The sequence below is a fragment of the Oryx dammah genome, unplaced genomic scaffold (genome assembly GCF_014754425.2).
Source record: "Oryx dammah isolate SB20612 unplaced genomic scaffold, SCBI_Odam_1.1 HiC_scaffold_5, whole genome shotgun sequence".
NCBI classification, from domain to species: Eukaryota; Metazoa; Chordata; class Mammalia; order Artiodactyla; family Bovidae; genus Oryx; species Oryx dammah.
Genome location: NW_024070189.1, coordinates 95,016,726 through 95,146,245, shown reverse-complemented (window position 1 = coordinate 95,146,245; position 129,520 = coordinate 95,016,726). Strand labels below are relative to the sequence as shown.

The 129,520-nt window shown below is 40.3% G+C and overlaps 3 protein-coding genes and 1 long non-coding RNA gene across 6 annotated transcripts in view; 2 read left to right on the top strand and 2 right to left on the bottom strand.

The window, feature by feature from the left end:
• The first annotated feature begins 12,927 nt into the window (after positions 1 to 12,927).
• On the top strand, positions 12,928 to 18,240 carry LOC120864027. 2 transcript variants are annotated; one of them, XR_005721119.1, is made up of 3 exons: positions 13,479 to 15,510; positions 17,056 to 17,138; positions 17,620 to 18,240. It is a non-coding gene; the product is annotated as an uncharacterized LOC120864027 (long non-coding RNA). The 2 variants fall into 2 exon arrangements; XR_005721118.1 differs by lacking the exon at positions 17,056 to 17,138 and having other exon boundaries at positions 12,928 to 15,510.
• A 19,151-nt stretch (positions 18,241 to 37,391) lies between these two features.
• Positions 37,392 to 38,081, bottom strand: LOC120864578 (olfactory receptor-like protein OLF4). The gene has a single exon (XM_040241630.1). The coding sequence runs from the start codon at positions 38,079 to 38,081 to the stop codon at positions 37,392 to 37,394; it is 690 nt and encodes a 229-aa protein (XP_040097564.1).
• A 1,265-nt stretch (positions 38,082 to 39,346) lies between these two features.
• Positions 39,347 to 97,078, top strand: ZNF560 (zinc finger protein 560). Its single transcript, XM_040241629.1, is given in 14 exon segments — positions 39,347 to 39,404; positions 61,241 to 61,330; positions 61,848 to 61,974; positions 62,588 to 62,668; positions 63,491 to 63,573; positions 64,053 to 65,936; positions 87,374 to 87,479; positions 87,930 to 88,018; positions 88,532 to 88,658; positions 89,284 to 89,364; positions 90,096 to 90,178; positions 94,543 to 95,963; positions 95,965 to 96,470; positions 96,888 to 97,078. Coding segments are annotated over 12 exon segments (4,221 nt in total). The 5' UTR covers positions 39,347 to 39,404; positions 61,241 to 61,297; the 3' UTR covers positions 96,071 to 96,470; positions 96,888 to 97,078.
• Positions 97,079 to 124,456: 27,378 nt separating this feature from the next.
• Positions 124,457 to 129,520, bottom strand: part of LOC120864012 (zinc finger protein 891-like) — a 5,470-nt gene continuing 406 nt past the window's right edge. The window contains exons 2-5 of one of the 2 annotated variants that reach the window (XM_040240783.1): positions 128,925 to 129,128; positions 127,401 to 127,484; positions 126,166 to 126,248; positions 124,457 to 125,472 (exon numbers count right to left, since the gene is read on the bottom strand). In XM_040240783.1, coding sequence (XP_040096717.1) covers positions 125,218 to 125,472; positions 126,166 to 126,248; positions 127,401 to 127,484; positions 128,925 to 129,060 — 558 coding nt within the window. In that variant the 5' untranslated portion in view covers positions 129,061 to 129,128 and the 3' untranslated portion in view covers positions 124,457 to 125,217. Of the gene's footprint in view, positions 125,473 to 126,165; positions 126,249 to 127,400; positions 127,485 to 128,924; positions 129,378 to 129,520 lie in introns of those variants that run through there. The other variant, XM_040240784.1, reaches the window with a different exon arrangement.

Sequence of the window (129,520 nt, the reverse complement as noted above, 5' to 3'; positions counted from 1 at the left end):
TCACTCAGTTGTGTCCAAGTCTTTTTTGAGTAATCTCAAAATTCTCCAAGTCAGGCTTCAACAGTACGTGAACTGAGAACTTCCAGGTGATCAAGCTGGATTTAGAAAAGGCAGAGGAACCAGAGATCAAATTGCTGACATCCATTGCACCATCAAAGCAAGAGAGTTCCAGAAAAAACATCTGCTTTATTTACTATGCCAGTGCCTTTGACTGTATGGATCACAACAGACTGTGGAAAATTCTTAAAGACATAGGAATACCAGAACACCTTACCTGCCTCCTGAGAAATCTGTGTGCAGGTCAAGAAGCAACGGTTAGAACTAGACATGAAACAACAGACTGGTTCCAAATCAGGAAAGGAGTATGTCAAGGCTGTATATTGTCACCCTGCTTATTTAACTTATACGCAGACTCAGTTCAGTTCAGTTCAGTTGCTCAGTCGTGTCCGACTCTGCGACCCCATGAATCGCAGCACGCCACGCTGCCCTGTCAATCACCAAATCCCGCAGTTCACTCAACTCACGTCCCTCGAGTCAGTGATGCCATCCAGCTATCTCATCCTCTGTTGTCCCCTTCTCCTCCTGCCCCCAACCCCTCCCAGCATCAGAGTCTTTTCCAATGAGTCAACTCTTCTCATGAGGTGGCCAAAGTATTGGAGTTACAGCTTCAGCATTATTCCCTCCAAAGAAATCCCAGGGCTGATCTCCTTCAGAATGGACTGGTTGGATCTCCTTGCAGTCCAAGGGACTCTCAAAGAGTCTTCTCCAACACCACAGTTCAAAAGTATCAATTCTTGGGCACTCAGCCTTCTTCACAGTCCAACTCTCACATCCATACATGACCACAGGAAAAACCATAGCCTTGACTAGACGGACCTTAGTTGGCAAAGTAATGTCTCTGCTTTTGAATATGCTATCTAGGTTGGTCATAAGTTTCCTTCCCAGGAGTAAGCGTCTTTTAATTTCATGGCTGCAATCACCATCTGCAGTGATTTTGGAGCCCCAAAAAATAAAGTCTGACAGTTTCCACTGTTTCCCCATCTGTTTCCCATGAAGTGATGGGACCGGATGCCAGGATCTTTGTTTTCTGAATGTTGAGCTTTAAGCCAACTTTTTCACCCTCCTCTTTCACTTTCATCAAGAGGCTTTTTAGTTTTGCACTTTCTGCCATAAGGGTGGTGTCATCTGCATATCTGAGGTTATTGATATTTCTCCTGACAATCTTGATTCCAGCTTGTGTTTCTTCCAGCCCAGTGTTTCTCATGATGTACTCTGCATAGAAGTTAAATAAGCAGGGTGATAATATACAGCCTTGACATAACTCCTTTTCCTATTTGGTACCACCCTGTTGTTCCATGTCCAGTTCTACCTGTTGCTTCCTGACCTGCATACAGATTTCTCAAGAGGCTGGTCAGGTGGTCTGGTGTTCCCATCTTTCAGAATTTTCCACAGTTGATTGTGATCCACCCAGTCAAAGGCTTTGGCATAGTCAAGAAAGCAGAAATAGATGTTTTTCTGGAAGTCTCTTGCTTTTTCCATGATCCAGCGGATGTTGGCAATTTGATCTCTGGTTCCTCTGCCTTTTCTAAAACCAGCTTGAACATCTGGGAGTTCATGGTTCACATACTGCTGAAGCCTGGTTTGGCGAATTTTGAGCATGACTTTACTAGCATGTGAGATGAGTGCAATTGTGCGGTACTTTCAGCATTCTTTGGCATTGCCTTTCTTTGGAATTGGAATAAGAACTGACCTCTTCCAGTCCTGTGGCCACTGCTGAGTTTTCCACATCTGCTGGCATATTGAGTGCAGCACTTTCACAGCATCATCTTTCAGGATTTGAAATAGCTCAACTGGAATGCCATCACCTCCACTAGCTTTGTTCGTAGTGATGCTTTCTAAGGCCCACTTGACTTCACATTCCAGGATGTCTGGCTCTAGGTGAGTGATCACACCATCGTGATTATCTGGGTCATGAAAATCTTGTTTGTACAGTTCTTCTGTGTATTTTTGCCACCTCTTCTTAATATCTTCTGCTTCTGTTAGGTCCATACCATTTCTGTCCTTTATCAAGCCCATCTTTGCATGAAATGTTCCCTTGGTATCTCTTAATTTTCTCAAAAAGATCTCTAGTCTTTCCCATTCTGTTGTTTTCCTCTATTTCTTTGCATTGATTGCTGAGGAAGGCTTTCTTATCTCTTCTTGCTATTCTTTGGAACTCTGCATTCAGATGCTTGTATCTTTCCTTTTCTCCTTTGCTTTTCGCTTCTCTTCTTTTCACAGCTATTTGTAAGGCCTCCCTCCCCAGACAGCCATTTTGCTTTTTTGCATTTTTTTTCCATGGGGATCCCTGTCTCCTGTACAGTGTCACGAACCTCCATCCATAGTTCATCAGGCACTCTATCTATCAGATCTAGGCCCTTAAATCTATTTCTCACTTCCACTGTATAATCATAAGGGATTTGATTTAGGTCATACCTGAATGGTCTAGTGGTTTTCCCTACTTTCTTCAGTTTAAGTCTGAATTTATAAGGAGTTCATGATCTGAGCCACACTCAGCTCCTAGTCTTGTTTCTGTTGACTGTATAGAGCTTCTCCATCTTTGGCTGCAAAGAATATAATCAATCTGATTTTGGTGTTGACCATCTGGTGATGTCCATGTGTAGAGTCTTGTGTTGTTGGAAGAGGGTGTTTGCTATGACCAGTGCATTTTCTTGGCAAAACTTTATTAGTCTTTGCCCTGCTTCATTCTGCATTCCAAGGCCAAATTTGCCTGTTACTCCAGGTGTTTCTTGACTTCCTACTTTTGTATTCCAGTCCCCTATAATGAAAAGGACATCTTTTGCAGGTGTTAGTTCTAAAAGGTCTTGTAGGTCTTCATAGAACCGTTCAACTTCAGCTTCTTCAGTGTTACTGGTTGGGGCATAGACTTGGATTACCGTGATATTGAATGGTTTGTTTTGGAGACGAACAGAGATCATTCTGTCGTTTTTGAGATCGCATCCAAGTACTGCATTTCAGACTCTTTTGTTGACCATGATGGCTACTCCATTTCTTCTGAGGGATTCCTGCCCGCAGTAGTAGATATAATGGTCATCTGAGTTAAATTCACCCATTCCAGTCCATTTTAGTTCACTGATTCCTAGAATGTCGACGTTCACTCTTGCCATCTCCTGTTTGACCACTTCCAATTTGCCTTGATTCATGGACCTGACATTCAGGTTCCCATGCAATATTGCTCTTTACAGCATCGGACTTTGCATCTATCACCAGTCACATCCACAGCTGGGTATTGTTTTTGCTTTGGCTCCATCCCTTCATTCTTTCTGGAGTTATTTCTCCACTGATCTCCAGTCGCATATTGGGCACCTACTGACCTGGGGAGTTCCTCTTTCAGTATCCTATCATTTTGCCTTTTCATACTGTTGATGGGGTTCTCAAGGCAAGAATACTGAAGTGGTTTGCCATTCCCTTCTCCAGTGGACCACATTGTGTTAGACCTCCACCATGCCCGCCCATATTGGGTGGCCCCACAGGGCATGGCTTAGTTTCACTGAGTTAGACAAGGCTGTGGTCCTAGTGTGATTAGATTGACTAGTTTTCTGTGATTATGGTTTCAGTGTGTCTGCCCTTTTGCAACACCTACCATCTTACTTGGGTTTCTCTTATCTTGGATGTGGGGTATCTCTTCACGGCTGCTCCAGCAAAGCGCAGCCGCTGCTCCTTACCTTGGATGAGGGCTATCTTCTCACTACCGTCCCTCCCTACCTTGAACGTGGAATAGCTCCTCTAGGCCCTCCAGCACCCTCGCAGCCACCCAGAAGGTCAGTTAGGCATGCTTATTAGGACAGTCATGAGGGTGGAGTTTCCTACAACCTCGAGTCATGGGGCAGGTTCTGGTCTCTGCCAGGCTGCAACAATAGATTATACTCATTTAAATTTATAACAAAATACTGACTATATTCTCTGTGCTGTACAGTATATCCTTGTAGCTTCTCTGTTTTATACATAGTAGTTTGTACCTTTTAATCTCTCACCCCAATCCTACTGGCCCCTCTTCTCCCTCCCCACTGGTAGATACTCATTTGTTCTCTATATCTCTGAGTTTGTCATTTGTTTCCTTCATTTTTTAGATTTCACATATAAGTGATAATGTACAGTATTTGTCTTTCTCAATCTGACTTGTTTCAGTGAGCATAATACCCTCCAGGTCTATCCCTGCTCTTGCTAATGGCAGAATTTCATTCTTTTTTATGGCTGAATAATGCTTCATTTTGTGAATCTTCTTTATGCACTTATGTGTTATGGACACTTAGGTTGCTTCTGTATCTTGCCTGCTGTAAATAACGTTATTGTGAACATTGGGATGTGTATACCTTTTCAAATTACTGTTTTCATTTTCTTTGGATATATACCCAAAGGAGTGGAATTCATGGATCATGATGTTTCTTGAGGAATTGCACTGTTTTCCATAGTGACTGCACCAGTTTACATTCCCACCAGCAGAATATGAGGGTTCCCCTTTCTTCACATCCTCGCCAAATCTGTTATTTGTGGTCTTCTTCATGATGCCATTTTGACAGATGTGAGGTGATATCTCATTGTGGTTTTGATCTGCATTTCTCTGATGATAAGCAATGTTCAGTAACTTTTCATGCACCTCTTGACCACCTGTGTACGTTCTTTGGGAAAATGTCTTTTCAGGTCTTCTCTGTTTATTTTCTAATAAGATTGTTTGGGTTTTTTTATCTTAAGTTGTATGAGCTGTTTACATATTTTTTTCTTTTACCCATCATTTGAGAGGCAAGAATTTTATTCACTTATTATTAACTTCATTGTTCCCAAACAGAAAGACTTGAGTCATATCATACAAATACATTCAATCCCTCAATAGACATTAATTAGTAGTGACAAAGGAGCACTCTCTAATTTCTAGACTCTGAAAATTTTTAAGTTCAAAGATAATTTTTGTGAAAATAAACATAAGCAATGTTATTTTCATTCTTTTAGGGACACAAAAAGAAGAGAAGTCACACCCATAAAAATGGTCAATTTATTTTTAAATCCTTTAAAATGATGAGAGAATGGAAAATACATAATTTTAAATAGGAGTACTGAATTTAAAAAGAGAAATGTAGCTAACATTTCATAGCTGGTTTATGCTTAGAAATAGATGGGGGGCGGGGGGAGCAGTTTCTTCCAAAAATACATAATGAAGTTTGCCAGAATATACCAACATGGTAAATAAAATTAAGGGGTAACATAATAGGTTCCATACTTGCCAGCCCCACAAGTGAAATCACTAAAGCTACAGACCCCCTCTTCCTTTTTCTTATAAGTAACTTCCACAATGAGAATCACCAAGTTTTCACTCTCTGTCCCTCAGATGCTCCGAGAACTGTCAGTGTGTTTTTCCCAGTCCTTCAGCAGAGTTCTGTTCATCCTGTGACATTGCCCTTTGGTCCTGATATTAATCCATCTTGGCTGGGCACAACTGTGCTAAAGACCCTTCCTCTCCACTAGGCATGATGCTGAGGTAAAGACAAAGGCCCTTCCCCAACTAGGGCTGAAAGTCTCTTGACCAAAAAACATGGAGTAGCTGACGGCTTCCACTGTCCCATAGAGGCTCCAGCATTAAAACACTTTTATTTATTTATTATTTGCTTTCTGGCAGCAAACCTTCTCTCTAGGGTATTTATACAGTTTTTTGCAAGATTTATATCAGAGGACCATTCATTCTTGCATTATTTAGAAACTCCTATGTGCCAAACCTTTCTCATGTTATTGAACAAGGCAAATACAGCTTTTCCTGTAAAGTTTTTTTTTCTTTATAAGAAAAATTTTTATTAATCAATTCAGTTCAGTCGCTTAGTCATGTCCAACTCTTTGCAACCCCATGGACTGCAGCACTCCAGCCTTCCCTATCCATCACCAACTCCCAGACCCTATTCAAACTCACATCCATTGCATCGGTGATGCCATCCAACCGTCTCATCCTCTGTCGTCCCCTTCTTCTCCCACCTTCAGTCTTTCCCAGTATCAGGATCTTTTCCAGTGAGTCACTTCTTCACATCAGGTGGCCAAAGTATTGGAGTTTCAGCTTCAGCATCAGTCCTTCCAATGAATATTCAGGACTGATTTCCTTTAGAATTGACTGGTTGGATCTCCTTATACACCAAGGGACTCTCAAAGAGTCTTCTCCAACACCACAGTTCAAAAGCATCAGTTCTTCAGTGCTCAGCTTTCTATATAGTCCAACTCTCACATCCATAAACATGATACTGGAAAAACCATAGCTTTGACTAGACAGAACTTTGTTGGCAAAGTAATGTCTCTGGTTGGTCATAGCCTTACTTCTAAGGAGCAAGCATCTTTTAATTTCATGGCTGCAGTCACCATCTTCAGTGATTTTGGAGCCCAGAAAAATAGTCTGTCACTGTCTCCATTGTTTCCCCATCTGTTTGCCATGAAGTGATGGGACTGGATGCCATGATCTTAGCTTTCCAAATGATGGGTTTTAAGCCAACTTTTCACTCTCCTCTTTCACTTTCATCAGGAGGTTCTTTAGTGCTTCACTTTCTGCCATAAAGGTGGTGTCATCTATGTATCTGAAGTTATTGATGTTTCTCCCGGCAATCTTGATCCAGCTTGTGCTCATCCAGCCCAGCATTTCTTAAGCAGGGTGACAGTATACAGCCTTGACATACTCCTTTCCCAATTTGGAACCAGTCTGTGGTTCCATGTCCAGTTCTAACTGTTGCTTCTTGACCTGCATACAGGTTTCTCAGGAGGCAGGTAAGGTGGTCTGGTATTCCCATCTTTGAAGAATTTTCACTACAATTTGTAGTGATCCACACAGTCAAAGACACTGGCATAGTCAATAAAGCAGAAGTAAATGCTTTTCTGGAACTCTCTTGCTTTTTCAATCCAACAGATCTTGGCAGTTTGATCTCTGGTTCCCGTGCCTTTTCTAAATCCAGCTTGAACATCTGGAAGTTCATGATTCATGTACTGTTGAAGCCTGGCTTGGAGAATTTTGAGCATTACTTTGCTAGAATCTGAAATGAGTGCAGTTGTGTGGTAGTTTGAACATTATTTTCATTTTTATTAATAAAGTGAAGTATAGTTGATTTACAAGATTTTGTTAGTTTCTAGTGTACAGCAAAGTGATTGTGTTACATATATATTCTTTTTCATATTATTTTCCTTTGTGGTTTGTTAAAGGATATTGAACATAGTTCACTGCACTGTACATTAGGATCTTGTTTATCCATTCTCTATATACTAGTTCGCATCTGTTAATCTCAAACTCCTAATTCATCCCACCTCCACCCCCTTTCCTCTTTGGTGACCCTAAATTTCTGTATCTGTGTGTCTGTTTCTGTTTTTTAAATAAGTTCATTTGTATCATATTTTAGACTTCACAGATAAGTAATATCATATGATATTGCCTTTGATTTATTTCACTTAGTATGATAGTGTCTAGGTCCATCTTTGTTGCTGCACATGGCATCATTTCATTCTTTTTTATGGCTGAGTGGTATTCCGTTGTGTGTGTATGTGTGTGTGTGTGTGTGTGTGTACCCCGTCTTCTTTATTCATGCATTTTTTATGGACATTTAAGTTGTATAAAGTTTATTTTCTGATAAAGAGAGGCAGGTAGAAAACAAATACATTAAACAAACCCCAGTAGTGATATGTGCAATGCAGGAAATGAGTCTAAGTACAGATGGAGAACAGTGAGAGGGTTGTTCTGTAGCATCTTTCAATAGGTGAATGGGGAGGCCATCTCTGAGCCCATTAGTGCTGTGTCCTGTGGAAGGGTGGGTGGCAACACGTTTGCTCTGTTTGAAAAACTGAAAGTAGTTTCATGTGGCTGGAGAATAATATGGTGTGAAGAGGTGCAAAATGAGATCAGAGTAGTGGGTCCCAGCTAGGTCATGTTTAGCCTAGGAGGTCATGGCAGAGAGTTTGGCTCTCTGTCTCACTATTGTAAACAAAAGATATCCACTAAAATCTATATATTTATGTCACTAATTCATTTGAAAAGAGAATTTGCTAATAAATTTATGTATCAATGTATAAATGGAGCCACTGCATTTTGAAATAAAGCAAGTCACTAAGCAAGTTTTGTCCCATTAACTACTACTTTTGTCTATATATAAACTATTCTTCAAAAATTTGGGGATAATTGGGAGAGAAGACCTAAATTTTGAATTAGTATTTCCTCTGTGACTTCATTGCCTTTTGGACAGTGAATAAGTAATAATAAATATTCTGAGGCACCCTACTCTAAGCTTTCCTACAATATTAAACCAATGGGTATTTTAGTTCTGTTCACTCAGTTGTGTCCAACTCTTTGCGACTCCATGCACTGCAGCATGCCAGGCTTTCATGTCCATCACCAACTCCTAGAGCTTGCTCAAACTCAAGTCCATTGAGTTGGTGATGCCATCCAACCATCTCATCCTCTGTTGTCCCCTTCTCCTGCCTTCAGTCTCCCAGCATCAGGGTCTTTTCCAGGGAGTCAGTTCTTCACATCAGGTGGCTGAAGTATTGAAGTTTGAGCTTCAGCATCAGTCCTTTTCAGTCCAGATGGGTATTTGAGAGGAGAAATTTAATCCACATGCCTTGATTAACAAGATCTATAATTGTTAACATAAACAAAACTTAAAGACACATCTACTTAATTACAAAAACAAAAAACAAATCAACAAAGGCAAAAAGCCATTCAACAGTATGCTGAACATGTTTTTCCCTATTGAACTCTCTAACATCATGCCCAGCACTCCAAAAAGAAACAATACACCCATTCAAGAACAGAGCCTGGAGCCAGGTAGAGCTTCCTGTCCAATCATGTCTCATTCATTCATTTATGACTTGATGTATGGCACATGGAATAGAAACCTAACAGTTAAATAGTGGAAAGCTGTAACTGCCCCCACCCCTCAAACAACTCCAGAACCTTACTTACCTTACTGTGATCTTAGACCAGCAATAAGACTAAAACATTTCTTATGGAGTTAATTTAAATTTCCTAAACAAAAAATGTAATAAAAATAAGAGTTCATCTTTCCTTTGAACTATAGGGAAGAAAGTAGCAAGTATTATACTTCACTAAGTATAAGGTTTCACCATGGATGGTCCTGAAGAGTTCATCTTTCCTTTGAACTATAGGAAAGAAACTAGCAAGTATTAAGTAGCAAGTATTATACTTCACTAAGTATAAGGTTTCACCATGGATGGTCCTAACCAACCCTAAAATGTAATAATCTTCTTTTGATCAGTTTACAAATTGTGGAACATCTTAAAGCTTGGTCCATACGTGAACCCTGACAAACAAATACAGGGAAAATAGATGGGGAAACAGCTGAAACATTGTCAGACTTTATTTTGGGGGGCTCCAAAATCACTGCAGATGGTGATTGCAGCCATGAAATTAAAAGACGCTTACTCCTTGGAAGAAAAGTTATGATCAACCTAGACAGCATATTCAAAAGCAGAGACATTACTTTGCCGACTAAGGTCCGTCTAGTCAAGGCTATGGTTTTTCCAGTAGTCATGTATGGATGTGAGAGTTGGACTGTGAAGAAGGCTGAATGCCGAAGAATTGATGCTTTTGAACTGTGGTGTTGGAGAAGACTCTTGAGAGTCCCTTGGACTGCAAGGAGATCAGCCCTGGGATTTCTTTGGAAGGAATGATGCTAAAGCTGAAGCTCCAGTACTTTGGCCACCTCATGCAAAGAGTTAACTCATTGGAAAAGACTGTGATGCTGGGAGGGATTGGGGGCAGGAGGAGAAGGGGACGACAGAGGATGAGATGGCTAGATGGCATCACTGACTCGATGGACGTGAGTCTGAGTGAACTCTGGGAGTTGGTGATGGACAGGGAGGCCTGGCATGCTGCGATTCATGGGGTCGCAAAGAGTTGGACACAACTGAGCGACTGAACTGAACTGAACTGAAAGCGTACAAGCCAATTGAATCTTTTCAAACATAAAGCATATGACTGTTAAATCTTTTATGACAACATTTAGAATCCAATAATTGTATATATTTTGAATAAGAAATGAATGTGGAATTTAATACTGTATTTTTAAAATAATGCATATATAGAGATGTTTTTAAGACCAAAATTGTTATTATACAAGCCAAAACAATTTGCAATCCACTAGAAAACTAGAAATACTATCTTCAAAAACTATTATAGGGCAAAATCTTAATCTCTGTAGAAAACTTAGAAGATATGTCTAGATTTTTTACATGCATGGTGTTGGAGAAGGCTCTTGAGAGTCCCTTAGACTGCAAGGAGATCCAACCAGTCCATCCTAAAGATCAGTTCTGGGTGTTCATTGGAAGGACTGATGTTGAAGCTGAAACTCCAATACTTCGGCCACCTGATGCGAAGAGCTTACTCATTTTAAAAGACCCTGATGGTGGGAAAGATTGAGGGCAGGAGGAGAAGGGGGCAACAGAGGATAAGATGGTTGGATAGCATCACCAACTCAATGGGCATGAGTTTGGGTAAACTCTGGGAGTTGGTAATGAACAGGGAGGCCTGGCATGCTGCAATTCATGGGGTCACAGAGTCAGACATGACTGAGTGACTGAACTGAACTGAACTAAACCTATTTTTGGTCATATCATTTGCAGATATTTCCCTCATTCAGTAGATTGTCTTTAGATTTTGTCGATAGTTTGTTTTGCTATTTGTTGTTCAGTTTCTTAGTTGTATCTGACTCTTTGTGACCCCCTGGACCGTAGAATGCTAGGTTTCCCTGTCCTTCACTATCTCCCAGAGTTTGCTCAAACTCATGTCCATTGACTCAAAGGTGCCATCCAACAATCTCATCCTCTATCACCCCATTCTCCTCTTGCACTCAATCTTTTCCAGCATCAGGGTCTTTTCTAGTGAGTTGGCTCTTTGCATCAGCTGGCCAAAGTATCTGAGCTTCAACTTCAGCATAAGTCCTTCCAGTGCATATTCAGGGTTGATTTCCTTTAGGCTTGACTGGCTCAGTCTCCTTGCTGTCCAAGGGACTCTCAAAAGTCTTCTCCAACGCCACAGGTCAAAGGCATCAATTCTTCCATGCTCAGCCTTCTTTCGGAGAAGGCAATGGTACCCCACTCCAGTACTCTTGACTGGAAAATCCCATGGACCGAGGAGCCTGGTGGGCTGCAGTCCATGGGGTCGCTAAAAGTCAGACACGACTGAGTGACGTCACTTTCACTTTTCACTTTCATGCACTGGAGAAGGAAATGGCAACCCACTCGGTGTTCTTGCCTGGAGAATCCCAGGGATGGGGGAGCCTGGCGAGCTGCCATCTATGGGGTCTCACAGAGTCAGACACGACTGAAGTGACTTAGCAGCAGCAGCAGCCTTCTTTATGCTCCAAGTCTTATATCCGCACATGGCTACTGGAAAAAACACATTTTTGACTATATGAACCTTTGTTGGCAAAGTGATGTCCCTGATTTTTAATACGCTGTCTAGGTTTGGAAGCTTTTCTTCTGATGAGCAAATGTCTTGTTTTGTGGCTTCCAGTCACCGTCTGCAGTGATTTTGGAGCCCCAAAAAATAAAATCTGCCACTGTTTCCACTTTTTCATACCTGAATGGCCTAGTGGTTTTTCCTACTTTTCTCAATTTAACCCTGAAATTTTTAAAAAAGGAGCTCATAATCTGAGCCACAGTCAGCTCCATATTTTCATCAAATACATTTTTTGATCCCTTTCTCTCTTCTCCTTCTGGTAACCCTATAATGAGAATGTTAGATGCTTCTTATTATCCCAGAGGTTCCTTAAACTGTTGCTGTTATTGTTTTTTCCGACAAATAGCATGACCTGCTGGATCTTTGTTCCTCAACAAGAAAGCCAACCCAGGACCACAGCAGTGAAAGCAATGATTCTTAAACTGTCATTTTTTTATTTGTTTTTTCTTTCTCTCTTTCTGATTGAGTAATTTCTTTTATTCTATCTTCCAGATCAGTTGTGCTTTCTCCTATGTCACCTGCTGCTGCTGCTGCTGCTAAGTTGCTTCAGTCATGTCTGACTCTGGCAACCCCATAGATGGCAGCCCACCATGCTCCTCTGTCCCTGGGATTCTCCAGACAAGAATACTGGAGTGGGTTGCCATTTCCTTCTCTACCTATGTCACCTAGTGTGCTGTTAATAATTTCTAGTCTTTTTTTTTTTCACTTCAGTTACTATATTCTTCACTTTTGACTGATTCCTTTTTATGTTTATGTTGCTTGTTACATTCTTACTATGTTCTTTCATTCTTTTCCCAAGTTCAGTTAGCAGCATTTGTTGTTTAGTCACTAAGTCATATCCAAGTCTTTTTCAAGCCCATGGACTGCCTCCTGCCAGGCTTCTCTTTCTGTGGGGTTTCCCAGGCAAGAGTACTGGAGTGGGTTGCCATTTATTTATTTATTTTAGTTTTGTTGCTTTACAATTTTGTGTTGGTTTCTGCCATACAACACTGCAAACAGTCCTAGTTGTGTGTGTGTGTGTGTATCCCTATCTCTTCCCTCCTGATTCTCCCTGCCCTCCCCCCATCCTGCCCCTCTAGGTCATCACAGAGAACTAGGCAGGTCTCCCTGTATTATTTAGCAACTTCCCACTAACTGTTTTGGGCTTCCCTTGTGGCTCAGCTGGTAAAGAATCACCTACAATGTGGGAGACCTGGGTTGATCCCTGGGTTAGGAAGATCCCCTAGAGAAGGGAAATGCTACTCACTCCAGTATTCTGGCCTAGAGAATTCCATGGACTGTATAGTCCATGGGGTCACAAAGGGTCAGACATGACTGAACGACTTTCACTAACTATTTTATGCATGATACTGTATATATGTCAGTGCTACTTTCTCAATTTGTCCTACCCTCATGTTCCCCTACTGTGTCCACAAGTTCATTCTCTACTAAGTTCACCATTCTTATAGATTCCATATATGATACTTGCTTTCCCTTTCTGACTTACTCCACTGTGTATAAGATGCTCTAGGTTCATTTACCTCACTACACAACTGACTCAGATTCGTTCCTGTTAATGGCTAAGTAATATTTCATTGTATAAATGTCTTAATACCACAGTTTCTTTATCCATTCATCTGTCAGTGGACATTTAGATTATTTCCATATCCTGGCTGATAGGGCCTACATAGGGGCTCATTGTTAAAATGGCTTATTGTGTTTACCTCACAAACAAAGAATAAAATTACAGTGACCCTTGAGACCCTTGAGGCTCTTTTGTCCATGAGATTTCCCAAGCACAAATAATGTAGTGTGTTGCCATTTCCTTCTCCAGGGGATATTCTTGATCCAGGGATTGAACCCATGTCTCCTGCATTGGTAGGTGGATTTTTTACCACTGAGCAATCTTGAAAGCACTAGAATTCTTTTGCTTTACAATTTTGTGTTGGTTTCTGTCATATAATTGCATGAAAGACTGATGACTTTATACCTCCGTGTGTGTGTGTGTGTGTGTGTGTATCACTTCCCTCCTGAATCTCCCTCCTCTCCCCCTGCCCCACCCTGTAGGTCATCAGAGAGCACCAGGCTGGCCTCCCTGTGTTTTTTAGCAACTCCCACTATTTTATACCTGCTAGTGTATAATGTCATTGCTGCTTTCTGAGTACATCCCACCCTCACCTTCCCCTGCTATGTCCACAAGTTTCTCCTATGCCACGTTCATTTGTACCATTTTTCTAGATTCTATATATATGTGTTAACATGTGATACTTGTTTTTCTGACTTACTTCACTATATAAGACCATCTAGATTCATCTACTACAATTGACTCAAATTCATCCCTATTTGTGGCCAGATAAAATTCACTGTATAAACATACTATGATTGCTTTATCCATTCACCTGTCGGTGAATATCTAGATTTTTTTTTCCATATCCTGGCTATTTTAAATATTGCTGCAATGAACATGGGGGTACATGTGTAATTTAATAGTGATTGCTGGGTCATATAGTGTTTATTCCTAATTTTTTAAGAAATCTCCATACTGTTATCCATAACTCTAAAACAAAAACTATAATGAAATCAGTATCCATTATGTCTTTTCTCAGGGTGGGACTAGAGCCAGAACCCTGTGTGAGCTGCTTTTTCTCCTGTGCACCGTGGCTATCACTGCCCTGTCAGTGGCAGCAGGAGCCAGATCTGGTTCCAAGATGCTGGAAGAAAAAGCCCTGAGTGTTGAGTCTGAGTTGGATCTGTTCCCTCCATGTGTGTTCTCACTCTCCTCCCAACAATGGTATCTTTGACTTAGAGGGAGCAACACTGGAACAGGAGGGTTTCTGTGGGCCAGACACACACTGAGACTGTCCAGGAAACCAGTCAGGTTACAGACAACTCCTGATCCACCACCTCCACAAGTGCCAGCACTGGCCTAACTCACCTTATTCAGATGCAGTGCTGGGTTGACATCTGGTGCATACCCTCAACTGTGCACTCTTGCTTGGCAGCAACACAAAAACCAGAATAGTTCCCCTCCTTTTGTACCTTATTCTGTGGATCTTTTTATAGCCTTGGTTTTGGACATCACTCTGACCATCTCCAGTTTATTTTCAGTGAGAGGGGGGTCCATATAGATGTATTTTTTATATGTTTCTGAGTGGGAGGTGAACTCAGGGTCCTACTTCACCAACTTTCCTCTCAGTGTGAGATTTCCTGAGTATGCAGGGATGTTTGAATGACTCTCGGGCAGTGATTGTGGGAATTATGATCATCTCTGGATCCTCATGCCTTCTTTCTTTTCTCCTAGATCTTCTTTCTAAGAACCCTTTATGCCATCCTGAGGAAAAGAGAGAGGCATACTGGATAGTGTCTGAGTGTTTGAGTGATTGTTCTCAGGTTAGAAGATAGGGTATCCTTATACAAAGTGACCTACTGCAAGCACCATATGGAAAAATTTCCTTCTGGGCAGACCTGTGTCCAAAGCTTCTTAAAGGAATAAAGCCAGTCTGAGTCCCGCTTAAATCTCCACCCAATACGGAAGCTCTCCTATTGTTGAGGAATTAATCTAAATGATCTTAGTATTTCAGTAATTTACCTTCTGATATTGTCTCTTGATTGCTACTACATGGTTTTTTATTTTGACTGTTTTGACATGGTAAGGAGTGAGAGTGAATATTTCTCAGTGAACTTATCTATCAGCTTGCACAAGTGTGTGTAATTTGCTTAGGATTGTGTTACTGGTTCCATATCAATCACGAGTGAGTGTGGCTAGAAAGAAGAGGACCTAAGACTATTGTGTCCTCTGACAGATGATAACAGACCTTGAATCCCTCCGTTGAAACTGACACTGCCTTCCTCATTCTCCACTGTACATTGTTGGAGATCTTACTTTACTGAAACTACTTTGTGTGTGATGGTTTAGGACTCAGTGACCTTCGCTGATGTGGCTGTGTACTTCACCCAGGAAGAGTGGACTTTACTGAACCCCTTTCAGAGAAAGCTATATAGAAATGTGATGCTGGAAAACTACAAGAACCTAACCACAACAGGTAAGGCTGCCATCATTCCAGTACACTCTCAGAGAACGGACATATATGTGCTGTACCTTCTATGTTCCAAGATGGGTGATGCCAATCTGAACACAATGGAAACTAGTAGACACTCGTATCTAAGGAATGAGTTTCACTCCAGTATACTTTCTGTAACAATGTGCTTTGAGAACTAACAGCATTATCATGACTCTTGTTTGAAATATGCATTCTCAAGAGTTCACCTTTGGCATAGTGAATGAAACTTTTTGAAATTTGGGTCTAGTTACTTCTGTTTTGACAAGCAATGGACATTATTCTCTTGGACACCGTCATTTGGCAGCCACTAGTTTAGCGGCTTCTCCATGAGACCAAACATCTCTTTTACATTTACTTCACTTCCTATTTTAATAACATTCTCAGTACTTTGTAAATGTTTGTATACGTCTGAACATGTTTTCGTGGGCCAGAGATACTATCTCTTTTTAGACACAGAAAGAGGGGCTATTTGCCTTTTTATCCATTTAAAAAATAGTACCACATTCATTCTAGAGACTATATTAGATATAGGACCTGATTCATGGGAAGGTTTGTCATGTTTGGCAGGGACTTTTTCATTAATGTATCTTTCCTTATGAACAAGATATCAGGCATTCAAACCCAATCTGATATCTTGGTTGAAAAAGAGAAAAGTTGAAGACTGGAGAGACGAATCCTCCAAGGTGAGAGATTATAAAGAACTTCCCACGTCAATTAAATTTCAGTGTGTTTTGAGTTTATAAGAAGGAAACTTAGTGAGATATGTTTTCCTTCAGAAGGCTGAGGACATTGGTTTCTAATGCTCTGTAACTTCCTCAACATCTCATACATACTTACTTTTCATTTTATCAGAGTTTCCTATGATCTCAAAAAATAGCCTTTTGTTTCTTTATTTGTTATATCTTTTTTTTTTCCCTTTGGGCTATGTTGGTCTTCATTGTTGTATATAGGCTTTTTGTTGCTGTGTGCAGGCTTTCTGTAGTTGCAGCGATCAGGGGTTCCTCTACTTTTGGTGTGCAGGCTTCTCATTGGGTAGTTTCTCTTGTTGCAGAGAATAAGCTCCAGGGCCTCAGACTCACTAGTTGCATCACTCGGGCCCGACAGTGCAGGCTCATTAGTTGTGGCACACAGGCTTGGCTGTTCCAGAGCATATGCATTTTTAGTTTCAGGACCAGGGATCTCACATGTGACCTCTGCACTGTAGACGAGTTTTTAACTACTGGACCACCAGGGAAGTCCCTTAGTTTTATCATGTTGATGTATACTTTTTGTCCAGAACTTTCCCTAATAGTATTCTCTTTTCCTCATTTTCACTTTTTCATAAGACTCATGTTTTAAATCAAGTACTGAATTTTGACTACATATATATTCTTAATTTTTGTCATAATCAAGCTCCTCTTTTCTGTCTTGCCTTTTTAAAAGGTATGTTTAGTTTGGAAACTTATTCACATGAGCCTTATTGTTTTTAACTGCTTTAACATCCACTTCCTTTTGCAGTCTTAAATTTATTATTCTCTTTTACTTTAGAATGAGAAATGCAAATTAAATCCAATGACTTGGAAATTCAGCAGGATATTTTGCAGGAAAAAACATCAAATAGGGTACAAATGGTAAGATCAGTAAGTTCATAAGAAATATTTCTTATATTCCTTTCAGTTAACGTTGGGATTTCATTACAAGATGAACACTAGTGGTAGATATTTGAGTGGCATTTATTCCAAAGATAGCAGTGTCTGTCAACGAATTTTGATTATGTTCAATTTGGGGATATCCTAACCTGAGGTTCAAAATAGATGCATCAGAATTCCTCAAGAAATCATTCTCGTGTATATAATTAGACTTTGAATTTTGAGAACAGTTCAATGAAATTGCAGTGAACTGTTTTACCATTAGAGTATATGGCATTTCATTGTGTCAGAAGGATTTCATCATTTAACTTGAAAGAAATCAACAGAATAGGAACTGTATGAATGTAATGAAGATGTTAAAAATCATCATCATCATTGTAATGATGTTTCTGTTTGGAGATGGCTAGGATCAGTTAATGAGTCTGAGAAAGCTTTGAATCATCATCCATTCGTTTTTCCACAGACACGAAGCCACAATGGACAGGAACTGTATGACTGTGAGTGAAGCAAGAAAGACATCAGTGACCACTTTTACCTTAGGACGCACAGGAGCACTGAAAATAGAAGGAATTTTTATGAAGATAATCAGTATGGAAAGAGCTTCCATACTCTACACAACAAACCCTTTACTGCGGAAAAAATCCTCCATGTTTAATCAGTGTGGAAAAGCTATCAGGCTGACTCCAGATATTACACATATGAAAACACACTGGAGAGAAACCTTTTAAGTGTGACACATGTGAAAAAGCCTTTAGGTTGTTCTCATTGATTCATGTCCACTGTTGATTTCATGCTGGAATAAAACCTTACAAATGTAAGGAATGTGGGAAGGACTTTGCTGTATTCTCAAACCTCACCGGACATATGAAAACTCATACTAGAAAGCAACCCTATAAATGTAAAGAATGTGGGAAAGACTTCCATCGATCCTCAGACCTCACTGGACATCTGAAAACTCACACGAGAGAAACCCTATGAATATAAGGAATGTGGGGAAGCTTTGGGGTCATTGTCATACCTTCATGTTCACAGTAGAATTCATGCTGGAATAAAACCTTAGAAATGTCAAGAATGTGAGAAAACCTTTACTTTCCCCTCTTGCCTTATTGAACATATGAAAACGCACACTGGAAAGAAGCCTTTTAAGTGTGACGCATGTGGGAAAGTCTTTGCATCTTCTCGTAATCTTCTTAGACATTTACGATCTCATACAGGGCAGAAGACTGCTAAATGTGCCAGATGTGGGAAAGCATTTGCTTGATCCTCACAAGTTACTCAACATATGAGAACACACACTGGAAAGAAGCCTTATAAGTGTAACGCATGTGGGAAAGCCTTTCAGTTTTCCAGTAATCTTCTTAGTCATTTACGATCTCATACTGGGCAGAAGACTGCTAAATGTGACAGATGTGGGAAAGTCTTCACTCAAGTCTCAGTTCTTACTAGATATATGAAAACACACATGGGAGAGAAGCCTTTTAAGTGTGACAAATGTGGGAAAGCCTTTGCTGTTTCCTCATGCCTTACTGAGCATTTTAGAACTCACACTGGAGAGAAGCCTTTTGAATAATATACGTGGGAAAATATTTACCACTTCTTTGCCTGTTGGGCTTCCCTGGTGGCTCAGATGGTAAAGCATCTGCCTGCAATGCAGGAGACCTGGGTTCAATTCCTGGGTCAGGAAGATCCCCTGGAGAAGGAAATGGCAATCCACTCCAGCACTCGTGCCTAGAAAATCCCATGGACGGATGAGCCTGATAGGCTACAGTCCATGGGGTCGCAAAGAGTCGGACACGACTGACCGACTTCACTTTCACTTTTCACCTGTTACTGCACACAAGTGAAGTCACACTGGAGAGAAACCATATTTGTGTAAGGAACGTGGGTAAACCTTTTTTGCTCCTCAATGCTTACTTGCTATACACAATGACATTGGAAAAGAAGTCATTGAAATGTGACAAATGTGGTAAAGCCCATGTTGATTCCTCCTATCATACTTAGCATTTTATTTTTAATATTTGACTGCATCTGCAGCAAATGAGACCTTAGTTCTCTGACAAAGGATCAAACCCATGCCCCCTGCATTGGAATGCAGAGTCTTGACCTCTGGACAACCAGGGAAGTCCCATACTAAACATTTTTGAACTCAACATAGAAGAGAATCCTTTTGAATGTAATAAATTTTGGATAAGACTCACCAATTCTTCACCCTTTATCATTCACAAGTGTACCTACACTGGATAGAAACCCCATAAGCTTCAGGAATTTGGAAATCAATTTTATCATTCTTATCTCAAAGATAATGGAAAAAGTAAGGGGAATAGTTAAGGATTGCCTTCTGCCTGTATCTATCATGTCTTATCTCTAGAGCAAAGCTCAGAGTTGTTGATCACGGAACATATTTAGACATACACACAGTCCAGTCCATGGTGACACCTGGGGCACTAGGTCCCTTGCAGTGTGGGGAATGTAGGTCTGTTCCTTGGGCAAGAAACAAGCATCTCACATGCTGTGGGGCAAATAAGCTATCACCTTAGTTCTCATCACCTCTGCGGAGCCCAGGGTAGCTTTCACAGTGACAGGTAAGCCAATCTCTTTTTCTCATCAACATGGGGGCCACTTACTCTACTATGCCTGCCTACTCTGGAAAAACCAAAGGCCCTCAGGTCTCTTATAGGGGTTGACAGTTTAGTATCTATGCCATGAATAACTGAGCCTCTACCTTACACACTTCAAGATACCCCATTTTCCCATTCTTTTCTCATACTCCCAAAATGCCCCACTCCTATTCTTGAGAGAGACCTTCTGTCAAAATTCAAAGCCTCTTTTACTATCCCAAGCCCACCCTCTGATCTAAACTGGCTACTGCTCCTCAGCCCCACCTCCTCTTCCTCTTCCCAGTTGCCCTCTTTGTCCATAAACCCCATAGTTTGGGATACAACTTCTCACCATCCTCCCAATTCATATCCATCTCAAAGACCCCTCTAAATTTCCCCAATCAACCACAATACCCCATCTCCCAAAAATATCAACAAGGGTTTAAGCCTATTGTCACTAAACTCCTATGTCAGGGCCTCTTGTGCCCAACCCACTCTCCCTATAACACGCCTATCTTACCCGTCAAAAAGCCAAATGACTCCTATTGCCTGGTCCAGGGCCCGAGACTTATCAATGTGGCTTTTGTCCCCATATACCCAGTAGTTCCAAATCCCTATGCTCTTCTCTTTCATTCCCTCCTCCAATACCCACTTCACTGTTCTAGATATCAAGAATGCCTTCTTTACCATCCGTTTACACAGAGACTCTCAAGACCTCTTTGCCTTTATCTGGACCAATCCAGACAGTCATTGCTCCCAACAGCTGACATGGACAGTCCTCCCACAAGGCTTTCATGATAGTCCTTATTTCTTTGGCCAAGCTCCAGCATCAACCGAAACCTCTCTTGATCTTACTCTCTGAGTACTATCCTCCAATATGTGGATGATCTCCTTTGTAATCCTTCACTTACACACTCTCAACAACTACTATACAACTCCTCAATTTTTAGCCAGTTAGGGCTACTGAGTATCTCCCACCCAGGTTCAGTTCTCTCTTCCTAGAATCACCTATCTCAGAGTCCTTTTATCATCAACCAAAAGATATATTAACTACTGATAGAAAGGCCCTTATATCCACCCTACCATTCCCTTTATCAGAAACAGATTTTGTCCTACTTGGGGTTAGCTGGATATCTATGCCTCTGGATTTCTAATTTTGCCCTCATATATCAAGCCACCTGAGGGGGTCTTAGAGAAACCTTAGAGCTAAAATCAAATATTTGTTCAGCCTTTAACACCCTTAAGCAAGTCATTCTCAGCCCCAGCACTAACACTTCCTGACCTTTCTCACTCCTTTACACTACTGAGAGAGACAAAATTGCACTAGGAGTTTTGGGATAATCAGGGCCCCTCCATCACCCCTGTCACTTATCTATCAAAGCAATTAGATACCACAATTCAAGGATGGCCAGCCTGCCTATGTGCTCCGGCAGCAGCAGCACTCCTTGCTCAGGAAAGTAAGAAAATTTCTTTTGAACCACCAGTAACCACATGACTTTAAGGACTTACTCTCTCACAAATCCATGACCCTTCTGTCTGCTTCACATGTCCAATTAATCCATGTTATCCTTCTCAAATCTCCCCACTTCTCCTTTGAACACTGTCCTACTCTCAACCTTGCCACCCATCCATACTTGCAAAGAGGCAAAAAAAAGTAATTCCCAATTGTCCCACATTTCTTCAACCCCTTTAAATAACCCTGACTTTACTTGGTATATTGATGGCAGCTTATCTACAAAATCAAAAGGAAAAAGGTACCTGGATATGCAATTATCTCTAACACTGAAATTATTGAATCCCAAGCTTTCCCCTCAGGAACCTCTTCCCAAAGGCAGAACTTACTGCACTAACTAGAGCACTTACCCTAGCAGCTAACAAGAAAACAAACATAAACTGACTCTAAATATACTTTCCACATCATACACTCATGCTGCTATCTGGAAAGAATGAGGGCTCCTATATACTAAAGGCTCTTCCATAACTAACACCCTGCTTATACTCCAGCTTTTAAAGGCAGCTGAGCACCAAAGAATGAACTGTGGTGCTGGAGAAGACTCTTGAGAGTCTCTTGGACTGCAAGGAGATCCAACCAGTCCATTCTGAAGGAGATCAACCCTGGGATTTCTTTGGAAAAAATGATGCTGAAGCTTAAACTCCAGTACTTTGGCCACCTCATGCGAAGAGTTGACTCATTGGAAAAGACTCTGATGCTGGGAGGGATTGGGGGCCGGAGGAGAAGGGAACGACAGAGGATGAGATGGCTGGATGGCATCACCGACTCGATGGACATTAGTTTGAATGATCTCCGGGAGTTGGTGTTGGACAGGGAGGCTGAGAGACTGAACTGAACTGAACTGAACATGCAAACTGAAGAAGTGAAGTGAAGTCACTCAGTCGTGTCCTACTCTTTGCGACCCTGTGGACTGTAGCCCACCAGGCTTCTCCGTCCATGGGATTCTCCAGGCAAGAGTACTGGAGTGGGTTGCCATTTCCTTCTCCAGGGGATCTTCCTGACCCAGGGATAGAACCCAGGTCTCCTGCATTGCAGGCAGACGCTTTAATCTCTGAGCCACCAGGGAACTGAACTGAACATGCCAACTGAAGTAGGCATCATACATTGCCGAGGTGACCAGGCAGCCTCAAACCACATTTCACAGGACAACAATGCTGCAGACAGGGAAGCAAAACAAGCCTCACTCCTATCACTGGCTCAACAATTCATAGTAATCCCCAACATAAAGCCACTTTACCTCCCTGAAGGGAAAAAAAAATGTGATTATTATAAGAGGGAGCCCAACCACAAGGATACTGGTTACAAAAACAGGGCCACTATGTCCTTCCCTGATCTCAATCCACACAGATTCTTACAAACATTCATCAGTCCCTACACATAGGCACTAAACCTCTTTATCATCTCTTAAGACTTCTTATCACCTAACCTTCTCACTCTTACAACAAATCACTCACTCTTGCATTATCTGCTCTTCAGTCTCACCTCAGGGAGCCCTAAAGCCTGTTCCCTCATTCTCAACACATCATGCACGAGGGCATATCCCAGGAGAGGGCTGGAAAATTGACTTCACTCACAACCTCTTTAAATTACTACCAAATCCTTTCTGAAGACCTCACTGAGAACCTAGAAGAAATAACTACTAGCCTTATCACTGTCCCAAACCAGCCAGATTCCCTGGCAGCCGTGGTCCTCCAAAACAGAAGAAGGTTAGACCTCACGGCAGAAAAAGGAGGCCTATGTCTATTTTTGGAGGAAGCTTGCTGTTACTATGCCAACAAATCAGGTGTTGTAAAGGAAGCAGGAAGAAATCTGATGAACAGGGCCCCAGGAATATGTCAACACCTCAGTAATTCATGGGAAAACTGGCTAAGCAATTGGAATTGAATACCTTGGGTCCTAACTTCTAGGCCCTCTCCTTCTTAGCCTTATTCTAACTTTTGGACCATGTTTAATAAATCTTTTTCAAAATTTCTTCAGGACCACTTACAAGCCTTCACCAACCAAACTATCCATGAGTTACTTCTAACTCACTCAAATTATCAAAAATTTCAACCCCACACAAATCCCCTTGATTCACATTCCAGCCTTTTCTTCTCTTACCCCCATGACAGCCCTGTCCCACAGGAAGCAGTTACGGAAGATTGACCTTTGGCCCTTATCCCAAATCAGGCTGGAATGAAAGGGCCTCCATGGGGGCTAATGGTTGAAATGGCTCATTATGTTGACCTCACAAACAAAGAATAAAACCACAGTGACCCTTAAGACTGAACAAATTACCCAAATGACATTCTGTTTGCCCACTGGCCCCTACCTTCTTAAAGCTATAAGACCACCAGATTCCAGACCTCTGGCTATGTGACCACAGGTCTCGGCTACAGGCTAAAACTTAATCATCCCTTTAGTGAATTTTTCATTGGCAAGATATAAGAAAGACTCCATCAGAAAGGAAGGACACTGGTTCTCCTTAAGAGCCAGTCTCCCTCTCGTTTCCCTCTAATAAGTTTTGTTTTCTTGCCTGATTGCCAGGCTCACTCTCTTTTTCTCTGTACTCGCCTTATACCATCTTAATGATAGCTTTATTATTTTTTCTTTTTATGAAAATAATTTTGATACATAACTCTCCTGAAGTACAGTATAGAGTTGTGGTTTAGACAATGGGACCTTGAGCCAGGCTTTCTAGAAGAATTTCGGTCTATCTGTATGACCTTGACAAAGCTATTTAATCTCTTTAGTTGCAGACATCTCAACAATGGGAGTAATAAACTGTAAAGTGTAAAATTGATGAGAGAATTAAATATATCTGACATGAGAAGGTTAAAGCTACAATTTAGTGAATTTATGGGGTCACATCTAATTTCAAGTGAATGATGGTATTTAGTGCAAGCATTTGAATTCAACAGGAATTTCTGGGTGCGTAATTCACAGAATGCATTATACACTCTAAACCAATGACAGTCATAATATGCTGTATCTCCTGTTTATAGGACATGGATCCAGGAATCAAGGGTTGGCAGAAGTGAACCCTTGTAAGGTCACTCCCAGGAGCCATATGAGGAATTTGTGCTTCAGATCTCCACATATCTGGCCTCTGTAGGTTTGAAAGCCTTGACATCTAAAATGACAATACTTCCAGAGACATGAAAAATGTCCCACTGAACTTCCGTCTGTGCTACTGCATGACATTTCAGGTTCTTCATGCTAAGAACAGGAATCATCCTCCAGACAAGGGTAACTGACCCTGGTGATCAGTGTCATTGTATGACCATGGCAATGAGCACTGGTTCCCTGATGTGCTCAGTCAGTGGCTGGGAGCAGGAGCAACCTCGGGGCAAGCACAGTGGTGGATTCAAATGGTGGTCAGTTATGCTCCCATGGCAAGAGATCCAAGTGATGTGATCTTGTGTGAGGCAACTTCCTTAGCTGAGCACAGTACTTAAAGAGAAGGCTCAGGGCTGCTGTTTGACTACACCTGGAAAAATAAGCCTTCAATTCTGAAGGGAGAAGTGGGAGACAGCCCAGGATTGGCTACAGTCCATCCCATAGGCTATTTGGATTGCAGTTTGCAACAACATAGACTGTGTCCCCTGGGAGCTTACCTGTGAAGCATGGGTGTCAGAAGTTGGGAAGGACTTTCTTATGGATGTGAGAGCCAAACCAAGAACTGAAGCATCATGTGTAAGACTCAGCCGGGCGTAATCTGCTTACTACTACTGCTACCGTGAAACAGAACACCAGACCAACCCATGCCACTCTGAAATCGAAGTTCTCAGTGGGGTATTTCACAGACACAGAAAACCAAACCTTAATAAGGTTAAACTGACATTTTTTTTCTTCCTTTCAACTCCAAACATTTTGTCAGAGTAACACCACTGAGAAAGTAAGCAGATCCACACATGGAATTGTTCTAGATGGTTATGTAATAATAACCTTATGTTAAAATAATTTTCCTAACTAGACTTATACTCTTCTTGGCTGCCGGGGGCCAGCGTGAGGAACTCCACCCATGGCAAAGGTCGCAAAGAGTCGGACACGACTGAGCAACTGAACTGAACTGAGTATCATGGACATTAAAGTGAAACAACAATAATCAATACAGAACTATTAAGTGCCAACTGTACTCAGTTCAGTTCAGTTCAGTTCAGTTCAGTCACTCAGTCATGTCCGACTCTTTGGGACCCCATGGACTGTAGCCTGCCAGGCCTCCCTGTCCATCACTAACTCCTGGAGTTTACTCAAACTCGTGTCCATTGAGTCAGTGATGCCTTCCAACCATCTAATCCTGTCGTCCCCTTCTCCTCCCACCTTCAGTCTTTCCCAGCATCAGGGTTTTTTCAAATGACTCAGCTCTTCGCATCAGGTGGCCAAAGTATTGGATTTTCAGCTTCAACATCAGTCCTTCCAATGAATATTCAGGACTTATTTCCTTTAGGATGGACTGGTTAGATCTCCGTGCAGTCCAAGGAACTCTCAAGAGTTTTCTCCAACACCACAGTTCAAAAGCATCAATTCTTTCTTTCACTCAGCTTTCTTTATAGTCCAACTCTCACGTCCATACATGACTACTGGAAAAACCATAGCCTTAACTAGATGGACCTTTGCTGGCAAAGTAATGTCTCTGCTTTTTAATATGCTGTCTAGGTTGGTCATAACTTTTCTCCCAAGGAGTAAGTGTCTTTTAATTTCATGGCTGCAGTCACAATCTGCAGTGATTTTGGAACTCCAGAAAATAAAGTCTGCCACTGTTTCCACTATTTCTCCATCTATTTGCCATGAAGTGATGGGACTAGATGCCATGGTCTTTATTTTCTGAATGTTGAGCTTTAATGTTGGAAGGACTGATGCTAAAGCTGAAACTCCAATACTTTGGCCACCTCATGCAAAGAGTTGACTCATTGGAAAAGACTCTGATGATGGAAGGAATTGGGGGCAGGAGGAAAAGGGGACGACAGAGGATGAGATGGCCGGATGGCATCACTGACTCGATGGACATGAGTTTGGGTGAACTCCGGGAGTTGGTGATGGACAGGGAGGCCTGGTCGCAAAGAGTCGGACACGGCTGAGCAAATGAACTGAACTGAGGGAAGAGGTGGAGACTCTCTGAAAAAAATGCTCTTCACTGCAAGAGGCTCAAGATCCCAAGAAGAGTAGAAAGAAACAACCAGAACTAGAAAAGACTGATTTCATTTGAAACTAAGGCACCTTCAAAAAAACAGGGACTTCAATGTTACACGTCAAGTAAATATGACTCTCCCAGTCTCACTATTTTACAAGTCAAGCCAATGAGGATGGACTGTTTCCTGCCACATCAGTAAACAAGGATGTCACAGTCATCAGCAATTACAGCCCTCCTTCATGAACCTGTGAGCCCTGAGGGAACACAAGAAGAAAAAGATTACCTGCCATATAGCAGCTATCTGAGCACAGCCCCTATGGTGAGCACTGAGGAAACTCAGGATGTGAAAGCTTAGGATACGGGCCCTACATAGCTGATATGCATATCAAAGGAATGATCTCAGTAAGCCCAGACTCTTGAATCTTTGGAGAAAAAATGTCTTTTCTGGAGAAAAATAAACTGGTTAATAGTTTTGGCTTTCTTGAAATAACTATCAAAATGAAGACTGAAATATATCCCCTGGTAATGGCTGATGTCAGGAGACCTTTGTTGCTATTAGAGAGGGCTCCATGTATTATCTCTAAAGAGAGGGACAGAAATAACCCAGGTAAAGTGGGTTGAAAAATATTAAGGACATATATGTGGCAAATATAAAATAACTATAAAGAGAAGGAAATAGGAACGTATAGTCTGAAAGGAGTATAAAATATAGGAAAGATTAAAATTTTTAATAGAAGACATAGGAAGAGGTTTAATTTCATAAAGAATGATCATGTTTAGTGTAGGCATTTGAACACACAGGGTATTCTAACTAATTTGCAAAATGCAGTATACACTCTAAGTCAATTACAAGCATTATGTGCTGTATCTCCAACAGAGTACATGGGTCTCTAAATGAAGAATTTGATGTGGGGAAACAGGCTTATGGAACATAACTCCTGTTGGAAAAAACTGCACATGACAGTTACGAGTTAAGTTGTTTTGTTGTTGCTTTTTGTTGTTATTGATGTTGTTTTTTTGGCCGCATCTCATGGTATGTGGGATCTTAGTTGCCCAACCAGGGCTCAAATCTGCATCCCTTGCATTGGAAAGCAAAGTCTTAACCACTGGATCACCAAGAAGGTCCCAGCAAGTTAAGTTTTAGTGGGGGCCAAATGAGAAGTGTATCCTGGGAAACAGCATTTCAGATATTCTGAGAAACTGTTCCAAGGAGGTCAGAGGTGAGCTAGGACATAGAGGAGCTTTTACAACAAAGACAAGGTAACCTGAAAGTCAAAAGATTATTGTTAATTAAAGAAGTTAGATATGTCAAGGTAAGGAATTTAGCGATTTTCCATGTACAGGGAGATGCAAAATTCTGGGCTTAATGAAATAATTTCTTTGATATTCTCTTTCATAGTTTCCATGGGTTGTTTTTAGGGGTGAGGGTGAATAAGATAAACTACTACTTAAAAGAGGGTCAATGGGTCAATCTATAGCCTCTGCTACTGTAGGCGGCCTCAGGGCCACAGTTGATTCTCATTGTCTCCCTCCTGTGCTACCCATTCTCAACTCTCACCCCTGGATAATACTCTGCTAGACCAGATGGCTTAGTTGGTAAGGGGACCCTGAACCTCATCCCTGAATGTTGTCAGCCCTGGTCATCATTTCTTTCTCATGTTGTATTTTACCATTTACTGTCAAAACTGGGAAAGGCAATTCCAAGAAATGCCCGTTTTCCAATTTTTAAATCTTTTCCCTAGAGACATTTTTGGCTTCTCTGGTAGCTCAGCTGGTAAAGAATCCACCTGCACTGCAGGAGAACCTGGTTCAATTCTTGGGTCAGGAAGATCTGCTGGAGAAGGGATAGGTTACCTACTCTAGCATTCTTGGGCTTCCTGGTGGCTTAGCTGGTAAAGAATCAGCCTGCAATGCAGAAGACTGCCGGAGTCCAACTCCAGCAGCCAGGGATTCAACCTGAAGAGGTGAACGGTGTCGGCAAATGAGACAGCCTCTCATTTTTCTTTTGGACTGTCTGTTTATTTCAAGTTTAAGATTCTCTTTTATACCTTTACAAAAGCATTAGGCCAGAGGTTTGACATTTTCAGATCCCCCTCTCCCAGATTTATTATCTCCATAAATCATTGTTGCTCTTCAGAGTTCCTGCTTCAGTGATTCTCTCGGAATCAGCTGTATCATCTATTATCTACCTCTTCTAATGCATCCTATAGTTAACTTGTGATTACATTGTAACTCATGCTACATCCCTCAGTTTACTACTTATCTTCCTAAGTCCTGTTTGCCCCCAACATCCTGAGCTCACTATCTCTTAAAAAGGCTTCTAGCTATAGTGTCTCTAAAAATTCCTAACTTCTATAAGCTATAGTAAAATATGCTAATTTTACAACATTCCTTAAATCTTTAACTTCAAACTATTTTAATTATTTCTAAGCCCTAGATTCAGTAAACTCCTTTGCCATAAACATTCTCCTCACAAATAGACTTCAGATATCAATCCCTCCCATGGCCTCAATCTACAGCCTACGTGCTCATCCTGGAACACTCTTTTGTAAAAGACCTTGAACAAATGTCAATGATTAACTTTATGAATTATTTTTTGAGCAATGCTGCAGAAGGCTTTGTGCCTTCTCATGCTTCTCTCAAGAACAATAAGCACCTTAATATTCCTTTTCAGTCAATTCAGCCAAGGAGAGGAAAAGACAAGTCAGAATTATAAGGCCTAACTCCTTCATCCTGGGATCTGTGCCTGCGGAATGAGGAGAGGGGGCCTGGGGCCATGCCTCCATTTTATCAGTAATGCCTAACTCGGCTCCTGACAGAAGACCTGGGTTATTTTTATCACCCCAATAGGAAACTCTGTACCCATTCAGCAATTATTATTTTGCTCTCTCTACCAGGCCCTGGAGACCACCAATCTGCTTTCTTTCTCTACGGATTTACTTATTCTGGATATTTCAGATGAAAGGAGTCATACAATATGAGAACTTTGTATCTGGCATCTTTCACTGAGCACGTTCATGAAATTAGTATTTCATTCCTCAGGAAAATTTTCTGGCTGTGTTGTTAGTTCAGTTCAGTCACTCAGTGTGTCCAAATCTTTGTGACCCCATGAACCGCAGCATGCCAGGCCTCCCTGTCCATCACCAACTCCCAGAGTCCACCCAATCCCATGTCCATTGAGTCAGTGATGCCATCCAATCATCTCATCCTCTGTCGTCCCCTTCTCCTCCTGCCCTCTGGCTGTGTAATTGATATTTAATTGCTCCATTCTTTTTTATGACTGAATAATGTTCCACTGTATATGTGTACCACAGTTTGTGTATCCTTTCATCCAGTGATGAGCATTTGGGTTATTTCCATGATTTTTAACTGGGAGTAGTGCTGTACATATTGGATTGCATGCACATATTGGTTTGGCTGAAAAGTAACATATTATGGAAAAACTTAGACTTTTTTGCCAACCCAATACATTTGTTTGAGTGTTATCAATGATTTAGGAGTAGAATTGCTGAGTCATATAGTAATTCTGTTTATCCCCAAAACACACCCCAAAAAGCTTCCTAAAAGTCTGTCCTTGTCTCAGAATCAGCTTTTCAGGGAGCGTGACCTACGGTAATATGAACAGTGTCTGATGAGAACTTATTTGTGCTGCATAGGGTTCCATTGTTGGGAAAGGCTTCTCTTAAGAAGTGACAGCTAAACTGAGAACAAATTCAATGTTTTATCCTTCTTTCCTTCATTCTCCCTTCCTTTCTTCAGAGGGATGGCATAGATTTTTTACACAGTATGTACTTTCAAAACTTTTGCATTTGAACCCCAAACTTATTGATAAGACAAAAAATATAAGCAGGGTATTAAGGCTCAAATTACTAATATCACAAAAGCATTATAGTGAGAACTTGGATTGGAAACAATTTATTAGTAAAAAGTATGGGAATTTTTTAAAATAACAATTTTGATAGGAAACTTGACAAATGAGAGTGCGTAGAGAGAATATTGGTTATTTGGAAAATTGGAAGCACTTCCCTAGTGGTTCAGTGGTAAAGAATCTGCCTGCAGTGCTCGAAAGGTAGATTCAACCCCTGGGTCAGGAGGATCCCTGGAGATGTCAATAGCAACCCACTCCAGTTTTCCTGCCTGGGAAATCCCATGGACAGATGAGCCTGGTGGGCCAGAGTCCATGAGGTCACAGAAGAGTTGAACAAGACTTAGCAACTAAACAACAACATCATAATATTGATGTGTTACACAAATTCTTCCATTTACTTGAGAAAAAGGAGTGTTAAGTCAGCTTGGGTTGCTGTAAAAAAATATATATATATATCATAAGTGGGAGTGGGGTGGGGGTTGAAAACAATGAAAATGTATTTCTCACAGTTCTACAGGCTGGAACTCTGAGATCTGAAAGGTTGTTGTTGAATCACGACACCGGGATTCTTGGCCCCCGGAGGAGAAGAATTCAATCCGGGGCCAGAGATGAGGCTTGATTGCTCAGAGCTTTTGTGTAATGAAGTTTTATTAAAGTATAAAGGAGATAGAGAAAGCTTCTGACATAGGCATCAGAAGGGGGCAGAAAGAGTGCCCACTTGCTAGTGTTAGCAATGGAGTTATATACTCTCCAGTGAATCCGAAGAATGTCTGGAGGTTGTAAAGACCTCACCAGACCTACTCCCATAATTTACATTTTAAGGTAACAGAATTAGCCAGAAGGTTTAATCCAGAGACTATCCTTAGGCAGAATACATTGTTGTTATATAATCCTAAGGAGTGTAGAGAAGAAGAAAGTTTGTCCTTTCTTCCTCCTTGAGAATTCCAGACCCCTCTCTCCTTGGGGACCCCTAGACTTCTTATCAACCTGCTTAGGAAATGACTCTCTCAGATCTAGGTACCAGGGAAACTGTGAACCTCAGACTGGGACTTGAACCCATTACAATCACTCACCTGGTGTCTGAACTTACCGAGGCTCAGATTCTTTGTGTCTCTGCACAAATGGAATTCAGCAAGAGGGAACGTAGTAGGCATGAAGTTGATCTGTTAATATAGGACACTTGTGAGAGATGCAAGCAGGCCATGTGGAGGGGACTCCACCCCAGGGATTGGTGGTGGTGGTGGTGGTTTAGTTGCTAAGTCGTATCTGACTCTTGCCACCCCATGGACTGTAAACTGCCAGGCTCCTCTGTCCATGGGATTCTCCAGGCAAGAATACTGGAGTGGGTTGCCATTTCCTTCTCCAGAGGATCTTCCTGACCCAGGAATTGAACCCGTGTCTCCTGTGGCTCTTTCATTGCAGGCGAATTCTTTACCTCTGAGCCACTAGGAAAGCCCTCCCAAGGATTAAATAGGCTATACTTTTATAATCAAACGAGAGTGAAGGAGAAAGAAAATACCTCTTTCTTCCTTGTTGTTCAAGTAGATGTTAGGCTTTTGTTACCAGCTCCCCCTTTGTATGGGGCAGAAGAGTGTCTGACCCTATGAGGTCAAACTAGGCCTGTCATAGCGCTTATTCACATCAACAGAAGCTTGATAACATTTTTTTCTTTCACTTCATGACCTGGGGCATGTCTCATACTTTATACTTAAGCGAGCCTACTTCATTTCATGAGGTTCTGATAGCCTTCTTAAGCGATCATTAACTAACAAAGTTCGCTAGGTTTCTTTCCCTCTGTATCTGTAATCCCCTACCAGGATTTCAACAACTATCTGTATGACTATCCTGTTTCATCTCTTTCACCAGGATCATCAAGTTATCTTCCGGTTTGCAGATTGTTTCCTTCTCATTGAGTCCTCACAGGGCAGAGGGCAGAGAGAAAAAGCAAGCTCTCTCGTGATTAACAAGGGTAAGAATCACGTCGTAAAGGCTTCATCTTTGATAGAAATGAGAGCTTCTATCAAGGATGTGAAGCACTGCTACAAAGATCAATAGACCATGTGTTTACAGAGAGAACTACTGGACTGGCTGAAAAGATCATTTGTGTTTTTCTGTAAGAGATTATGGAAACAATACAATATATAATAAGTTGCTCACAGAATAGACTCATCTGTCTTCCCCAAAACAGTCTCTGACATCAGTGATCCATTCCTGGAAATTTAGTCTTCCTCAAGGAAATCTGTACTCTCATTAAAAAAAAAAGAAGAAGAAGAAGAAGAACAACTAATGAAGCTACATGAAAGACACAAAGGACTTTTCCGGCTCTAAGATTTGTTGATTAAAGCTGTTAGTCCAAACTTAGTTCCAAAAGGTACCTCAAATATGGTTTCAGTCACTTAACAATATTTGAGAGGCTCACTATGGTATAGACTTGCTATGCAAGACAAAGTTGGCCAAACATATATCTTGACTTCCAGGGAGCATATAGTCAAGACTTTAGAAAAGAGTAGGGAAGGGAGTGAGTCAGGGAGAAGCAGGACTAGAAGAAACCTAAACAGGAGGCTTCAGATATCAATATAACCACAGTTTTTAGGCAAATTAGGTTAATTTTATTTCATCCCTGCAGACCATATACACTTCCTTCGATTCTGAGAGTGTTAGCTTAAGCAGTCCAGACCCCTTTAAGGAGGAGGTGAACATTGTCAGTCTTGCTTTCCTTAAGTCTTGTGCAACAATGTGTTTTGCCTGAGATCTGGCCTTTCTTTAGGAGCTAATGATTACCCAGCATAATGCCTTACTCATGGAAATGTTTTTCTTAGGCTCTATGTTAATCATTATAATTGTAACAAGTCTTGCCTAGGAACCTATGTCTCAAGACTTGTAGCCCTGATAACACAGCAACAATATATCTTGCCCAGAGAGGTTGCCCAGAATCCGTTGTCTCTGGCTAATCTTGTGCCAAAGTTATCTCAGGATGTATGCCTTGGGAAAGGGTCTGATGGAACTCTTTCAACCTTGTGGTATTATTTTTATTTATTCCCAACATCCAGTTGAACAGTATATAATGCCCCACTTAAACTAGCGATGTGGGCACTTTTGTGCCCCTTCCAGTGGTTTTGTTGGAAGCTTTCTCTATCACTGTTACTTTAATAAACTTTACTGCACAAAGCTGTGAGTGACTAGGACTGTGTCTTTTGGTCCTGGACTGAAATCATCTCTTCTGGGGCCACGAACCTGTTTGACACTGGTCTCAATGCTAAGCTATTAATTCTAAATTTCCTGTAGTCAATAAAACTTAAATTTTGAATGACATATATTAATTTTGAAGAAGTTTTCAGTGAACACAATGTCACTGCTTTATATAATTGGCATTATCTCATTTTTATTTTCTTAAATTAAAAAATGTATTTGTTTATTTATTTGACTCCATCAGGTCATAGCTGTGACTAACAGGATCTTGCATTGTGGCCTATGGGCTTCTCCCTAGTTGTGGCTTAGCTGTTCCATGGCATGTGGGATCTAGCTCCCTGACGAGGGATTGAACCCATGTCCTCTGCATTGGAAGGTAGATTCTTAACCACTGGACCACCAGGGAAGTCCTATCTCTTTTTTATTTTAATTGAAGCCTAATATAATAACATAATAACATGCAAAAATCTTAAAACATGAAGAGCTTTTACTAATATATATCTTCATAGCTACTCACCTCGATGAAGATATAAAACACTTCCATCACCCACAATGTGTCTTTGTGACCTTTCTCAGTCAACATTTCCCACATCCAAAGTACCCACTACACTGACTCCTATGTCCATCAATGAGTTTCCCTGCTCCTAGATTTCATTAAAATGGCATCATATAATGTATATACTCTCATGAAAATCTAACTTATGTCTGAGGTTTGTCAATGTTGTTGTGCATAGGAGTATTTGTTCTTTTCATATTAATGTGGAATTTTCTGTATTTTGGTGTGCCATATTTTGTTTATCCATTCTAGCACTGATGGGCATTTGAATTATTTCCAATGTGGTGCTATCTTTCAAATTGCTGCTGTAAACATTTTCAGACATGTTTTGTGAATATAAGCACTCATTTCAGTCAGGTATATACCTAAGAGCAGGAGGGCTATGATGTAGAGTAGGATATAATTAGATTTAGTGCATGTGCCAGTTTCCAAAGTAACTGAATCCATTTATGCTCCAGTATAAATATCCTAGTACACTAGTAGTATATGAAAGTCCCCATTGTTCCATGTCTTTGCCAGCCCTTGGTATTTTTAATCTTTTGAACTTTAGACATTCTGGTGGGTGAATTGATTATTTTTTTCCGGGAGGGAGAGGGGCACATAGTGTGCCAGGCGGGATCTTATTTCCTTGACCAGGAATCGAGTCCAGGGCCCCTGCAGTGGAAGTAGAGAGTCTTAACCACTGGACAACTAGGGAAGTCCCAGTGATTATCTTGATATGCCTAATGGTATATGAAAGAGACCAAGAATGAACATCTTTGCATGAAATGTTCCCTTGGTATCTCTACTTTTCTTGAAGAGATCTCTAGTCTTTCCCATTCTATTGTTTTCCTCTATTTCTTTGCACTGATCACTGAAGAAGGCTTTTCTATCTGTCCTTGCTATTCTTTGGAACTCTGCATTCAAATGGGTATATCTTTCCTTTTCAGAAAGTGCCTCCTCAGACAGCCATTTTACTTTTTTGCATTTCTTTTTCTTGGGGATGGTCTTGCTCCCTGTCTCCTGTACAGTGTCAAGAACCTCCATCCATAGTTCATCAGGCACTCTGTCTATCAGATCTAATCCCTTAAATCTATTTCTCACTTCCACTGTATAATCCTAAGGGATTTGATTTAGGTCATACCTGAATGGTCTAGTGGTTTTCCCTAACTTCTTCAATTTAAGTCTGAAACTATACAAAAAAAGTCTGAAGCTATACAAAAACTTTACAAAAAAATCTTCATCACCCAGTTAATCACAATGGTATAATCACTCACCTAGAGCCATACATCCTGGAATGTGAAGTCAATGGGCCTTAGGAAGCATCACGATGAACAAAATTAGTGGAGGTGATGGAATTCCAGTTGAGCTATTTCAAATCCTAAAAGATGATGCTGTGAAAGTGCTGCACTCAATATGCCAGCAAATTTGGAAAACTCAGCAGTAGCCACAGGACTAGAAAAGTTCAGTTTTCATTCCAATTCCAAAGAAAGGCAATGCCAAAGAATGTTCAAACTACCACACAATGGCACTCATCTCACACACACTAGCAAAGTAATGCTCAAAATTCCCCAAGCCAGGCTTCAACAGTAGAGAAGCATGAACTTCCAGATGTTCGAGCTGGTTTTAGAAAAGGCAGAGGAACCAGAGATCAATTTGCCAACATCTGTTGAATCATAGAAAAGCAAGAGACTTCCAGAAAAACATCTATTTCTGCTTTATTGACTATACCAAAGTCTTTGACTGTGTGGATCACCACAAACTATGGAAAATTCTTAAAGAGACAGGAATACCAGACCACCTGGCCTGCCTCCTGAGAAGTCTGTATGCAGGTCAGGAAGCAACAGTTAGAACTGGACATGGAATAACAGACTGGTTCCAAATAGGAAAAGGAGTACGTCAAGGCTGTATATTGTCACCCTGCTTATTTAACTTGTATGCAGAGTACATTATGAGAAGCGCTGGGCTAGATGAAGCACAAGCTGGAATCAAGATTGCTGGGAGAAATATCAATAACCTCAGATATGCAGATGACACCACCCTTATGGCAGAAAGTGAAGAAGAACTAAAGAGCCTCTTGATGAAAGTGAAAGAGGAGAGTGAACAAGTTGGCTTAAAGCTCAACATTCAGAAAAGGAAGATCATGGTATTCGGTCCCATCACTTCATGGGAAATAGATGGGGAAACAGCGGAAACAATTTATTTATCAGACTTTATTTTCCTGGGCTCCAAAATCACTGAAGATGGTGACTGCAGCCATGAAATTAAAAGATGCTTACTCCTTGGAAGAAAAGTTATGACCACTAGACAGCATATTAAAAAGCAGAGACATTACTTTGCCAACAAAGGTCCATCTTGTCAAGGCTATGGTTTTTCCAGTGGTCATGTATGAATGTGAGAGTTGGACTATAAAGAAAGCTGAGCACTGATGAATTGATGCTTTTGAACTGTGGTGTTGGAGAAGACTCTTGAGAGTCCCTTGGACTGCAAGGAGATCCAACCAGTCCATCCTAAAGGAAATCAGTCCTGAATATTCATTGGAAGGACTGATGCTGAAGCTGAAACTCCAATACTTTGGCCACCTGATATGAAGAACTGACTCATCTGAGAAAACCCTGATGCTGGGAAAGACTGACGGAGGGAAAAGGGGTCAACAGAGGATGAGATGGTTGAATGGCATCACCGACTCAATGGACATGAGTTTGAGTAAACTCCAGGAGTTGGTGATGAACAGGGAGGCCTGGCATGCTGCAGTCCATGGGGTCGCAAAGAGTTGAACACAAATGAGCGACTGAACTGAACTGAACTGAACTGTAGGATGAACATTTCTGCACAGGAAAGAGATCATAAATTTCACTAAAGGAAGTTCTTGAGAATCAGTTGCTTTTGTTTTATTTTTTATTACTTATTTTTTTATCTTATTTTTAATTATACTGGGTATTCATTGTTACAGGCTGGCTTTCTCTAGTTGTAGCTGGCAGGGGCTGCTTTCCAACTGTCATTGGATGGCTTCCCATTTCAATGGCTTCTTTTGTTATGGAGCACAGACTCGAGGTGCACTGACATCATTGGTTGCAGCACACGGCCTCAGTTGCTGTGGCTCATGAGCTCTAGATCATGGCCTCAGTAGTTGTGGTGCTCAAGCTTAGTTGCTCCTCAGTATGTGGAATCTTCTTGGACCAGGGATCAAACACATGTCCCCTGCACTGGCAGGCGGATTCTTATCCACTAAGCCATCAGAGAAGTCCAAGAATCAGTTGCTTTAGGAAGTGAAAACTTAGAAGAAGCTCAAGCTATGGTATTTCAGAAAAACAGGGACAAAGCATACACTCAATGAAGTTGAAGATTAGGTATTTCTGATTGCCAGTATATTTATATAGGTTATTACAGTGATTCTCCCGTCCCAACATCCATGTCTCCTCACAAGGACAAGAAAGACCTGCTGGCAAGTTTCCTCAGGGCCCTACTCATATCCCTGTTCCTCAAGCTGTAGATGAAGAGGTTCAGCATGGGGATGACCATGGTGTACCTCACTGAGGCAATTGTCTGCTCTGAGGAGGAAGGGGAGAACTGAGATACACTCCTAATCCTGTCCCATAGAATAAGGAAATGACTGGGTGAGACCCACAGTACACAGAAAGCTTTGTACTTCCCCTCCACCGAAGAGATGTTCAATATGGAGGAAATAATCTTAGTGTAAGAGAAAAGGATCCCAGCAAGTGGAGGAATTCCCAGCAATCCAGTCACAGAATACAGCATGATGCAATTGCTGAGAGCATCCAAACAGGCAGACTTGAGCACTGCAGCAAATTCACAGAAGAAGTTCAGAGTTTCCATGTGCGGGGAGAACAAGAGATGCAATACCATCAGACTGTGCAAGTGGCTGACTAGGACACTGAGAGACCTAGAGACTAGAGTCAGCAGGGCACACAGGTGGGGACTCATGGTGACTGTGTAGTGCAAGGGGTGGCATATGGCCACATAGTGGTCATTGGCCATCACAGTCAGGAGGAAGTTGTCCAAATACCCAAAAACCAAGAAAAAATACATCTGGATGATACAGGCTTCATAGGTGATAACTTTGCTCTGTGTCTGGATATTTGCTAGCATTTTTGGAACTATAGTGGAATTGAAAGAGTGGAATCAGAAAGAGACAGGTGGGAGATGAAAAAGTACATTGGGGGTAGAGGTGGGGGTCAGAGTTGACAGTGAGGATGATGAGGTTCCCGAGCACCAGGACCAGGTACATAGACAGGAAAAGCCTGAAGAGGAGGGGCTGCTGGTCTGGATCTTCTGAGTCCCAAGAAGAGGAATTTTGAGACAACTTTTTGGTTTTCTGCATCCATGTAGCTGATCACTGTGCCAGGTATCCGACAAAGCAAAGCTAATTCAAACAAACAGGAGTCCCCAGATATAAAGAAACTTTATCCTATTAATGAACACCCCCAGAAAAATGGACATGAGTTTGAGCAAACTCTAGAAGATAGTGAAGGCTAGGGAAGCCTGGCGTGCTGACGTCCGTGAGGTTGCAAGGAGACACGACTGAGTGACTGATCAGAAAAATGAGGAAAAACCCCACACATTTTGACTAACAATCTAATACTCCTTCCCTGAGAGCATGATAAACACCATTATCTTGTACAGATATTATTTTAGGGAAAATTTCTTCCTTTCTTCTTTTTCACAAATGAGTGACTGCCTTCAAGACCATAAACCTTTGTGGTGTCCAGCTCAGCTTCAGCCTATTTCAGGTGTAGCGTGTCAATGGCTTGAACGTTCTTCCTTCTTTGAGGTGGAGTTTTGCCCCTTGGATAATTCTGCTTTTTCCAAAATTTCTGTAGTAGTCGAGCAGCTCCGTGTGTGTTGGTAATGCACTTACCCCACTTTGCTCTGTGGCCCTACCCCCTGACAACAACGAATTTGATCAGAAAGTGGTGTCTGGCCGAATCTGGCCATCTCAAGGATGGCCAGGTTTGCCAGGTTTGCCAATATGGGAGAATCTAATTTTAAGCGCTCCAGGAGTCTGAGAACAGGCAGGCAGAAAAGTTTTTGAGTAGCGTCGTTTGAGTGGGTAACCATCGCCAGCCTCTCCCTTCTGCCCTCCAAATCCAGAACTATTACTCGCCCCAAAACTCGCCTCCAAAACTATATCCTGCTATAGGCTCCGCCTTCTGCTCGCAGTTCTGGCCTCAGCCGCTTAAGCTGGGCCTGCTTCTGCCTGCAGTCCGCGTTCAGAGCTGACCTAGGGGTCCTGCCCCAACGCACGAAAACTACCGTGTCGCTGCTAACAGGGGAACTTGCCAATCAATAGAACTTGAATGGCAGCCAGCGTCCGGGAACCCCGCCCCTCTACAGCCGCGGCACTAGGCGGAAGTGGCGTCACTGGCTCGCGACAGCATTTTGGTCGGGCTGGTCTATGCCTGGTGGAAAGAGGTAGGCTAGTCGTCCTGTGTTTCACATTGTTATGGGTGAGTCTTGCGTGGAGGCAGGGTTCTGGGATGCACCGAGGTCGTTATACAGCATGTTGGGTCTGGCTTCCGAGGGGACTCCTGAGAGAGGCCTGGCCCCTTTCGCGTCCGCGGGATCTGAGTCACCGTCGGGTGGTAAGTGCTGTGAGGGAGCGTCTGCGGGGTGTCGACATTCACTGTGCTTCCCTATTCGAAAGCCTCCAATGAGTTCTTTGTGACTTTCGTCCACGAGGAAAAGAATTTCCGCTGTTCCAGTGTGCGTTGCTCCGTCCCCCACGTCCTCTGGGTGTTAAGAACCTGGCTACCCTGCCCTATTGCTCAGAGTATTGGGGAGAGTTGGTTTAAACGCCGGCTTCTTTTGTATGAAAAATAATGTTTCACCAAACAATTTGGCTTTCTCTTTGCACGTTGTTTTTGAATATTACATAGAGGTACAGATTCTTCGGATATCAAGGCTGCGCGTATTACTCTGTTTAAATGTATGTAGATTACAGAATTTGTTCTCAAAACAAACACACACACACACGCACGCACGCACGCCCGAGAGCAGTTAACTCATCTGAAATACCTAGGGTCGTAAGATCCCACAAACACGGGTCTCCAGGAGATACGGTGGAGGCTTTTTGATACAAGTTCAAGAATGAGAAACCATAAATAACTTGTTTGGATTAAATGTATATTTCCCCCAGATTATGTGATTGTGTAACGCCTAGAACCTCAATAAAATGTGACCTTCCAGTACAGTGAATGTTCGTTGTCGTAGATTCATTTAGTTTTAGTATTTTCCATGCTTATTGTCTCCTCGATTTACAAATACACCGTGGTGAGCTGTTTGAGAATAAGTTGAAAATAAATCGCATACATGATGACTTGCCTTTTAAATACCTTCTTCTAAAGGTATGGGCATTATCCTACTAAATATCAGAATTCCATTATTTCACATGAGAAAGGTAAAAATAACAATATTTTGAAGTTATAATAAGTTAGCCTCTCCACGTGGTTCCAAAATGTGTTTTTGGTACTTTGGGGATCTAGAACCCAATCAGGGCTTATATGTGACAACTGTTAATGCCTTTTAGTCTTTTTTTTTAACCGAAATCACTTGCCATTGTTTGTCTATTAAGTTCATTATATTGACACTTTGAGGAGTCACATATTGTTTAAAAAGTCACAGTTTTATATTTGTGGTTTTATATTCACAGTATGTTTGAGTTTTCCTTCATGTCTGTAGTTTCTGTTAGTTGGTAATTGGTTGAGAGCCATGGCTGGCCAACTTATTGTCTGAAAAGGCCCAGATAGTTAGTGCTTGATGTGTCACGAGCAATAAGGTATGGAATTACTCAACTCTGCCTTAGTAGCAGAATAATACTGTCGATTTAGGGAAACAAATGGGCATATCTGTGATCCAAAGAACTTTATTTACAAAAATACACCTATGACCAAAATATGCCAACTCCTGGTATATTCTACTGGTTATTTCTTACGCATATTTTGAAGGTGATGTTGTGTACATCAAGTTGGATTCCATCAGGAAATGTAAATTTAGGACATCCCTTGGTTGTGTTGCTAAGTAGGACTACTTGCTTAAACTAGGAATCATCAGAGTTTTCTATTTTAAAGGTAGACTTTCCTATAGAGTAAAGTCCTATGTGCGGTGATATTCTGATCCTCAGAATAACTTGTTTCCCAGCACCTTCCTATAATTTCTTTTAGCATCTGTTATTGTGTGAATAAACTTCTCTGTATATTGTTTCATCTTTCAGGGTCAGCTTCTAGATTGTTTTTCTAGGTCATCAGACAAATATATATATTTACTTCAGTGGATATTAAATTTTCTTGCTTAGATCTTGTGCCACTTTGTAGTTTCTGATCAACTTTTAAAAGGCATATCTAAAACTGATTATGGAGAAATGCAAGGAACAGATTTTAGTTTTGACATCAGGACACTTGTCTTCAAGAAGAATGTCCCAAAAGAATTTTTTCATGTATTTTTTCATAATTTTTTCAATGAAAAATACACACTTTTTCAGAACTATAGCATTTTGATTTATATGTTTTTGTTCCAAGACATTTCACATGAGTCTTACTTTATTTTTATGTTGCAGTTCTGTTTTTTATATTCCCTCAATTGTGTGTACTGTATTAGAACATTTTGTGGAAAGTGGCAAATTGTCTGGCAGTCCACAAGTGATTATGGAATGCCTTTAATGAGTTAGGCTCTGTGCCAGGGACAGAGAAACAATGGTGATATGTATACCTGTGGCTGATTCATGTTGATGCATGGTAGAAACTAACACAATATTGTAAAGCAATTATCCGCCAATAAAAAATAATAAGTCTGTTGTTGTTCAGTTGCTCAGTCATGTCCAACTCTTTGCAACCCCATGGACTACAGCATGCCAGGCTTCCCTGTCCTTCACCATCTCCCGGAGCTTGTTCAAACTCATGTCCATTGAGTTGGTAATGCCATCCAGTCATCTCATCCTCTGTTATCTGCTTCTCCTTCTGCCTTCTATCCTTCCCAGCATCACGACCTTTTTCAGTGAGTCAGCTGTTCACATCAGGTGGCGAAAGTATTGCAGCTTCAGCTTCAGCATCAGTCCTTCCAGTGAATATTCAGGACTGATTTCCTTTAGGATTGACTGGTTTGATCTTCTTGCAATCCAGGGGACTCTCAAGAGTCCTTCTCCAGCACCACAGTTGTAAAACAAATTCTTTGGTGCTCAGTCTTCTCTATGGTCCAACTCTCACATCCATACATGGCTACTGGAAAAACCATAGCTTTGACTATACAAACTTTTGTCAGCAAAGTGGTGTCTAAGTTTCTCATAGCTTTTCTTCCAATGACCAAAACTTATCTTCTGGGTGCAGTCACCATGTACAGTGATTTTGGAGCCCAAGAAAATTAATCTGCCACTGTTTCCATTGTTTCCGCATCTATTTGCCATGAACTGATGGGACCAGATACCATGATCTTCAGTTTTTGAATGTTGAGTTTAAGCCAGCTTTTTCACTCTCCTCTTTCACCTTCATCAAGAGGCTCTTTAGTTCTTTGCTTTCAGCCCTAAGGGTGGTATCATCTGCATATCTGAGGTTATTGATATTTCTCCCAACAGTCTTGATTCCAGCTTGTGGTTCATCCAGCCCAGCATTTTGCATCATGTACTCTGCATATAAGTGAAATAAGCAGGTGACAATATATGGCCTTGATGTACTCCTTTTCCAATTTTGAACCAATCTGATTTTCCATGTCCAGTTCTCACTGTTGCTTTTTGGCCTGCATATAAATTTCTCAGGAGGCAGGTAAGGTGTCTGGCTTTTTTAATCTCTTTAAGAATTTTCCAGTTTGTTGTGATCTACAAAGTCAAAGGCTTTAGTGTAGTCAGTAAAACAGAAGTAGGTGTTTTTCTGGAATTCCCTTGCTTTTTCTTGATCCAATGGATGTTGACAATTTGATTTCTGGTTCCTCTGCCTTTTCTAAATCCAACTTGTACATATGGAAGTTCTCAGTTCACATACTGTTGAAGTCTAGCTTGAAAGATTTTGAACATTATCATGCTGGCATGTGAAATGAGTGCATTTGTGTGGCAATTTGAATATTCTTTGGGGTTGAAATGAAAACTGACCTTTGCAGTCCTGTGGCAAATTAAAAATAAAAAATAAGAAATTTAAGACAAAACAACAACAAAAAAAGTCATATAGCAATTGTCTTACCTGGGAATTCATTTTTTAAATGAAAACCAGGCATTTTGAGACATGGACAGAGAGTGTCTTACTATGAGATCGTAATATATATTGGAAGGGGTTGATACTTAACTTATGAAGCAAAACATGGGTTGTTGTTATTTAGTCCCTCAGTCGTGGCTAACTTTTTGAGATCTCATTGACTGCAGCATGCCAGGCTTCCCTGTCCTTCACCATCTCCTGGAGCTTGCTCAAACTCATGTCCTTTGAGTTGGTAATGCCATTCAACCATCTTCTCCTCTTTCGTCCCCTTATCCTCCTGCCTTCAGTCTTTCCCAGCCTCGGGGTCTTTTCTAGTGAATCAGCTCTTCACACAGGTGACCAAAGTATTGGAGCTTCAGCATTAGCATCATTGGAGCTTCCAGTGAATATTCAGTGTTGATTTCCTTTAGGATGGACTGGTTTGACCTCCTTGCAGTCCAAGGGACTCTCAAAGAGTCTTCTCCAACACCACAGTTCAAAAGCATCAATTCTTTGGTGCTCAGCCTTCTTTATGGTCTAACTCTCACATCCATACATGGCTACTGGAAAAACCTTACCTTCGACTATACAGACCTTTGTTGGCAAAGTAATGTCTCTGCTTTTTAATATACTGTCTAGGTTTGTTATAGCTTTTCTTCCAAGCAGCAAGCTCTTTTCATGGCTGCAGTCACCATCTGCAGTGATTTTGGAACCCAAGAAAATAAAATCTGTCACTGCTTCAACTGTTCCCTCATCAGTTTGGAATAAAGTGATAGGACCAGATGCCATGATTTTTGTTTTTTGAGTGTTGAGTTTTAAGCCAGCTTTTTCACTCTCCTCTTTCACTTTCAACAAGAGGCTCTTTAGTTTTTCCTCACTTTCTGCTATAAGGGTGGAATCATCTGCATATCTGAGGTTATTGATATTTCTCCCGGCAGTCTTGATTCCAGCTTGTGCTTCATCCATTCTGACGTTTGATATGATGTACTCTGCGCATAAGTTAAATAAACAGGGTTACAATATACAGCCTTGACGTACTCCTTTCCCAATTTTGAAATGGTCCTTTATTCTATGTCCAGTTCTAACTGTTGCTTTTGACCTACATACAGGTTTCTGCTTCCCTGGTGGCTCAGAGGTTAAAGCATCTGCCTCCAATGCAGGAGACCCGGGTTCGATCCCTGGGTCGGGAAGATCCCCTGGAGAAGGAAATGGCAACCCACTCCAGTATTCTTGCCTGGAGAATCCCCTGGACTGAGGAGCCTGGAGGGCTGCAGTCCATGGGGTCACAAAGAGTCAGACATGACTGAGTGACTTGAGTTTACTTACAGGTTTCTCGGGAGGCAGGTAAGGTGGTCTGGTATTCCCAAATCTTTAAGAATTTTCCACAGTTTGTTTTGATACAAATAGCCAAAAGCTTTAGTGTAGTCAATGAAGCAGAAGTAGATGTTTTTCTGAAATTCTCTTGCTTTATCTGTGATCCAGTGGATGTTGGCAGTATCCATTCAAGTCACTGAGCAATAGTAAGGATTCATAGAGTGGGTAAAAATTATAAGATGACAGGAACTTCATGAGTAACATACAGTGTAGTTGAAAGTGTTTGCAGAAGAAAAAGTTTGCAGAAGCAGAACAGATAGTAGTGAGACTTAAAGTGGAAAAAAAAGGACAGGACCCAGGAAGGAAGTGCTCTGGGCATATTCTTAAGTCCATGGCAATTTTAGAAACATTGAGTCTATGTACACCATAAGTATAACTGACTAACTGCTACTTTGGAAAAATCTTCAGGGAAGATGAGACCAAAGGAAGGCATGGAGTCAAGCTAGAATCTTATGCAGATTAAGTTTTAAAAGATGTTCATGTTTATAGCGATGTCATGATTATTATAGAAAATAAATCATTTGAGAGTTTTGTAGAAGGTAAAAATGAAGGAATCCAGTGATTTCCTATTTCCATTTACTAGATGACATACAGTACTAAAAGAATGCTTGATTAGCACTCAAAAAATCAAATCCAGGGCTGTTTTAGGGAGCTTTGGGGACGGCAATGATGTATTGTGACTAATTTTTTTTTTTTTTTTTTTTATTGTGACTAATTGAATAGAACTCTGGAGCTAAATAGAGGATAGTATTCTTTATCTTTATATGGTAGTAGGTGAAGGAAAGAAGAGAGAGTTGACACGGAAATCATAAAAAGACAAAGCATTCAAATTTGCCATATGGGAACTGATGGGAGTAGGAGGATGGGAAAACTTTGTATATTTTGTTGATTCCATTTCTAGGTTGGGACAGTGAAACGCATGAAGGCTTGCCCCCAGATTTGATGAGACAATTTATTTGATTGGGAAAATTGCTCAGGGAAGAATTTAATTTTCAATATTTATCTATCAGAATCAATAAGAGATATCTTTTTTCTTTTTTTGCCCGAACCCTGCAGCATGTGGAGTTTTTTTGTGTTTTTGTTTGTTTGTTTTTAATTTATTTGGCTAAGTCTTAGGATCCATGTAAAATCTCATCCTGATGAAGGCCCTGTATGCAAAATTACATAGGGAAATAAAACTGCATAAATGTAAGTAGTGTGGGAAACCCTTCCATAATTCCTAGAGACTTAAAGAAGATATGAAATCTCATAGTGAAGAGAGGCCATTTCCATGTGACAAATGTGGAAAATTCTTTTAAAGTTTTTTGTATCTTAAGAGTCACAATCAAATTCACACTGGAACAAAACCATATAAATATGAGGAATGTGGTAAAGCCTTCATCTTGTCTTCTTTACTTACTTTACATATTGAAACCCTTGATAGAAAGTTTTCATGTGAACACTGTGGTGACATTTTTGTTAGATCTGAGATTAGGACGCATTGAAAACCACATTGGAGAGAGTCCTTTTTTATGTAAGCAATGTGGAAAATACTTCAAATGTTCCTTATGCCTTCGTGTCACAAAAATATTCACTCTGGATTAAAACCCTACAAATGTGAAAAATGTGGGAAAGCCACATTTGTTGATTGGGTTGTTTGATTTTCTTTTTTGATAGTGAGCTCCATAACCTGTCTGTATATTTTGGAGTCTAACCCTTCTGTATTGCTTTCTTACAAAATATTTTGCTCCCAATTGGAGGTTTGCCTTTTTATCTTCTGTATAGTTTCCTTTGCTTTGAAAAGTGTTTTAAGTTTAATTAGGTCCCATTCAATTTCTTAAATTTTCCGTAATTTACTAGGTAGGTCAAGAAAGATCTTATCGTGACTTATGTCAAAGAGTGTTTCTCCTATGTTTTCCTCGAAGAATTTTATAGTGTCTCGGCCTATGTTTAGGGCTTTAGTCCATTTTGAGTTTATTTTTGTGTAGGGTGTTAGGAAGTGTTCTAATTTCATTCTTAAAGGACAGAAATGGTATGGACCTAACAGAAGCAGAAGATATTAAGAAGAGGTGGCAGGAATACATGGAAGAACTGTACAAAAAAGATCTTCACGACCCAGATAATCATGATGATGTGATCACTAATTTAGAGCCAGACATCTTGGAATGTGAAGTCAAGTGGGCCTTAGAAAGCATCACTACGAACAAAGCTAGTGGAGGTGATGGAATTCCAGTTGAGCTGTTTCAAATCCTGAAAGATGATACTGTGAAAGTGCTGCACTCAATATGGCAGCAAATTTGGAAAACTCAGCAGTGGCCACACGACTGGAAAAGGTCAGTTTTCATTTCAACCCCAAAGAAAGGCAATGCCAAAGAATGCTCAAAGTACCACACAATTGCACTCATCTCGCATGCTAGTAAAGTAATGCTCAAAATTCTCCAAGCCAGGCTTCAGCAATACGTGAACCATGAACTCCCTGATGTTCAAGCTGGTTTTAGACGAGGCAGAGGAACCAGAGATGAACTTGCCAACATCTGCTGGATCATGGAAAAACCAAGAGAGTTCCAGAAAAACATCTGTTTCTGCTTTATTGACTCTGCCAAAGCCTTTGACTGTGTGGATCACAATAAACTGTGGAAAATTCTGAAAGAGATGGGAATACCAGACCACCTGACCTCCCTCTTGAGAAATCTGTATGCGGGTCAGGAAGCAACAGTTAGAACTGGACGTGGAACAACAGACTGGTTCCAAATAGGAAAAGGAGTATGTCAAGGCTGTATATTGTCACCCTGCTTATTTAACTTCTATGCAGAGTACATCATGAGAAACGCTGGACTGGAAGAAACACAAGCTGGAATCAAGATTGCCAGGAGAAATATCAGTAACCTCAGATATGCAGATGACACCACCCTTATGGCAGAAAGTGAAGAGGAACTAAAAAGCCTCTTGATGAAAGTGCAAGAGGAGAGCGAAAAAGTTGGCTTAAAGCTGAACATTCAGAAAACAAAGATCGTGGCATCTGGTCCCATCACTTCATGGGAAATAGATAGGGAAACAGTGGAAACAGTGTCAGACTTTATTTTGGGGGGCTCCAAAATCACTGCAGATGGTGACTGCAGCCATGAAATTAAAAGATGCTTACTCCTTGGAAGAAAAGTTATGACCAACCTAGATAGTATATTCAAAAGCAGAGACATTACTTTGCCGACTAAGGTCCATCTAGTCAAGGCTATGGTTTTTCCTGTGGTCATGTATGGATGTGAGAGTTGGACTGTGAAGAAGGCTGAGCACTGAAGAATTGATACTTTTGAACTGTGGTGTTGGAGAAGAGTCTTGAGAGTCCCTTGGACTGCAAGGAGATCCAACCAGTCCATTCTGAAGGAGATCAACCCTGGGATTTCTTTGGAAGAAATGATGCTAAAGCTGAAGCTCCAGTACTTTGGCCACCTCATGCGAAGAGTTGACTCATTGGAAAAGACTCTGATGCTGGGAGGGATTGGGGGCAGGAGGAGAAGGGGACAGCCAAGGATGAGATGGCTGGATGGCATCATGGACTTGATGGACGTGAGTCTGAGTGAATTCCGGGAGATGGTGATGGACAGGGAGGACTGGCGTGCTGAGATTCATGGGGTCGCAAAGAGTCAGACACGACTGAGCGACTGAACTGAACTGAACTGATCCAGATTTCTCATCACCACTTATTGAAGAGTCTGTTTTTTATTCATCAGATATTCTTCCCTTTGTCACAGATTAGGCAACCAAAGGTGGGTGTGTTTATCTCTGGGCAAGAATACAAAGAAGAACTATACAAAAAAGGTCTTAATGACCCATAACCATGATGGTGTGGTCACTCATCTAGAGCCAGATATCCTGGAATGTGAGGTCAAATGGGTCTTAGGAAGCATTACTACAAAGCTAGTGGAGGTGATGAAATTCCACCTGAGCTGTTTAAAATTCTAAACGATGATGATATTAAAGATGATGCTGCTGCATTCGATATACCAGCAAACTTAGAAAACTCAGCTGTGGCCACAGGAATGGAAAAGGTCAGTTTTCATTCCAATCCCCAAAAAAGGCAATGCAGAGACTGTTCAAACTACAGCACAATTGCACTCATCTCACACGCTAGTAAAGTAATGCTCAAAATTCTCTAAGCTAGGCTTCAATAGTACGTGAACTGAGAACTTCCAGTTGTTCAAGCTGATTGAGAAAAGGCAGAGGAACCAGAGATCAAGTTGCCAACATCCGTTGGATCATAGAAAAATCGGGAATTCAAGAAAAACATCTACTTCTGCTTTATTGACTACGTGAAAGCGTTTGGCTGTGTATGTCCCAACAAACTGTGAAAGGTTCTTAAAGAGATGGGAATACCTTACCTGCCTCCTGAGAAATCTGTATGCAAGTCAAGAAGCAACAGTTAGAACTGGACATGGAATAACAGACTGGTTCCAAATTGGGAAAAGGCTGTATATTGTCACCTTGCTTATTTAACTTATATGCAGAGTACCTCATGTGAAATGCTGGACTAGATGAAGCACAAGCTGGAATCAAGATTGCTGGGAGAAATATCAATAATCTCAGATATGCAGATGACACCACCTTTATGGCAGAAAGTGAAGAGAAACTAAAGAGCCTGATAATGAAAGTGGAAAAGGAGTGTGAAGAAGCTTGCTTAAAACTCAACATTCAGAAAACAAAGATCATGGCATCCAGTCCCATCATTTCATGGCAAATAGATGGGGAAACAGTGACAGACTTTATTTTCTTGGGCTCCAAAATCACTGTAGATGTGACTGCAGCCATGAAATTAAAAGACACTTGCTCCTTGGAAGAAAAGCTATGACCATCCTAGACAGCATATTAAAAAGCAGACTTTACTGACAAAAGTCCGTGTCATCAAAGCTATGGTTTTTCCAGTAGTCATTATGGATGGATGTGAGAGCTGGACCGTAAAGAAAGCTGAGCACTGAAGAATTGATGCTTTTGAACTGTGGTGTTGGTGAAGACTCTTGAGAGTCCCTTGGACAGCAAGGAGATCAAACCAGTCGATCCTAAAGGAAATCAACACTGAATATTCATTGGAAGGACTGATGCTGAAGCTTCCATAATTTGGCCACCTGATGCAAAGAACTGACTCAGTGGAAAAGACCCTGATGCTGGGAAAGATTGAAGGCAAGAGGATAAGGGTTCGACAGAGGATGAGATGGTTGGATAGCATCACTGACTCGATGGACATGAGTTTGAGCAAGCTCCAAGAGTTGGTGCTGGACAGGGAGGCCTGGCATGCTGCAATCCATGAGGTCACAAACAGTTGTACAGGACTGAGCAACTGGACTGAACTGTCCACAAAACATTAATCTAAGAAATTTTTGGAATTGTATTTGAGCCATATTGGAAGATTAGCCCTGGAAGAACATCACAGAAAGCCCTTGTTTAGTGTATATTTGTGTGTTTATTTATTTGGGGCTTCTCTGGTAACTCAGTAGTAAAGAATCCTCCAAGGCAGGAGACTGGGTTCAATCCCTGGGTCAGGAAGATTCCCTGGAAAAGGAATTGGCAACTCATTCCAGGACTCTTGGTTGGAGAATCCCATAAACAGAGGAGCCTGGTGGGCTACAGTCCATGGCGCTGCAAGTGTCAGACATGACTTAGCCACTAAACTACCACCATCACTTATTTATGTATATTTTTGTCCCCACCATGGTGTATGTGGGATATTATCTCCCGGAGGCATGCATGATCTTATTACCCCAACAGGAATTGAACCCCTGACCTCTGCAGTGGAAGCTTCCCTGTGCTTCCCTATCTGTTTGAGTTTGCTCAGACTTGCATCCATTGAGTCAGTTATACCATCCAACCATCTCATCCTCTGTTGCCCCCTTCTCTTGCCCTCAATCTTTCCCAGCATCAGAATCTTTTCCAGTGACTCTGAATAATATTTCATTTTTTAATCTTTTCCTTCCATTCATGTGTTGATGGACACTTAGGTTGCTTCCATAACTTGCCTGCTGTAAATAACGTTGCTATGAACATTGGGGTGCATGTATATTTTTAAATTACTGTTTTGGTTTTCTTTGGATATACACCCAAAGGAATGGAATTGCTAGATCATGGTGTAGTTTCTTGAGGAATCCCCATACTGTTTTCCATAGTGGCTGCACCAATTTACATTCTCACCAGCAGAATACCAGTGTTCCCCTTTCTTCACAGTCTGGCCAAATTTGTTATTTGTGATGTTTCTGATGACCATTCTGCGTGAAGCGATAGCTCACTGCAGTTTTGATTTGCATTTCTCTAACGATGTGACCTTGAGAATCGTCTCATGAACCTGTTGGCCATCTGTGTGTGTTCCTTGGAAAAATGTCTTTTCAGGTCTTCTGTTCATTTTTTTAATAGGATTATTTGGGGTTTTTTTATCTTAAGTTGTATGAGCTATTTACATATTTTGTACTTTAATCTATTATTGGTCATATCATTTGCAGATATTTTCTGCCATTCAGTAGATGGTCTTTACTTTTTTTTTTCTTTACATTTTTTGATTATTTTGCTTTACAAAAGCTTTTACATTTACTTCAATTCCATTTGTTTATCTTTGCCTCTGTTTTCTTTGCCTTAGGAGACAGAGCCAAAAGCATTCTGCTAATATGTATGTCAAAGAGCGTTCTGTGTATGTTTTCTTCTAGGAGTTTTATGGTTTCTGGTGGTAGTTTAGTCACTATGTTGTGTCCGACTCTTGTGACCCCATAGACTGTAGCCTGCCAGGCTCCTCTGTCCATGGAATTCTCCAGGCAAGAATACTGGAGTGGGTTGCCATTTCCTTATCCAGATTATCTTCCCAACGCAGGAATCAAACCCAGGTCTCCTGCCTTGCAGGCAGATTCTTTACTGACTAAGCTACAAGGGAAGCCCAAGTTTCTAGTCTTGTATTTAGGTCTTTAATCCATTTTGAGCTTTTTTTCATACGTGGTATGTGAAAATATTCCAATTTTATTCTTTTACATGAGCTGTCCAGTGTTTTCAGCACCATTTGTTGGCCATACTGTCTTTTCTACATTGTGTATTTTTGACTGCATTGTAGGATATTAGTTGACTCTAAGTGTGTGTGTTTATTTTTTGGCTCTTTATACTATTCCATTCATCTATGAGTCTGTTTTTGTATCAGTTTTATATGGTTTTCATTGCTGTAGCTTTGTAGTGTAGTGTAGAACCTGCCTGCCAGTGAGGGAGACACCAAAGACACAGGTTCGCTTCCTGGGTCGGGAAGATCCCCTGAGAAAGGAAATGGCAACCCGCTCCAATATTCTTGCCTGGGATATCCCATGGACAGAGGAGCCCATGGGGTCGCAGAGTTGAACACTACTGTGCACACACACAAACAAACTTGTGTAGTTTGAAGTCAATGACTGTGATACCCCTAGCTTTGTTCTTTGTTGTCTATACTGCCTTGGCTCTTCAGAGTAATTTAAAATAATTTAAGTTTTTTTTTCTAGTTCTGTGAAAAATATCATGAGTACTTTCCTAGGGGTTACATTAAATTTCTGGTTGCTTTGGGTAGTATGGAATTTTAACTGTATTGATTCTTTCAGTCCATGAGCACAGGATATATTTCCACTTCTTTGTAATATCATATTCAATTTCCTACACTGTTATATAGTTTTCAGAGTATAGGTCTTTTTTTGGTTAAATTTATTTCTAGTAACTGAATTCTTTTTTTCAAAGGAACTTCTTTTTTCTGCTTTCTTTCTCTGGTAATTCATTATTATGGTATAGAAAAGAAACAGATTTCTTTATATTAATCCTGTATACTGCCACTTTACTGAATTCATTTATTCTAATAGTTCTAATAGTTTTTTGATGGTGACTTTAGGGTTTTTTTTTATATATAGTACCATGTAATCTTCAAAGAGTGACAATTGTACTTCTTCCTTTCCAATCTGGATGCCTTTGTTTCTTTCTCTCATCTGATAGCTGTGGCTGGGACATCCAATAGTGCATTAAAGAGAAGTGATGAGAGTGGGCATTCTTGTCTTACTTCTGATTTTAAATGAAAAGCTTTCTGTATTCCATTGAGTTTGATGTTAGCTGGGGCTTGTCATAAATGGCCTTCATTATGTTGAGATGTGTTCCCTCCATACCAACTTTGATGAGAGTCTTTATCGTGAATAGATGGTGAATTTATTCAGTGTTTTTCCTGCATTAATTGAAATTATCTGTGATTTTTAGTATCCTTTTATTAATGTAGTGTATGACATTGCTTGATGATCAGATTTGGAACCATTCTTTCATCCCTGGAATAAATCTCACTTGATCATTGTGAATAATCCATTTTGTAGACTGTTGAATTCTATTTGCTAATATTTTGCAGAGAATTTTTGTATCTCTATACATAAGAAATATTGGCCTATAATCTTTTTTTTTTTTTTTTTTTTATACTGCCCCTTTCAGGTTTTAGCATCAGGGTAATCATGGTCTCATAGAAAGAATTTGGGAGTATTTCCACCTCTTTGGTTTTTGGGAATAGACATTAAGGTACTTCCCTGGTGGTCCAGTGTTTAAGACTATTTCAGTGCAAGGGGCACTGATTCAATCCCTGGTGGTCAGAGAACTGGGATCCCATATGCTGTGTGGCACAAGCATATGTATTCAGCCTTCTTTATATGTGGGATAGAATTCTCCTGTGCAGCTGCCTTGCCTGGACTTTTAATTTGGGGGAATTTTGATTGCTGATTCAGTTTCAACATTAGTAATCAGTCTACTTAGATTATCCATGGATTCCTATTCAGTTTTCAAAGGTTTTGTAATTCTAGATACATATTTCTTCTGTTGTTCAATTTATTGACATATAACTTTATAGTATACTTTCTTTTTTCTCATAGTATTCCCTTTTGATTATTTCTGTGTGTGTGGAATCAGTTATAATTTCTTCTCTTTCATTATTTTGCTTATTTGGGTTTTCTTTTTTCCTTAATGAGACAGGCTAAAGCCTTATCAACACTAATTATCTTTTCAAAAGATCTGCTTTTGAGTTCACTGATCTTTTCCAATGTAGGAGGAGTGGGGTTCTCTTTTATTTTCTCTCTGATGTTTATTACTTCTTTCCTTCTGCTAACTTAAGGCTTTGTTCTTCTTTTTCTAATTCCTTTGGATGGCAAATTAGGTTGTTTACTTGAGATTTTTCTTAACATCTTGAGATAGGCCTGTCTCATTATAAAATCCCCTCATCATGACTACTGCTGTATCCCATCAACTTGGGGACGTTTTGTTTCTATTTTCGTGTGTCTTGAGGTATTTTCCAATTTCTTCATTGGCCTGTTCATTTTGTAGTAACATGTTGTTTGTTCTCCACATATTTGTTCTTTTCCTATTTTTCTTTCTGTAATTGATTTCTCTGTTTCACAGCATTGTAGTCAAAAAAAAATATTTGATATTCTCTGTCCATTAAATTTGTTGAGCAGACATGTCATCTGTCTTGGAGAGCATTCCATGTGTACTTGTGAAGAATGTTTATGTCTCTGTTTTGGGTTGGAATGTCCTGTAGGTATCTATTAAGTCCAAGTGGCCAAATGCGTCTTAAGACTACTGTTTTATTCTGGATTTTCTCTCTGGATGATCTGTACACTGATGCTGATGCTGCTGCTAAGCCACTTCAATCGTGTCTGACTCTGTAACCCCATAGATGGCAGCCCACCAGGCTCCCCCGTCCCTGGGATTTTCCAGGCAAGAACACTGGAGTGGGTTGCCATTTCCTTCTCCAGTGCATGAAAGTGAAAAGTGAAAGTGAAGTCGCTCAGTCGTGTCTGACTCCCAGCAACCCCATGGACTGCAGCCTACCAGGCTCCTCCATCCATGGGATTTTCCAGGCAAGAGTACTGGAGTGGGTTGCCATCGCCTTCTCCATCACTGATGCTAGTTGGATGTTAAAATTCCTTATTATTATTGTATTACTCTCAATGTCTCCCTTTATGTCTGTAAATACCTACTTCATTTATTTAGCTTCTCCTGTATTAGATACACATATGTTAACAGCTGTTACATTCTCTTGTATTAATGCCTTTATCATTACATAATGTCCTTTGTCTTTTATTTAGACTTTGTCTTAAAGTCTACTTTGTCTACTCTGAGTATTGCTACTCCAAATTCTTGTTTGTTTGCCTTTGCATGGACTGTCTTTTTTTCTGTCCTTTCACTTTCAGTCTGTATGTGTGTCTTTAGCTTTACTAATTTGTGATTACTCTGGGATTCATATGTTGACCTGTAACTAGACCTGCTTGTTTTAAACTAATAGTGATTTAATTTCAAGCACATTCTATGTTATTTCTCCCTTATTGCATGTTTTTTGTCTTTAATGTCATATTTCTTGTTTAACACTTAATTGATTGTTGTAGTTATAGTTTCTTTTAATCTTTGTACTTACTTAAATGGTTGTTGCACAGGCTTTACTATATATTTACTTTACTAATGGGACTTTTCTTTCCTATACATTCTTCTGCTTGTAGCCTTTTCTTTTCCACTTAAGAGAAGACCCTTTACTATTTCTCTTAGAGTTGTTTTAGGTTTGATGAACTCCTCTAGTTTTTGCTTACCTGAAAGTTCTTTGTCTCGCCTTCGATTTTGAATGATAACTTTGCTGGGTAGAGTATCTTTAATTTGTAGGTTTTTCCCTTTTAGCACTTTCAAAGTATATGCCCCTCTGTCCTGCAAGGTTTCTGCAGAAAAATCAGTTGATAGCCTTAAGTGGGTCCCTTGTATATGACTCCTTGTTTTTTCTTACTGCTTTAGAAGTCGTTTACCTTTTGAATTTTAATTATGATATATTTTGGTGTGTGTCTCTGGGTTCATCTTGTTTGAGACTCTGTGCTTTCTGTAGCTGGATATCTGTTTCATTCTTCCATTTTGGGAAATTTTCAGTCATTCTTGTTGTTGTTGTTCAGTTGCTAAGATGTGTCTGACTTTGTGATCTGTGGACTGCAGCACGTCAGTCTTCACTGTCCTTAAGTATCTCCCAGAGTTTTCTCTAGGAAATTCATGTCTTTGAGTCAGTGATGCTATCTAACTATCTTATCTCTGCCACCCCCTTCTCCTTTTGCCTTCAGTCTTTCCCAGCATCACAGTTTTTTCTAGTGAGTCAGCTCTTTGCATCAGGTGGCCAAGGTATTGGAACTTCAGCTTCAGCATCAGTCCTTCCAGTGAGTATTCAGGGTTGATTCCTTTAGGATCCACTGGTTTGATATCTTTGTATTCCAAGGGACTCTCAAAAATCTTCTCCAGAACCACAATTCAAAAGCATGAATACTTTGGCACTGAGTCTTCTTTATGATCCAACTCACACATCCATACAGGACTACTGGAAAAACAACTTCGAATAAACAGATCTTTGTTGGCAAGTGATGTCTCTGCTATTTAATACGCTATCTAGGTTTGTCATAGGTTTTTTTTCCAAGGAGCAAACGTCTTTTAACTTCATGGCTGCAGTCACCATCCACAGTGATTTTGGAGATAATGAAAATATGGTTTCTGCTTCTACTTTTCCACCCCTTCTCTTTGCCATGAAGTGATGGGAACAGATGCCATGATTGATTTAGTTTTTTTAACGTTGAGTTTTAAGCCAGCTTTTTTACTCTCCTCTTTCACCCTCATCAAGAAGCTCCTTAGTTCTTCTTCATGTTCTGTCATTAGAGTGGTATCATCTGCATGTCTGAGGTTGTTGATAATGTCTCCTGGCAGTCTTGATTCCACTTGTGATTCATCCCATCTTGCATTTCAAATTATGTACTCTGCATTGAAATTAAATAAGCAAGGTGACAATATACAGCCTTCTTGTACTCCTTTCTCAACTTTGAACCAGTCACCCTTCCCTGTCCGTTTCACTTGCTTTTTGATCTACATACAGGTTTCTCAAGGAACAGTTAAGGTGGTCTGGTATTCTCACTCATTAAGAATTTTCCACAGTTTGTTGTGATCCACCCAGTCAAAGGCTTTAGCATACTTAATGAAGCAGAAGTAGATGATTTTCTGAAACTCTCTTGCCTTCCTATGGTCCATAAATGTTGGCAATTTGATCTCTGGTTCCTCTGCATTTTCTAAACACAGGTTGTACCTCAGGAAGTTCTCAGTTCATGTATTGTTGAAGCCTAGCTTGAAAGATTTTTGAGCATAGCCTTATTAGCATATGTGCTGCTGCTGCTAAGTCACTGCAGTCATGTCCGACTCTGTGTGACCCCATGGACAGCACTCCACCAGGCTCCTCCATCCACAGGATTGTCTAGGCAAGAATACTGGAGTGGGTTGCCATTTTCTTCTCCAGCATATGTGAAAAGGGTGCAATTGTACATAAGTTTGAACATTTTTTGGCATTGCCCTTCTTGGGGTTTGGAAGGAAAACTGTCCTTTTTAGGCCTATGGCCACTGCTGAGTTTTCCAAATTTGCAGATGTATTAAGTGCAGCACTTTAACAGCATCATCTTTTAGGATTTTAAATAGCTCAGCTGGAATTCCATCACCTTCACTAGCTCTGTTTGTAGTATTGCATCCTAAGGCCTACTTGATTTCACACTCCAGGATGTCTGTCTCTAGGTGAGTGAGCACACCATCGTGGTTATCTGTGTCATTAATACTTTTGTTTTAATAGGTCTTCTTTGTATTTTTGCCACCTTTTCTTAATCTTCCCTGGTTCTGTTTGATGATACTGTTTCTGTCTTTTATCATGCCCGTGCTTGCATGAACATCCTTCATATGTCCAATTTTCTTGACGATATGTCTAGTCTTTCCCATTCTGTTGTTTTCCTCTATTAACTTTGCTTTATTCATTTAAGCAGGCCTTCTTATCTCTCCTTGCGGTTTTCTAGAATTGTGCATTCATTTGGGTATATATCTTTCCTCTTCTTTGCCTTTTGTTTCTGTTCTTTGCACAGCTATTTGTAAAGCTTTGGCCTCAGACAATCACGTTGGCTTTTTGCATTTTTTTCTTTGGGATGGTTTCGGTCACTGCCTCCTGTACAGTGTTATGAACCTCCATCCATAGTTCTTCAGGCACTCTGTCTACCAGATATAATCCCTTGAATCTGTTTGTCACCCTCACTTATAATGGGTATGATTTAGGTCATATCTGAATGGCCTAGTGGTTTTCCCTGCTTTCTTCAATTTAAGCCTAAATTTTGCAATCAGGAACTCATGATCTGAGTTCATATTTTTATCAAATACATTGTTTTCCCCTCTTTTTCTCTCTTCTTCTGAGACCCAATTATGAAAATGTTAGAATCATTTATATTAGACCAGAGATTCCTTAACCTGTCCCTTTTTCTTCCACCACAACACACAGTTTGCAGGATCTTAATTTCTCGATGGGGAATCAAACCCAGGACCCCCTTAGTGAAAGCACTGAGTCCTAACCACTGGTCTGCCAGGGTATTGCCATACTGTTCTCATTTTTAAAATTTGTTTTCTCTGTTTTTCTGATTGGGTGATTTTTGTTATTCTGTCTTCCATATCAGTTATGCACTCTCCTGTGCCCCCTGATCTGATGTTAATACTTTCAAGCATGTTTTTTCGGAGAAGGCAATGACACCCCACTCCAGTACTCTTGCCTGGAAAATCCCATGGATGGAGGAGCCTGGTAGGCTGCAGTCCATGGGGTCGCTAAGAGTCAGACACGACTGAGCAACTTCACTTTCACTTTTCACTTTCATTCATTGAAGAAGGAAATGGCAACCCACTCCAGTATTCTTGCCTGGAGAATCCCAGGGATGGGGAAGCCTGGTGGGCTGCCGTCTATGGGGTTGCACAGAGTCGGACACTACTGAAGCGACTTAGCAGCAGCAGCAGCATGTTTTTTATTTCAGTTATTTTATTCTTCACATCTGACTGGTTCTTTTTTATTGTTTATGTTCCTTGTTACAACTTTAACTATGTTCATTCATTCTTTTCTCCAGTTCAGTTACCATTCTTATTTGTTGTTGTTCATTAGTCACCAAGTCATGTCCAACTCTTTGCGACCCTATGGACTAACAGGCTCTTCGGTCCATGACATTTCCCAGGCAGGAATGCTGGAGTGGGTTGGCATTTCCTTTTCCAGGGAATATTCCTGATTAAGGGCTCGAACCCATGTCTCCTGCATTGGCAGATGGATTCTTTACCACTGAATGACCTGGAAAGCCCTAGCATTCTTGTGCTTTACATTTTGTGTTGGTTTCTGCCATATAACTGAGAATCAGTCACAAGTTTACATATATGTATGTATGTATATATATACACACATATGTATGTATGTATGTATCACCTCCCTCCTGAGTCTCCCTCTTCTTCCCACATCCCACCCCTGTTGGTCATCACAGAGCACCAGACTGGACTCTCTTTGTTATTAAGCAACTTCCCACTAATATTTTACACATGATAGTGTATATATGTCAGTGCTGCTTTCTGAATACAGCCCACCCTCACCTTCCCCTTCTGTGTCCACAAGTTTCTTCTCTGCCAGGTTCATAAGTACCATTTTGCTACATTCCATGTATATGCGTTAATATATGATTCTTCGTTGTTGTTTTTTTTTCCTCTTTCTGACTTCACTCTGTATAAGATGGTCTAGGTTCATCTACTATAACTGACTCAGACTTGCTCCTGTTTATAGCTGGCTAAAATCCACTGTATTAATGTAGCATAATTGCTATATACATTCATCTGTCACTGGACATCTAGATTGCTTCCATTTTCTAGCTATTGTAAATATTGCTGCAATAAATACTATAATTTAGTAGCGAGATTTCTGAGTCATATAGTAGATTTATTCTTAATTGTTAAAGGAATCTCCATATTGTTTTCCATTTGGCTGTATCAGTTTCCTTTTCCACCAGCATTCCCTTGCTGCTTTTAATTGTTTTTCTTTGTGTTTAATTTTTGTTAGCTTGAATAATATGTATGTTGGTATGGTTCTTTTGGGGTTTTTCTTTATGAGAGACTCTGGGCTTCCTGGACTTGGGTGACTATTTTCTTTCCCATCACCCTAAGGAAGTTTCCAACTGTAATCTTCTCAAATATTTTCTCATACCCTTTTCCTCTTCTTCTTCTGAAACCCGTGTCATTTGAATATTGGAGCACTTAATTTTGTCCCAGAGTCTTTAAGACTGTCCTCATTTCTTTTTCCTTCTTTTTTCTCTATTCTCTGCTTTGGTTATTTCCACCATTCTATCTTCTAGCTCATTTATCCATTCTTCTGCCTCAGTTATTCTGCTATTGGTTCCCTCCAGTGTATTTTTATTTCAGTTCTTATGTTTTTCATTGTTGATTGTCTGTTCTTAGTCTCTTATAGGTCCTTGTTAAATGTTTCTTGTACATTTTCAATTTGTGCCTCCGTTCTTTATCCGTGCCCACATATTATTTCTGAGGTCTTGTATCATCTTTAATATCATTACACTGAATTCTTTTTCAGGTAGACTGCCTGTTTCATCTTCATTTGCTTCATCTGGTGAAGCCCTGGAGTTCTTTTACTAATGCTTTAGACTGATTGTTTGGTATGTTATTTATCTGTGTTAAATTAGTTGTTTCATCTATGTTTTATCCTTGTTCTTTTGTTTGAAACAAACTCCTTTATCTTCTCATTTTGTTTCACTTTCTCTGTCTCTGTGAAATTAAGTGAAACATTTACCTATCTCATCTTTGAAGGTGTGTCCTTTTGTAGGTCCCTATGCAGTCTTTGTGTGCAGTAGCTTTGGTGGGAGAGCTGGATTTAAGCAGAGAAGAATATTCCTTGGCAGTCCCTTGATTGAGGCTCCACGTTCCACTACAGTGCTTGATCCCTGGTAGTGGAGCTTGGATCCCACAAGCTGTGTGGCGTGGGCAAAATTTAAGAAATAAGACTTTAAAAATTAAAATAAAGAGGCTTCCTTGGTGGCTCAGAAGCCCATGCACAATTACAGAGTAGCCCCAGCTCACTGTAACTGAGTATGGCAAAGAAGATCCAGCATAGCCAAAAATAAGTAAATAAATCTTTAAAACAAAAAATAAAATGTGGTCAGCACAGATATGTCTTTCCTCGGGGCGTCCTTGTTAGGTAGTTGTGCTGGTGATACAATGGCTAGAGCCAGAGCCCTGTGTAAGATGTTTTTCTCCTGTGCACAGTGGCTATCACTACCCTGTCAGGAGCAGAAGCCAGGTCTGGTTCCAAGGTCCTGGAAGCAGAAGCCCTGAGTGTTGCCTCTCAGTCGGTTCTGTTCTCTCCATGTTTGCGCTCTCTCTGCTCCCAGCAACTGTACCTTTGCCTTGGAGGAAGCAATGCTGGAACAGGAGGGTTTTTACGGGCCAGACACACACTGAGACTGTCTAGGAAGCCAGTCAGGTATACAGACAGCTCCTGATCCACAACCTCCACAAGTGCCAGCCCTGGCCTAACTCACCTTATGCAGATGCAGTACTGCGTCCAGATCTGCTGCATACCCTCAAGTGTGCACTCTGCTTGGCAGCAAACACTAAAACCAGATCAATTCCCCTCCTTTCCTACCTGACTCTGTGGATCATTTTTACAGCCTTGGTTTTGGACAGCATTCTGTCTCCAGTTTGTTTTCAGTGGGAAGGGGCTCCATATAGATGTATTTTTGTTATGTTCCTGAGGGGGAGGTGAGCTCAGTGTGACATTTTCTGAGTGTGCAGGGATATTCAGGAATTTTGAACTAGAATGGAATGACTTTCACACAGTGATTGTGGGAATTATGATCATCTCTAAATGCCCATGCCGCCTTCTTTCTTTTCTCATAGGTCATCTTTCTAAGGACCCTTTATGCGATCCTGAGGAAAAGATAGAGGCAAGACAGGATGGTAGCTGAGTGTTTGAGGGATTGTTCTCAGGTAAGAAGACAGAGCATCGTTATAGAGAGTGAGCTACTGCATGCACCACATGGAAACATTTCCTTCTGGTTAGACCTATGTACACAGCTTATTAAATAAAGCCAGTCTGAGTCCCTTTTGAATTTCCTCCCCATGTGAAAGGTCTCATATTGATGAGGGATTACTCTGAATAATCTTAGTATTTCAGTAATTACCTTCTGATATTGTGTCATGATTGCTGCTGCGTGTGTTTTATTTTGACTGTTCTGACATGGTACAGAATGAGGGTAGATATTTCCTAGTGACCTTATTTATTAGCTTGCCCAAGTATGTGTAATTTGTTTAGGATTGTGTTATTGGTTCCATATCAATCACGAGTGGGTGTAGCTAAAAAGGAAAGCTAAGACCACTGTGTCCTGGGAGAGATGATGAGAGACCTTGAGGCCCTCTGTTGATATTGGGGCTCCCTTCCTCATTCTCCACTGTACATTGTTGGAGATCTTACTTTACTGAAACTACTTTGTGTGCGATGGTTTAGGACTCAGTGACCTTTGCTGATGTGGCTGTGTACTTCACCCAGGAAGAGTGGACTTTACTGAACCCCTTTCAAAGAAAGCTGTATAGAAATGTGATGCTGGAAAACTACAAGAACCTGACCACAGCAGGTAAGGCTGCCATCATTCCAGTACACTCTTAGGGAGCGGACATATATGTCCTGTACCTTCTATGTTCCAAGATGGGTGATGCCAATCTGAACACAATGGAAACTAGTAGACACTCGTATCTAAAGAATGAGTTTTACTCCAGTATACTTTCTGTAACAATGTGCTTTGTGAACTAACAGCATTATCATGACTCTTGTTTGAAATATGCATTCTCAAGAGTTCACCTTTGGCATAGTGAATGAAACTTTGAAATTTGGGCCCAGTTATCTGTTTTAACAGGCAGTGGGCATGATTCTTGAAACCAGCATTTAGCAACCACTAGTTTAGCAGCTTCTCCATGAGGCCAAACATCTCTTTTACATTTACTTCATTTCCCATTTAACAACATTCTCAATGCTTTGTAAATGTTCACATAGGTCTGAATATGTTTTTCACTGACCTCAGATACAATCTCTTTGACACACAGAAACAAGAGCTATTTGCCTTTTTATCTCTTTAAAAATTATTACCACATTCATTCTAATGACTTGATTAGATATAGGACCTGATTCATGGGAAGGTTTGTCATGTTTGGCAGGGACTTTTTCATTAATATATCTTTCTTCATGAACAGGATATCAGGCATTCAAACCCACTTTAGTCTCTTGGTTGGAACAAGATGTATTAAAAACTGTGGAGAGAGGAATCCTCCAAGGTGAGCAATTATAAAGAACTTCCCATGTCAATTCAATTTCAGTGTGTTTTGAATTTATAAGAAGGAAGCTTATTGAAATGGGCTTTCTCTCAGAAGGCTGAGGACATTGGTTTCTAATGTTCTGTGACTTCTTGAACTTCTCATACAAACATACATTTAATCAGACTTTCCTGTGATCTCACAAAATAGCCTTTTCTTTCTGTATTAGTTATATATTTTTTTTGGAGGAGTGGGGTTGCTGAATATAGGCTCTTTGTTGCTGCGTGCAGGCTTTCTCCAGTTGCAGCGATCAGGGGCTACTCTACTTTTGGTGTGCAGGCTTCTCATTGGGTAGTTTCTCTTGTTGCAGACAATGAGCTCTAGGGCCTCAAGACTCACTAGTTGTGTCACTTGGGCTCTACAGCTCAGGCTCAGTTGTAGCACATAGCCTTGGCTCTTCCACAGCACATGCCATATTAGTTTCAGGACCAGAGATCTCACACGTGTCCCCTGCATTGGTAGGTACATTCTTAATCACTGGCCCACCAGTGAAGTCCCTTAGTTTTATCATGTTGATGTATATTCCTTGTCCAGAACTTTCCCTAATAATATTCTCTTTTCTTCCTTTTTACTCTCCATAGACTCATCTTTTAAATCAAGTACTCAATACATATATATATTCTTGCTTAATTTTTGTCATAGTCAAATTCCTCACGTCTGTCTTGCCTTATTAAAAGATATGTTAAATTGGAAACTTATACAGATGAGCCTTATTGTTTTTAACCCCTTTAACATCCACTTCTTTGTGCAAAGTCTTAAACTTGTTATTCTCTTTTCCTTCAGAATGGGAAATGCAACTTATATCCAATGACTTGGGAATTCAGCAGGATATTTTGCCAGAAAAAACATCAAATAGGGTACAAATGGTAAGATCAGTAAGTTTCATTCATAAAAAAATACTTATTTTCCTTTTAGTTAATATTGGGATTTCCATACAGCATGAACATTAGTGATAGATATTTGAGTGGCATTCACCCCAGATAGCAGTGTCTGTCAACAAATTCTAATTATGATCAACTTGGGAATATCCTAACCCAAGGTTCAAAATAGTTGCTGCAGACTTCCCACGAGGAATCATTCCCATGTATATAATTAGACAATGAACTTTGAGAACAATTAATGAAATTGTAGTGAACTGTTTTATGATTAGAGTATATGGCACCTCATTGTGTCAAAAGGATTTCATCATTTAACTTTAAAGAAATCAACAGGGCAGGAAGTGTATGAATATAACAGAGATGGTAAAAATCATCATCCTCTCTGTAATGTTTCTATTTTGAGATGGGTAGAACCAGTTAATGAACCTGAGAGATCTTTGAATCATCATCCACCCATTTCTCCACAGACACAAAGCCACAATGGGCAGGAACTGTATGACTGTGAGCACAGCCAGAAAGACTTCAGTGACAGTGACTACTTGTACCATAGTACGCACAGGAGAACTGAAAATGGAGGCAATTCTCATGGATATAATCATTATGGAAAAAGCTTCCTTATTCTGCACAATGAATCCTTTACTAGAGAAAAATGTTCCATGTTTAATCAGTGTGGAAAAGCCATCAGGCTGACTCCAGCTACTGTGTACTGGCAATCTAGCATACCAGAGAAAGCCTTAGAACACACAGATTGTGGGCAATCCTTTGCTAATGGGTCTTTTCTTCAGGCACAAGTGAGAGCTCAGAAGAAAAAAAGACATGACAATTGGAATGAATGTGGGAGAGCTTCCATTCAGTCAACAAGCCTCCATGGACGGGTACCAACTCACACAGCTAACAAACATTACATATATGAGGATTCTGGAAAAGTCTCCGATGCAACCCTAAGCCATAGACGACATATAAAAACACACACTGGAGAAAAGCCTTTTCAGTGTGACACGTGTGGAAAAGCGTTTGGATCATCCTCATACCTACGCATTCACATAAGAATTCACACTGGAATAAAACCCTACAAATGTAAGAGATGTGGGAAAGCATTTGTATCCTCCTCATACCTTCAAGTTCACAGTCGAATTCACACTGGAATAAAACCCTACAAATGTAAGGAATGTGGGAAAGACTTCTCTCAATCCTCAAACCTCACTGGACATATGAAAACTCACACTAGAGACCAGCCCTATAAGTGTAAGGTATGTGGGAAAGACTTCCATCGATCCTCAGACCTCACTGGACATACGAAAACTCACACTGGAGAGCAACTGTATAAATGTAAGGAATGTGGGAAAGCCTTTGGGTCATCCTCACACCTTCGTGTTCACGGTCAAATTCACACTGGAGTAAAACTATACAAATGTCAAGAATGTGGGAAAACCTTCACTGGTTCCTCTCGCCTTATTGAACACATGAACACTCACACTGGAGAGAAGCCTTTTAGGTGTGACACATGTGGGAAAACCTTCACTCAATCCTCATGCCTTACTAAACATATGAAAATACACACTGGAGAAAAGCCTCTTAAGTGTGACATATGTGGGACAACTTTTACTCAAACCTCATACCTTACTCAGCATATGAGAACACACACTGGAGAGAAGCCTTTTAAGTGTGACAAATGTGGGAAGGCCTTTGCTGCTTACTCATATCTTAGTAACCATTTCAGAACTCACACTGGAGAGAAGCCTTTTAAGTGTGACACCTGTGGGAAAACCTTTGTTCAATCCTCAGGCCTTTCTCAACATAAGAAAACTCACACTGGAGAAAAGCCATTTAAATGTGACACCTGTGGGAAAACCTTCAGTCAATCCTCATACCTTTCTCGGCATATGAGAACACACACTGGAGAGAAGCCTTATAAGTGTGACACATGTGGGAAAGGCTTTGGGTTTTCTTCTATTCTTCGTAGACATTTACAGTCTCATACTGGGGAGAAGACTGCTAAATGTGAAAAATGTGGGAAAACCTTCACTCGAGCCTCAGGCCTTACTCAACATATGACAACACACACTGGAGAGAAGCCTTATAAGTGTGACAAATGTGGGAAGGCCTTTGCTGACTCCTCGTGTCTTACTAAACACTTTAGAACTCACACTGGAGAGAAGCCTTTTAAGTGTGACAAGTGTGGGAAGGCCTTTGCTGTTTCCTCTCGTCTTACTAAACATTTTAGAACTCACACTGGAGAGAAGCCTTTTGAGTGCAATATATGTGGGAAAACATTTACCACTTCTTTGTCTGTTACCATGCACAAGCGAAGACACACTGGAGAGAAACCATATTCTTGTAAGGAACATAGGTAAACCTTTTTATGTTCCTCAATACTGACTTCCTATGTACAATGATGTTGGGAGAGAAGCCATTGGAACATGATATGTGGGAAAGCCCTTACTGATTACTCCTTGCCAGAGTCCAGCTCCAGCAGCCAGGGATTCAACCTGAAGGGATAGGCAGTGTCGGCGAGAGAAACTGAGGCAGCCTCTCAGTTTTCTTGGACTGCCTGTTTATTTCAAGCTTATGATTCTCTTTTATACTTTTACAAAAGCATTAGGTCAGAGGTTTGATATTTTTAGTTCCCATTGACCCAGATTTATTTTTCTCCAAAAATCAATGTTGCCCCTCAAAAGGAGTTCCTTCCTCAGCGATTCTCTTATCTACTTTTTCTCATGTGTCCTTGTGAATACACTGTAACTCATGCTAATGTCTGGGCTGCATACCACATTCCTCAGTTTATTTCTTATCTTTCTAAGTCCTGTTTGCCCCTAGTATCCTAAGTTCACTATTTCTTAGAAAGGGCTTCTAGCTAATATCTCTAAAGTCCCTAATTTCTATAAGCTATAGTAGAATATTGTAACATTACAGCAATCCTTAAATCTTTAGCTTCTAACTATTTTAATTATTCCTAAGCCCTAAATTCAGCAAACTCCTTTGCCATAAACACTTTTCTCACAAATAGGCTTCAGATAGGAATCCCTCCCATGGTCTCAAGCTGTGGCCTCTGTGCTCACCCTGGAACACTTTTTTGTAAAAGTCCTTGAACAAATGTCAGTGATTAACTTTATGAATTATTCTTTGAGCACAGCTGCAGAAGGCTTTATGCCTTCTCCTGCTCCTCTCAAAAACAGTAAGCACTTTAATAGTCTCTTCAGTCAACTCAGCCAAGGAAAGGAAAAAACAAGTCAGAATCACAAAACCTAACTCCTTCATTCCGGGCCCATGCCTATGGAAAAAAGGGAGGGGGTTTAGGGCTGTGCCTCTATTTTGTCAGTAATGCCTAATGCAGCTCCCGATGACTCCTGTCTTAACATTTTGTTTTTAATATTTCACTGCACGGTGCAGCATATGAAACCTTAGTTCTCCAACTGAAGATGTGCCACATGCCCCCTGTATTGGAAGGTAGAGCCTTAACCACTGGAGAACCAAGAAGGTCCCCTACTAAACATTTTCAAAATCAACACAGGAGAGAATCCTTTTGAGGGTAATAAACATGGGAAAGGATTTATTCACCAATTCTTCACCCTTTAGCATTCACTAATGTATGCACACTGGAAAAACACCATAAATGGGGATCAGTTTTATCATTCTTATCTCAGTAGTAACGGAAAAAGTAAGGAGACTAGTTCAGGATTTCCTTCTGCCTGAATCTATCATGTCTTGTCGCTAGAGCAAAGCCTAGAGTTCCTGATCACAACACAAACACACAGTTCAACCCATGGTGACTCCTGCACACCAGGTCCCTGCAGTGGCATGAAAGGTGAGGTGATGCCTTTGCACCAGCCATGTAGATTGGAACCCAGATATCTACAAGGGCAGTTCCAGGAGCTACTGGGCTCCCCTGAGCTGGGAATACAGAGCACTCTCTTGTGGGGGCTTCTTCCTTGAAATACTTCTTGCAGGCTGATGTGTGTCAAGACACCTTTCTTTTTGTAGATGACATAACCTATACGTATAAAACGCTAAAGATGCCACCAGAAAATCATTAGTGCTAATCAATTAGCAAAGTTGGAAGAAATAAAATTAATATGTGGAAATCCCTTGCATTCTTGTACACTAACATTGAAAAATAGATACTAAGGAAACAATTCCATCACCATCGCAACACAAAGAATGAAATACCAAGGAATAAACCTACCTAAGCAGACAAAAGATCTCTACAGAAAATTATAAGATACTGATGAAAGAAATCAAAGGTAACACAAACAGTTGGAGACATGTATCATGTTGTTATTAGAAGAATCCATATTCTGAAAATGACTGTACTATCCAGTGATATCTACAGATTCAGTGCAATACTGATGGCATTTTTCTCAGAACTAGAAAAAAAAAATTTTTTTAATTTGTCTGGAAGCACAAAATACCCCAAATAGCCAAAGCAGTCTTGAGAAAGAGTGGAGGTGGAGCAATCAACCTTCATGACTTTAGACTATACTACAAAGCTACAATCATTAAGAGAGTATGGTTCTGGCACAGAAACATAGACCAATGGTAAAAGATATAAAGCCCAAAGGTAAACCCACACACCTGTGAGCACCTTTTCTTGGACAAAGGAGGCAAGAATATACAATGGAGAAAAGACAGCTTCTTTTAAAAGCGGTACTGGAAAAACTGGACAGCCTCATGTAAAAGAATGAAATTAGAACACTTCCTAACACCATACACAAAAGAAATTTAAAATGGATTAAAGACCTAAATGTAAGGCCAGAAACTATAATATTCTTAGAGTAAAATATAGGCAGAACACTCTTTGACATAAATGACAGCATTCTCTATTTGACCCACCTCCTAGCATAATAGAAATAAAAACAAAAATAAACAAGTGGGACCTAATTAAATGTTCTAGCACATGAAAGGAAGCTATAAACAAGATGAAAAGACAACCCTCAGAATGGGAGAAAAGAATTGCAGTGAAACAACTGAAAAAGGATTAATCTACAGAATATATAAGCAGCTTAGGCAGATCAAATACCAGAGAACCCAGTCAAAAAATCAGAAGACCTACACAGACATTTCTCTAAAGAAGACATAGAGGTGGCCCCCAAACACATGAAAAGATGCTCCACATCACTCATTATGAGTGAAATACAAATGAAGTCTACAATGAGGTATCACCTCACATTGGTCAGAATGCCTATCATTAAAAGATCTAAAAACAGTAAATGCTAGAGAAGGTGTGGAGAAAAGGGAACCTTATATTGGTGGGAATGTAAGTTGATAAATCCACTATGAAGAACAGTATGGAGATTTCTTTAAAAACTAGGACTAAAACTAACATGACCCAGCATCCCACTGCTGGGCATATACCATGAGAAAACCATAATTGAAAACGACACATGTACCCCAGTGTTCATTGCAGCACAGTTTGCAGTGGATAGGACAGGGAAGCAAGCTTTATGTTCATTGACAGATGAATGAATAAAGGAGTTGTGGTACTGAATATTACTCACCAATACAAGCAACGTCCTCGAGTCAGTTCTGGTGAGTTGGATGAACCTAGAGCTTATTACACAGAGTGAAGTAAGTCAAAAAGAGAAAAACAAAGATTGCGTATGAATACTTATGTGTGTGGTTGAGTTGCTAAGTCATGTCCGACTCTTGTGACCCCATGGACTGTAGCCTGCCCAGCTCTCTGTCCATAGGATTTTCCACGCAGGAATACTGGAATGGGTTGCTGTTTCCTTCTCCAAACACATACGTATGGAACCTAAAAAATTATATTTGTGAACCTACTTGCAGGGAAGCCATAGAAATGCAGACCTGGAGAACAGACTTTTGGGCCGAGGCTGAAAGGGAAGAGGTGGGACAAATTAAGAGAACAGTATTTGAATCTGCTTATAACATGGGAGACCTGGGTTTGATCCCTGAGTTGGGAAAATCCCCTGGAGAAGGGAACAACTACCCACTCCAATATCCTTGCCCAGAGAATTCCAGAGCCAGAAGAGCCTGGTGGGTTACAGTCCATGGGGTCCCAAAGAGTTGGACACAACTGAGCAACTTGGAAAATCACTTGGTCAGACACTACTGAGCAACTCACTCACTGACGTATATACTACCATGTGTACAACAGATAGCTAATGGGAAGTTGCTATACAACACAAGGAGCTCAACTTGGTTCTGAGGGGTAGGATGGTGTGCGTGTTGGGAGGAAGGTTCAAGAAGGAGGGTACATAGGTATTCTCATGGCTGATTCATGTTGTATGGCAGAAACCAACCCAACATTGTAAAGCAATTACTCTCCAATTTAAAAAACATTTTTTAAATAAAGTTCACCTTTCCCCACCAGCAGTGATGTCTGTCCACTACTGTCCTTGCATGACCCACTCTCTGGTACCTGCCTGTGAACAGGGAGTCCCTGTTTTTGTATGACTGAGGCAGCTGTACTTGTGAGACTACTGACCTCCCCCAGCAGGCTGCCTACAGAAGTGACCCTGCATGTGGGTATTTTAAAATACTGTTTTATGGGACTTCCCTGGTGGTCCAATGGTTAAGAATCCACCTTGCAATGCAGGAGATTCAGGAGACACAGATCCATTATCTGGGTGGGAAACAAGCATTTCACATGCAGTGGGGCAACTAAGCTATGCACCACACATGGAGAAAAGCCCCTTACAACCTTGAAGTCCCAGTGCATCACACACAAAGAATAATGTTATGTGTGAGATATTTTGTTCAGTGTACTAAGTCTTGGAAATAACCAGCTAACCAGTTTCTTTATATTCTCTTTTTTCATATGCTACATTTCTCCATTTACAATCTGACTTTAGTAGTTTTTTAAAAACTAACATTTTCTAAGAATCTGAGTTTTGGTTTACTAATTCATTTAAAATACCCATTTTAAATAAACAGCTGAAGGTCAGTTTTCATTCCAATCCCAAAGAAAAAAAATGCCAAAGAATGCTCAAACAACCTCACAATTGCACTCATCTCACATGCTAGGAAAGTAATGCTCAAAATTCTCCAAGCCAGGCTTCAGCGATATGTGAACCATGAACTCCCTGATGTTCAAGCTGGTTTTAGAAAAGGCAGAGGAACCAGAGATCAAATTGCCAACATCCGCTGGATCATCAAAAAAGCAAAAGAGTTCCAGAAAAACATCTATTTCTGCTTTATTGACTATGCCAAAGCTTTTGACTGTGTGGATCACAATAAAATGTGGAAAATTCTGAAAGACATGGGAATACCAGACCACCTGACCTGCCTCTTGAGAAACCTATATGCAGGTCAGGAAGCAACAGTTAGAACTGGACATGGAACAACAGACTGGTTCCAAATAGGAAAAGGAGTACGTCAAGGCTGTATATTGTCACCCTGCTTATTTAACTTCTATGCAGAGTACATGAGAAATGCTGGGCTGGAAGAAGCACAAGCTGGAATCAAGATTGCCAAGAGAAATATCAACAAGCTCAGATATGCAGATGACACCACCCTTATGGCAGAACGTGAAGAGGAACTAAAAAGCCTCTTGATGAAAGTGAAAGAGGAGAGTGAAAAGGTTAGCTTAAAGCTCAACATTCAGAAAACGAAGATCATGGCATTTGGTCGCATCACTTCATGGGAAATAGATGGGGAAACAGTGGAAACAGTGTCAGACTTTATTTTGGGGGGGCTCCAAAATCACTGCAGATGGTGACTGCAGCCATGAAATTAAAAGACACTCCTTGGAAGGAAAGTTATGACCAACCTAGATAGCATAATAAAAGGCAGAGACATTACCTTGCCAACAAAGGTCTGTCTAGTCAAAGCTATGGTTTTCCCGGTGGTCATGTATGGATGTGAGAGTTGGACTGTGAAGAAAGCTGAGCGCCGAAGAACTGATGCTTTTGAACTAAGGTGTTGGAGAAGACTCTTGAGAGTCCCTTGGACTGCAAGGAGATCCAACCAGTCCATCCTAAAGGAGATCAGTCCTGGGTGTTCATTGGAAGGACTGATGTTGAAGCTGAAACTCTGATACTTTGGCCACCTCATGTGAAGAGCTGACTCATTTGAAAAGACCCTGATGCTGGGAGGGATTTGGGGGCAGGAGGAGAAGGGAACTACAGAGGATGAGATGGTGGCTGGATGGCATCACCGACTCAATGGACATGAGTTTGGGTAAACTCCGGGAGCTGGTGATGGACAGGGAGGCCTGGCATGCTACGATTCATAAGAGTCAGACATGACTGAGTGACTGAACTGAACTGAAAGAAATCTCTAGCACTTTAGGGTCTTCTGCACAGATATTTTATACAGCAGAGTCTCTAAGAGAGGCACTGCCAATCAAGCTAGTTTTAAAACTTTTTTCGCCAGATGTATTATTTCTGGAGGATCCCCTAAATACTACTGTTAGTAATTCTCTACTCACAGTTTTCTACTATTTTAAGATGTACATCATGTAAAATTTACTGTGTTAACTATTGTTTGGTTCAGTTCAGTTCAGTTGCTCAGTCGTGTCCAACTCTTTGCGACCCTATGAATTGCAGCACGCCAGGCCTCCCTGTCCATCACCAGCTCTCGGAGTTTACACAAATTCATGTCCATCGAGTCGGTGATGCCATCCAGCCATCTCATCCTCTGTTGTTCCCTTCTCCTCCTGCCCCTAATCCCTCCCAACATCAGAGTCTTTTCCAATGAGTCAGCTCTTCGCATGAGGTGGCCCAAGTATTGGAGTTTCAGCTTTAGCATCATTCCTTCCAAAGAAATCCCAGGGTTGATCTCCTTCAGAATGGACTGGTTGGATCTCCTTGCAGTTCAAGGGACTCTCAAGAGTCTTCTCCAACACCACAGTTCAAAAACAGCATCGATTCTTCGGCACTCAGCTTGCTTCCAAGTCTTATACCAGTACCTAGAAGATAATATTTAATAAATGTTTAAAGGCATGAGTCAATCAAACCATTGCTATTATTAGCATCAGAAAGAAACTGGTTTCATCTTTTGTGGGAAAAAAAGGACAAAACAAAAAAAAAAAATGAACTTGGGAACAGAGAAATGTTCCAATTTTTTTCTTTTCTAGTTTTTGCCAGATACTAAACATTGGAGAAGGGGACGACAGAGGATGAGATGGCTGGATGGCATCACCAACTCGATGGACATGAGTCTGAGTGAACTCTGGGAATTGGTGATGGACAGGGAGGCCTGGCATGCTGCAATTCATGGGGTCGCAAAGAGTTGGACATAACTGAGTGACTGAACTGAACTGAACTGAACTGAAACATCACCTACACAAATTGAACATTTGTAACTATCAAAAATTTGTATAATGGCTGCAGTCCATCTGTTAATCTCAGAATGTCTTGTTTTCCATATATCTTTCAATGACATGCAGCTGTTAGGTAATTTTTGTCTCTAAGGGAAAATTCCAAATCTAATAACAGTGTAAAGAAATATAAAAATACTGCAATCAAGATAGCATCAGGTTCCTCTTTTTCAGTGTTTTTCATATGACTAACAATAATATTACACTTATTTAATAATATTACACTTATTTGGGTACGATTATGGACTGAACTGTGTTCACTCAAAATTTTATGTTGATATCCTTCGGAGAAGGCAATGGCACCCCGCTCCAGTACTCTTGCCTGGAAAGTCCCATGGACGCGAGCCTGGTAGGCTGCAGTCCATGGGGTCGCTAAGAGTCAGACACTACTGAGCGACTTCACTTTCACTTTTCACTTTCATGCATTGGAGAAGGAAATGGCAACCCACTCCAGTATTCTTGCCTGGAGAATCCCAGGGACGGGGGAGCCTGGCGGGCTGCTGTCTATGGGGTCACACAGAGTCGGACACGACTGAAGCAACTTAGCAGCAGCAGCAGCAGCATGGACTGAACTGTGTTCACTCAAAATTTTATGTTGATATCCTTATTCCCAAGGCCTCAGAATGTGACTGTATTTGGAGAAAGTGCCTTTCAAAAGGTAGTTAATTTTAACATGAGGTCACCAGGGTGAACCTTAATTCAATCACCCTGGTGTTCTTATAAGAAGAGGAAGTCAGAACACCCAGAGGCCAGGGAAACCTGCACGAAGGGAGGACCAGGTTCAGAATCAGCATGACGGTGGCCATCTGCAATCCAAGTGAAATGGAGCAGGACCTTATGGTCTATGTTCCCCCCATGTCCTCAGCCTACCTTTTGTCTGTGGAACAACTTTAGCCAAAGAATAAGCTTAATCAGAGAAATGAAAAACTGCAGAAACAAAGGAAAATTGTCAAAGGAGGCCAAGTAATAATAGTTAATAGTCATATTAAGCAGAGTCAAGGACATTTAGTTCCTCCTCAAGGGCTGTTATAGATGATATCCTGAGCCGTATCCTGTGAGGTATCTTGTAGATACTGAACTACACATCAGGTGGAAGAAGTTAACTACTTGATGACCAGACTGTAGTCATGATATAAACTGTCACAGTTCCAAGAACTGCCATCAAGGAAATGGGAACAAACCGATCCTGCAACTGAAGATTAACTACTTAAACAAGAGGAATCTGATTAGGACACCACATGACCAATTTCAAGGAGACTATCAGAGCTGACTGTACTATATCTGCATGTAGGCCCCTCCCTCTGTCTATAAAAGCTCTTGCCCACTGATTGTCAGTGCAGGGAGTCAGGCTTCTGCTAGGCATCTGCCCTCCCCCTGGCACCCTGCTGGTTGCCAGCATCCAAAGTAAAGCAAACTTTCCTTTCCACCAATCTCACTTGTCTATTGGCTTTTGAGAGGTCAGCTGCTGGACCCCACAAGGAGACAGGCCTCAGAGGAAACCAACCCTGGTGGGACCTTGATGTTGAACTTCCAGACTCTAGGATTGTTAGAAAATATATTTCTGTTGTGTAAGTCACCCAGTCTAGCATTATTAGGATAAGGCAAGCACCATTTCAAAATCCTCTTGCTACAGCTGTTACTTGAGCCATGTCTCCTGTAATTATTTCAGTGGAAGTTGTGACAAGTTTTTTGCTCAGCCCCAACTAGACACCTTGCCAATCAGTTCAGGTCAGTTGCTCAGTCATGTCCGACTCTTTGTGACTCCATCAACCGCAGCACGCCAGGCCTCCCTGTCCATCACCAACTCCCGGAGTCCACCCAAACTCATATCCATCGGGTCAGTGATGCCATCCAACCATCTCATCCTCTGTCGTCCCCTTCTCCTCCTGCCTTCAATCTTTCCCAGCATCAGGGTCTTTTCAAATGAGTCAGCTCTTTGCATCAGGTGGCCAAAGCAGTGGAGTTTCAGCTTCAAAATCAGTCCTGCCAATGACCAACCAGGACTGATCTCCGCACATGCCAAACACCTCCTGCTTTCTGCCCTGAAACTTCTGATACCAAATTATGGGACATTTGAGGGAAACTGCTCTGTATTCAGAAGTGTGCAACTCAGACATAAAGGGATGCTAATCTCTCTAGGACCATCTCTGGCCCATAGAAAGCATGAGCTGAGGTCTTTTCATCTATTGAGTGGAAAGTTCTGGGACACATATGTTGTACCTCAGTAAGGTTTGGTGGGATTTAGTAGTAGTCATCAATAAAAGCAGTCATTATTATTTTGATTCCTTAATTGATTTGGTTTTCCTTCCTTCCCTGCTGCTGCTGCTGCTGCTAAGTTGCTTCAGTCATGTCTGACTCTGTGTGACCCCAGAGACAGCAGCCCACCAGGCTCCCCCGTCCCTGGGATTCTCCAGGCAAGAACACTGGAGTGGGTTGCCATTTCCTTCTCCAATGCATGAAAGTGAAAAGTGAAAGTGAAGTCGCTCAGTCGTGCCCAACTCTTAGCAACCCCATGGACTGCAGCCTACCAGGCACCTCTGTCCATGGTATTTTCCAGGCAAGAGTACTGGAGTGGGTTGCTATTGCCTTCTCCCCTTCCTTTCCTAGTAGATAATAATAGGAGATATCTACAACAAATATATACATATTTGTTCTGTTTCTCTGGATAACCTAATAACAAGGCCCAAGAGAAATGAAAATATGTTTGAATATACATGGCTTTTTCATAGCACCATTATTCATAATATGTACTGCCAGGGTCCAGCCCCGGTGGATCCAGGGTGATTTGAAGGTGGGGGGACGGTGTCGGCGTCTTTGGAAAAATACATATTTAATTACAGATATAGAGAAAGATTAGAAACGGATAGTGTAGTAGGAGATAGTGTAGTGGAGAAAAGAAGGCTGAATCCAGATGGGAATTCAGCCAGAGAAACAGGAGCAAGAAAGAAGCAACATGGTGGAATCAGTCTTTCCGGAAACTGATCCAATTTCTTTATTTTTGGGTTTGCTTATATACCTTTTGTTACACATAGGGATGAATACAGAGTCACGCGGGGGTCAGCAGTCCTGACCTTTATCAAAATCAGGTGCTTCACATAAATGTATAAAAAAAAAAGGTCTTAGGGATATTATATCATCTTCTGGCCATGAGTGAGACCTGCTGACATTTTATGATCCTTTCTTTCTGATAACCAAAAAACATTTCTTCCAAGGGTGTTTTTTCTTAAACCAGGCACCACCCTCCAAATAAAGTTACATTCCTATAGGGTGAGGGTATAGTGAGTTACAATCAAGAAAGGAATTTATTTAACCCAAGGTTAACATGATTAATCTTAAAGGTTAATACTTATTTCTCCTATATGCTTAAAGGTTAATACTTATTTCTCCTATATGCTAGTTATATTCATTATAAGGGCAGGGAATATGGAGATTTAGCAGCAAACATCAGCCCAACAAATGAAAATCCTTTCACCAATGTTCCCCTTAAGATCTATCTAGTCTTAAGATAGTGATAAAGTTACATTTTTACATGGCAAGGACACAGGGATTTATAATAAAGTACAGTGATCTATTACAAAAGAGAAAATTCATTAACTCAAAAAGTCTAGTATTGCTAACATCAAAAACTACTATATTTCCTTTTCTATATTCCAAATACATTGATTAATATATTCCCAGGTACCTAAGGATATGGAGGCCTGGCGGCAATCATTGACTCAACAATGAGAAAAGCCCTATGCTAATTAAGACTCTCAAAATACTCCAAAACCCTCTGTGCTGTTTCTGGTTGAGAGGTAGTAAACAATCATGTGCATAGTGGCAGGAGTATGGATAATCCTGTCACACAAGCTAGTCTGTCAGCAGAGAGGTTTGACCGAGACATCCTTGTCCCACCCAGGGGAGGGAATTAGCAGCAATTATTGGCACAACAAATGAAAAACCCTTCACCAATATAATTCCTAACCAACCCACTATACTAATAATTTTCAACTCCCCAAAAGAATTTGCCTTTAGTAAGTCTAAAACATCTCGTGCCTCTCAGATTGGGAGGCTGTAAACAATCACATGTAGCCGGACGAACCTATACAGTTGGGCTAGATAACCTTCAGAGGAGTCTGTAAGCTGAAACACTCTTGTCATGCCCAGGAATTTTTATTGCCTTGGAGCTGCACGTTTACTCCTTCTCCGAGAGAAACGGTTATGGGGGAGAGCATAAAACAGACTCTGGTTTTGGGGTAGATGCTCGGGAACAGGGGGTTGCCTTAGGCTTGATCACGCCTTTGCGTAGGCCAAGCCTCCTTCCTCATCACCTTTGCCATGGGCGGAGTTCCTCACGCTGGCCCCCGGCAATGTACAAAGTGGAAACAATCCAAATATTCATCAACTGATAAGTAAATAAAACAATATATTCATACTATGGAATATCATTCTGAAATACAAAGAAATTATATATGCTATAACACATGAATCTTGAAAAATATACTAGGTGGAAAAATTACTAATGAAAGGTTTCATGATCTTATTTACATGAAATGTCTAGAAAAGGCAAATGGATAGAGACAGAAGGTGGAATCATGGCAGCATGGATGTTAAGTGTCTAGGAATATGGGGGTGTAACAACCAAAGGGTACTTTATAATGGAACCAAAATTCCATTATATTTTTACAACTAGGTTTTTTTAATTATAAATTTATTTATTTTAATTGGAGGTTAATTACTTAACCAATACAATATTGTAAAGTACAACTAGGTTTTAAAATAACATAAATCTGTTGTTGTCAAAAGAGTCTGATACAGGTATAAGTAAATATTACACAGAAGAGTCTAAAACCTGAATTAAGTATATATAGGAATTTATTGAATAAAGGTGGAATTTCAAATTAGTATGTCAAGGATAATTTATCAGTAACAACTGATCCTCTCTCTGGAGGAAAACATAATTGTATCCACTACCCCGTGTGTGTGTGTGTCTGTGTCTGTGTCTGTGTGTGTGTCTGTGTGTGTGTGTGTGTCTGTGTGTGTGTGTGTATGTGCACGCACCAGGCTCCTCTGTCCATGGAATTCTCCAGACAAGAATACCACAGTGGGTTGCCATTTCCTTCTCCAATGCGAATTTTAGTAGTAGTTAGTCACTAAGTCGTGTCTGACTCTTGTAGCCTGCCAGGTCCCTCTGTCCATGGGATTCTCCAGGCAAGAACAGTGGAGTGGGTTGCCATTTCCTTCTCCATTACTACCCCATAACACATGACAAAACACATTCTTTGAGGATTAAAATGTCAGTAAAAATATAAATTTTAGGTGAAAATTAGAAAATCTGTATGTAACCTAGAGTTGGAAGAGAATTTTTAAGGAAGGCTAGGAGAAAACCCAGAAATTTTAAGTGAATATCTCATTTGCAATTGATGAAACATTAACATGGCAAAACAATTATCAGTTTAACAGACGCATAAAACACATTTGATAAGGCACATAAGCAATTTTCATAAATATGCTAACAAGTAGGATTTCAAAGTACCTTTATAAACTCCTCTGCGGCCACACACTGAAATATACAGAAAACATGATTAAGGAGAAAAGAGAACTATTTCTGAATGAGTGAAGTAGGCCTGGTTATCAGAGCTGTTTCTCTTAGCACGGGAGGCCCTAGACGGTATGGTAAGATCGAAAAAATAAAAAACCGAAATACATACTTGAACACAATATATACAACGGTTACAGGAAAATGTCACTACTTAGAATACTCAAAGGAGTCAATAATTTAAGTTTAGCACGGTGTCCTAACTTCATACAAAGAAGGCAAAAATAAACGTTAAATACGAGATTGATTGAATAGAAGAGATAGACCATATCTCGGATTGGCAGGTTTATCAATATAGGAGACTCTTACTCTAAGGACTCCAGGGAGCTGAGAAAAGACAGATACAAAAGCTTTCGAAGACCATCCATTTGGACGCCTCTCCCTTCTGACCCCTAAACCCGGGCCTGCGCCTCGCCTCGCCTCCCCATCACTTCTGGGCATGGGTCCCGCCCTCCACTCGCAGCTCCGCCCACGAGCCTAGTTTTAGCCTCGGAATCATCCGCTGGGAGTGTTTCTGCTTCCAGCTCCCCCCACTGAATCGACTGCAAGACCCCTCACCCGCAACGTGGGGAGGAACTGCAAGTTTTCTCTGCAATGGCTGAATTTGACTGACAACCCCAATCTCAGAACTGCACCCCGCCACGGCCGAAGTAGGAAGCGGAAGTGGCGTCAATGTCTGTGTCGGTCTTCCATCCGGCGGCTCCGTGCTTCTAGGAGGGAGTGGTTTTGGTCGTCCTGTGTTTCAGCGTGTCCTTGGTGGGGCCCGCGTTCAGGAAGGGCTGTGGGATACAAGAAGCGCGTTAAAGGACAGGTTTGGTCGAGTTTTCGAGAGGTCTCCTTGGGCAGACCTCGCCCCTTTCTCTTAACATCCTTCGGGACCTAAGGCCCCGCTTTCATCCAGGTACGGGCGGTAAAGGGGAGTTTTCGGGGTGTTGTCATTCACTGTGCTTCCCTATTCGAAACCCTTTGTGACTTTAGTTCTTGAGATCATGAATATCCACTGTTTGATTCAGGTTACTGAGGCCCCTGCACCTTCTGGTTTTCTTGAAGTTAGTGATCCTGCTGTATTCCTCTTGAGTATGAAGATGTTCACTTGAAAATGAAAGAGTTGAGTTTATTCAGTGTTTTACCTGGGGACTGTTGCCCAGGAGTCAGCCTCTGAGATAGCTCTGAGAAATTATTTTGAAGATATGAGGTGTGATGTTAGTATATATGTGATTCGGGGGAAGGATATGGGTAATTTTCCACGAAAAATTAATCTAAGAAAGAGTTGGACCACTTTATTTGAGCCATATTTGAGGATTCCAACCCTAGAAGAACATCTCAGAAGGTTCTATATGTGTAACTGAATCTTCTTTGAGTACATCTGAAAGGAACACTTCATTGTATTTCAAGTCGTATCCGACTCTTGAGACTCCCATGGACCTCTGTCCATGGGGTTCTCCAAGCAAAACTACTTGCTTGGAGAGTGGCTACTCATGGCCCTCCCTTCTCCAGAGGATATTCCTGGCTCAGGGATCTGCATTGCAGGCATATACCATGTGAGCCACCAAGGAAACCCAATATGTACTGTAGTATTACTTAAGCATGTAATCTATTTAAAATGAGATTTTTTTTTATGCTGCTTTCTTCATTTAAAGTGTCCAAAATTAGCTGCACCCTAAATTTTTATCAGATATACTTCATTAGTGTGCCTTTAGGATCTTATTTTCCCAACCAGGGATTGAACCCATGACCCCTGCTGTGGAAGTGCAGAGTTTTAATCACTCAACCAGCAGGGAAATCCCTTGATTAGTGTTTAAAGTGAAAGTCGCTCAGGCATGTTGGACTCTTTGCGACCCCATGGACCATACAGTCAATGGAATTCCCCAGGCCAGAATACTGGAGTGGGTAGCCCATTCCCTTCTCCAAGGGATCTTCCCAACCCAGGGATCAAACCCAGGTCTCCAGCATTGCACGTGGATTCTTTATCAGCTGAGCCACCAAGGAAGCCCAGATTAGCGTTTAGACCATATGCAACTTACAATTGAAAGAGCAGATTCAAATACTGAAGTTGTTCCAAATATGAAACAGACTTATAAGGTCCTAGTGAGATAGTTGGTACATAATGGTTGTCAATAAATGGCAGTTGATGATACTGATACTCTTGTTGTAGAGCATACAGTTTTAGTAGCTTTCATATATGTCCTCTGCATAGAAGGAGCTAATTTATCATGTTAATGACTGATAATTAGTATTTGTTGATTTGTGCTTGATACGAAGCTGAGCTCCAGATAACCATATCTTCAGAGGGATGGAGATGGCCCTATCCACTTGCATTCTTAAGCTACTCTGAAATGATCATGATTCAGGAAAGAGTATTTATGCAAATTTCACTCTCAGTCTTGCAGCATAGCAGCTTATCATATGCCCCATGGTAATTTGTCATTAATGCTTTTTTTTCCCCAGAGGCTCAGCTTTGGATTCTGTTTTTAAAATACAGATTTCTTTGGTGTGGTTCTGAGCAGTTGTGCTGCTTGTTTAAGAGGAGCTGAAATGAGCCAGAGAATGCTGTTCTCTAAGACAGCTTCCTAGTATGTATGCATGAGGTAGAGTTGCTGCATAGCCCTATTTTATCGCCTCGATAAGTAAAAAGTCACATTACTCAGCGTTTATGTTTCCTTGCCTGTGAAATGACCCATTACTCTTTGCCTGGTGGGTAACATGGCACACTGTTTATCTCTATGGCTCCAGATGGGACAGGACTTCCCTGGTACTTCATGGCAGTAGTGTATATTTGTGAATCTTTTAGTTTTTGGTTTTGAGTGTGTGTTTATCTCAGAGTTGCAATGTCGATTTTATTTTTTTAACTTTTCATTAAAGTATAATTTATTTACAGTAGTGTATTGGTTTCAGGTATGCAACATAATGAATGTAGTTTGATCGGTTATACTCCATTTAAAGTTATTATAAAATATCACCTACATTCCATATGCTGTACAGTATATCCTCGTAGCTTTTTTATTTTATACATAGAAGTTCATACCTCTTAATTCCCTACTCCAGCCTTACTGGCCCTCCCACTGGTAGCCACTAGTTTGTTCTTTGTATCTCTGAGTCTGTTTTGTTCTATTCATTTCCTTCATTTTTTAGATTTCACATATAAGTAATAACATACAGTATTTGTCCTTGTCAGACTTGTTTCACTAAACATAATAGCCTCCAGGTCTATCAGTGTTGTTGCAAATGGCAAAATTTCATTCTTTTTTATAACTGAATGATATTTTGTTAAACTTCTTTATCCATTCATAGGTCGATGGATACTTAGGTTGCTTCTATATCTTGACTTCTGTATGTATGTAATGTTGCTATGAACATTGAGGTGCATGTATCTTTTCAAATTACTGTTTTCATTTTCTTTGGATATGTACCCAAAGGAATGTAATTGCTGGATCATATTATAGTTTCCTGAGGAATCTCCATATTGTTTTCCCTACTGGCTACACCAATTTAAATTCACATCAACAGAATACAAGGGTTCCCTTTTCTTCACATCTTCGCCAAATTTGTCATTTGTGGTCTTTTTGATGACAGCCATTCTGACAGGTGTGTGGTAATATCTCATTGAGGTTTTGATTTACATTTGTCTGATGGTGAATGATGTTTAGTATCTTTTCATGTAACTCTTGGCTGTCTGTATGTGTTCTTGGGAAAATGTCTTTTCAAGGCTTCCCTTCATTTTTTAATAGAATTTTTTGTTGTTGTTGTACAGCTGTTTATATATTTTGTATATTAACCTATTATTGGTCATATCATTGGCAGATGTTTTTCTCCCATTCAGTAAATTGTCCCTACATTTTGTTGATGGTTTATTTTGCTGTACAAAAGCTTTTAATTAAATCCCATTTATTTTTGCTTTTGTTTTCTTTGCTTTAGGAGACAGATCCAAAAGTCATCCAAATTTATGATTGATTATGATTTATGTCACAGACTGTTCTGCCTGTGTTTTCTTCTAGGAATTTTATGGCTCTGGTCTCACCTTTAGATCGTTAATCCATTTTGAGTTTTTTTGTACATAGTATGAGAAAATGTTCTAGTTTCATTCTTTTACATGAGCTGTCCAGTTTTCTGAGCACCATTTATTGAAGAGACTGTCTTTTCTCCATTGTGTATTCTTGCCTCCATTGTGTATTTTGTCGTAGATTAATTGACTATAAGTGTGTGGGTTTATTTCTGGGCTCTGTATTCTGTTGTTCTGTGTGTCTTTTTTTGTATCAGTGCTATACCATTTGATTACTGTGTTGTAGTATTGTCTGAAGTCAAGGAATGTGATATCTCCAGCTTTGTTCTTTTTTCTCAAGATTACCTTGGGCATTTAGCGTCTTTTCTGGTTCCATATAAATTTTAGGATTATTTGTTCTAGTTTTGTGAAAACTATCATGAGTACTTTTCTAGGGATTGCATTAAATCTGTAGTTGCTTTGGGTAGTATGGACATTTTAACAGTATTAATTCTTCCAATCCATGAGCATGGGATATCTTTCCACTTCTTTGTATTATCATCTTCAATTTCCTTCAGTGTTTTATTGTTTTCAGAGTATAGATCTTTTTTGTTAAGTTTTTTACTTCTAAATTAGTACTTTAATTCTTTATAATGCATTTTTAATGGGATTTTTTCTTGCTTTTTGTCTCTGATAGTTATTATTGTATAGAAAAGCAACAGATTTCTGTATATTAATCTTGTATACTGCTACATTACTAAATTCATTTATTTTTAGTTTTTTGGTGGAAACTTTAGGGTATTATATGTATATATAGTACCATGTCGTCTGCAAATAGTGACAGTTTGACTTCTTCCTTTCCTATTTGAAAAAGAAAAAGTGAAAGTGTTAGTTGTTCAGTCATGTCTGACTCTTCGCAACCTTTCCTATCTGAATGCCTTTTATTTCTTTTTCTCATCTGATAGCTGTGGCTAAAACTTCCAATACAAGTGGTAAGAGTGGGTATCCTTGTCTTACTTCTGATTTTAGATGAAAAGCTTTCTGTATTCCACTGAGTATGATGTTAGCTGTGGGCTTGTATAAATGGCCTTTGTTATGTTGAGATATTTTCTCTACATACCAGCTTTGATGAGAGTCTTTAGTATCATGAATAGATACTAAGTTTTGTAAAATATTTTTCTTGCATTTATTGAAATAATCTTGTGATTTTTATTCATCCTTTTGTTAATGTGGTGTACCACATTACTTGATTTTTCAAATGTTGACTCATACTTGAATCCCTGGAGTAAATCCCACTTGATCATTGTGAATGATTCTTTTAATAGATTTTTTAAATTCAGTTGGCTAATACTTTGTTGAAAATTTTTGCATCTATATTCATGAGAGATATTTGCATGTAATTTAATTTTTTATATTAGCTTTTTCTGATTTGGGCATCGGGTAATGATGGTCTCATAAAATGAATTTGGGAGTGTTCCCACCTCTTCAGTTTTTCAGAATAGTTTGATAAGAGTAGGTATTAAAGGGACTTCCCTGGCATGCCAGTGGTTAAGACTCTGCTCTTCCAGTGCAGTGTGTGTGGGTTCAATCCCTGGTCAGGGAAATGGGATCCTACATGCTATGTGGCATGGCAAAAAAGAATAAGTATTAAGCCTTGTTTTTATGTTTGGTAGGATTCCCCTGTGAAACTGTCTGCCCTGAACTTTTGGTTTTTAAGGGCTTTGATTACTATTTCAGTTTGAGCAGTGGTAATTGGTCTGTTTAGATTATTTATTCCTGATTTAGTTTTGGAAGATTGTGTGACACTGGAAATATATTTCTTCTAGATTGTCCAATTTGTTGGCATATAACTCTTCATAAAATTCTTTTTTTTTTCATAATATTATTTTATGATTATTTGCATCTCTGATATCAGTTGTAATTTCTCCTCTCCCATTTTTTTATTGCTTTTGTTTGGTACCCTCTTTCTTGTTTCTTGATGAGACAGGTTAAAGCCTTATCAAAATTATTTATCTTTTCAAAAGACCTGCTTTTGGGTTCACTGATCTTTTCTCAGATTATTTCCTCTCTGATGTTTTTTATTTCTTTCCTTCTGATAACTTTGGGCTTTGGTTGTTCTTCTTCTAATTCCTTTCAGTAGTAAATTAGGTTGTTTATTTGAGTTTTTTCTTATTTCTTGAGATAGGATATGATAGATATTTACTATCATAGAATTTTCTCTTCTAACTGCTTTTGCTGCATCCATAAATTTGGTGAAGTTTTGTTTCTATTTTCATTTGTCTTGACGTATTTTCCAATTTCCTCTTTGATTTCATCACTGATCCATTGGTTTTGTAGTAGTGTGTTGCTTTGTTTCCACATGCTTATTCTTTTCCCATTTTTCTTTCTGTAATTGATTTTTAGTTTCATACCATTGTGGTCAGAAAAAATTCTTAATATAATTTCTGTCCTTTTAAATTTGTTGAGCTTACATATTATCTCTTTTGGAGAACATTCCATGTGTAATTGAAAAGAATATTTATTTTGCTGTTTGGGGATGGAATGTCTTGTAGTTACCTATTAAGTCCAGCTGGCCTAAATGTGTCTTTTAGTACCATTGTTTTCTTACTTATTTTCTGTCTTGATGATGTGTCCACTGATATAAGTTGGGCATTAAAATGTCCTATTTTTATTGTATTATAGTCAATGTTTCCCTTTATGACTGTAAGTAATTGCTTTATTTATTTAAGTGCTCCTGTATTAAGCCATATATGTAAACAAATGTTATATCCTCTTGTATTGATGCTTTTATCATTACCAAATGCCTTTCTTTGTCTTTTGGATTTTTTTTAAAGTCTTCTTTGTCTGCTATGAGTAATGCTACTTCAGATTTTTGTTTGTTTGCATTTGTATGGAATATCTTTTTCCATCCTTTCACTTTCAATCTGTGTATGTCTTTAGCTTTACTAATTTGTGGTTACCATGGGGTTCATATGTTGACCTGTAACTAGATCTACTTGCTTTAAACTAATAGTCATTTAACTTCAAGCACATTCTAAATTATTTGCTCCCTTCTTCCACATTTTTTGTTTTCAATATCGTGTTTTATGTTTATCCCTTAACTGATTATTGCAGTTACAGTTTCTTTTAATCTTCATGCTAGCTTACTTAAAGCCTTGGTCTACAACCTTTACTATATGTTTACCTTTCCTGTACATTCTTTCTTCTTGTTGTAGCCTTTTTGCTTCTTCTTAGAGAAGACCCTTTAACATTTCTCTTTGGGTTCTTTTAGTATTGATGAACTCTTCTAGTTTTTGCTTGATTGAGAAGTTCTTTCTCTCCTTCAGTTTTGAATGATAACTATGTTGGGTAGAGTATCTTAAGTTGTAGGTTTTTCCCTTGCAGCACTTTAAATGTATTATGTCCTTCTGTTCTGCAAAGTTTCCACAGAAAACAGCTGATAGCCTTAAAGGGGTCCCTTGTATGTGATTCTTTTTCTCTTGGCTGCCTTTAGAATTTTCTCTTTAGCTTTTGCATTTTATTATTATATATTTTTGTACAGATCTCTTTGGATTCATCTTGTTAGGGACTCTGTACTTTCTGTGTCCTTCAGATTCAGGAAATTTTCAACCATCATTTCATCAAATACATTTTGACCCTTTCCTCTCTACTCATTCTGGGACCCTTCCAATGTTGTCCCAGAAGCTCCTTAAACTGGTTTTTTGTTTTTGTTTTTGTTTTTGTTTTTTTGCCCCACCATGTGGCTTTGAAGATACTTAGTTCCTCGACCAGGAATCAAACCCAGGCCCACAGCAGTAAAAGTGCTCAGTCCCAATCGCTGGACCACCAAGGAATTCCTAAACTTCCCTAATTTTTTTAATTTGTTTTTTCTTCTGATTTTTCTGATTGAGTGAGTTCTGTTATTCTATTTTCCAGATCACTTATCCTTTCTATGTCACCCCATCTACTGTTAATCCTTTCTAGTGTGTTTTTCATTTCAGTTATTGTATTCTCCACTTCTGACTGGTTATTTTTTATATTTTCTTGTTATAATTCTCATTGTGTTCTTTCTTTCTTTTCCCAAGTTCAATTAGCATTCTTATTACTATGGCTTTAACATCTTGTTATATTTATCTTCATTGAATTAGTTGTTTGTCAGGGTTTTGTGTGTGTCCTTTCATTTGAAACGAATTCTTTTGTCTTCTTTTGTTTAACTTTCTCTGTCACTATGAAATTAAGTAAAACAGTTGCCTATCCCATCTTTGAAGGTGTGTCGTTTTGTGGGACAACCCTTATGCATTCTTCATGTACCCCATGGCTTTGATTGGTGGCTGGATCTAAAGTAAGCACAAGGCAACTTCCCTGGTTGTCCAGTGGTGGGGACTCTGCGCTTCCACTGCAGGGGGGTGGGTTCAATCCCTAGTCAGGGAGCTAGAATCCAACAACTTGTGTGGCGTGGCCATAAATAAATAACATTTTAAAAAACAAAGTGAGCACATGTGTTGTCTTTCCTTGGAGTGTTTTGGCAGCTGTCACCTTGTTGGGTGATAGCTGGAGATAGAATTGGAGTTGGGCTGGAGATAGAAGGGCTAGAGCCAGAACCCTGTGTGGGCTGGTTCTTCTCCTATGCCCAGTGGCCATCAGTGTCCTGTCAGCAGGGGCAGGGGCACGTCCCAATGTACTGGAAGCAGAAGCCTTGACTGTTGAGTCTGAGTTGGTTCTGTTCCCTCCAAGTATGCACTCGCTTTTCTCTCAGCAGCTAGAGCAGGAGGTTTGTTGTGTGCCAGACACACACTGAGACTGTCTAGGAAGCCAGTCAAGGATCCAGACAACGTGCAATCCACCACCTCCCCAAGTGCCAGCAGTATGCTCCCTCACCCCATTCAGATGAGGTGTTGGGTTCAAATCTGGTACATCCCCCAAGTGTACACTCTTCCTTGGCAGCAAACACTTTTCCCTAGTTAGAAACTGACCTGAGCTTCAGGCAGGTTCATCCTGCTTCCTCCACCTTGTTCCTGGGAATAAACAAGCTGTGCACTCTCATCAGGAGTGGAGTCTTGGATTCTTACAGCCTTCCTATAAGTCCCACTTGTTTTCAAACCAGCTAAAGGAACTTGTCTTCCTGATGTCAGACCACAGGTTTGCAGTGTCCAATTTGTGGTTCAGACCTCCAGGCTCATGATATTCCTCTTCTGTGTCCTCTTCCTGGTGGACCCCCGACCCCTTCCCCTCCTTTCCTACCTGACTCCATGGGGACCTTTTTTACAGACTTGGTTTTGGAAGCATCTTTCTGCTGATGTCCAGTTTGTTTTCAGTGAGACTTGCTCCACATGTGGATGTACTTTTTATTTGTTCCTGAGAAGGATGTGAGCTCAGTGGCCTCCTACTTCACCAACTTTCCTCTCTGTGAGATTTTCTGAATGCGCAGGGATATTCGGAAATTTTGAGCTAAAGTGGAATGACTTCCAGGCAAGGACTGTGGGAATTATGATCAATTCTGGGTGCTCATGCCTTCTTTCTTCTCCTAGGTGTTCTTACTAAGGACTCTTCCTGCCTTCCTAAGGAAAAGATAGAAGCAAAAAGGATGGTAACTGAGTGTTTGAGAAATCGTTCTCAGGTAAGAAGAAAGTGTATCCTTGTACAAAATGACCTACTGCATTTACCAGATGGACACATTTGTGCTACTTAAATAAAGTCTGTCTGAATCCCTGTTGAATTGCCTCACAAAGTGGAAGCTCTCATATTGATTATTTAGAGGGATTGCTCTGAATAATCATAATATTTCAATAATTACCTTCTGATATTGTCTCATGATTGCAACTCCCCATTTTGTTTTGTTTTGTTTTTGCCTGTTGTTCTGACATGATAAGGAATGATAGTGTGTATTTCTCAGTGAGTTTATTTATTCATCAGCTTGTAAAAAATATTTGTAATTTGCTTAGAATTGTGTTACTGGTTCCATATTGATCAGAAATGAGTGTAGATAGAAAGAAGACCATTGTGTCGTGGGGGAGATGATGAGAGAACTTGAAGCCCTCTATTGATATTGAGTCTTCCTACTCCATTCCCACTGAACACTGTTGAAGATCTTACTTTACTGAAGCTAGTATGTATGTGTATGATGGTTCAGGACTCAGTGACCTTTGCTGATGTGGCTGTGAACTTCACCCAGGAAGAATGGACTTTACTGAACTGCTTTCAGAGAAAGCTATACAGAGATGTGATGCTGGAGAACTACAAGAACCTGACCACAGCAGGTACAACCACCATCATTCCTGTAGCCTCTTAGGAGACAGACATATATGTGCTGTACCGTCTGTGTTCTGAGATGGGTGATGTCAACCTGAACACAATGGAAACTAGTAGACATTCGTCTCTACATGAATGAGTTGTAACCCAGTGCGGTTTCTGTGACAATATGGTTTTAGAACTAACAGTGTTACTATCATTCTTTTAGAAATGTGCATTCTCAGTTGTTCACCTAAGGCATAGTAAATGAAACACTGGAATTTGGGCCCAGTCATCTGTGTTTTAACAAGCACTGGACATGATTCTCTTAGACACCAAAATTTGGGAACCACTAGTTTAGTGCCTTCTCCATGAGAATGAATATTTTCTTTTTGCACTTATTTCATTTCCCACTTTAGTAAAAGTCTTAGTGCTTTGTAAGTGTACATATAGGTCTGAAAGTGTATTTCAAGGGCCAGAGAGATGATCTGTCTGAGACACAGAAAGAGGAGCTATTCACCTTTATATCTCTTTTGGAATATTATTAATACCACATTCATTCTAATGACCTGACTAGATACTGGACCTTATTCATGGGAAGATTTGTCTTGTTTGAAGGGCTGTTTCTATCCGTAGATCTTTCCTCATGAACAGGACATCAGGTGTTCAAACCCACTCTGATCTCTTGGTTGGAAGAAGAAGAGTTGAGTACTGTGGAGAAAGGAGTCCTCCAAGGTGAATGATTGTAAAGAACTTTGCATGTTAATAAAATTTCAGTGTGTTTTTAATTTATAAGGAGGCAACTTGTTAAGATGTGCTTTTCTCTCAGAAGGCTGAGGTCATTGGTTTCTGATGCTCTGTACCTTTCTCAACTTCTCACATGTACTTGTATGTGAGTGCTAAGTCGTTTCACTCATGTCCAAGTCATTGTGACTCTTTGGATTGTAGTCCACCAGGATCCTCTGTCCATGGGACTCTCCAGGCAAGAATTCTGGAGTGCCCTCCTCCAGAGGATCTTCCTGACCAGGGATCAAACCCATGTCTCTTGTGTCTCCTGCATTGCCAGGCCAGTTCTTTACCACTAGCACCACCTGGGAAGCCCCTCATATGTACTTACTTTCCATTTAATTAGAATTTCCAATAATCTCATAAAATAACCTTTTGTTTCTTCTTTAGTTTTAACATTTTGATGTATACTCTTTGTCCAGAACATTCCCTGATGATACTGTGTCTCTTTCCTTCATATTTAATTTTCAAAGACTTGTCTTTTACATCAAATGCTGAATTTTAACTACATATACATATATTACTACTTAATTTTTGACATAATCAAACTCCTCAAATCTATCTTGCCTTTTTAAAAGATATGCTTAATTTGGAAAAACATACAACTGAGCCTTATTGATTTTACTTCTTTTAACAGCCACTTCTTTTTGCAAAGTCTTAAATTTGTCATTCTCTTTTAGAGTGGGGAATCCAACTTAAAGCCAAAGACTCAAGAATTGGGCAGAATATTTTTGGGGAAAAAATGTCAAATGGGATAGAAAAGGTAAGGTCACTAAGTTTCAAAAAAATATTTCTTATTTTCCACGTAGATAATTTTAGAATTTTTGTAGAATATGAGCACAAGTGATAGATATTTGAGATCAAAGGCATTCACCCTGGAGATAGCAATGTCTCTCAAAGAATTCTGATTATGACTAGGTTGGGGATATCCTATCCCTAGGTTGATACTTGTTGCTTCAAAATTCCTGCAAGGAATCATTCCCACTTATATAAATTAAACATAGAGTTTTCAAAACAATTCAATGAAGCTGTATAGAAGCCTTTTTTTCTTTTTTAAGAAACAGGGGGTTTTTTTGTCCTTTTTTTTTAAATTATGAAAGTATGATAACACATTTACAGGAGACTTGGAAAATACAGAACAAAGTTACATGTATATACTACATTTATACACTATATATACTACAATTATTGTTTCAGGTATAAAAATTAAGGTTTTTAGTAGAGTTTCAATATCAACTCTCAGAAATTAATAGAATGAACAGAGGAAAAGTAGAAGGGTATAGCAGACCTTAAAGACACTATGAACCAATTCAACATAATTAAGATTTATACAATTTTCACACAACTGCGGGATATAAATTCTATTCAGGTTCCTATAGACTATAATCCAGGAGACACTAGAACATATCCAGGGACATAAAACAAGGTGCAGAAATTTCATGCTCTAAGAGTATTGAAATCATAGTGTCTGTTTTCTTGTCACTGTAGGAAATTATGTTAGAAATCAATATCGAGAGATAACTGAAAATAACCCTCATATTTTCAAGTGTAATGTGACATTTACCAAGAGAGATCTTTAACTTAGCCATTGAAAGCCTCAATAAAGTTGAAAGACTGAAAAAACACAGAAGGTGATGGCAGAGAAGAAAGCATTTAAATGAGAAATTAATATCAAGGATACTTTAGAAACCCCATGTATTTGGAAATTAAATGCCTACTTTTAAATGATAAGTGTAGCTAAGAAGCCATAAGAAGGAAAATTAGAAAATATTAGTAACAATAAAAATGAAAAGAAAATTTATCAGAACTTACTGCATGCAGCTGAAGTTGCTCAATGCAACTAAATACAATGTGGAATCTTGAATAACAAATAATGGACACTAACATAAAATTTTGTGAAATTTGAACAAAATCTGTAATTAATAATATTGTATCATATGTTAATTTTTTTTAGCAACATAGTATTTCTTTATATTCTCAGAATGGGATTAAACGTTTCAAGCCTCATTCAATTTTTTAAAAAAAACAACTAAAATAGTAAGCTTTCTTGGCTTTTACCAGTAATACTAGATGCTAGAATAAATAGATCTATATCAGAGTTTCTGAGTGAATATAAATTAAATCTAGCTTTGTATTATACTTAAACATGTAGAACCAAAATGTCATAAATTTTTTAGCTAATCAAAAATTTGTAAGTTTTCTAAAATATATGTTTTACATACTATTTACGTATATATATGTATACAAAAACTTTTCTTCTATACTTCATAAAGGCTTAAGAAAGAACAACAAAAAAAAAACTGGAAAACATAAACTAAGTGAAATGGGAGCATTGAATATGAAAAAGAAAAGGTGAAATTATATAAAAGTAAAAGCTCATCATATAGTTTAGTTATTTTTAAACATGACTGCTCATTAGAATCACATCTGGAGCTTTGGAGGAAAAAACAATACCTGGGCATTTGTATTTTTCAAAAAATTCCAAGATAATTCATGGATAAGTCATCTGGATTTTAAAAAGTGGTTACAGGTTTTTCTGTTAAGTGGTAATTTTAGTAATATAGAATTCTATTATTTTCTGTTGACCAATTATGATACAATGGTGTTAAAATGAATAATAGTTATATAATCACAATAGTAAAGGATGTTTATCAATTTTCACAACCAATAGCCAGACAAAAAATAAAAGATAATTATAATTGCAAGCTATAATGGACACATGATCAACCTAACAATATAAAAGAATTACATACAGTTTAGGTGGTTAAGTAGAGTGATGTGGTAAGTGGAAGTGCACATATGTGCATATTTTCATCCACCCAGCCAATCTGCTTTGGTTGGTGCATTTAACCAATTTACAGTTAAGGTAATTATTGATATGTATGACCCTATTTCCATTTTATTAATTGTTTCAGGTTTATTTTTTGTAGGTATTTTCCTTTGCTTGTGTTTCCTGCCTGGAGAAGTTCCTTTAGCATTTGTTGTAAAGCTGGTTTAGTGGTGCTGAATTCTCATTAACTTTTGCTTGTCTAAAACTTTTCTTTGTCAAATCTGAATGAGAGTCCTGCTGGGTAGAATATACTTGGTTATACATTCTTCCCTTTCATCACTTTAAATATTAATATATCATCCCATTCCTTTCTGGCTTATAGAATTTCTTTTGAGAAATCGGGTGATAACATTACAGGAGTTCCCTTGTATTATTTGTATATAAAAGCAACATTTTTCCCTTGTTGCTTTTAATATTTCATTAATATCTTTGTCTTTCATTTTTGTCAGTTTGATTACTATGTGTGTCAGTGTGTTCCTCCGTGGGTTTATCCTTCCTGAGATTCTCTGCACTTCCTGGACTTGGTTGACTATTTCCTTTCCCACATTAGGGAAGTTTTCAGCTATTATCTCTTCAAATGTTTTCTCAAATCCCTCCTTCTGGGACCCCTATCATGTGAATTTTGGTGCATTTAATGTTATCCCAGAAGTCTCTTAGGCTGTCTTCTTTTTTTTTTTTTCCCTATATTCTGTTTTGTGCCAGTGATTTCTGTCATTTTGTCTTACAGGTCACTTATTCTATCTAGTTATTCTGCTGTATCTTCTAGTCTTGTTCATCTGTTTGTTCTTTAGTTCTTCTAAGTCTTTGGTAAACATTTCTTGTATTTTCCCCATTCTTTTTCTGAGATCCTGGACCATCTTCACTATTACTATTCTGAATTCTCTTTCTGCAAGGTTGCATATCTCTATTTCATGTAGTTGTTTTCCTAGGGCTTTATCTTGTCCCTTCATCTCAGACATAATCCTTTGCCTTTTCATTTTGAATAACTTACTGTGATGTGGTTTCTGTTCTGACAGCTGAAGAATTGATGTTTTTCTTGCTGCTTTTGTCTGCCTTCTGGTGGATAAGGCTATGAGGCTTGTGTAAGCTTTCTAATGGGAGAGACTGGCAGTTGGAAAAACTGGGTCTTGCTCTGGTGGGCAGGGCCTTGTTCAGTAAAACTTTAATCCAATTGTCAGCTGATGGGTGGGGCTGTACTCCCTCCCTGTTAGTTGTTTGGCCTGAGGCAGCCCCCGTCCTAGAGTCTACAGGCTCTATGGTAAGGTTAATGGTTATCTCCAAGAGGGCTTACACCAAGGGGCACCTCCCAGGACTGCTGCTGCCAGTGCCCCCATCTCAAGGTGAGCCACTGGTGGTCCACGCTTCTGATGGAGACCCTCCAACACTAGCAGGTAGGTTTGGTTCAGTCTCCTGTGGAGTCACTGCTCCTTTCTCCTGGGTCCTGGTGCATGCAAGATTTTGTTTATGACTTCCAATAGTGCAGTCTCTGTTTCTACCAGTCCTGTGGAAGTCCTGCAGTCAAATCCCACTGGCTTTCAAAGTCAGATTGCATGATGATTCTAGTCCCTTTGCTGGATCTGTAAGCTGAGAAGCCTTGCATGGGGCTCAGAACCTTCACAACAGTGCGAGAACTTACTTGGTATTATTGTTTTTCAGTTTGTGGGACTCCCATGCAGTGGGTATGTGATTTGATTTTATCATGATAGCACTCCTCCCACCATCTTGTTGCCACTTCTCCTTTGTGTTTGGACGTGGGGTATATTTTTTTTGGTCAGTTCCAGCATCTTTCTGTCTATGATTGTTCAACAGCTAGTTGCAATTTCAGTGCTCTCACAAGAGAAGAGTGCACATCCTTCTATTCTGCCATCTTGAATCAATCCCCTACTTTATTTTGATTGCTTATTTATTTGACTACTGTGGGTCTTAATTGCAGTGTGTTGGCTTTCTCTCTAGTTGCAGCACACAGACTCAGTTGCCCCATGGCATATGGGTTCTTAGTTCCATGACCAAGTATTGGACCCACGTCCTCTGCATAGGAAGGTGAATTCTTAACCATTGAACCACCAGGGAGTCCCCTGTAGAACTCTTTTAGGATGAGAGTATATGGCACATCATTCTTACAGAAGGATTTCATCATTTAAATTGAAATAAATCAACAGGGCAAGAATAGTATGAATGTAATGGAGATGGTATAAATCATTCATCCTCATTATAATAATGTTTCTGTTTTGAGATGGGTAGGAGGAGTTAATGAGTCTGAGAAATCTTTGAATCATCATCCTTCCATTTCTCCACAGGCAAGAGGCCTTAATGTACAGGAACTCTGTGACAGTGAGCAATGTGGGAAAGACTTCAGTGACCACTCATGCCTTAGGACACACAGGAGTACTCAAAATGGAGGGAACCCTTATGAAGATAATCAGGATGGGAAAAACTTCCTTACTCTGCACAACAAATCCTTTACTGGAGAAAAATGTTCCAAGTTTAATCAGTGTCGAAAAACTGTCATGCTGTCTCCAAATATTGTACCCTGGAAATCTAACATACAAGAAAAAGCCTTAGAACACAGAGATGTTGGGAGAGCCTTTGTTAATCAGTCTTACCTTCGGACACAAGTGAGAGCTCACAACAAAGAAAAGCTCTACAAATGGAAGGAATGTGGAAAAACTTCTGTTCACTCAACAAGCCTTCATGCACGTGTGCCAATTCACACTGCTAACAAATGCTACAGATGTGAGGACTCTGGAAAAGTCTCCACTGCATCCCTAAGCCATAGACAACATATAAAAACACACACTGGAGAGAAGCCTTTTCAGTGTGACACATGTGGGAAAGCCTTTAGGTTTTCCTCATACCTTCTTGTTCACAGTCGAATTCACACTGGAATAAAACCCTACAAATGTAAGGAATGTGGGAAAACCTTTAGATTGTCCTCATACCTTCGTGTTCACAGTCAAATTCACACTGGAATAAAACCCTACAAATGCAGGGATTGTGGGAAAGCCTTTAGATTATCCTCATACCTTCGTGTTCACAGTCAAATTCACACAGTAATAAAACCTTACAAATGTGAGGACTGTGGGAAAGACTTCAAACATTCTCTGCCCTTTAACATTCACATGGGAACTCACACTGGAGAGCAACCCTATAAATGTAAGGAATGTGGGAAAACCTTCACTCGATCCTCAGGCCTTATTGAACATATGAAAACTCATACTGGAGAGAAGCCTTTTAAGTGTGACACATGTGGAAAAACCTTCACTCGATCCTCAGGCCTTACTGAACATACGAAAACACACACTGGAGAGAAGCCTTTTAAGTGTGACACATGTGGAAAAACCTTCACTCGATCTTCAGGCCTTACTCGACATATGAAAATTCACACTGGAGAGAAGCCTTTTAAGTGTGATACATGTGGGAAAGCCTTTGCTTCTTCTTCCCACCTTATTAGACATCTACAGTCTCATACTGCACAGAAGACTATTAAATGTGACAAATGTGGGAAGGCCTTTGCTAATTCCTCATATCTTACTATACATTTTAGAACTCACACTGGAGAGAAGCCTTTTGAGTGTAATGTGTGTGGGAAAACATTTACCACTTCTTCATATCTTATCATACACAAACGAACTCACACTGGAGAGAAACCATATGAATGTAAGGAATGTGGAAAAACCTTTTCTCACTTCTCAAGCCTTTCTTACCATATAAAACGACATTGAAGAGAGGCCATTGAAATGTGACAAATGTGGAAAAGCCCTTGCTGCTTTCTCATATCTTATGAAACACTTTCTTAAAAATTTTGGCTGCACCCACAGCATGTAGGACCTTAGTTCCCAGTGATTGAACCCAAGTCCCCTGCATTGGAAGGCAGAGTTTTAACCACTGGACCACCAGGGAAGTCCCTTACTAAATATTTTTAAACTCACAATGGAAAGATGCCTTTAGAGTGTAATAAGTGTGGGAAAAGATTTGCAAATTCTTCACCCTTTGCCATTCACAAGTGTATTCACACTGGTGAGATACCGTATAAATGTTCAGAATGAGGGGAGGCATTTGATGCTTCTAAGCATTTTTGAAATGTTATTTATTCATTTTGGCTGTACCATCTAGCTTGTAGGGTATTAGTTTCCCAACCAAGGATTAAACCTGGGCCCTTGGGAGTGAGAGCATGGAGCTGTAACCACCACTGGACTGCCAGGGAATTCTCTTAAGTATTTTAGTGGTGGCGACAGAATGAAACACCAACACTGCAGAGTGGTTTGAATCTTTCTGCCGCTTCTTGCAGCTGCTTTATTTTATATCTTTTGCACAGCAATCTACAGAGCAAGTTGCCAAGCACTATGATTCAGCGACTATACAGTGCACAGGCGCGGGGCGAGATAACCTTTACCTTATTTACTGCAGCTAAGACTTTGTTTTGAGGACTTCCTTATCAACTTAGAATCCATTTTGTCCCCGGGTCTGTTCCTTTTGAGGAATCAGAGAAACATCCTTGTGTGCAAGAAATGTTCTTTTCCCACCGGAACAAACAGGATTCTGGGCAGAACATCTCGTTTGCAAGAATGTTCAGCCCTGGTTGAGAGTCTTATTTGCAAGCACTTCCCAACCTTCCTTGTACCTTGTTCCCTACATTTTAGAGCTTATACAGGGCAGAAGACTTTCAAGTGTAATATATGTGGGGAAACACACACCAGTTCATCCGTTACCACACACAAAGCTATTCACACTGGAGAGAAATCCTATAAATGTAAGGCACAGAGGAAAGCTTTTTGTCTTTCTGATTCACTTCAACAACATGAAAGGTCAACACTTGGGAGCTGCTCTACAAATGTTAAGAATGTGGGCAGGTCGTCAGTCTCACAGCTGGTACGTAAGATATCACAGTGGGGATTTCCCTGGTGGTCCAGTGGTTAAGGATCTGCCTTGCAATGCAGTGGACACGAGTTCAATCCCTGCTTGGGGAACTAAGATCCCACATGCCACAGAGCAACTAAGGTCGCACACTATAAGTACTGAGCCTGCACACTGCAACTAGTGAGTCCACGCACAGCAACAAAGGATCTGGCATGAGGCAACAAACTTCTTACATGCCACAAATAAGACTCAAAGCAGCCAAATAAACAAACAAACAAAAAACAGTGAAGCCATATTATAATAGTAAGAGGCATGGACAGCCCTTCACTCTTTCCTCAGTGAAATTAATATTTTTTAAATATGAGAGATCTTGCAGTAGACAGAAGTCCTACTCATTTAAGCTATGTGGGTAAGTTTTATTATTTTTTACAGTTTATACCTTTAGGAAAAAGAAAGTAATTTTAACTTGTTCTTAGAGATTTACATGGTTATTTATTGAAGACATCCAATGTATCTTTTCCTGTGTAAATTCTAGTTCTGCTAAATAATGTTCACTTATAATCTCACTGTGGAGAAAAACTTTATGAATATAAGAAGTTAGTTGTAGAATCATCATTTTCCATTAGATTGTTCCTCATTCTTAATAAACATGAGGTGTTTCACAGCCAAGAGAAACTGGAGTATTTGGAAAATACCACCCTGAGTCTGAAATCTTAGAGTTGCTGAGAGGTGTAGAGTTCTGGGGGTTCTGTAGGTCTATTTTAAGCATTTGTGATTTGGCTCTGACCTTGGGAAGAGTCCGACACAACTGAGGAACTAAGCAACAAGAACAAATTCTTGCACACGGTGTGTCTTTCTTCACTCTCATAACTAGACCAGGCCAGTATAGTGACTACACTTTCAGTTTGCAACTGGGTCTAAAGTGGACCTATAGGATACACACTTTATCCTTGTCTAACCTGCTGGATTCTCTTGTTGGATTGACACTGTGTTCACATTGTGAAAACAGTGAGTGCTTAAATGTGTACAGTGCTCACCAACCTCATCAGTGAGGACTTCCCTGGTGGCTCAGACGGTAGAGAATCTACCTGCAGTGCAGGAGACCTGGGTCCAATCCCTGGGTCAGGAATATCCCCTGGAGAAGGGAATGGCTACCCATTCCAGTATTCTTGCCTGGAGAATTCCATGGACAGAGGAGCCTGGTGGTCTACAGTCCATGGGGTCACAAAGAGTTGGACATGACTGGTCGACTAACTTTCTTTTCATGCTGTCCAAGGTGAGGGATATGGTATGTCTATAAATTTTGTAAAATTATCCTGTCGTTCTTCCCTGATCCTGGCATGGCATGAGTGGAGAAGATTACATCTAATGTGAGTCACCCCAATTTCATGACTTTTGTAGGTGAACACCCCAGCATCTGAGGGAGAATCTTTAATCTCAAGCTGTGCAGAAAGTAATTGAGAATAATGTTCTCTTTCACCCCTAAACCCAACACCACAGTCTAACAAAACAACTATTTTTCTTGGTCAGACAACAGTTGTCACTGATGATATAACTTGCTTCTGTATTTTTTATTCCACTCATCTGCTGTGAGAACAGAAAAACTCATGTGAATAGAGCTGGTCCTGATCATCTGTTGTGCTTGATGCCATCAGTGGCAGTTCCTGAGTGTGGGTCTTGGGTGCAGATACAGACCTGCAGAAACTCATTTTAGCCTTGACAAAGTTCTCATGCTTGAGCAGCCTTGGGTTATGTTGAGTTTGGCTATCATGCCTGCAGCTGCTTGATGATGCTTTATTGAGGTTTAATCAAACCATTGTAATGATAATGATAATCCAGATCAACCTTAACAATAAATCCTGAACAAGAATTGCATGTGCACTTTTGTGTTACACATTTGTATGTATGGAGGAATATGTCATGTTGTAGTTTAATTTGGGGTGTGTACATTGTGACTCAGCCCATCTGTTGCCCCCTTTAATTATTTGCAATGACTAAGGGTTACAGATTGGCTTTAGATGTAGCCTAATTGTCTGAAATAAGACCTGAGTATCCTAGAGATTTTTCCAGTGGTCCAGAGATTAAGCGTCGCCTTAACCCCTGGGGTTAAGTAATGTAGGGGACTTGTGTTTGATCCCTAGTCTGGGAACTAAGATCCCACATGCTGTAACTAAACCTGCACACTACTAGAGTCCATATACCACAATGAAAGATCCCATGTGCTGCAACTAAGATCCAATACAGTCAAATAAATATTTTTTTAAAGACCTACCCACTGAATTTCTTACAATTGCCTGAGTCTGAGACCTTGTGGGCAATGTTGAGATCACTACTGCAGATTGACCTCATTCTGCTTGGCCTCCTGGTGACAGTGTCGTCAAGTGCTGAGCAAGATAAATCAGGTAAATATGGTCCCAGCTTTTGTTATTCAGTGAGTTACAAAGTGGCATATTCACATGGAAATTCTCCAAAGCCAAGATGATGTGAGCCATGTATGCTACAACATGGATAAACCTTGAAAAACATTTTAAGTGAAAATAGTGATCTATATGAAAAATCTAGAAAGTGCAAGTCTACATATAGAGAAAGTATATTTGTGGTTGTTTAGATATTGAGAGAAATGAAGTGGGTGATTTGACAGCCAGAAGCTGCTTTTGAAGTAAAAAGATTATAAAATTGTGACAACATTGAGTTGTATAAATTAAATAGGTGTATTGTATGGTAGGCAAATTATGTCTCAATAAAGTAGTCCCAAGAAACAAAATTAAGAATCTTGATTACACCTATACTGATTGGGTAGTAACCAGCAGAGCCAGCCAGGCCGTCCAAAGGAGGCCCGTTGAAACCTCCTACTAGGAACTCGTCCTTGGACGCCCTCCTTCCAGCATGGTACACTCGGGTTCACTGAGGGGCTCACCTAGCCGGGATGCAACTAACCACCACAAAGCTAATCACACAGGGAGAAGCACAAACAAGGCGAATCTCATGCATCATTTCCTTTCTGCATCTTGAAAAAGAAGCATGGGGCTTTGGATGTCAGCCATATTAGGCGGATTCACACAGTTGTAAGTAGTTCCCTCACGACTGGATGCAGGTAGGTCTTTGGCTCTGCCCAGAGAGGCAAGTGGAGACAGCATTGGACCAAAGGAAAGAGGTTGAGGCTAGAAACACGTTTGTGACCCGGGCTCTGGGCAGAAGGAGGCACGCACACCCAGGGTTGGGACTGGAGGTGGGACCAGGTCTAGCGTGGGGTTTAGAGGCTGGAAGGGCAACACAAGTTGAAGGCTCACCCCACAGGATATTCATCAAAAAGATTTTACATCACTTATCCAGTTTCCTAGAGCTTTTGTAGGAATTCTCCCCATACTGATGAGCCTGCTCATCTTCGAAGTCGTCCATTCAGTCAATCCTGTTGTTAGGCCTTTGTTTCCTCTTACTGCTTTTTATTTACACGGATACCATGCTAAAATCTAGTAGTAACACTGGGTTCTGTTGGAATTTTAAGTATAGAAATTGAAATATATTTTTCAATATAGATATGTAAATTTGAAAAAAATTTTCTTTTCAAATATGTATTTCTGGGTTTGTTTTTCATATCTGACAAAACAGGCTAGGACTTCCCCTATATGTTAAAATAGCACTGATATCAGGCATTTTTTCTCTGCTCAGGAGCAGTACCACAGTTTCTCTGGTAGCCTTGTTTGCTGTGGGCTTCAGGGATGGCTTTGAGAACTGAAATTTTTTAAAACCCTCATGTACTAACATGTTTTATCAGAAGGTTCACATACATTATCAAATGTGTTTACATTTACCTAATGGTTATTCTACTACGATAATTTTTCATATTTTGCTGTAATTTTTTTTATATAACTAAGGATTCTGCTTTTAAAAATAATTTCTGGATTTCCTACTTTGCTTTCAGTTCAGTTCAGTTCAGTCGCCGTGTCCGACTCTTTGCAACCTCGTGAACTGCAGTATGCCAGGCCTCCCTGTCCATCACTAACTCGTGGAGTTCACTCAAACTCATGTCCACCGAATCGGAGATGCCATCCAGCCATCTCATCCTCTGTCGTCCCCCTTTCCTCCTGCCCTCAATCCCTCCCAGCATCAGAATATTTTCCAATGAGTCAACTCTTTGCATGAGGTGGCCAAAGTACTGGAGTTTCAGCTTTAGCATCAGTCCTCCCAAAGAACAGCAAGGACTGATCTCGTTTAGAATGGACCAGTTGGATCTCCTTGCAGTCCAAGGGACTCTCAAGAGTCTTCTTCAACACCACAGTTCAAAAGCATCAATTCTTCGGCACTTAGCTTTCTTCACAGTCCAACTCTCACATCCATACATAACCACCGGGAAAACCATAGCCTTGACTAGATGGACCTTTGCTGGCAAAGTAATCTCTCTGCTTTTTAATATGCTATCTAGGTTGGTCATAACTGTCCTTCCAAGGAGTGTCTTTTAATTTCATGGCTGCAATCGCCATCTGCAGTGATTTTGGAGCCCCCAAAAATAAAGTCTGACACTGTTTCCACTGTTTCCCCATCTACTTCCCATGAAGTGATGGGACCAGATGCCATGATCTTCATTTTCTGAATGTTGAGCTTTAAGCCAACTTTTTCACCCTCCTCTTTCACTTTCATCAAGAGGCCTTTTATCTCCTCTTCACGTTCTGCCATAAGGGTGGTGTCATCTGCATATCTGAGGTTATTGATATTTCTCCTGGCAATCTTGATTCCAGCTTGTCCTTCTTCCAGCCCAGCGTTTCTCATGATGTACTCTGCATAGAAGTTAAATAAGCAGGATGACAATATACAGCCTTGACGTACTCCTTTTCCTATTTGGAACCAGTCTTTTGTTCCATGTCCAGTTCTAACTGTTGCTTCCTGACCTGCGTATAAGTTTCTCAAGAGGCAGGTCACCTGGTCTGGTATTCCCATCTCTTTCAGAATTTTCCACAGTTTATTGTGATCCACACAGTCAAAGGCTTTGGCATAGTCAACAAAGCAGAAATAGATCCTTTTCTGGAACTCGCTTGCTTTTTCCATGATCCAGCGGATGTTGGCAATTTGATCTCTGGTTCCTCTGCCTTTTCTAAAACCAGCTTGAACATCTGGAAGTTCACAGTTCACGTACTGCTGAAGCCTGGCTTGGAGAATTTTGAACATTACTAGCATGTGAGATGAATGCAATTGTGCGGTAGTTTGAGCATTCCTTGGCATTGCATTTCTTTGCGATTGCAATGAAAACTGACCTTTTCCAGTCCTGTGGCTACTGCTGAGTTTTCCAAATTTGCTGGCATATTGAGTGCAGCACTTCCACAGCATCATCTTTCAGGATTTGAAATAGCTCAACTGGAATTCCATCACCTCCACTAGCTTTGTTCGTAGTGATGCTTTCTAAGGCCCACTTGACTTCACATTCCAAGATGTCTAGCTCTAGGTGAGTGATCACACCATTGTGATTATCCGGGTCTTGAAGATCTTTTTTGTACAGTTCTGTGTATTCTTGCCACCTCTTCTTCATATCTTCTGCTTCTGTTAGGTCCATACCATTTCTGTCTTTTATCGAGCCCATCTTTGCATGAAATGTTCCCTTGGTATCTCTAACTTTCTTGAAGAGATCTCTAGTCTTTCCCATTCTGTTGTTTTCCTCTATTTCTTTGCACTGATCGCTGAAGAAGGCTTTCTTATCTCTTCTTGCTATTCTTTGGAACTCTGCATTCAGATGCTTATATCTTACCTTTTCTCCTTTGCTTTTCACCTCTCTTCTTTTCACAGCTATTTATAAGGCCTCCCCAGACAGCCATCTTGCTTTTTTGCATTTCTTTTCCATGGGGATGGTCTTGACCCCTATCTCCTGTACAATGTCATGAAGTGAAGTGAAGAGAAGTCACTCAGTCGTGTCTGACTCTTTGTGACTCCATGGACTGTAGCCTACCAGGCTCCTCCCTCCATGGGATTCTCCAGGCAAGAATACTGGAGTGGGTTGCCATTTCCTTCTCCAGGGGATCTTCCCGACCCAGGGATCGAACCCAGGTCTCCCACTTTCCAGGCAGACGCTTTAACCTCTGAGCCACCAGGGAAGCCCACAATGTCACGAACCTCCATCCACAGTTCATCAGGCACTCTATCAGATCAAGGCCCTTAAATCTATTTCTCACTTCCACTGTATAATCATAAGGGATTTGATTTAGGTCATACCTTAACAGTCTAGCGGTTTTCCCTGCTTTCTTCAATTTAAGTCTGAATTTGGCAATAAGGAGTTCATGATCTGAGCCACAGTCAGCTCCCGGTCTTGTTTTTGCTGACTGTATAGAGCTTCTCCATCTTTGGCTGCAAAGAATATAATCAATCTGATTTCGATGTTGACCATCTGGTGATGTTCATGTGTAGAGTCTTCTCTTGTGTTGTTGGAAGAGGGTGTTTACTATGACCAGTGCGTTCTCTTGGCAAAACTCTATTAGTCTTTGCCCTGCCTCATTCCGTATTCCAAGGCCAAATTTGCCTGTTACTCCAGGTGTTTCTTGACTTCCTACTTTTGCATTCCAGTCCCCTATAATGAAAAGGACATCTTTTGCGGGTGTTAGTTCTAAAAGGTCTTGTAGGTCTTCATAGAACCATTCAACTTCAGCTTCTTCAGTGTTACTGGTTGGGGCATAGGCTTGGATTACTGTGATATTGAATGGTTTGCCTTGGAAACGAACAGAGATCATTCTGTCATTTTTGAGATTGCATCCAAGTACTGCATTTTGGACTCTTTTGTTGACCACGATGGCTACTCCATTTCTTCTAAGGGATTCCCGCCCGCAGTAGTAGATATAACGGTCATCTGAGTTAAGTTCAACCATTCCAGTCCATTTTAGTTTGCTGATTCCTAGAATGTCGATGTTCACTCTTGCCATCTCCTGTTTGACCACTTCCAATTTGCCTTGATTCCCAGACCTGACATTCCAGGTTCCTATGCAATATTGCTCTTTACAGCATTGGACCTTGCTTCTATCACCAGTCACATCCACAACTGGGTATTGTTTTTGCTTTGGCTCCATCCCTTCATTCTTTCTGGAGTTATTTCTCCACTGATCTCCAGTAGCATATTGGGCCCCTACTGACCTGGGGAGTTCCTCTTTCAGTATCCTATCATTTTGCCTTTTCATACTGTTGATGGGGTTCTCAAGGCAAGAATACTGAAGTGGTTTGCCATTCCTGTCTCCAGTGCACCACATCCTGAAAGATGATGCTGTGAAAGTGCTGCACTCAATATGCCAGCAAATTTGGAAAACTCAGCAGTGGCCACATGACTGGAAAAGGTCAGTTTTCATTCCAATCCCAAAGAAAGGCAATGCCAAAGAATGCTCAAACTACCACACAATGGCACTCATCTCACATGCTAGGAAAGTAATGCTCAAAATTCTCCAAGCCAGGCTTCAGCAGTACGTGAACTGTGAACTTCCAGATGTTCAAGCTGGTTTTAGAAAAGGCAGAGGAACCAGAGATCAAATTGCCAACATCCCCTGGATCATGGATAAAGCAAGCGAGTTCCAGAAAAGGATCTATTTCTGCTTTAATGACTATGCCAAAGCCTTTGACTGTGTGGATCACAATAAACTGTAGAAAATTCTGAAAGAGATGGGAATACCAGACCACTTGACCTGCCTCTTGAGAAACCTATATGCAGGTCAGGAAGCAACAGTTAGAACTCGACATGGAACAACAGAGTGGTTCCAAATAGGAAAAGGAGTATGTCAAGACTGTATATTGTCACCCTGCTTATTTAACTTCTATGCAGAGTACATCATGAGAAACGCTGGGCTGGAAGAAGGACAAGCTGGAATCAAGATTGCTGGGAGAAATATCAATAACCTCAGATATGCAGATGACACCACCCTTATGGCAGAACGTGAAGAGGAACTAAAAAGTCTCTTGATGAAAGTGAAAGAGGAGAGTGAAAAAGTTGGCTTAAAGCTCAACATTCAGAAAATGAAGATCATGGCATCTGGTCCCATCACTTCATGGGAAATAGATGGGGAAACAGTGGAAACAGTGTCAGACTTTATTTTTTTGGGCTCCAAAATCACTGCAGATGGTGATTTCCTTGGAAGGAAAGTTATGACCAACCTAGATAGCATATTAAAAAGCAGAAACATTACTTTGCCAACAAATGTCCATCTAGTCAAGGCTATGGTTTTCCCGGTGGTCATGTATGGATGTGAGAGTTGGACTGTGAAGAAAGCTGAGTGTTGAAGAACTGATGCTTTTGAACTGTGGTGTTGAAGAAGACTCTTGAGAGTCCCTTGGACTGCAAGGAGATCCAGCTGTTCCATTTTAAAGGAGATAAATCCTGGGTGTTCTTTGGAAGGACTGATGCTAAAGCTAAAACTCCGATACTTTGGCCATCTCATGTGAAGAGCTGACTCATTTGAAAAGACTGATGCTGGGAGGGATTTGGGGGCAGGAGGAGAAGGGGACGACAGAGTATGAGATGGCTGGATAGCATCACCGACTCGATTGATGTGAGTTTGAGTGAACTCCGGGAGTTGGTGATGGACAGGGAGGCCTGGCGTGCTGCGATTCATCGGGTCGCAGAGTCAGACACGACTGAGCGACTGAACTGAACTGAACTGAACTGATGCTGAGTCTTCAGTTGCTACATGCAGATTTTCTCTAGTTGTAGGGAGAGGGACTATTCTGTAGTTGCTGTTCATGGGCTTCTCTCATTGCAGTGGCTTCTCTTGTTGTGGAGTACAGGCTCTAGGGCAGTCAGGCTTCAGTAGTTGTGATGTACAGGCTTAAGTTGTCCTGAGGAATGTGGAATTTTCCTGGACCAGGGATTGAAGCCATGTCCCCTTCATTAACAAGCAGATTCTTAACCCCTGATCCACCAGGAAAGCCCTGAACTACACAGTTTAAATGGTTGAGAGTAAATAATATGTGATGTATATTTTATCATAGTAAAAAATTGTGGAAGGAGATTATGTATATTATTTAAAGGAATCTTGTAAATTACCATTTCCAGGGAAAAAGAAATTCTAAGTAGGCTTGGCTGACAGTGCCTCTCATAAGAGTCCCAGGTCAACAAAATACCCATCAAATATAGAAGGCTTTTACTTGCTTGAGGTTTCATTAATTTATATACCTGAGGCATGTGTTTAGAACAGACATTTTAAACCAACTAAACAATAAAAAGTCAGATTTGTAAAGGGCTAATTTTAAAATTGCTACTAAAACCAGACCCTGAACTGAGAGATATATTGAGTTAAAAAATGAAAAGAATAAAACAACTTGCTCAGACAGTATTTCACAGAAAATTAAAAACCAAACAAAACAACACCTGAATAAAACATCTAACAGAAAATGGAATTTTAAAACACCCACATGTAGGGTCAGTCCTGCAGGTTTCCTAAATAGAGATGTTAGTAGGCTCACAAATTCAGCTGCCTCAGCCTCTCAAGAACAGGAATGTCCCAATCCCCCAGGAATCACAAGCCATTCTTTATGTGACAAGTGACTGAGCAGTCAGGAGGAAGACAGCTGCCTGTGAGAGTGGCAGCTCTAGGTGAAGAGTAAAGAAAGGACTGGAGCTGCATTGACTGCAGGATCCCAAAACACCTAGGGGATAAAGCCAATGGGATAAACTCAACGGATGGCCCCACTGGAGGCTGATGCAGACAGCCAGGTCCAGAATAGAATGGGTTAGAAAAGACCAACATGAATCCTTCATGACCCAGGCAAAGCTGGTGAACAGTCACCCCTGTTCTCATCATCAATACTGTAATGTCCACGGTGGGGCAGTCATGTACTCAGTCTACACGACTGTGTCCCCTGTTCTGTATTGTTTAGTCACTAAGCCATGTCCAACTCTGCCACCCCATGGACTGCAGCACGCCAGGCTCCTCTGTCCTCCACTGTCTCCCAGGGTTTGCTCAGATTCATGCCCATTGAGTTGGTGATGCTATCTAACCACCTCATTCTCTGCCACCCTCTTCTCCTTTTGCCTTCAATCTTTCCCGGCATTAGGGTCTTTGTAAGGCTCGGAGAACCGCACTCTGAAAAGAACATTCAGGGACAGGCTCTAGTGGACTGACAAAGTTTATTATCCAATTGTGTAGTTTTATAATTTTCAGGGAATAGAGCATAAGACAGACTTGCATGTAGCCATTTCAGATAAACATCAAAGCATTTAAGCATAAAATACAGTTCCCACTGCCCAAGCTGTAACATAGCTTTGGCGAAACTCTAAAGGGAGCCTTATCGTGAAACAACAGTCCTTGCTCTCAGAAACAGGTGGTCAGAAGGAAGCCTTCGAACGCCTCAAGGCTGGGCATATAATCCTTCCTTATCCGTTCCCAGCCTCAGGCACTCAGTGAATGCTCATAACCCTTTGTTATGCTCATTCCAGCTTCCAACCTTCGTCAAGAGTGGAGCAAATACATTTTCAGTATTTATTCAAAGCCTTCCAGCTCCTCCACAGTCTTTTTCTAGTGAGTCAGCTCTTTGCATCAAGTGGCCAAAGTATTGGAGCTTCAGCTTTAGCATCAGTCTTTCCTGTGAATATTCAGTGTTGATTTTCTTAAGGGTTGACTGATTTGATCTCCTTGCAGTCCAAGGGACTCCCTAGGGTCTTCTCCACAATTTGAAACTATCAATTCTTTGGCATTCAACATTCTTTATGGTCCAACTCTCACATCTGTACGTGACTACTGATGTAGTCACGATGTACTGTGCATGTAAGTTAAATAAGCAGAGTGACAATATATAGCCTTGACATACTTCTTCCCCAATTTGGAACCAGTCTGTTGTTCCATGTCCAGTTCTAACTGTTGCTTCCTGACCTGCATACAAATTTCTCAGCAAGCAGGTTAGGTGGTCTGGTATTCCCATCTCTTGAAGAATTTTCCTCAGTTGGTTGTGATCCACACAGGCAAATGCTTTTGCATAGGCAATGAAGCAAAAGTAGATGTTTTTCTGGAACTCTCTTGCTTTTTCTATGATTCAACGGATGTTAGCCATTTGATCTCTGGTTCCTCTGCCTTTACTCAGTCCAGCTTGAACATTCATGGTTCACATACTGTAGAAGCCTCGCTTGAAGAATTTTGAGCATTACTTTACTAGCATGTGAGATGAGTGCAGTTGTGCTGTAATTTGAGCATTCTTTGGCATTGCCCTTCTTTGGTATTGGAATGAAAACTGACCTTTTCCAGTCCTGTGGCCACTGCTGAGTTCTCCAAATTTGCAGGCATATTGAGTGCAGCACATTCACAGCATCATCTTTTAGGATTTGAAATAGCTCAACTGGAATTCCATCACCTCCACTAGCTTTGTTCATAGTGATGCTTCCTAAGGCCCACTTGACTTCACATTCCAGGATGTCTGGCTCTAAGTGAGTGGTCACACCATCATGGTTATCTGGGTCATGAAGATCTTTTTTGTATCGTTCTGTGTATTCTTGCCACCTCTTAATATCTTCTGCTTCTATTGGGTCCATACCATTTCTGTCCTTTATCGAGCCCATCTTTGCATGAAATGTTCCCTTGGTATCTCTAATTTTCTTGAAGAGATCTCTAGTCTTTCCCATTCTATTGTTTTCCTCTATTTCTTTGCATTGATCACCGAGGAAGTCTTATCTCTCCTTGCTGTTCTTTGGAACTCTGCATTCACATGAGTATATCTTTCCTTTTCTCCTTTGCCTTTTGCTTCTCTTTTCTCAGCTATTTGTAAGGCCTCCTCAGACAACCATTTTTACCTTTTTGCATTTCTCTTTGTTGGGGATGGTCTTGATCCTGTACAATGTCACAAACCTTCATCCATAGTTCTTCAGGCACTCTATCAGATCTAATCCCTTGAATCTGTTTGTCACTTCCACTACATAATCGTTAGGGATTTGATTGAGGTCATACCTGAATGATCTAGTGGTTTTCCCTACTTTCTTCAATTTAAGGCTGAATTTGGTAATAAGGAGTTCATGATCTGAGCCACAGTCAGCTCCCAGTCTTATTTTTGCTGACTGTATACAGTTTTTCCATCTTTGGTTGCAAAGAATATAATCAATCTGATTTCAAAATTGACCATCTGGTCCCTTGTGTTGTTGAATAGGAGGAGATTCCTGAAATCCTGCAAGCCATGCAAGATGCTGCTTGAAAAAGAAAAAAAAAAAACAGAAAACCAAGATAGATTGTATGGGAGCTTATACTACAAAAGAGCAGCAAGTTCAGAGGAATTGGTTTTGGACTTGGAGGACGGGATTTTGGTAACAACTTTATTGAGACATTAGTCACATAGGATTCACCCACTTAAAGTGGAAACAGTGTCAAACTTTATTTTTGGGGGCTCCAAAATCACTGCAGATGGTGACTGCAGCCATGAAATTAAAAGACGCTTACTCCTTGGAAGAAAAGTTATGACCAACCTAGATAGTATATTCAAAAGCAGAGACGTTACTTTGCAGACTAAGGTCCGTCTAGTCAAGGCTATGGTTTTTCCTGTGGTCATGTATGGATGTGAGAGTTGGACTGTGAAGAAGGCTGAGCACTGAAGAATTGATGCTTTTGAACTGTGGTGTTGGAGAAGAGTCTTGAGAGTCCCTTGGCCTGCAAGGAGATCCAACCAGTCCATTCTGAAGGAGATCAGCCCTGGGATTTCTTTGGAAGGAATGATGCTAAAGCTGAAACTCCAGTACTTTGGCCACCTCATGCGAAGAGTTGACTCATTGGAAAAGACTGTGATGCTGGGAGGGATTGGGGGCAGGAGGAGAAGGGGACGACCGAGGATGAGATGGCTGGATGGCATCACGGACTCGATGGACGTGAGTCTGAGTGAACTCCGGGAGTTGGTGATGAACAGGGAGACCTGGCGTGCTGTGATTCATGGGGTCGCAAAGAGTTGGACACGACTGAGCGACTGAACTGAACTGAACTGAATGTGTACATTCAATGGTTTTTTACAAATTCTGAAACCATTACTATAATCAATTTTAGAATGATTTCATCACCCCAAATACACCATCCCATCCACAACCCTAAGCAGCTACTAATCTATTGATTAAAGATTTGCCTATTCTGACAATTTCGTATCAGTTTTTTTTAAAAAAAAATACTGTATGGGGGACTTCCCTGTGGTCTGGTGGCTAAGACTCTGAACTCCCAATGCAGGAGGCCCTGGTTTGATCCCTTGTCTGGGAACTAGATGCCACGTGCCCCAACTAAGACCGAGCACAGCCAAATAGAGATTTTTTAAATAAATTAAAATACTACATGACTTCTTGTGACATTTCTTTCACATAGCATAAACATCTATGCTGTAACATTTATCAATATTTTATTTTTTTAGATGATGAGTAGTATTTCTGTTAGTTGATGGGTTGTTTCCACTCTTTAGCCATTGGAAATAATGCTGTGAAATATTGTTATAGAAATTTTTGTGTGGAAATGTATTTTCATTTCTTTTGGGTATATGCCTAGGAGTGGAATTGCTGAGTCCTATTGTAACATTATGTTTAACCTGTGTGTCACCTGCAGCATTTGGGGATTCCAGTTTCTCTTCATCCTTACCAATCTTTGTATTGTCTTTTTAAAGAATTGTTATGATAACCATCCTATTTGGTATGACGTGGTATTTCATTACAGGTTTTTTTTTTTTTTAAAGGCTACAGCAGGATCGGTTCATTCTGCCTTGGGAGAGAAGTCTTGAGAGTGGCAGATACCACACTGTCCCTAGTGGAGGAAGGGCCTATCATTGTAGTTTTTAATTTCCCCAATGACTAGAGTCTATTGAGCATCTTTGTATGTGCTTGTCAGTGATTTTATGTATGGTTTGGAAAAATGTCTATTCAGATCCTTTATGTTTTGTGTTATTTATCATTTTATTATTTCATTCTAAGGGTTCTTTATGTATTCTAGATGCCAGTCCCTTATTAGGTATATAATTTCCAAACATTTTCTCCCATTCTATAGGTTGTTTTTTCCAATTCTTTATGGTATCTTCCAAAGTATAACAAATTTCAGTTTTGGTTGCTTATGCTTTTGGTGTCAAATTTAAGAAACCTTTGTTCAATCCAAGATCACTAAAGATTTACCACTGTGTTTTCTTCTAAGAGTTCTATATTTTTAACTCTTACATTTAGTTCTTTGATCCATTTTGAATTAATTTTTTGTATATGGTATGAGGTAGGCATCAAACTTCATTCTTTTGCATGTACATATCCAGTTGTCTCAGCACCATTTGTTGAAAAGACTATTTGTTTTCTTATTGAATTGGCTTTTGGCCCCCTTGTCAAGCATCAGTAGACCATAAGTGTGAGCTCAGATGTTTTGGCAGGGGAATTACACCAAATCTTCAAAATTCAGATCTTTTCATAGTTTATAAGTTGTTGAAGAGCAATGAGAATAAAGAAAATTTTCCTATCACCTTTTATGAAGCAAGATAACATTAGTGTAAAACCTAGTAGAATACAAAAAGGAAAATTACAGCCATATCACTTTTGAACATAATTCAAATGAGCTATGGTAAGTATTAGCAAGTAGAATATAAAGCCACATTAAGAAAATAATAAGCCTTGACCAAGTGGAATTTAATCTAGGAAGTCAAGGTTTGTTCAGTTATTAGGAAATCCATTAAATAACACATCCTATAGGACATCTAAGATTAATTATATGGTTATCTACATTGATGCTGAAGAAGCCTTTGACAAAATTCAATAGCCATTATTGATATAAACACTCAAGAAAATTAAAATTGGCAAATACTTTGTTGGTTGATTATCTATAGCTATGTGTGTATCTGTACTGGTGACATTAGCTAATGCAATTAGATAAGAGAAATAAATTGCGAGAGAAGTAAGACCACCTCTTTTTGCAGATGATATGTTATTACACATGGAAAGGTCTAGAGTATCAATTATAAAATTAATATAAGCAGGGAAGTTTCTGGTGGTCCAGTGGTTAGGACTCTGAGCTTCCACTGCTGGGGGCACAGGTTGGACCTTTGGTTGAGGAGCTAACTAACCAGGTTTCATCTGAAAGTTGCTCAATCGTGTCCGACTCTTTGCAACGCCATGGACTATACAGTCCATGGAATTCTCCAGGCCAGACTACTAGAGTGGATAGCCTTTCCCTTCTCCAGGGGATCTTCCCTACCCAGAGATCAAACCCAGGTCTCCTGCATTGCAGGTAGATTCTTTGCCAGCTGTGCCACCAGGGAAGGTCTCACATGCTGCACGGCAAAAAAAAAAAAAAAAGCAATTGAAGAATTCAGTATCTTTGCAAGATATGGAATTGCCATTTAGAAGTCAAAAGCATCCTTCTACTAAGCCAGTAACCAGTAAGGTGATACAATGGTAAAGAAAAATTCAATTACAATAGCAAAAATAAAAAAGAAACTTTGGGTCAAATTTAACAAGATATGGATAAAACCCAAATGAAGAACTTTAAATCACTTGAAAGACACAAAATAGACTTGAACAAAAGGAAAAACATCCTTTGTTCTTCAATAAAATGGCTTGACATAATAAAGATATAAATTTCCCAGGATTAATTCAGAAGTATAATATAATCCTGGGCTGCCCTTGTGGCTCAGCTTTTATGAGAAAAGTACCAGGAAATAACCAAAGTTATAGCATCAGGGTTACTATTCTGAAGGGGGGAGTAGCCAAAATTCTATTCCAGGAGGAAAAGGCAGAGGTGATTTATGTATCTAGGTGATGTTCAGAAGCCTCGTGGGGAGTCTCTAGGTCAGAAAGCTCTGAAGGGCAACAGCACTTTGGGGTCTTTATAGCCCCAGGATTTATCTTCTCATGGTGGCCAGATTTTATTTCTGGGGTATGCTAAGCAGCTGTGCTCTAAATGACTGAAAATCTCCATCTCCTTGTTTGGGCTATGTTTAAACAATGAATTTATCTGTGTATAACTGAATCACTTCTCTGTACACCTGAAACTAACACAATATTGTTGATCAACTATATTCCAATATAAAATATAAATTTAAAAAAAATAATTAGGACTTCCCTGATGGTCCAGTGGTTAACACTCTGTTCTTCCATTGCAGGGAGCACAGGTTGATCCCTGGTTGGAGAACTAAGATCCTGCAGGCCACACAGCAAGGTTTACAAAAAAAAATTGTTTTTAATTTTTTAAAAATTTGTTTAAATAACATATAAGGAAAGATAAAAAAATTAAAACTCAAAAAAAAACCAACTGAATTTGTAAATTTTTGAGTCTGGCATCAGTAGGCTACTGTGAATAAATGCTGCTGTGAATATTGTTGTGCAAATATTTGAGTCCATGCTCCCAGTTCTTTTGGATTTATACCCAGAACCAAAAATCCCATGGATGGAGGAGCCTAGTAGGCTACAGTCCATGGGGTCGCAAATAGTTGGACATGACTGAGTGACTTCACTTTCACTTTTCTTTCCCAGTTCTTTTGGATTTATACCCAGAGTGAAACATAATAATTGTTTCATTATTTGAGGAACTTCCAGACTGATTTCCACAGCAGTTGCATCATTTCATATTCCCACCAGCAGTGTGCAAGCGTTTCACTTTCTCCAGGTGCTCACCAGTATATTCTTTCAACTTCATGGCAAGTTTGAAATACTTAAAAATAAGAAGTTGATCACCTGAAACTGTCACAACATTGCTAATTGGCTGTTCCCCAATACAAAATAAAAAGTTTAAAGAAAAAAAAGGTTGTTAAGGGAATTCCTTGGTGGTCTGGTGGTTAGGATGCTACACTTTTATTGCTGAGGGCATGGGTTCAATCTCATGATTGAACTAGGCTGGGGAACTAGGATCCCCCAAGCAATGCAGTGTGGAGAGAAAAAAAAAGTTGATAGGGCAAAAGGGGAATCCACTTTTGGTCAAAAAGACATTTCATGCTATGATAAATTCTCAATTCTCAAGTGACATTTTTTCCAAAGAAACTAGCATGTCATAACATATCTTTGTAGTGACCCTGGCAAGCGGCAGCTGGATGAAATGTCATTAACACCACTGAGTCTAAAATTATTTCAAAATAAAAGGTTTTTCTAAATTCTATGTTGATTAATTTGGGGTACTGTTTAATTCTTGGAGTGTGCCTGAGGAGATGCCTGCTTGACATCTCCACTACTGGGTGTGATGGTCATGTTAATTTTAAGATGCCCAAACTAAGGCATGATTTTCCTCAACATCTGTTCCTGCTCAGTCTGACCCCATTTCAGTAAATAACAGTTCCATTATTGGGCAGTTGCTCAAGCCAAAATCCTTGAAGTCACCTTTTATTCTTTTTTAATTAATTTTTAATTGAAGGATAATTGCTTTACAGAATTTTGTTGTTTTCTGTCAACATGAACTAGTATAGAGTAGTACTTATGTAATCTACCACAAAATCTTGTCAGTTCTACATTCAGCACATATAAAGAATATACAAAATATATCTTTAATGCTACATTGGACTTCAGGACTTATCTGTTTCAACAGCCAGCATTACCTTAACTAATATGATTGATTGATTAAAAGATTGATAGGAAGAAAGAAGAAAGAGATAATGTTAGGTAATAAAAAAGCATTTTGTATTTTTATACAATATTCTTCTACTTGTTTTATTTGTGAATTTTAATATTTATTAATTGATTCTTAGACATACAATCTTATTTTGATCTCTTTACCTATTCTTTTGAAATAAGTTTATCTCATTTCTATAAAAGATTGTAAGGCTCTGCTGAAATCTTAAATAATGTCAAATTTCAAGAATAATGTTAAAACTGGGTTTTTTAAAAATAGTAGTCAAAAAATATTATTACTCATCTGTTAAAAATAAGTCATTACATGTAAACATAAATAAATAGTACTTTATTTTTTAAGTATATTTTCCAAAACAAAAAATTAAAAGAGTGGCATTATTTTACATTTTTGCATTATCTCTTTAACATCCACTTAACAGAAACAGTTGTATTCTCATACTTGGTTTTACACTCATTCTGCTGTGATATGTTGTTTGGGTTGAAATAGGTGAAGAAATTCAGCTACATACAGACACACAGATGGAAAGGGGGGGAGTATTTTTATAGCCTCTTCAGATAATTGAAAAGTCTTCTTTGATACAGTACCAGTAATTAACAAGTGGTCATTTATTTATTAAAGATTAGTTGCACTGTGGAATCTGAAACCATTATCAATAAACTTGTCATACTCTGTCACAAACAAAAGTCAATTTCAGGTTGATTGAGAATTTAAATGTGAAACCAAACATGAAAAGCTGAAGAAGACAATGAAGTTGAACATATTTAGAATTGAATTTGGGAAAGGATTTCTTAAAATGAGACACAAAAACTAACACATTAAAGTTCAGAATCACTGTTCAAAACACCATAAAGAAAGAGGGACATTTACAATGAAAAAAGAATTGGTATCAGAAATATCACACTCCTAAACATCATAGAGAAATGACAAAGATAGACAGAAATTAGCAAAAACATGTAAAGGTAATTTCCAAAGGGAAATTCACAAAAGCCAATAAATATAAAAAGATGCCCATTCTCATTACTAATCAGCAATGAGATACATTTTACATAAAATACAAAAGAAATCTGAACATAAATATTCTACACCCAGTGAGTTCATGGGAGATGTATGAGAATGTTTATGGCAACTTTATTAATAACGGATAAAAGCTACAAACTACCCAGAGAGGCCCATCCACTGTAGACTGGATAAGTAAGTTGTGTACATTCATACAAAAGATCTCTGTGTAGCAATTAAATAAATCATACTTTCATGTGACTTAAATAAATCTCAAAAATGAGTGAACAAAAGTAGGAATGTATTAACATGCTATTCATTTAGGTAGTGTTGTTCCTTTCTCAATTTTTAGTCATGTTTTATTTTTAATAATTTAAGAATCACAAGAAGTTACAAAAATAGTACTGAGGTCCCATGGACTCTTTGTCCAGCATCTCCTAATGACAATGTCTTACATAACTGTAATTCATTATCGAGATAATACTGACATTGCCACAATATAATTAACATACATCTGTATTTCACCTCTTGTTTACTTGCATTCTTTTTTCTTCTTTTGGCAAGAGATACAAAATATTACCCTGGGGAAGGAAATGGCAACCCACTCCAGCATTCTTGCCTGGAGAGTCCTATGGACAGAGGAGCCTAGAGGACTGTAGTCCATGGGGTCGCAAGAGTCAGACACGACCTAGCGACTAAACCACCACAAGTTTATTGTTTGTTTGTTTTTTTAACTGTACCTATACATTTTCATCCAGAGAAGGCGATGGCACCCCACTCCAGTACTCTTGCCTGGAAAATCCCATGGATGGAGGAGCCTGGTGGGCTGCTGTCTATGGGGTAGCATAGAGTCGGACACAACCGAAGCTACTTAGCAGCAGCAGCAGCATACATTTTCATCAAATCTTTATTGCCATTTTTTAAAAGAAATCTGGATAGAAATCATAACTATGAGGTGGTAGAAGTTAATCTAATATATTAGAAATCACAATAAAAAACTAGACAGGTTTACAGATTGAAAGATACTTTCAGAGCAGATTGACGTGGGAGTTGGGATCCAGCTACATCCTTTTTACAAGAGACACATCTAAAGTACACAGAAGGCTTAAATGAGAAGGAGGGAGAACCATCTGACAGAAAACTGGCATGGCTTTATTAATAATAATACTGAACAAAATAGACCTAAAACAATCTTTCTCCTTGCTGTCTCCAATTTTACTCCTAGTTTCTTCTGAACCCATTTCAGTCAGGCTTTTGTGGACAGCAGGTCACAGAATCAGCTTTGACAAGTTTATCAATGACTCCCATTGATATTCTGTTATCTATCGTCAAGTCCAGTCAGAAAGAACAGAGAGGGTGGAGGAAGGCTGGGTCAGGGCAGTCCCAGACAGAGGAACAGTCTAGCCAAGTCTGGGCCAGATCAGTGGGGGTTCTTGAACCGTGGCCATCAGTGAAAGAGCCCTGTAACCCACAGGGATGGGCTGGTACTATTACTCCTGCCAGGCTTAGTCACTGCCAGGAGCAGTCTTAGCACAACCCCAGAGGTAGGTTCTGGGCGGGGCAGCAACCAGGGCTACTCGCAAACTAAGCCCACTAGGTGGATACCCAAGATGAGGGTTCTCATGGCTACCATACCAGCAGATACTATACTCAGCTGGGAGTAATAAACATTTCTGAAAGGGAGGACTTCCCTGGTGGTCCAGGGGTTAGAATCCATGCTGCAGCACAGGGGAATGTGGGTTCAAGCCCTGGTCAGGGAACTAAGATCCCACATGCTGTGAAGCAATTAAGCCTGTGAGCCACAACTAGAGAGAAGCCTGTGTGCCGTAACAAAAGACCCCACATGACGAAACAAAGATCCGGTGTGCTGCAACTAAGACCAATGCAGTCAAATAAAAAAAAATTTTTTAACTCCTAAGAGAAATAAAGAAAAAAATCTTGATAGCTCTCCCATCATGAAACTACAGTGGAGACTTAAAGAAAAAAAAAGAATATTTCTTTTTCTCATGTACCATGAGTCTAGCAATAAGCAGTTCAGTGTGAGTACAGCTACTCAGAGAAATTGCTGAGAAGCAAAGAAGCCTTGCATTCTGGCAACACCATCTTTGCCTACTGGTTACCTTCTTCCAACCCCTGGCATTGTATTTACTTTCCAGGCAGAAAGAGGGAAGACGGGCCAAGGAGAATGAGAGTAAGATAACAAAAATGGGATTGTCCCCTTTGCAACGCTTTCTTAGAAATCACACCAGTGGCTCTGCCTCTGTGCCATGTGCCAGGGCTGTGAGGCATTCCTTCAAGAAAGATGGGGAGGGAATTTCCTGGTGGCTCAGTGGATGAGAATCTGCCTGCCAATGCAGGAGACGTGGGTTCGATCCCTAGCCCAGGAAGATCCCATATGCTGCGGAGCAACTGGGCCTCTGCACCACAACAACCGAAGCCCGTGCACCTAGAGCCTGTGCTCCGCAACAAGAGAAGGCAGCACAATGAGAGGCCTGTGCATCCTAAGAGAAAGCAGCCCCTGCTCACCCCAGCTACAGAAATCCTGTATGCAGCAACAAAGACCTAGCATATCCAGTGATAAATAATTTTAAAAAAGAAAAGAAAGAAAAACAGAGAGAGCAAGCTGGGTTTTCTGTTTTTTGTTTTACTAACATTTAACGAGTTGAGCAAAATCCAGGTTGTGATAGTAGGAAGTGGGAAGAGTGGACACAGCGATGTGTGCTACACTGGGATTCCACATCCTACAGGTCACTGACTCCAATCACAAACAACTAGAATGGAAATGAAAAACAAGGCGACCGAGAAACCCCAGCACTGCACCTAGAAGACATATTCCTGAATAACCCATGTGTCCAAAGGGCTGTTAAAATGGAAATAAGATGGTATTTAGAACTGAGTCACAATAAGTAAAAAGATCACCTATCACCACTTGTTGAATAACTTGGAGGGCATTTAGAGTGATATATGTGGTCTTGCGTATTTATATTATGCAAGGAAAAGCCAAGAAGCTAATGAACTCGGGGTCCATGTAAAAAATGCAGCATTGGGAACTATGTCTAGAAGGGAAAAGAATCTGGAAACAATATATACAGGCACATATAACTGAATCACTTTGCTGTACACCTGAAACTAACAAAACATTGTAAATCATCTTTTACTTCAATGATTTTTTTAAAAAAAGAATGTAGCATAAAGTCAAAGCCACATTCATAACATTGACAGAGCCCCTCTCTCAAAATGAGTTCTCTTGTGAATAACAAGTGAAGGTCCCATCTGAAGGCCCATACATAGTCATGCTAACATGACCGTTCTCTATCTGTCCTTCCGTGTGACAGAAGGATGGGTGCTCATGAGGGCTTTCACAACTTCTATGGGAAAAAAAATGACAGTTTTCTGTGCGGGCATCCAGTTCCTGTCTTACCTGATTCTTCTGGGTTGAATAAAGTCACTTTTGTCGGAAGGCTATATTTAAGTGTCTATTTTCCCAGAACTTGTTATGTAAGTTTTTTGCTTTTTTTCGGCTGCATCTCGCAGCGTGTGGAATCTTAGTTCCCAGACCAGGGATTGAACCCAGCAGGCCCCTTGGCAGAGAGTGCAGAGCCCTAAAACAGTGGACCACCAAAGAATTCCCAAGGTTTTTTTAAAAAATAACTTAAAAATTAAATTATATTTTGAATCCTCAAGAAAGGATATTTGTGGGGAGCAATTTTGATTAGAGGTTGTGTGCGCTAACATTTTATCCACATTAAATTTCATATGTGCATTCATTATATTTTGATTATAGAGGAAATGTCCGTCCATTGGGAGCTAGTTCTCCACGGGACAACTCACATTTCCACACGTCTTGCTTTGTTCTGCATTGTGACCTTGAGGATGTTTATAGACCAGACATCCTCAGAGCAGAGGGGAGGTATGTTTGCAGTCCATTGTCGTTACGTTAAAGTCTCCCTCCCGGGCAAAGATGGGGCAGATTTGTTTATAGCTCATTAGAAAACCCTGAGGTTCCTGAGCTGTGACACAAACTGACTTCATCTGTAGCAGCCACGTGGGCCATTTCACATCATCCCTGTGCAACTTGAGAGTCAAGGAGAATCAACAGGAACGTGAAGCATTTGTTGCCTCCTGCAATGTTAATAATGCCCTTGGTCTCCCAGAAATCTGGTGTCTCTGGCCAATGTCCATGAAACCATGTCAAGCTAACGATCAGCCTGGAAATAGGGAAAATCTATTTTTGACAATATCCTGGTTCTTCGGATGAATGCTAAAGAAGTCTTATGTTTGTAATGGCTCACCCATTAAAAAAAGAAAGGGGGCTTCCCTGGTGGCTCAGATGGTAAAGAATCTACCTGTAACCCAGGAGACCCGGGTTCAGTCCCTGGGTGGGGAAGATCCCCTGGAGAAGGGAATAGCTACCCACTCCAGTATTGTTGCCTGGAAAATCCCACAGACAGAGGAGCCTGACAGGCTATACAGCCCATAGGGTCGCAACAAGTCGGACATACATGAGGAGGGAAAACATAGAACAGTTGTCCAAAAGAAAAAGTTGATAATTGGTGAGTGAAGGCATGGACTTTCCCCAACTAACTTTATGAGGCTGGCATATCCCAACAACAAAAGAACAGCATGACAAAGGAAAATTTGCAATCTGGAGTCACTCAAAGATGCAAAAATCCTAGCTAGCAAACTAGGAACAGTGCTGTGTATTAGATATGAGAGGGCAGAGTTACCCAGGAATGCAAGGTTAATAGCACAGTAGAAGAGTCAATTCAAGTCATTTACCACACAGACATGTTAAAAAAAAAAGCTACCTGTATTCATTCATTCATTCAACAAATACTTATTGAGTGCCTGCTATGAGTTCTACCCTTGTTCCAGGGGTCTTGAAATACATCAATGAACAAATACTATCATCTCACAAGATGCAGAACAGACATTTGATTTTGTAAAAAAAAAAAAAATGCAATGCCTGTTCATAAGAAAGAACACTAATGCCCTAGGAAGAGAAGGCAACTTTCTCATCCTGATAAAGTCATCCAGCAAAATGTAACAGCAGACAACACTTTGATACAATAGGAACACAATGACGTTTAAGATCAGGAAGAAGATCAGGGAGCAGAAGGCCCCTTCTAATCAATATGATTCAAAAGCCCCTGCCAGAGATAGGCAACAAGAGCATAAGAAAGTGGTAAGAATTTAAAAGGAGCAAATGAAATCTGTCTGTATATGTAGATATGATTATCTGTAGAAATCCCCTCAACGATCCACCCATCAGTTATTAGACAGGAAGGAGTATATCAAATTTGCTATGAATAGACTCAACAAAGAGAACTCTCTGAGGACCAGCAAGATATATATACCTCTAGGTCTTCTCCAGAAACACAGGGTGAAGTATTCAGATTCTAGGAAAGAAAACCATGCCATTTCTCACAAAAAGTCCAAAAAAGACTTCTAAATAACACAAGGAAAAGAACCAAATTAAAAAGTGCAGCATGGAAACTATGGGTTAAAAGGAAGAAGACCCTGAAAGAGAAGATGACACTGCCAGGATAAATACCACCAATGGAACCCCAATAAATGAGTTAGAGTGTTGCACTCTTTAGATCAGTCATTCAGTCTAAAAAAGACTCGTTAACAACTGAATGCCAGCATTTGAGAAAACAGATGGTGACTGTCCTCTCCAAGGAATGCCACAATTACAAGGATGACTTCAAAACTAAGTATTATGGGTCTATCCTGCCATGATGAAGATGGTACCTGTGTTTACCAAAATGAATGTGCAATGGAAGAACCTTTTAAAACAACTTTAGTGGGGTATCACTTACATACTATAAAACACACATTTGAAATGTACAGCTCAAATGATTTTTAGTGGTCTGTCTACAATGTGGGAGACCCGGGTTCGATCCCTGGGTTGGGAAGATCCCTTGGAGAAGGAAATGGCAATCCACTTCAGTACTATTACCTGGAAAATCCCATGGACAGAGGAGCCTGGTAGGCTACAGTCCATGGGGTCGCAAAGAGTTAGACACGACTGAGTGACTTCATGTTAACGTTCATCACATTGTGCAACTATCAGCATGAACCAGTTTTAGAACATTTCCATTACCCCAGTAAGATCCCTTATGCCTGCACAGTTAATTGGGTTCTCCCCACCAGCCCAGGCAAAAATGGACCTACTTTATGTTTCTATGACTTCTCTGCCTAATCTGGATATGTCACATAAATGGGATAGTACAGTCTGTGGTCTTTTGTGACCGATTTCATTCACTGAGCATGTTTTACAAGGTTCATTCCTTTCTGTGACTTCCCTGGTGGTCAAGTGGTTAAGACACCAAGCTTCCACTGCACAAGTTCTATCCCCAGCTGGGGAACTAAGATCCCACGTGCTTCATGGCACAGTTAAAAAAATGAAAGAAAAAAAAAAGCTTCATTTATTTGTATGGCCAAATAATATTTCATTGTATAGTTAACTATATTTTATTTATCCATTCTCCAGTTCCCCAAAGGGAAATTTGGGGTTTTCTCTTTTTGGCTATCATGACACATGTTATGAACACTTGTGTACAAGTCTTTGGACAGCTTTTGATTTCTCTTGGGGGTCAAGTAGTTTTCTGTTACGACCAACACCATTTTAGGTTCCCACCAGCAATGTGTGTTCTCTGAACTTTGGAAGCTGCATTTCCTAGTTCCCCTTTTCCCTCAAGATCACATTTGTCAGTCGAAATTAATTTTTTTATATACTTTTAACTTTTGGCCAGGCCTTTCAGCTTGTGGGATCTTAGTTCCCCAACCAGGGACTGAACGCAGAATCACTGCAGTGAAACCGCCCAGTCCTAACGACTGGACCGTCAGGAAATTCCCAATTTCTTACATATTGAGGATCCAGTGTCCACACTTCAAAGTTCTGCATATGTTTTTTTTTTTAATAAATAAGCCAATAAGGTGCAGTGCTTTTCAAAAGCATGAGTCTCCTTTTCCTCTTTCTTAATGCAACCTCTGCCTTAAGATAAGGATAAGCCAGCTTGGCTTCTGTTTTTGTATAGTTTTGATGGTACACAGCCACACCTGTTTATTTATATATTTTCTGTGGCCACTTTTGTGCCACATGGTAGAGCTGAGTAGTTGTAACAGAGATCATCTGGCCCACCAAATCAAAAATATTTAATATCTCCCTATTTATCAAAAAAGTTTGCAGACCTCTGTCTTAAAGTGTAGGTTTAGAAATATGCACAAAATACAAAGAATTTCACTAGTGTGTGTTGGGGGGGACTACCCTGATGATCCAGGGGTTAAGAATCTGTGCTCCCTATGCAGGCAGCCTGGGTTTGATCCCTGCTTGGGGAACTAGATCACACGTATCACAATGAAGACTTGGCACAGCCAGATAAATAAATTTAAATATACAATTTTTTTAAACCCTATTGTTTTGAAGGGCTGAGAAAGAAATACATCAGACTGGCCTAACCTAGAACAGTAAATCTGCCCTGCAAATTAACCCCCAACGCAACTGCTTTAAGGTGTTTAGAGTCGTGTACAAAGCTCTTGATTAGGGCACTGAGGAGGACACTGGCCTATCACGTCATGTGATACGGGCATGTGTGATGAGGCAATCAGCTTCTAGGCTGTCTGCTCAGGTTGAACTGCCAGGCTTAAAGTCATGTTGTGTTTTGAGGGTTTTTGTTGTTTTTTGCCGCTAGGCAGCTTGCAGGATCTTAAGTTCCCTAAATAGGGATAGAACATGCACCTCCCACAGAAAAGCATGGAGTCCTACCCACTGGAAATTTCCACCAGGGAATTTTTTTTCCCCTGTCAAATTGCTGCTTTTATTATGGAACCAAAAGCATTTTCATTTCCACAGTTTACAGCTTTGTTAACGATGGGCAAAATCAATGTTATTCTTTCTGGGAAGATGGTAATGTTTTATATCCTAATTCAGGTGGTGATTATAGGGGTTTACACACTGGTCAAATTTCATCAACCTGTACCTTTAAAATGGTGCATTTTACATGCAAGGTAAGTTTTCAGACAGAATTATAAAATTAAACATCATTCTCCAGAGAGAGATTCAGAGAAACAGGTGCCTGCATGAAAAATACATTTAAAGATTTCTTTTCTTGGTCTTGGAAACAGGGGATATAAAATGAACAGAGATGTTTAAAAAACTATGGTTCAACAATCAGCATAAAATTCCATTTCCTGGAGTTCATCTCCCAACTTTGAACAGAAATTATGTTCGACTTGGTGACTGAACAACAAAGCCTGATACCATAAATAAAAATCAACAATGGATAGGAAAATATCTTAGAAGACATTTTAGAAGGGCATTTTAGGAACATTTTAGTAGAAGACGAGAATCTAAATATATTCTCATTACTAGTAGAGTGTATTCGTGACTACACATTATTGTCCCAACATAAATCAGCCAAAGACCACCAGGGACAAAACCTATAGTCTGACAAAGTCAGATTTACCAACTTGTTACAAAGGAAACGACATACCTGAGGAACCACCGGGTGTCCCACCAAACCACAGAAGACACAGGGATATTAGAGGATTGGGGGGCAGGAGAGAGTTTGGATGAAATTCAAGTGAAGTAGTATTTTGATAGGCTTAAAAAGTAAAGTGACACTGTGAGTTAAAACAGGTCTAATAGATATATCAGATGATACTTAGAACCAAAGTTTTAAAAACCTTAGCTCAAAACCCATGTGCGGGTTCAACTGGTGGCTCAGTGGTGAAGACTCTACCTGCCAATCCAGGAGACGCAGGTTTGATCCCTGGGTCAGGAAGATCCCCTGGAGGAGGAAATAGCAATCCACTCCATTATTTTTGCCTGGAAAATCCCATGAACAGAGGAGCCTGAAGGGCTACAGTCCTAGGGTGGCAAAGAGTCAGACACAGCTTCATGACTGAGCACACACACATGTAATGTAGCCAAATGGGGTATTTAGCAGGATATCTATGGCCTTAACTGCTTAAATTCAAAAACACAGACTGAAAATTAATGAGCTCGATTTCCAGCTTCAAGATAGGACCTACTAAAAGCCAGCCCACATTCTTCACGTTTATATATTTTCTCTGCCACTCTGATTTTCCTTGTGCAGTAGTTTAAGCCCCAGCAGGCTTTCCCCCATACTAAAGCTATTCACAGAGTTGCTCTCCTGTGGGATCAGTGAGCCCTTCTCTGCTTCCACTCCCAGACTTGTCTTCAGCGTGCATCCTCACGTGTTTCCTACGTGATGAATGATGATTGGAAAGCTTCCGACACTGCTACAGCTTCCCTCTTGCGTGTAGCCTCTTGTGGGCAGTCGCCTTAGAGCTCCTATGGAAGGCTTTTCTGTAGTCACTGACTGGGTAGGGCTTCTCCCCAGTATGGGTTCTCATGTGTGCCATCAGAAAGAACTTTCTGCTAGAGGTTTTGCCGCAGTCACTGCACTGGTGGCGTTTCTCCCCCGTGTCTACTCTCCTATGCACTGTCACTTCACTGCTCCTGACGAAGGCCTTCCCACAGTCACTGCATTCATATAGCTTCTCCCAAGTGTGCGTCCTCTTGGGGACAGCGAGGCTCGAGGTAGAGCTGAAGATCTGCCCACCCTAGCTACACTTACACAGTTCCTCTCCAGGATGAGTTCACGCATGCGGCCCGAGAGAGGAGTTGCAACTGAAAGCCTTCCCACACTGAGAACACTTGCAGGTTTTCTCACCAGCATGGGATCGCACATGGACGCCAAGGAAGGAAGGATAACTAAATGCTTCTCCACATTCTTTACGTTCATCACGTTTCACGCCTGTGTAATTCTTCTTAATACTCAGGTCAGGATTCCTTCTGATGGCTTTTCCACACAGACTGTGTTCATGGGACTTCTTTCTAGGTTGAGTTGGTACCTGTCAATGAAGAGATAAGCAGTAACTAAAGACTTTCTCACTTTCATTGCACTCATGGGAATTCTCCCCCATAGAAAGTGTGTGGTTAAAGAAAGCAAATTCCTACCTTAGAAATTGCTACCATTTTCAGAGCACGTGCACTGCTTCTGCCCTGTCTGAGTTCAAATTGAGTAGAGAATGAAGTGAAAGTGTTTAGTTGCTCGGTTGCGTCCAACTCTTTGTGACCCCATGGACTGTAGCCCTGCCAGGCTCCTCTGTCCATGGAATTCTCCAGGCAAGAATACTGGAGTGGGAGCCATTCCCTTCTCCAGGGGATGTTCCTAACCCAGGTATTGAACCTGGGTCACCTGCATTGCAGGAAGATTCTTTATCATCTGAGCCACCAGGTAAATACAGGGAATGCTCTACCATAAGGTTCCATCATGGCTGCATTCATAAGACTTCTTATATACAGATTTTTTTTCTTTCTGATAGTTATGTAAAACAGAAATTCAATTCTAAGTCATATATATGAACCTGCTTACTTGTGGGATCTGTCTCTCTATGAATCACTATTGAAATTAGTTTAGGATATTACCCAAATTCATGGCACCCCAAGACTCTCTCCTGAGACATGACTTATCTTAGGTGAAGGCTACTCTCATGGCAATTTCCTCCTGCAGAGAACTAGCAATGAGCCCTCATGAGCCTTACCCCTTTCCTGCCAGTAAATGGTTTTTCCCAAACTTTATTCCTCTCAGCCGTGGTCTCTTTGGTTTTAAGCTGAGAATTCTGGTCTGAAATGATCAGAATAAAAAATGTTTAAGTTCATGGAGAAATAAATGGTTAGATAACACAAAACAACAAACAGATGCCCATGGAGTTTTTCTTTCGTATACTGACTCTTCTCAGTCAATGTGACAGGGAAGAATGCACCAGCAGTTAAAGACAGACTTAGGATTTCAGCAAGGTATAGAAATTGACAAGGACGCAAACAAGGGGTGAAAATGGCAAGTGACAGGCCAGGGAACAATTCTGTTAAGAATGAGACAACTGCTAATAGTCTAAAAGAGGGCAAGCAAACTTTGAGGACAGTGGGGAAATGGGCAAATAGCACACCTGCAAATGTTCTGGGAAGAGGAAGCAGTACTCAGTACTCTGTAATGGCCTATATGGGAAAAGAACTTAAGAAAGAATGGATATATGTGTATGCATAACTAGTGCATAACTAGTTAGGTATTGCTGAATACCTAAACTACCACAGCATTGTAAATCAACTATACTCCAATAAAAATGAATTAAAAAAAAAAAAGAGAAAGCAGGACAGAGCTTATTCTTAGAGCAAAAGTGGTAGAAACAGCAAGGATTATGTTCAAATCTTGTAATAACCTACAATGGAAAAGAATCAAACAAACAAAAAAAAGAATACAGATATATACATATATGTTGTTGTTTAGTCGCTAAGTCATGTCCAGTTCTTTGCAACCCCATGGACTATGTAGCCCAGCAGGCTCCTCAGTCCATTGAGATTTCCCAGGTAAGAATATTGGAGTGGGTTGTCATTTCCTTCTCCAGGGGATCTTCCCAACCCAGGGATAGAACTCTACCACTGAGCCCACAGGACACCCTATGTACATATATATTAATACACATATGGCTGGTGGGCTAAGTCCATGGGTCACAAAGAGGTGGCCATGATTTAGCTACTAAAACAATATATATGCATGACCGAATCACTCTGCTGTATATCTGAAATGTATCCAACATTGTAAATCAGCTATACTTTAATTTAAAAAAAAAAAAGTGGGAGAGAAAAGAGAGAAGGGAAGTAGAGGAAGGAAAGCAGAAGTTTCAAGAGGAAATTCATCCCAAGTGGCTGGACACAATTTCTCAGACAAAAATGACCTTTGAGAAACTCTGTAAAGGGGCTCCTTTTCCCCAGGGCTCACCTGCACAGGTGTCTTGGAGAAGTCTCCTCTTCCGGGTTCTCAGCTCCTCCTGGGTGAGCAGGCGGGGCTTGCGGAGATGATACCCTGGCACGTGGGGAAAGACACATGAGGTGGGGGAGTGTGCAGGGTCAACACGGAAACTCCGCCCAGGCTAGGTCCAACAGTTTCAGCACGTGTGGCCCCATGAGCAGTAACACAATGATGGTTGTTGTTCAGTCGCTCAGTTGTGTCCCACTCCTTGTGACCCCACGGATTGTAGCCCATCACACTTCTCAGTCCATGGGATTTCCCAGGCAGGAATACTGGAGTGGGTTGCCATTTCCTTCTCCAGGGATCTTCCCAGACCAGGGATCAAATCTGCATCTCCTGCATTGGCAGGCGGATTCTTCACCACTGAGGCACCTGGAAAGCCTAACGTGATAACCCAAGACCCAAAACTCTGTCTCACATCATGTCCTCCAGGGATCAGGGATCCTCAGACCCAAGCTCAGAGACACACATAAGGGGCATGAAAGTTTCCGATCATGAAGAAAATCAGGTTGATATAACGAATAAATGTTCACTCTCAAAAGGAAAACAGGAGACTAGGGGCTAGTGACTGTAGCCCAGGCATTAGCCACCTGCTTCTGTAAGTCAAGTTGTATTGGAACACATCCCTGCCTATTTGTTTATATGTCATCTGCGGTGGCTTTGGCACCATAGTGACAGCATTCAGCAGTTGCAACAGAGACCCAGGGTCCACTGAGCTGAAAATATTTACTCCCTGGCCCCTTAACAAAAAGAGTACTCACCCCCATTCTACACAGTCACTTTTTTTTTTGGCTGTGCTGCAAAGCTTGCAGGAGCTTAGTTCCCCAACCAAGGATCAAACCTATTCCCCTTCCAGAGGGGAAGTGTCCAGCCCTAATCACTGGACTGCCAGCGAAGTCCCTATAATATCACTTCTTAAGGATGGGCCACATGCTCCTCCCAAGAACAAGAATAGTTCCTGTAACACAGCAGGTGCTTGAGAAAGGTTTGCAGCAAAAACCTATGAATGGCACTTCCCTGGTGGTACAGTGGATAAGAAGCCACCTGCCAATGCATGGGACATGGGTCTGATCCCTGCTCCAGGAAGATTCTACATGCTGAGGGGCAACTAAGCCTATGCGGTACAACTACTGAGTCCTTGCGCCCTAGAGCCTGTGCTCTACAAGAGACGCCACCACAATGAGAAGCCTGTGAACTGCAATGAAGAGTAGCCCCCACTCGCTGAAACTAGAGAAAACCCACACATACCAACAAAGACCCAGTGCAGCCAAAAAAATAAAATAAATAAATAATTTTTAAAAATAATAAATCTGCTTAAAAAAAAAAAAAAACTATGAATGACACCCTGCCCATTGCGTACATATGGTGGGGTGTTAGTCCAGGACCTTGCTTCAGACGTGTAAACTCCCCCATCATTAAACCACTGATAGCTCTGAAAAACAAAAACAAAATCTAACAAAAATCTAACAAAAAGAGGTGGCCAACCACACTCACCCACAGAAGTCAGGTTCCTGTAGTTCTCCAGCATCACATCTTGGTACAGGATTTTTTGAGCGGGGGCCAGCTGGGCCCACTCCTCCTGGGAGAAGTCCACAGACACTTCCTCAAAAGTTACTGGGTCCTGAAACATTACAGGCTCATCTCCATCAGTGTCCCAGGAGGCCAGGGCATCAGGAAGATGGAGCCAGATGACTGAGGCTTGGGAAGTTCAGACAGAAAGGTGAACTTGACCTCAGCAGCCCCATGTAGCCCCATCAATATGTTAATTCTTCAACACACAGTTGAACTCCTCTCCAGCTAGTCTGTGAACCCATCCTGCCTGGGTCCCCTCAGTCAAGTAACACCCAGCCCTGAGCTCCCCAAGGTCCTGGAAGAATACTTGGTAAATGAATGAGTTAAAGCAACTATACTCCAATATAAACTATTTTTAAATAAATAAAGTGACAAATTTTAATTTTTTTTTAATTTAGATAAATGAATGAGTGATGTTCCCAAGAGTTCCTGAAACAAAGTGGTCTCATAGATTTTCTTGGTTTTCTGTCACAGCCCAGAAGTGACTATACTGAGAAAATTTCATAAATACTGAGGCA

What these genes read in the sequence shown, in the direction of transcription:
- LOC120864578 (XM_040241630.1), bottom strand. Translation starts at nt 38,081, where the DNA reads ATGCTAGCAAATATCCAGACACAGAGCAAAGTTATCACCTATGAAGCC.